Source organism: Panthera onca, chromosome F1 (assembly GCF_046562875.1).
Source record: "Panthera onca isolate mPanOnc1 chromosome F1, mPanOnc1 haplotype 2, whole genome shotgun sequence".
NCBI lineage: Eukaryota > Metazoa > Chordata > Mammalia > Carnivora > Felidae > Panthera > Panthera onca.
The window spans coordinates 16398697-16542875 of NC_138355.1; the positions used below are offsets into that span (position 1 = coordinate 16398697).

General features: G+C 40.8%; 4 protein-coding genes across 12 annotated transcripts in view; all 4 read left to right on the forward strand.

The window, feature by feature from the left end:
* Positions 1-5902, forward strand: part of LOC132686023 (flavin-containing monooxygenase 3) — a 24876-nt gene extending 18974 nt beyond the window's left edge. Inside the window, exons 7-9 of one of the 2 annotated variants that reach the window (XM_060643489.3) lie at positions 773-1128; positions 3587-3659; positions 4374-5901. In XM_060643489.3, coding sequence (XP_060499472.2) covers positions 773-1128; positions 3587-3659; positions 4374-4719 — 775 coding nt within the window. In that variant the 3' untranslated portion in view covers positions 4720-5901. Of the gene's footprint in view, positions 1-772; positions 1129-3586; positions 3660-4373 lie in introns of both variants that reach the window. The other variant, XM_081791862.1, reaches the window with a different exon arrangement.
* Positions 5903-38462: 32560 nt separating this feature from the next.
* Positions 38463-56809, forward strand: LOC132686025 (putative dimethylaniline monooxygenase [N-oxide-forming] 6). 2 transcript variants are annotated; one of them, XM_060643491.3, is made up of 9 exons: positions 38463-38584; positions 38904-39144; positions 44076-44264; positions 45630-45792; positions 46947-47089; positions 48986-49185; positions 51661-52016; positions 54029-54101; positions 55749-56808. In XM_060643491.3, the coding sequence occupies exons 2-9, from the start codon at positions 39013-39015 to the stop codon at positions 56089-56091; spliced, it is 1599 nt and encodes a 532-aa protein (XP_060499474.3). In that variant the 5' UTR covers positions 38463-38584; positions 38904-39012; the 3' UTR covers positions 56092-56808. The 2 variants fall into 2 exon arrangements, with proteins under 2 accessions (XP_060499474.3, XP_060499475.3); XM_060643492.3 differs by lacking the exons at positions 38463-38584; positions 38904-39144 and adding an exon at positions 43333-43437 and having other exon boundaries at positions 55749-56809.
* A 19260-nt stretch (positions 56810-76069) lies between these two features.
* Positions 76070-109535, forward strand: FMO2 (flavin containing dimethylaniline monoxygenase 2). Of its 4 annotated transcripts, none has more exons than XM_060643494.3 (9): positions 76070-76157; positions 76399-76647; positions 90613-90801; positions 93169-93331; positions 95594-95736; positions 96054-96259; positions 100223-100578; positions 103089-103161; positions 104176-109535. In XM_060643494.3, exons 2-9 carry the CDS (start codon positions 76516-76518, stop codon positions 104522-104524), a joined length of 1611 nt encoding a protein of 536 aa, XP_060499477.1. In that variant the 5' UTR covers positions 76070-76157; positions 76399-76515; the 3' UTR covers positions 104525-109535. The 4 variants fall into 4 exon arrangements, with proteins under 4 accessions (XP_060499477.1, XP_060499478.1, XP_060499476.1 ...); XM_060643495.3 differs by having other exon boundaries at positions 76510-76647; XM_060643493.3 differs by lacking the exon at positions 76070-76157 and having other exon boundaries at positions 76164-76647.
* Positions 109536-118530: 8995 nt separating this feature from the next.
* Positions 118531-143876, forward strand: FMO1 (flavin containing dimethylaniline monoxygenase 1). 4 transcript variants are annotated; one of them, XM_078441147.2, is made up of 8 exons: positions 118531-118691; positions 127459-127647; positions 130910-131072; positions 135722-135864; positions 138101-138300; positions 138937-139499; positions 140017-140089; positions 142591-143876. In XM_078441147.2, exons 1-8 carry the CDS (start codon positions 118560-118562, stop codon positions 142931-142933), a joined length of 1806 nt encoding a protein of 601 aa, XP_078297273.2. In that variant the 5' UTR covers positions 118531-118559; the 3' UTR covers positions 142934-143876. The 4 variants fall into 4 exon arrangements, with proteins under 4 accessions (XP_078297273.2, XP_078297274.2, XP_060499481.2 ...); XM_060643497.3 differs by having other exon boundaries at positions 118532-118691; positions 139144-139499; XM_078441148.2 differs by lacking the exon at positions 127459-127647.
* Positions 143877-144179: the final 303 nt, after the last annotated feature.

Below are 144179 nucleotides of genomic sequence, written 5' to 3' on the forward strand. Positions count from 1 at the left end.
TCCTGGGGCATGTCATTGTTCAGAGAGAGGTCAGGAAGAGGAGAGTTCAGTGGGAGACACTAATAAAGAATAGCAGGTGGATAGGAAGGGAATTGAGAGAGTGATGACCTGGAAGCAAAATGAAGGCAGTGTTTCAAGAAGGAGGAAACCATCAACTGCGTCCAACGCCGCTGATAAGTTGAGTAAGATGACAAGTGACAATGGATCATTGGATCTGGCAGTTTGAGGATCTTGGTGGCCTTGACAAGAGCAGGAGGCTCATACCTCACCCTCTATTAGAAACCCGGCTAGGATCTTTGTCTTATTTCCATCTTCCAATGACCCGAGGTGGGCATAACAGTTACTGCTGCTCCAGATGAGAAAGATGAAGCAAGATAAACTAAGAAACTTTCATTTGATCAAGGTTCACAGCTAATAAGAAGTGAAGAAAAAAATCCAAATACCCCCGGACTCTGATTTAGGATCTTTCCTGACAAAGCTTTCACAGGGGATAGGGCTCGGGTGATTAATTCTGAGATCTGGAGCTCTGTGGGAGAGAAAAGATCACAGGAAATAGAGAAAGGAGTGGCAAAAGGCAACTTTTCTTAATTCACAACATTGCCTTACTTCAGTTTCGTTCTTCAGTCATATTGGTGACACTCCATGGCACAAGAAAAAAAATCTTGGGTAGTTTTCTCCTTCCTTCTTAATTGATTATTAATTAATCATTGTGGACCAATAAAACGAAGAGGAAATATTACCGTTCTAGTGGCTGTCTCTATTTTCCATACAGAACCCTGAGGAAAGAACCTGTGTTTAACGATGAGCTCCCAGCCTGCATTCTGTGTGGCACAGTGTCCATTAAGCCTAATGTCAAAGAATTCACAGAGACTTCGGCCATTTTTGAGGATGGGACAGTGTTTGAAGCCATCGACTGTGTCATTTTTGCAACAGGCTATGGTTATGCCTACCCCTTCTTTGATGAGTCTATCATTAAGAGCAGAAACAATGAGATCACCTTGTTTAAAGACATTTTCCCTCCTTCACTGGAGAAGCCAACCCTGGGAATAATTGGTTTGGTCCAGTCCCTTGGGGCTGCCATTCCCACAGTTGACCTGCAAGCTCGCTGGGCAGTAAAAGTAGTAAAAGGTAAGTAGACAGTGGTGCCTAGGTGGCTCAATTGGTTGAGCATCCGATTCTTGATATCAGCTCAGGTCTCAGTCTCATGGTCGTGAGTTCAGCCCCCATGTCGGGCTCTGTTCTGACAGAAAGGAGCCTGCTTAGGATTCTCTCTCCCTCTCCCTCTGCCCCTACCTGGCTCATGCTCTCTCTCTCTGTCTCTGTCTCTCTCTCAAAAATAAATAAACTTTTTTTTTCTTTAAAAAAAAGGTAAGTAGACAAACAAGGTCATCAATGGGGAAGATGGATGCCAATAAAAATGCCTTTGAGTCTTTGTGAAAACAATCATCCTAATAACAAGGGGAAAATTCTAGGTCCCATCTGGTTTTGAATCTATAATTCTATATTTTTAGTATTGTATTTTATAGGCAATTAAAAAATATTAATTGGATTATCATATGCAATATTACAAGATATTATTCAGGGAGTATTTTGTGATTTATAACTCCTTAAAGTGGTTGACTTTCATTAAACTTAAGAACACCAGAGCTTTTGGTCTTAAATGCATGACAATTTTATAAAATTATGATTTCAAAACTCAATAGAATGACATTGCTTAAAAGGTTCATAAGAGATGTTTCCAAGCCAATATCCAGCCAGCTCCAATATTCACTCTCATGGAAGAAATTATGATTGCTGGAAAGGCAGTGTTTTTTTGTTCTTTTTCCCTGCTGTGTGTCCGATAAGAACAAGCAATGGATCATTAGAAGCAGAAAGTACTAGATGTAGTAGATGACCAGTCTCTAAGGTAGGGAAATACTGAGTTCCTGTATTAAAAAATAATAATAACAACAACAAACTTGATTGGGGTCAGGTATGGAAAGCAGTCAGCATCCTCCAGCAGAAGATACGAGGATCAGATTCCCACTAAGGTTTAAATGCAGTCGTGCGAAGATTCAAATCATAAAACCAAAAGTCCATGGTTAAAGAAATTGAATGTGCAAAGTTTGTTTGGTCCTAGAGGTATAAAACTTCTGGAAAGAGATTTTAGCAGGCTTACTTCCTTCGAAGCCCTATGTAAGGCTTCCAGTCCTACTTGACATGCTGGAATTTAAATGTTCTTTTATACAGGAGGTTGGAACCTTCCACTAGGTATACTGAGACACCTTTCATCCCCCAGGCTGTCATCCACACCATTGCAGTCATGCATATCAGTGATCTCTTTAAATCTCCTTCACTCTTTCATCCAAGGCAGAAATATGTTGCAGTGTGAATGTTGCACCAGTGAGGCAGCAGCCAGGAAGGTGATGACAAGAAATCCCACTAGGAATAAAGTAAGCTTAAGGTTCAAGGCTCAGGGAGACTGGCATTAGAGGGTAGGACACTTATTCTGTTAAGATAAGTTGTAATCTGGGCTCTGAAGAAAGGAGGCAATGATCCAAGGCAAACACTCAGCCTAAGGAGAAATGAATGATAAAGCAAATAATTCAATTTGGGGGAACCCAAGTACCAGGACAGAGGGGCCAGTTACAGGCAACCCAATGATAGTAGCTGGTGGGCTACTGAGCAGAAGCTCTTCCTTCTTGATCTTCCTTCTGCCCAAGGACAGAACAGGTTCCAAGTTTTGGAACAAGGCCATACCTAAAGAGGCTGTTCAAGTGACCCTATCTGTAAGGTTTGCAGGAACAGGAAGTTAGGCAATCATGGTATGTTTCTGAGCAATCAGATCTGGGCATTCTAGTCTTGTTCAAGGTGATCCCAAAATTACCAAAGAAACCACCCTAAATTTGAAGTATCTCTGGGCTCAAAAGAATGTTTTGGTATGGGTTTCAGAGAAGTGTGCTAACTATTCCAGAATGAGCCTGAAATCCTAGAGCAGTCCCAGCTCGGATCTGGTCTCTAGGGGCTTGCCCATGTTCTTGGTGACTTGTGCATAATCCATATCCTCCGTCTCACCTAGGAACTGTTGGCTCTTCAGAGAGAAACTTGGGGCTTGACTAAATTCTACATGTTATGTGTTGGAAATTCCTTTTTCTGACAAAGGAGGATAGTTTCCTATGAAGTTTTTTTTTCTTATATCTTAAAAAAGAGATGCCAATTTACCTTTGGCTATAAACTATTAGATAACATTCTTTAAAAAATACTGCTGAGAGACTAGAATATAATCCTTGAAACTGATTTTAAACATCTTCTAACTTGTTTAAACAGCAAAGATACAAAGATAAAATGCTATATGGCTCTTGGTTTTTAATTATGTGACATCTCAATTCTGAGAAGACTGGAAATGACTTGTGTATTTCTCTCAAAATGACTGCCTGTTGATTGGCTCAGGATTTTACTTTGCTAGACAATGACCCCCCCCCCCCAAAATGGAAATACTGATGTGATTCATAACCCATTATTAAGAAGAAAACGTTGCAGGCTGATCTTATGCCAGACTTATTTAACTATTTTCATATCTTTCCCTTTATCTTTTCTTTTGTTTTAGGAACTTGCACTTTGCCTTCTATAACAGACATGATGAATGATATTGATAAAAAAATGAGGGAAAGGCTCAAATGGTAAGAGCATCTATTGTAAAGAGGGTCTATGGTTTCCATAAAAAAAAAAAAAATGTGAATACTTGGAACTACTCTAGTCTTACATGGTCCAGGGTGAGGTCATTAGCACGACAGCTATGAGCTAAATTCATCCATTCCACAAGTATTTATGGAAGATTTCCTTTGCACTTGACATGGTACTCGGTCCTAATCCATCCCTCCATGGCTCCTGCAATATAGCACAGAACGAAGACCCAGAAAGGATTAGAAATCAGAGGAGTCTGGGAGTGCATGAATGTGGGCTCCTATTTTCCAGTCTATAAATCCTGTAAGATACAGAGGATGTCCTCCAAATGGATGGCTCTAATGAACCCGAGTCAGCAAATGAGAATAGTCAGGATAATTGAGCTCTAGTCCTATCTCTGTCACTAATTAGCTCAGTGGCCATGCGTGAACTTCATGAGTAAGAAACAATTTCCACTTATGAACGGGGATAAAAATGCCTTTCAGTTACTGTGCAGTCTTGGGAAATGTCCAGTTGAGGTCAGTATGCAAATCTCTTGGAAAGCTACCAAAGCACAGAATAAATGAGCAAGGTCCCCTTACCAACACAAGGGATTGACATTGATTCCCTCTGATAAAAAGCTGTGAGGCATTTTCCCCTGTTCTTGTTCCTGTGAGATGTCCTACATAGAGCTTCAGTATCCACAGTCCTGTTTCCTCTCCCACCTCTAGGTTTGGCACCAGCAACACCATGCAGACAGATTATATTAATTACATGGATGAGCTTGCCTCCTTCATTGGGGCAAAGCCCAACATCCCGTGGCTGTTTCTCACAGATCCCAAATTGGCTGTGGAGGTTTTCTTTGGCCCTTGCAGCCCATACCAGTTTAGGCTGGTGGGCCCAGGGAAGTGGCCAGGAGCCAGGAAGGCCATCCTGACCCAGTGGGACCGGACCCTGAAACCCATGAAGACGAGAGCGGTTGGAACTCCCCTGAAGCCTTGCTTGCTTTGCCGTTGGGTCAGGCTTCTTGCTCTTCCCATTCTGGTTGTTGCTATTTTCCTGGCTTGGATCCAATGATCATTCTCCCCAAGATGTTGAAAGTTACTGAGAATACCTGGGGCGGGGCGAGGGGGGGAGAACTTTTCTATTTAAAAATTAAGAATTTCACACCTCCTACTTCCCTATTCAGCAGGCATTAGTCAGTAAAGCATTACTATTTCTAGGCTTTTAAATAAGCCTCTTTAAGAATCATGCCATGACCTAAAGAGAGCATTAATCATTTCTTTTTAGGTTCCACTAACATTTCATAATCAGAACTGTGGTCTTCATCTCTAACCTCAATTGTCTCCTGAAACATTTTGACATAGTTCCTCTCCTCCTTTACACAAGGTTTAAAATACATACTTCAAATCTAAACAAAAAGCAAATTCAGCAGAGTAGTTGTAATATTCTCAGGCCACCTCTACAAACCATTTGCAGGAGGCTCAAGAAGGGAATTTGGCTATTAATTCTATTTTTGTGTTATGCCAGATCCTCTAGGCAATATGTCCTGTTCCTGGGCCTCCATAGCATGGAGACCTGGTTTATAATGAAAATTAACAAGAAGTAATTCATCATATTTATATTCTCAACAAGGACACAAACATAGCAGCAAAATAATACCAACAAGGAGTAGAACACCAAATATACCGTTAGCTGAATGAAAAGTCTTCAAATATTTAGCCAAAGTCATGACAAAAATTTAATACTGCCTTTATAACATGAGCTTCTGGAGTATCAGCATAAATCTAAAGTTTTGCTTTTTAGGGGCATCTGGGTGGCTTAGTTGGTTAAGCATATGACTTCAGCTCAGGTCATGATTTCATGGTTTGTGAGTTCGAGCCCTGCTTCAGGCTGTGTGCTGACAGCTGGGAGCCTGGAGCCTGCTTTGGATTCTGTGTCCCCCTCTCTCTCTGCCCCTCCCCCACTCATGCTTTTTCTCTCAAAAATAAATAACTAAATGTTAAAGTTTTATTTTTAAAAGTATTATTAGATTTCATAGTTAAAATTTTAATAGTTAAAAGTTTTAAGTTTGACATTATAGAGTAGATAAAATAATCTGGCAGTGTCATCAGTTACCAGAGGCCTCTATAGGTGGTTACACCACCTATTTCTTACTACATGTTCACTTCTGAGGCCAGTGGAATGGCAAGATAGTAGATATATGTTAGATAGATAGATGATAGATAGATAGATAGATAGATTATACATTATAGATTATAGATAGATTATAGATTATAGATTAGAGATAGATAATAGATGATTGATAGACAGATAGATAGATGATAGATAGATAGATAGATAGATAGATAGATAGATAGATAATAGATGATTGATAGACAGATGATAGATAGATAGATAGATAGATAGATAGATAGATAATAGATGATTGATAGATGATAGATAGATACATAGATGATAGACTGATGATAGATAGATAGATGATAAATAATAGACAGATAATTGATTAGGTAGATAGATAGATGATATATTGATGATAGATAGATAGGTGATAGATAATAGATGATTGATTAGATAGATTGATGATAGATAAGTAGATAGATAGGTGATAGATAATAGATGATTGATTAGATAGATAGATGATAGATAGATGACAGATTGATGATAGATAGATAAATACACAGCTAGATGACAGATAATAGATGATAGATACATAATAGATAATAGATTATAGATAGATGATAGATAATAGATTATAGCTAGAGATAGAGATGATAGAAATAGATAGAGATAGTTAGAGATAGAGATAGAGATAGAGATCTGTAAGAAAGGGGCAGGAGACCACATTTTTCTGTAATACTTTGTTCTTTTTATTTTTAATTCTCTTTATATGTTTATCTTTGGATCTAAGATTTATCATGGATGTACACAATTTTTTCACAGTATAATTTTACTTTTTTTGAATTCTACCATTTATTTTTTAATATGAAATTTATTGTCAAATTGGTTTCCATACAACACCCAGTGCTCATCCCAACAGGTGTCCTCCTCAATGCCCGTCACCCAACCACCCCCTCCCTTCCACCCCCATCAACCCTCAGTTTATTCTCAGTTTTTAAGAGTCTCTTATGGTTTGGCTCTCTCCCTAACTTTTTTTTTCTTCCCTTCCCCTATGGTCTTCTGTTAAGTTTCTCAGGATCCACATAAAAGTGAAAACATATGGTATCTGTCTTTCTCTGTATGACTTATTTCACTTAGCATAACACTCTCCAGTTCCATCCACATTGCTACAAAAGGCCATATTTCATTCTTTCTCATTGCCAAGTAGAAACTGATGAATGGATAAAGAAATTGTGGTTTATATACACAATGGAATACTACTTGGCAATGAGAAAGGAGGAACACAATTTTAAATATCTCCCTTTCCCTAATTGTTTAAGGTAGCAAAGTAACATTCTGCTGTTAAGGTCTTCTCACAAGATGTGGAATATTCTCAAATGTTCCCAAGTGAAACAGAACTTTTCTTAAAACCGTGTGGCCTCAATAGAATCAAATAACTAAAAATTAAATATAGCCCATGGAGGGTGGCTCAGTTGGTTAAGCATCTGACTTAGGCTCAGGTCATGAACTCCAGGTATGGTGAGCCTGAGCCCCACATCGGTCTGTCTGCTGTCAGCGCAGAGCTCGCTTCAGTCCTCTGTTTCCCTCCTCTGCCCCTGCTCCGCCTCTCACATGTTCTCTCAAAAATAAATAACCATTTTTAAAAAATTAAATATAGCCCATAGAATTTATGTTATTTGGTGTTATCAATGCTATTACATGAAATAAATTGAAGATAAAATTGATATAATCCAACTTCTGTTATTCTTCCTCATATGATTATTTAAATTTATGTAAACATCGGGGCACCTGGGTGGCTCAGTCAGTTAAGCGTCCAACTTTGGCTCAGGACAAGGTCTCAAGGACAAGGTTTGTGAGTTCGAGCCCCGCGTTGGGCTCTGTGCTGGCAGCTCAGAGCCTGGAGCCTGCTTTGGATTCTGTGTTTCCCTCTCTCTCTGTCCCTCCCCCACTCACAGTCTGTCCCTCTCTGTCTCTCAGAAATTAATAAACGTTAAAAAAAATTTTTTTTAATTTATGTAAATACCAAGGGCTCATAAAGAATACAATATTCTTCCTAAGCTAATGTAGCCAACATGTTCCCTAAATGATGCTATTAACGTCAATCGACTTCCGTACTAAATTGGACTATTGCCAATGTCTTACTTCTATACATAACAGTAAGGATCTTCAATCATTCATTTTTGCATGCTTTACTGACAAAATTAAATATATATTTATACCTCAACAGACATACAATCTGAACATATGGAGCCAAAAGATCTTTTACTCCCAGTTGTATCTCAAATTTCTTACCAGGACTTAAAAGTGCATAGTCAGATATTAAAAATACAACCAGGGGTGCATGGGTGGCTCAGTTGGTTAAGCATCTGACTTGATTTTGGCTCAGCTCATGATTTCTGGGTTCATGGGACTGAGCCCCACATCAGGCTCTGTGCTGGCAGCATGGAGCCTGCTTGGGATTCTCTCTCTCTCTCTCTCTCTCTCTCTCTCTCTCTCTGTCTCTCTCAAAAACAAATGCACTTAAAAAAATACAACCAGCTAAAAATTGTCTTTGTGCAGCTATGCTGCTCAGATCTGAAGCTAATCTGCATGATCACACCCAGTTTTCAGGATGGGAGGAAGGACTTTGAAGCGGACTTTTGGCTCTTCAGCCTTCTAGAGATTTCAAGCTTAACCAAATACCGAGGCCAAAGCCAAACTTCAGTGTATACATCTGCCAATCTTCTCCTCATTCCTCTGTTCCTTCCTTGCTCTTTCCTCTGTATCTTCCTCTTCTTTCTTGTTATTATTCTTACTTCTCTCTCCCTTTTTCTTTCTCTAACTTCTTTGTCTTCCTTTGTCCTCTTTGTTCTTTCTTTTGCCTTCTCCTCTAGCAGGAATGATCAGAGGTGGGAATATTCGCTTTGAAGGACTCTTGGATCTTCTGGGATGGTGTCCCAGATGCTACCCCAAGTGGTCTTTCAAAAAATGAGCATTAGGGGCACCTGGGTGGCTCAGTCGGTTAAGCATCCGACTTCGGCTCAGGTCACGATCTCACGGTCGGTGAGTTGGAGCCCCGCGTCGGGCCAGGGGCTGATGGCTCGGAGCCTGCTTCCGATTCTGTGTCTCCCTCTCTCTCTGCCCCTTCCCCATTCATGCTCTGTCTCTCTCTGTCTCAAAAATAAATAAACGTTAAAAAAAAAAATTAAAAAAAAAAAGTGAGCATATTCCCCCAGATGCAACTATCTAACCAAATTCAACATTACATGAGACCTAACCTCACCATTCATTCCAGTCACTGCTCAAATGCCAATCTGTATAAAAATACAATCCTTTGTCACTCTCTGCCTCCTGTCCTGTGTTTTTCCTTGTGGCATCTGACACAGTCGCTTTGTGTTTGTGAGTGGTCTGTCCCCTCACTAGAAGCCATCTCTGTGAGGGCAGAAACATTTTGTCCATGGCTGTTCCCCCAGTGCTTGGAACAGTATCTGGCACCTAGAAAGCAGCCAATAAATATTAGCTATTCTCTTTGAAAACAGGTGTTATTCAGTCTCAGTCAAAAGTTCCAGACACAAAGCATTTAAGGGTAAGGGGATAAGAAACTGTTTTGCTAGGGGTTGCTCCTTTAAAATGTTATTATTATTCAGGTACGGCAAAGCCAACAGATCAGGAGATGATGGGTTGTTAATACTCACAGATTCCAAGAACAGGAGGCATGCCACACTACATGAGTCTACACAGGAGTCACCGGGGTCAGACAGGAGGCAGAGGGAAGGGAAAACATGGGTAAAAGGCTTTATTGGGGTTTTTTTGTTTCCTTAGGTTTTTTTCAACAAACATAAGTATTATTATTTCTGTGAGTATTATTTTTTCTGTAAGAAGGAGCAGGGGAGGCAAGGTAAGCAGGTTTAGGACTGGCTGGTTTGAGTAATGTGAACAGACTCTAGGCTGTGGGGGATACCCCAGTTGTCTGGTACCTGGAGTGTGAGAGCCAGCAGAAGAAGGGTTGTGGGCATGGGCTCTGGATTGGTTGCTTTGCTTATGAAAGTCACACGCCCTGGGCCAGGTGAGATTTTGCTCTCTCTAAAGATTAGCTTGCCCTGGGAAAAGCAAGCTAGCCTGACACGTGTAGCTAGCAAGTCTCCAAGATTAAAAGCATCAGAGATGCTGAGCATCTCTGCTCAGAATGGGGAGCAACTGGATGGCTCAGTCGGTTAAGCATCCAACTTCACCTCAGGTCATGATCTCACAGTTCATGAGTTCGAGCCTCACGTCGGGCTCTCTGCTGTCAGCACAGAGACCACTTTGGATCCTCTGTCTCCCTCTCTCTCTCTCTGCCCCTACCCCGATTACACTCTCTCTCTCTCTCAAAAATAAGTAAACATTTTTTTTAAATACAAAATAAATAAATATTTTTTTAAAAATTTAAAAAGGGGCATCTGGGTGGCTCAGTTGGTTAAGCATCCAACTTCAGCTCAGGTCATGATCTCATGGCTTCTGAGTTCGAGCCCCATGTGGGGCTCTGTGCTGACAGCTCAGAGCCTGGAGTCTGCTTCAGGTTCTGTGTCTCCCTCTCTCTTGGCTCTCCCCTGCTTGTGCTGTCTCTCTTTCTCTCTCTCTCTCTCTCAAAAAGAAATAAACATTAAATTTTTTAATAAAAAATAAAAATGAAAAAAATACAGACTAAAAAGACATGATTAATACAATGGTCAAATCTGCCCTGGGTTGGAGCTGGAAGGGGGAGGCAAGAGTCAGACCTAGAGAAGGGAGACCTAGAGAAGGAAAGACCTGGAGGAGGGAGAACTAGAGAAGGGAGAGCTAGAGAAGGAAAGATCTAGAGAAGGGAGAGCTAGAGAAGGGGAGACCTAGAGAAGGGAGACCTAGAGAAGGAAAGACCTAGAGAAGGGAAGACCTAGAGAAGGGAGAACTAGAGAAGGAAGAACTAGAGAAGGAAAGACCTAGAGAAGGGAGAACTAGAGAAGGGAGACCTAAAGAAGGAAAGACCTAGAGAAGGGAGACCTAGAGAAGGGAAGACCTAGAGAAGGGGAGACCTAGAGAAGGGAGACCAGGAGAAGGGAGACCCAGAGAAGGAAAGACCTAGAGAAGGGAGACACAGAGAAGGAAGAACTAGAGAAGGAAAGACCTAGAGAAGGAAAGACCTAGAGAAGGGAGAACTAGAGAAGGAAGAACTAGAGAAGGAAAGACCTAGAGAAGGGAGAACTAGAGAAGGGAGACCTAAAGAAGGAAAGACCTAGAAAAGGGAGACCTAGACAAGGGAGAGCTAGAGAAGGGGAGACCTAGAGAAGGGAGACCAGGAGAAGGGAGACCCAGAGAAGGAAAGACCTAGAGAAGGGAGAACTAGAGAAGGGAGACCTAGAGAAGGAAAGACCTAGAGAAGGGAGAACTAGAGAAGGGAGACCCAGAGAAGGGAGACCTAGAGAAGGGGAGACCTAAAGAAGGGAGACCAGGAGAAAGGAGGCCCAGAGAAGGAAAGATCTAGAGAAAGAAAGACCTAGAGAAAGGAGACGTAGGGAAGGGAGACCTAGAGAAGGAAAGACCTAGAGAAGGGAGAACTAGAGAAGGGGAGACCTAAAGAAGGAAAGACCTAAAAAAGGGAGACCTAGAGAAGGGAAACCTAGCGAAGGGAGCGCTAGAGAAGGGGAGACCTAGAGAAGGGAGACCAGGAGAAAGGAGACCCAGAGAAAGAAAGATCTAGAGAAAGAAAGACCTAGAGAAGGGAGACCTAGGGAAGGGAGACCTAGAGAAGGAAAGCCCTAGAGAAGGGAGAACTAGAGAAGGAACACCTAAAGAAGGAAAGACCTAAAGAAGGGAGACCTAGAGAAGAGAGAGCTAGAGAAGGGGAGACCTAGAGAAGGGAGACCAAGAGAAGGGAGACCCAGAGAAGGAAAGACCTGGAGAAGGGAGACCTAGGAAAGGGAGACCTAGAGAAGGAAAGACCTAGAGAATGGAGAACTAGAGAAGGCAGACCTAAAGAAGGAAAGATGTAGAGAAGGGAGACCTAGAGAAGGGAGAGCTACAGAAGGGGAGCTAGACAAGGGAGACCAGGAAAAGGGAGACCCAGAGAAGGAAAGACCTAGAGAAGGGAGAACAAGAGAAGGGAGACCTAGAGAAGGGAGACCAGGAGAAGGGAGACACAGAGAAGGAAAGATCTAGAGAAAGAAAGACCTAGGGAAGGAAGACCCAGGGAAGGGAGACCTAGAGAAGGAAAGGATTCCTTTTAGCCAAATGACAGGGATTGAAGTGAAATGGCAGAGTCAGCTCCCTGGAGCCTAGGGTGGTGGCAAAGGCCATCAGAAGGCTGGAGCAGTTGACGACAAGAGTCTGGGAAACCCCTGATGTCTGTCTTAAAACTAGGAGATTTAGTAGAAATCCATCTGCTCTCAAGACAATTAGTTAAAAGGTAAACATCTAACACTGGCCTTTCACACATGGGTTATTTTGTTACTCCAAGTGAAAGGTCTTGCAAAACTATGTGTATTTAAGCATTTTTATCTATAAAATTAATTTTCATCTATTTGAATAAAATATATATACACAAAGTCCTTTCGTCAGGATATTTTCCCTGAGTGTTTTAATTCATTTCAATTAATTTTAATTCAATTTCAATTAATTTTGCCTATTCTATAGTGCTTTTTTTTATGTTTATTTATTTTTGAGATGGGGAAGGGCAGGTGAAGCAGGCTCCACCCTGTCAGCACAGAGCCCGATGTGGGGCTCGAACTCACTAACCACGAAATCACGACCTGAACTGAAGTTGGATGCTTAACTGACTGAAACACCCAGGTGACCCTATTCTGTAGGGCTTACTAACAAATTGGAAACATCTCAATCATCTATAATAAGGAATTAAGTGTCCTCTGTGTCCCCCATATCTCTGGGATACTGCATTCTGCCCTCCAAGTGACCACTTTATTACCATTGTTGCCTGCCGAGGCCAAAAAGAAGCCTCTGGTGGCCAAGGTTTGTACTTTAAAAAAACACAAAAGTAATTTTTTTCAAGTCATGTGTGCCACATACACTCAGGAAGCTCTTTGTGGGATAAACGCTTTCTTGTTTTCATGGAATTTATAGCTGGGAGGTGAGAACAGACATTGACAAGTTTATATTTACATTTACTCCTTTTCAGGAGGCTTACACTTTTGAGCAATAAACAGTTGTTATTTTTAGCTACTGTTTTATTTCTCTTCGAATAAATCTTCTGATTCTGCAGGCCTGTGAATTACTATGTGATAATCTAAAGATAGTCTTAATCAGATGTGACATTTTATTAAAATTTTTGAAAAGTCAGCTAGCTGCCATTCCTAGCAACAATGGCAGCAACAAGATTAACAATGTTTTGGTGCGCCTGGGTGGCTCAGTTGGTTAAGTGTCCGACTTCGGCTCACGGCATGATCTCGTGGTTCATGAGTTCGAGCTTCACGTCAGGCTCTGTGCTGACAGCTCAGAGCCTGGAGCCTGTTTCGGATTCTATATCTCCCTCTCTCTCTGCCCCTCCCTCATTCACACTGTGTCTCTCTCTTTCTCAAGAATAAATAAATGTTAATTTTTTTTAAATGACAATGTTTCATTAATAAATTCTCTTTTCCGGCCTCTTAGACCAGTTCCCCGAACATTCATTGGTAGCCTATTATGGCTGAGTCACCATGCTAGACATTAGGACAAAAAAGCAGAGTTAGGAATGGTCCCTGTTGGCTCAGTGGGTTGAGTGTCCCACTGTTGATTTTGGCTCAAGTCATGATCCCAGGATCGTGGGATTGAGCCCCACCTTGGGCTCCATGCTGAGCATGGAGCCTACTTGGGATTTTCTCTCTCTCTCTTTCCTTTTGTCTGTCTCCCCCACTCATGTGGTCTCTTTCTCTCTCTCTAATAAATAAAGTTCAATTAAAAAAAACAAAAACAAAAGAATGGTCCCTATCTTCAGTCAGTTACAGTCTGCAGTGTAACAGGGAACTGAAAAATATCTAACTTTGCTTTGAGTAAGCAATAACTTTTTCATAAAAATCCAGTCTCTGTACCCTCAATTACCCAAGATTTTTAGAAATTACTTGTACCTGTTACCATCTTCGATTTAATTAAAGTATTAAAGCTTAATTAATCCTCAGAATAATACCCTGACATGGGTCTTATCACCAGGCCCTCTCAGAGGTCATGAGAAGCTGGAGACTTTTTTTTCTACCAGAATATTTTTTTAATGAAGAAAGGTCAGAAAATTATAAAAATTACAATTTATTTTAAATATTTATGTAGGACAAAGTAAAACTTTGAAACAAAAAATATGATGCAATATTGCATTATATTGTATGTATATTTGCAAGATGACCTTTGGTTCTATTATGGTGAATCTGTGCCTGCACGTTTAATCTTGTCTGGAGAGGAGATCCAAAGTAGAAATGCGAGGCCCTTTAGGGAATACGAGTCTGGGCCAAGTGGCGTCTCTGCTCAAGATGTTAGAATCAGCACAATTCAATGCAATGCCCCATTTCAACAGCAAGAATCTTGCAAAAGGTTATCTTGCATGTATACAAAACAATAGAAAGTCCAACTCACTGACATTGATAAATAACTCTAGATCCATAAGTCCACCTCTTTGCATTGGTATCCAGAAGTGACTGGGAATAGATAGGAGACTCTCCCTTCCTTTTCTGAATCATTTATGAAACAACTTGTGAATTCACTAGGTTTATACCTACCACTGCCTAAATGGTATCTTTTCTTGGATGCGGATAGGCATCGAAACATAAAACCTATCTAGCCAAACTTCCCACCACCACGCACACACATGTGTACACAAACTTGTGTCTTCCTTAGCCTTATTCATTCTGGTAATGAGACCTCTAGATACACAGCTTCTCAAGCCCAAACCCCAGGCATACTCCTTCATTTCTTTCTTTGCCTCATGTATTAGTTTGCTAGCATGGCCATAACAAAATGCCACAGACTAAGTGACTTAAACAACAGAAATGTATTTTCCCACACTCCTGGAAGTTTCAGGTCCAATATCTAGGTATCAGCAGGGTTGTTTTCTTCTGAGACCTCTCTCTCCTTGGCTTGTGGATGATGACTTTTTCCGTCCTGTGTCTTCACGTGGTCCTTCCGCTGTGTGTGTTTGTATCCAGATTGCCTCTCCTTATAAGGACATCAGTCATATTGAATTAGGCCCACCCTAAGATGCCATTTTAAGTCAATCACTTCTTTACATACCCTATTTCCAAATACAGTCACATTCTGAATACTACAGGTTAGAGCATCAATACAGAAATTTGGGTGGGGGGAACACAGTTCATCCCATAACACCTCACCACCTTTCTCAAGCACAAATAGGATCTTGTCACCACCATGCTAAACCCTTACAATGGCTAACCATTGCAATTAGTATAAAATACAAAGTCCACCATGTCCTATAAGATCCCACATTACCTTCAACCCCATTGGATACCTTTCTCCTCCTTTTCCATATTCCCATGAGACTGGCCCTCTTTCACACTAAACTCACTCTTTATTGAGAGCAATTACATTCGTTCTCTCTCTCTCTCTCTGCTTGAAATGCTTTATCCCAAGATCTCTGCACAGCTAGCACTTTCTTATATGCAAATCTCAATTTACAGAGGACAACCCCAAAAATGAGACAAAGGAGATGCCTTCCTGGCCACCCAGTTTACATCAGCACAACCCTCTCTCAAATCATCCTATTTTTGTCCTTCATGGAACTTTTGTTTCTGAAGTCATCTTATTCATTTTTTTCACTTTTGTTATCTATCATCCCCTTTCTCACCCCTAACTGGGATATAAACATAAATATTGCCTATTTTATGCTTCACTATATCTTCAGTGATATATCCTCAATGTGCCTTGCCTAGTGGACACTTACTGAATATTTATTAAAGTAATCAACAAATCTGCATGTATACTGACATTTCATGTAAGCATACATTTAATATATGTTCTTAACTCATATTAACTTTTAAAAATTTATTTAGTATGTTCCTTTTAATGTCATTTTATTCAGTAAAATAAATAATATTGTTCATTACTTACTTACCTTCAAATTGTGAAATATTCATTATATAAAATGATACATCCATTGGAGTTTGGGTAAACAATATAAATTTACTTTTATTGCTCCTAAGTATTATGGTCGCCTTGTATCAAGACTAGTATCAAAACCAACCTATCATAACAACTTATGTCAATAATTAATATTAAATCAATAAATCTTATGTCTTTTGAAGCACCTTCTTCTAATATCCAATCTACTATTCTTTTTTGTTTGTTTATTTATTCTTGAGAGAAATAAAGCATGAGTCGGGGAGGGGGAGAAAGAGTAAGACAGAGAATGCCAAGCAGGCTTTGCACTCTCAGCACAGAGCCCAATGTGGGGTTCAAACCTATGAACTGTGAGATCATGACCTGAGCTGAAACCAAGTGTCGGGCATTTAACCAACTGAGCCATCCAGGTGCTCCCAATCTACTATTCTTGAAAAAAAGACTTAAAATATGCCAGGTGAAAGACCAGGTTAAAGTCAAATTTGCACTGTACTTAATACATTCACATTTATAAGAGTAATTGGGGGGGGGGGGTATCTGGGTTGCTCAGTTGGTTAAGTGTCTGACTCGATTTCAGCTCAGGTCATGATCTCACAGTTCATGAGTTTGAGCCCTGCATCAGGCTCTGTGCTGACAACATGGGGCCTGCTTGGGATTCTCTCTCATCCTCTCTCTCTGCCCCTACCCTACTCACTCTCTCTCTCAAAATAAATAATTAAAACTAAAACAAAATGTTTTAATAAATTAAAACTAATGGGAATACTTAAAAGACATAAGCAGTTATATTCTTGAAAACAATGCTTTTTGTTACAGTTATTCCAATCAAAGATATTACTCATTTTGAAATTTCAAAATCCTTGGGGATTAAAAGTCAACTAATGAAAAGAAACACATGCTACTAAGTCATGTGGCAAATTGACTTGCCGCATGAAGTCCAGAGGTACATGGTTAGCCTGCTTCACTATTATCACCATCTCTAGAAGATAACATGTTCTTGAAGGCCACACACTGCTCTCCAAGCACCTTCTTCTTGACCTTATCACCCTTTTGTCAAGAACAGCATATAGACTTCAAGCTGTATTACAAACTGTAATCATCAAGAGAGAAAGGTACTGGCACAAAAACAGACACTCAGATCAATGGAACAGAATAGAGAACCCAGAAATGGACCCACAAACGTATGACCAACTAATCTTGGACAAACCAGGAAAGAATATCCAATGAAATAAAGACAGTCTCTTCAGCAAGTGGTGCTGGGAAAACTGGACAGCGACATGCAGAAAAATGAACCTGGACCACTTTCTAACACCATACGCAAAAATAAACTCAAAATGAATGAAAGACCTAAATGTAAGACAGGAAGCCATCAAAATCCTTGAGGAGAAAGCAGGCAAAAACCTCTTTGATCTTGGCCGCGCAACTTCTTACTCAACGCATCTCTGGAGGCAAAGGAAACAAAAGCAAAAATGAACTATTTGGACCTCATCAAAATAAAAACTTTTGCACAGTGAAGGAAACAATCAGCAAAACTAAAGGCAATTGATGGAATGGAAGAAGATATTTGCAAATGATCAGATAAAGGGTTAGTATCAGATAAAGGGTTAGTATCTAAAATCTATAAAGAACTTATCAAACTCAACACTCAAGAAATAAATAATCCAGTGAAGAAATGGGCAAAAGACATGAATAAACACTTCCCCAAAGAAGACATCCGGATGGCCATCAGACACATGAAAAAATGCTCAACATTACTCATCATCAGGGAAATACAAATCAAAACCACAGAGGGGAGTCAAGATGGCAGAACAGCATGGAAGTTTTTTGTGTGTCTCACGTCCATGAAATATAGTCAGACCAACACAAAACCATCCTGCACACCTAGAAAACTGATTTGAATATTAACACAACAGTCTGCACAACCTGAACCACAGAACTCAGCAGATACACAGTGCAGAGAGGTGAGCTTGGGGAGAGAGAAGCCGTGAAGGGCAAGGAGCCACTGTTGTGGGCAAAGAGAACAGAGACTTGGGGGAGAATATGGGAAAAGCACCCCACCCCAAAAGCAGCTGGAGAGAAAGTGGAAAATTGGAAACAACCACAGGGACTAAACTAAAAAGGGAGAAAGAACAAAGGAGAGGGTTTAAATTCCATTAAGACTGTAAACAAGGAGAGTGCAGAGTCTGCAACTCTGCAGCTCGATACCTGGCAGTGCTCTGGTGGAAAGGGCAAATCCCCAGAAGAAGAGTGGGATCCGGGAGGCTCTTGGGCCACACAGGGAAAAGCGGTTGCACTCCTGGAAGGACATTTGCTAGACACTGTTGAGACCACCTGGTCCCAGCAGACCCTAGAGAACGGCCACATTCGCTGGTGCTGGAACAAGGTTGTTAAGGGTGAAGCCTGGTGCCAGATGTGCGTTGATTTTCCATAATCCCTGAAATGCTGCTGCTACACTATCTTGTGAACTTTTTCTGGGGTGGGCTGGCACTTGGCCACAGTCTCAGGGCACCGGCAGCAGCAGGATCCAGCAAGCATTCCTGGGTGCAGCGGGCATTTGGCCATTGCTCGGTGAGACCCTCCCACAGAGGGGCAGAACAGATCAAAGCCGCAGTCCTTCAGAAGTAAGGGGCCAGGGAAAACAGCCGCATCTGAGACAAAACTCAGGAGAGAAGTACTGCCTGGAGCTTGGTCAGGGATAGTGAAAAAGCAGGCAATGGACAAAAGCTGAAGACACAGGACGGTGCGCAATTGCTGATTGGGAAGAACAGAGTTCCGATACTAGAGACTGGGTAGCTGGGTGACGCCATTTTCACTGCTCCCATGCATGCGCACACCCACCTAAAAGTGCTACTAAAACCCATCCCAGTAGGCTAAGCAGTGCCATCTAGTGGAGAACAGAGCCATTACACTGAGCTCTGCCCAACTGGGCCAACCTCTCTCTTCAAGAACACAAGTCTCACCGCCTGGTTAGTTTATGGACTATAAAGCGCTTCATAGTCTGACTTCTAGGGGAAAATGAGGTAATTTCAGTCCTATTTCAATCTCTTGGCAGGTCCATCTATTCAATTTTCTTTCCTTTTTTCCCCTCTTTTTCACTTTTCTTTTTCTTGAATATGGAAAGGGAAAATATTCATTTTTATTTTCAATTTTTATGAAAATATTTTTCTTTAATGTTTTGAAATATATTTTTACTTTTGTGTAATTTTTTCAAATTCTATTTTACTTCCATCATATTATTTTAGTCTACTTCAGTGTATTCATTTTTTCAAACTTTCAAACGATTTCCTTTTTTTCTTTTTTCTTTTTCATTTCTTTTCTTTTTCTTGAATACAGAAAGAGAAAAACGTCATTTTTATTTTCAATTTCTATTAAAAGTATTTTTCTTTAATTTTTTTCTGCTATAGTCTTTATTTTTGTGTAATTTTTTTTAAATTCTATTTTACTCCCATCATTTCATTTTAGTCTACTTCAGCGTATTCATTTTCTCAAATTCTCAAATGATTTCCTTGCTGCCCCCTTTTTTTTCTCTAATCTATCAAACCACTTTCAACACCCAGACCAAAACACACCTAGGATCTAGCATCATTTATTCAATTTTGTGTGTGTGTGTGTTTAATTTTTAATTTTAATTTTTTAATTTTAATTTTTTTATTTTAATTTTTCTACCTCATTAAATCCTTTTCTCCCTTCAAAATGAGGAAATGAAGGAATTCATCCCAAAAGAAAGAGCCAGAAGAAATGAAAGCCAGGGACTTAAACAACACAGACACAAAGAAGATGTCTGAACCAGAATTTAGCATCACGATAGTAAGAATACTAGCTGGAGTCGAAAATAGATTAGAATCCCTTTCTTCAGAGAAAAAAGAAGTAAAAACTACTCAGAATGAAATAAAAAATGCTATAACTGACCTGCAATCACGGATGGATGCCACAGCGGCAAGGATGGATGAGGCACAACACAAAATCAGTGATATAAAGGACAAACTTACGGAGAATAATGAAGCAAAAAAAAAAAAAAAAAAAAAGAGGGAGATTAAGGCAAAAGAGCACGATTTAAGAATTAGAGAGAATTTAAGAATCAGTGACTCATTAAAAAGGAACAACATCAGAATCATAGGGGTCCCAGAAGAGAAAGAGAGAGAAATAGGGGTAGAAGGGTTATGTGAGCAAATATTAGCAGAAAACTTTCCTAACCTGGGGAAAGACACAGACATCAAAATCCAGGAAGTACAGAGGACCCCCATTAGATTCAACAAAAACCGACCATCAACAAGGCATACCATACTCAAATTCACAAAATACTCAGGCAAGGAGAGAATCATGAAAGCAGCAAGGGAAAAAAATCCTTAACCCACCAGGGAAGACAGATCAGGTTTGCAGCAGACCTATCCACAGAAACTTGGCAGGCCAGAAAGGAGTGGCAGGATATATTCAGTGTGCTGAATCAGAAAAATATGCAGCCAAGAATTCTTTATCCAGCAGGCTGTCATTCAAAATAGAAGGAGAGATAAAAAGTTTCCCAGACAAACAAAAATTAAAGGAGTTTGTGACCATTAAACCAGCCCTGCAAGAAATTTTAAGGGGGACTCTCTGAGGGGAGAAAAGAGGAAAAAATAAATACATACATACATACATAATACATACATACACACATACAAAAAGCAACAAAGATTAGAAAGGACCAGAGAACACCACCAGAAACTCCAACTCTACAAGGATCATAATGGCAATAAATTCATATCTTTCAGTGCTCACTCTAAACGTCAATGGACTCAATGCTTCAATAAAAAGACATAGGGTAACAGAATGGATAAGAAAACAAGATCCATCTATATGCTGTTTACAAGACACCCACTTTAGACTTAAAGACACCTTCAGATTGAAAATAAGGGGATGGAGAACCATCTATCATGCTAATGGTCAACAAAAGGAAGCCGGAGTAGCCATACTTATATCAGACAACCTAGACTTTAAAATAAAGACTATATCAAGAGATGAAGAAGATATCATAATCAAGGAGTCTATCCACCAAGAAGACCTAACAACTGTAAACATTTATGCGCCAAATGTGAGAGCACCCAAATATATAAATCAATTAATCACAAACATAGAGAAACTCATTGATAGCAATACCATAATAGTAGGAGACTTCAACACCCCACTCACAGCAATGGACAGATTATCTAATCAAAAAATCAACAAGGAAACAATGGCTTTGAATGACACACTGGACCAGATGGACTTAACAGATATATTCAGAACATTTCATCCTAAAGCAGCAGAATATACATTCTTCTCCAGTGCACATGGAACGTTCTCCAGAATAGACCATATACTGGGACACAAATCAGCCTTCAGCAAGTACAAAAAGATCGAGATCATACCATGCATATTTTCAGACCACAACGCTATGAAACTCACAAGCAACCACAAGAAAAAATTTGGAAAGGTAACAAATACTTGGAGACTAAGAACATGCTACTAAAGAATGAATGGGCTAACCAAGCAGTTAAAGAGGAAATTAAAAAGTATATGGAAACCAATGAAAATGATAACACCACAACCCAAAACCTCTGGGATGCAGCAAAGGAGTTCATAAGAGGAAAGTATATAACAATCCAGGCCTTCCTAAAGAAGGAAGAAAGATCTCAGATACACAACCTAACCTTACGCCTTAAGGAGCTAGAAAAACAACAGCAAATAAAACCCCAAACCAGCAGAAGACATGAAATAATAAAGATTAGAGCAGAAATTAATGCTATTGAAACCAAAAAAAAGTAGAACAGATCAATGAAACCAGAAGCTGGTTCTTTGAAAGGATTTACAAAATTGATAAACCACTACCCAGTTTGATCAAAAAGAAAAAGGAAAGGACCCAAATAAATAAAATCGAGAATGAAAGAGGAGAGATCACAACCAACACAGCAGAAATAAAAACAATAACAAGAGAATATTATGAGCAATTATATGACAATAAAATGGGCAATCTGGAAAAATGGAAAAATTCCTAGAAACATATACACTACCAAAACTGAAACGGGAAGAAATAGAAAATTTGAACAGACCCATAACCAGTAAGAAAATCAAATTAGTAATTAAAATCTCCCAAAAAACAAGAGTCCAGGACCAGATGGGTTTCCAGGGGAATTCTACCAAACACTTATGGAAGAGTTAACACCTATTTTCTTGAAGCTGTTCCAAAAAATAGAAATGGAAGGAAAACTTCCAAACTCTTTCCATGAAGCCAGCATTACCTTGATTCCAAAACCAGACAGAGACCACACTAAAAAGGAGAATTATAGACCAATTTCCCTGATGAACATGGATGCAAAAATCCTCGACAAAATATTAGCCAACCAGATCCAACAATACATTTAAAAAATTATTCACCACGACCAAGTGGGATTTATTCCTGGGATGCAGAGCTGGTTCAATATCTGCAAAACAATTAACGTGATTCATCACAACAATAAAAGAAAGGACAAGAACCATATGATCCTCTCAATAGACACAGAGAAAGCATTTGGCAAAATACAACATCCTTTCTTGATAAAAACCCTCCAGAAAGTAGGGATGGAAGGATCATACCTCGAGATCACAAAAGCCATATATGAATGGCCCAATGCTAATATCATCCTCAATGGGGAAAAATTGAGAGCTTTCCCCCTAAGGTCAGGAACAAGACAGGGATGTCCACCCTCACCACTGTTATTCAACGTAGTATTGGAACTCTTAGCCTCTGCAATCAGACAACACAAAGAAATAAAAGGCATCCAAATCAGCCAGGAGGAGATCAAACTTTCACTCTTTGCAGATGACATGACATTCTATATGGAAAACCCAAAAGATTCCACCAAAAAACTGCTAGAATTGATTCATGAATTCAGCAAAGTTGCAGGATATAAAATCAACCCACAGAAATGGGTTGCATTTCTATACACCAACAATGAAGTGACAAAAAGAGAAATCAAGGAATCGATCCCATTTACAGTTGCATCAAAAACCATAAAATACCTAGGAATAAATCTAACCAAAGAGGTCGAAAATCTATACACTGAAAATTATAGAAAGCTTATGAAAGACATTGAAGAAGACACCAAAAAATGGAAAAAGATTCTATGCTCCTGGATAGGAAGAATAAATATTGTTAAAATGTCAATACTACCCAAAGCCATCTACATATTCAATGCAATCCCTATCAAAATAGCACCAGCATTCTTCACAGCGCTAGAACAAATAATCTTAAAATTTTTAGGGAACCATAAAAGACCCCAAATAGCCAAAGCAATCTTGCAAAAGAAAACCAAAGCAGGAGGCATCACAATCCCGGACTTCAAGCTATACTACAAAGTTGTAATCATCAAGACAGTATGGTACTGGCACAAAAACACTCAGATCAATGGAACAGAATAGAGAACCCAGAAATGGACCCATAAACGTATGGCCAACTAATCTTGGACAAAGCAGAAAAGAATATCCAATGGAATAAAGACAGTCTCTTCAGCAAGTGGTGATGGGAAAACTGGACAGCAACATGCAGAAGAATGAAATTAGACCACTTTCTTACACCAGTCACAAAAATAAACTCAAAATGGATGAAAGATCTAAACCTAAGACAGGAAGCCATCAAAATCCTGGAGGAGAAAGCAGGCAAAAGTCTCTTTCACCTCAGCAGCAGCAACTTCTCACTCAACATGTCTCCAGAGGCAAGGGAAACAATAGCAAAAATGAACTACTGGGACCTCATCAAAATAAAAAGCTTTTGCACAGTGAAGGAAGCAATCAGCAAAACTAAAAGGCAACCGACAGAATGGGAGAAGATATTTGCAAATGACATATCAGATAAAGGATTAGTATCCAAAATCTATAAAGAACTTATCAAACTCAACACCCAAAAAACAAATAATCCAGTGAAGAAATGGGCAAAAGACATGAATAGACACTTCTCCAAAGAAGACATCCAGATGGCCAACCGACACATGAAAAAATGCTCCACATCGCTCAGCATCAGGGAAATAGAAATCAAAACCACAATGAGCTGCCACCTTACACCTGTCAGAATGGCTAACATTAACAACTCAGGCAACAACAGATGTTGGCGAGGCTGCAGAGAAAGAGGATCTCTTTTGCATTGCTGGCAGGAATGCAAACTGGTGCGGCCACTCTGGACAACAGTATGGAGGTTCCTCAAAAAACTAGAAATAGAACTACCCTATGACCCAGCAATTGCACTACTACGCATTTATCTAAGGGATACAGGTATGATGTTTCGAAGGGACACATGCACCCCCATGTTTATAGCAGCACTATCAACAATAGCCAAAGTATGGAAAGAGCCCAAATGTCCATCGATGGATGAATGGATGAAGAATATGCGGGGTGTGTGTGTGTGTAGTACACACACACACACACACACACACACACACACACACACAATGGAGTATTACTCGGCAATCAAAAAGAATGAAATCTTGCCATTTGCAACCACGTGGATGGAACTGGAGGGGATTATGCTAAGTGAAACTAGTCAGTCAGAGAAAGACAAAAATCATATGACTTCTCTCATATGAGGACTTGAAGAGACAAAACAGATGAACATAAGGGAAGGGAAACAAAAATAATATAAAAACAGGGAAGGGGACAAAACAAAAGAGACTCATAAATATGGAGGACAAACTGAGGGTTACTGGAGGGGTTGTAGGAGGGGGGATGGGCTAAATGGGTCAGGGACATTAAGGAATCTAGTCCTGAAATCATTGTTGCACTATATGCTAACTAATTTGGATGTAAATTAAAAAAAGAATATTTTGATACCATAATCTGATCACATTCCTCATTTTAAAAACTATATGAATGTTAATTAATCCGAATTGATATGAACGGATTAACAGCTTCCAACTGGAGATATTTCTGTGCTTTATACAACGTGATGAATTCATTCTAAGTTTTTAAAGTCAAAAGAAATAACTCATAGTGCAATTAATAAAATGTGTGTCCCTATCATTTCTTTTATAAGAGCCTTAACATCCCTAACTATGTCAGATTTTAAGACTGTAGTTTTTCCTGGGAACAGAGGAAACGGAATGAAGAAATTAATATTTATAGAATACCTATTGTGTATCAAACACTATGACGGGCACTTCCATTTTCTCATTGAATCTTCCTAATGACTCTCCAAGTCAGGTATTATTATCCCCACTTGAAAGATGGGAAAATTGCCGAAAAGAGATTAAGCAATTTTTCGAAGGTTTCATAGCGAGTAAGTGGGATCATGATGTAAACTCAGATCTGCAGTTTCCACTCAGCTCTAGCTCTCCACTGATGGCATGGCGACACTGATTTTGAGGCTTGCTTTGTAATTGCCCTTGTCAACAGAGATAATAAATCTTTGATCTTAAAAAAAAAAAAAAAAAAAGAACAGCATGTAAACCGGTCAGAACATTCTCCCCGCCCAGATTACAGACAAGGAAATATATACACAAAGAAGTAGCAGTATTTCCAGAGATCTTCCAATTTCCTGGCTAATTCTTATGGCAAAGCATAGAAGGGAAGCACGTATAATCTAGAAAAACATCTCTCTGTTGACAGTTCTCTCAGGTTAGGATAACACTATTTACCAAAGGAAATTCTGACTATGCTTTCTAATCCTTAGAGGGTACCTACACTGCTCCAACCTTTTCCTACCGTATTTCCTACTGTATTCACAACTGCTTCTCACAGACTTGGTTATCAGTTTAAGTATGACTGAGGCCCTGAAAATAGCTTGTTAAGTTGTAGACATAGATTGGTCGGGGTAATTGCCCACTTCTGATTACCAAAAGGATTAAGCTGTAATAATATAATGTTACCACATGGAAATATATAGCCTCCTGTGTGTTATGTAACTGGGTGGATGTCTGACAAATAGAGCTTTCAATTCTGTCTGTGTTGAGTTCATGACACAGGTATATAGAAAGCCCAAGGCACTCCCTGACACTGGAAAAAAAACTATGGCGGTAATGAGGTTTTACTTGGAAGTTCCTGGCTTTCCCTTTCTGCTTTTGTGCTCCTTAGAGTATTTTCCATGTCATATGAATATCCACTGCCTTCATATTTCTTCTGTTGTTCCATTAATCTCAATAAATGGATTGAGATTATAATTCACACTTAATAAGGATTACTGAAAACAGCTGAAAAGGTAACCTCTCCTAGGGGGATCATATTTCAATATCTCTTTGAAATTATTGGTACTCTAGCTTTTGATACGTGGGAAGCTAGGACATCGGCTACGGGCTGGTGTGAAGGGAACAAAGCCCCAAACCACACAGGCCACAGGCTTATGTAACCAATCTGTTCATTCCGGGACTAAGACCCCAGAAAGGGGGCCAGCAGTAAAAATTCCCGTGTCCAACTTAGACCAACTCATAGTTGATATCCAAGAGGAGTACAAGTTGAGTGTTTGGTTTTAGCAACAGTGATGACAAGGCAGTGAGTTTCTCATTGGTAGCGACAGTCACATTCTTTTTTTTTTTTCTTTTTTGAGAGTGAGAGATACAGATCATGAGAGGGGGAGGGGCAGAAACAGAGGAGGAGACACAGAATCTGAAGCAGGCTCCAGGCTCAAAGCTGTCAGCACAGAACCTGACACAGGACTTGAACCCACAAACCATGAAATCATGACCTGAGCCGAAGCCAGATGCTTAACCAATTGAGCCACCCAGGCACCCCTCAATAGTCACATTCTTGCAGATGGTTCTGGAAGAACATTGTGTTTCCAGATGGCCCACCATTTAAATAAGAATCCCACCAGAAGCAGATGGCATGTGGGAAAGGCTCAGCATCTAACTGAAAGAGAAGAGAATATTGCTAAGAACCAGACAATATCAGAGTCCCAATCAAGTGGCCTGGGGATCAGAATAAGAAGTTCAGTTCTGATTTAAAAGACAAAGAAGGTAAAAGACAAGTCATGCGGATGGGTGTGCGAGTCCATGGTTCTTCAAGAAGGTTATGCCAAGACCGGACTGAGCCAGGATTTTATTAGGAGAAAGCTGAGAGGGGTAACAGGGAGGGAGCAGGGAGACAGGAACAGCTGTCAGGGAGGCAGCTGAACAAAGCAAAGGAAAGAGGGGAGGAGGGCTGGGTTAAGAGTTCTACCTAGACTGCAGAGCTGTCTAAGAAAGGCGGCAAGGCCATGCTTTGGGAGAACTGCAGATCCAAAGTTGGGCATTAGAAGAGTCCTGTGTCCACAAGGAATAGACCTGCTTAATGTCCCTGTCGCACTCAGTCATCGGCTGAGCACAGTCTCAGTTGAAAGGCAGTGAGCAAGGAACAGCTTGGGGCTTCGGTCAGTTACGCTTCCTGTAGTTGGAAATCTGTGCATTCTTGTGTCTGCCAGAGGGGCCAGTGCACGAGGATTCACCAAAAGGCTTGGTGAGGAGTCAAATGAAGAGTTTCTATCCGATGGTAATATTACCGAAGCGAGACTCATAACCCGCAGCTGGCCAGCGTGCACTTTCCACCCTGGGCGTATTAGCTCAAAGACTGGCAGCAAATTTAACAGACTGAAAATTCTCTGTGTGGAGGTGAACAGGTGCCTCTGTGTGAGAGCATAACTGCTCATTATTAATCCTCCTTTCCCAAATGTATGTAAATTAAGGAGGGACTCTAAACTATCCATGTAAGACCCGGAGCTTTCAAATAAGAAAATTATAACTTCTTGAAAAGTTTCCAGCAAGATAGTGGCAAACCCCTATCTAAATGTCACTGCGTCCCTTGCCTGCTCTCAGATAACACTACTCCTGTCCAGTGTTTCACGCTATTCCCCCCACCTCTTCTCAGTCTTCTTCCTGCAGAACAATAAACAGATAATACTGGGGGCAACGTAATCGGCTTCTTTCCCAGACTGCTGCTGTGCTGCAAAAAGCATTTCAATGCCAATGCTTCCAGCTCCAAAATCGTGTTCTCCAGTCCAAAAGGTTCAGTAAAAATGATAATAGTTAAGAACAAATAGAATTCATACTTTCCATCAACAGTTATTCAATGTTTATCACATGCTAGAGTCTATCCCAGGCCCTGGGGGTCTAACAGTGAATTAAACAGACATTGTCCCTACTCTTAAAAAGTTACCTTCTACTGGGTGAAAACAATAAATAAATATGCATATTAATTTTTTAAATGTCGTAGCATAATAGAAAATAAAGAATATAACAAAGAGTTAAATATTTTATTATAGTTAATGTTACTATATGTACAATAGTTGTAATTATATATTATATTTAATGTTACTTTAAATATAAATATAGTGGGGTGCCTGGGTGGCTCAGTCGGTAGAGCCTGGGTGGCTCAGTGGGGTGCCTGGGGGGCTCATCCAACTCTTGATCTCAGGGTCGTGAGTTCAAGCCCCACACTGGGTGTGGAGCCTACTTAAAAAATAACAATAATTAATAAAGAATGAAAGGGGCACGTGAGCGGCTCAGTTGTTTGAGTGTCCGACTTCAGCTCAGGTCATGATCTCGCTGTTCACGAGTTCAAGCCCCACATCAGGCTCAGCCTGCTTCGGATCCTCTGTCCCCTTCTCTCTGCCCCTGCCTCACTTGCACACTCTCTCTCTCTCAAAAATAAACATTAAAAATTTTTTTAAAAGAATGAAAGGAAGACTGGAAATCAAGAATGAAGGGCCTAAAAAGTGATCTGGTCCAGTCCTCTAACTTTAGACCAAAGTGACTCAGGAAACATACAGTGTTGATAGTTACCAACCTTGACAACCTTGACAACACGCAGTGTTGATAGTTACCAACCTTGACAACCTGCTAGGGTGATGCCTGTACTCGTCTCAGTCTCTCCCTCCCCACTGTCATCCTCCTACACACACACACACACACACACACACACACACACACACACAGAGGGGAGAGGATCCATGAATGCTGGGGCAGTGCCTCATGTATCCATATCTCCTGTGATTTCTCAATAGAGAAATCATTGTCAAATTTATTCACTACTGGATCCCCAGTGCCTACCCCTGGACCTCGCACATAGTAGGCATATATATTTTTTAAGCTTATTTATTTAAAGAGACAGAGAAAGAGAGGGTCCCAAGCTGGCTCTGTGCTGACAGTGCAGAGCCCCATGCAAGGTTTGATCCCACGACCCTGGGATTGTGACCTGAGCCAAAATCAAGAGGCGGATGCTTAACCCACTGAGCCACACAGGCACCCTGGCACATATATTTTAATGAATGGCTGAGTTAATGAGTGAATTTAACTGAATTGAATAGCAGGCTGGGGAAACCAGGCTTGCCTGACACTGGGGGTTTCTGAATCTGGGAATGCCTTGGTTAAGCAGTAAGCCACCTTTGTGGAGTGACTCACCTAATCTCAAAACTCAGGAAACTTCTCAGCATCTAACTCACCACCTTCCCCACTGCTCCCCTGACCATGTTAGAAAGGAGACGTATGCCAAAATCTCACGGCTTTAACTGGATCCAAAACCCGAAGCTAGTTTCACATAACACAATGAATGTAGAGAATGTGTTTTGCAACCAATTCTAATGACCAAAAAACCAACTTATGTGGCACAGACTTGCTTCGAAAGATAAATATAGCATATTTTATTCAAACCAAAGGAAGAATGGCTCCAAGCATTCCTGTGGAAAGAGATGAAGTCTGTTCCAAATCCTGCGGTGCCAGATAATACCCCGGCAGATGAAGTTAATCACTGTTCTGTGTCACTAATAAGAAAACTTAGACCGGGGTCATCAGGTGAAATCAACATTTACTTATGGAGCTCCTACTGGATACCCAGCTCTCCGCTAGGTGTTGAGGAAGATAAAATTTTAAAGTATACATGACAGTCTCTGATAGGAAATATGAAATCTGTCTACAGAGGTAATTAACATTCATGAGACAATTAGCAAACAATCCGGGGAAGTCTGCGGTGAGAAGCAGCGTGGGACACAGTGATTGACCTCTGGAACTCAGCAGCAAAGTGTGCAGGTGCTAGGAAGCCTTCCTGGGGAGAGTGAAGTCGGTTCAGGGTCTTGGCCCCATCTATAGGATTTGTACAGACAAAATGAAAGTGGAAGAGCCCCCACTCCCAGTATCAGAGGCCTGTGGCAGGCAGAAAAAGGAGAAGGAATGTAGTGTGCCTGGTGGGCATTAGGGTGCCAGACAGGCTGACGGGCAGCGTATGTGCAGGGCAGTGATGACAGTGGTAAAAAGCAAGGCTGTGTGAATGCCAGCGGGGCACGACCGTCAACCCCTAAAGAGGGGCTTGACATCATGGTGGATTAGGAAGATCAAGTTCCTGACACCCTTTGAAGTCCTAGCTTTAGAAGGATCCCTAAGAAAGAGAAAGAGAAAGACACTTACTGCTACAAGCAAAAGATCGCCACAGCTAGAACGGGGTTGAGCTAAAGTTCATTTGACAGGGCAGGGTGGTGTCAGGAAGAGGAAGCAGTCACTGGAGAAAGGAAAGGGGAGCCTGCCCTTCTGGCCCTTTGGCCTTCCTCACGTGGCCCAGAGCATCCTCCTGGCCAACGTGAGAGGTCACCGCAAGGTGATGTGCTGTAATATCTTGTTATTGAAGGAGACTTCAGGAAAGGGAAGGCCAAATCTTTTCCCCCATCTCCCTCCTTCGATTCCTAGGATAAGACAGAACCAGCTAGGCCTGGGCCCAGACAAGGGTGCATAGGAGTATCTCTGTGGTAAGAACAGGCCTGCAGACGTGATCGGATAAAGCCAGGGATCTAGAAATTATAATAAATCAAGGCCTCCAGATACATTTGTAGATACCCCCAAACTCCCTTAAATCCAGCAAAATACGATAATGAGAATTACAGGTTGTAACGTGATCTAGAAAATCTCCCCAGGGGAACCTGGGTGGCTCAGCCAGTTCAGAGGCCGACTTCGGCTCAGGTCTCCATCTCACGGTTGGTGGGTTTGAGCCCCACATCCGCTCTATGCTGACAGCTTGGAGCCTGGAACCTGCTTTGAATTTTAGGTCTCCCTTTCCCTCTGCCCCTCCCCCACTCACGCTCTGTTTCTGTCTCTCTCAAAAATAAATAAGACATTAAAAAAATTTTTTTTTAATCTCCCCAACTCCTCTCACATTCTGCATCAATCAGCTTTTGCGACAAGCACCAGGCTTCCCACATTCTTCAAATTCTCTCGTCCCCTCCAAAATCCTAACCTGTTGCCCAGAGAAGCCAAATAACAGGCATACTGTGTAAACCGCTCCTGCCGGCTTGCTATTCAAACCATAAATCACTTACGGAATTTGAGAAATAGAGAACTGAAGTCAATACAAAATCCAAGAGCCTGACCAGGTAATTGTGCTGCCCCATCTTGTCATGATATAGTCACTGTGAAGCAAAGGACAGAATTTACAACCCTCTTAAATTCCTTCCAACCCCTATGAAGAGATAGGGGTTTACTTCCAAAGCACACTTTGTTAATTAGCCATTTGATAAAAACACACTTACTGAACCCCTACTATGTGCTTAGCAGTGCCCTAGGAAGAGCGATGAGAAGACGAGTCAGTCATGGTCTTTGAGATAAAAAAGCTCACCACCTAATGGTTGAAACAGTGCACAAAGAACGGAAAGAAAACTAACAGATGATCAACAGCTACTGAAAAGATGCTCCACGTCACCCACCATCAAGGAAACGCAAACCAAAACTACAGTAAGATATTACATCACACCTGTCAGAATGGTTTATCAAAAAGTATTGGCAAGACTGTAGAGAAAAGGGAGCCCCTGTGCACAGTTGGTGAGCATTTACATTTGTGGCCACTAGGGATAATGGTATGGAGGTTCCTCAAAAAATGAAAAATAGAACTACCATATGATCTAGCAATGCATTTCTGGGTATTTCCCCAAAGAAAATGAAAACAGTAATTCAAAAAGATACATGAACCCCCATGTTCGTTACAGCAGCATCTACAATAGCCAAGATATGGAAACAACCAAAAGTCCACTGACAAATGAATGGATAAATATATATATGGAGAGAGAGGGAGAGACATACACATACTGGCATATTACTCAGTTATGAAAAAGAATGAAATTTTGCCATTCGTGACGACATGGATTAAAACTGAGGGCATTATACTAAGTGACATAAGTCGGACAAAGAAAGACCAATACCATGATCTATCTCACTTATATGTGGAATCTTAAAATAAAAAAAAACAAAAAACAAAAAACTCACAGATACAGAGAATAGATTGGTGTTTGCCAGAAATAAGGAATCAGGAGCAGGGAAAATGAGTGAAGGGGTTAAAAGGTACAAATTTCCAGTTATAAAGTAAATAAGGTGGGGTGACTGGGTGGCTCAGTGGTTGGGTGTCTGATTGTTGATTTCATCTCAGGTCATGATACCAGGGTCATGGGATTGAACCTGTGTTGGGTTCTGCTCTGAGTGTGAAGCCTGCTTAAGATTCTCTCTCCCTCTGCCCCCTCCGTGCTCATGTTCTCTTTCTCTCTCTAAAATAAAAAAAATAATAATAAAAATAAAATAAAATAAGTAAGTTTTGAGTATGTAATATACAGCATGGTGACTTTGGTTAATAATACTGTATTGTATACATGAAAGTTGCTGAAAGAGTAAATCTTACACGTTCTCATTAAAAGAAAAAATTTTTGTAACTATATGTGGTGACAGATGTCAATCAGACTTATTGTGGTGATCATTTTGCAATATATAAAAAGATTAAATCACATCATACACCTGAAACCAATATAATGTTGTATTTCTTGTTTTTAATATGAAATTTATTGTCAAACTGGTTTCCATACAACACCCAGTGCTCATCCCAACGGGTGCCCTCCTCAATGCCCATCACCCACTCCCCTCCCTCCCACCCCCCATGAACCCTCAGTTTATTCTCAGTTTTTAAGAGTCCTATAATATTGTATTTCAATTATACCTCCATTTAAAAAAGGAATAAAGTATACTTCTTACAGTAAATGAAAAACAATAGTTCGGAATGCTGTGAAACAGACTAGAGAAGTATTAGGGTGTCAGAAAAGGGAAAGCCTGGTGGAAACTGGAGTTTTGGGGACAGCCACTCACAGTGCATCACCACCTAGATGAGTGGAAACCCTAAACGCACTGGGAAACAAGCCCATTTGGAAGCATTTGCTCTGAGTCAGAGCCTTGGGGAAACAATCAAGGGAAGATGTTTGCATTATTTAAGAAAAGGGTTCTCCTCGAGAGACTTGTCTTCTTATAAAGGAGAACAGCTCAATAAGTAAAAGTCTTACAGAAGACTATCTTTCATTTACATTAAGAGGGTTCCAGAAAATAGACTCACGCCACACATCTAATCCAAGACAGTAGCCACCAGAGAGAGAGAGAGTTTGTGGTGTTTGTAGAGGCTGCAATGCGCATCGCTTTCCAATCAAACTAGATCACTTTTGAGAGTGAGAGAGGGCTCTATTCATAAAGATGCCAGCACAACTGATGTTCTGAGACCGTGTGAAGTAAACCAGGATGCACGGCCACTTGCTTATGAAAAAAACCATCCTCTCTACCAACCTGACCTTTTTCTAGTGGTTGATCTTCCACCGTTAGAAATATATTTCCTTGGTTTAAGACATTGCTCTCTCTTAAAAGCCAAATTCCCCTTTCATGATTTGCCACGTGACTGTCAGATGCCTTGCAAAGTGTCAGATCCCTTGCAAAGAGGTGTGGCTACCTGGAGATATACCTCCCTGGGACACCAGGCTCACCCTCCCTGTGCAGTCTCCCAGGTGTGTGCCTTGATCTTGTGATCCCAGGGCTGGCAGGTGTTTCCCCTCTCTCTAACCACACTTTTTTTCCTCCCATTCTTCAAGACCTCACTCAAACATTGCTGCAACTGCAAATCTCTCTCTAGTCCCTTCCTGCAGGACAAACTCCTCGCTCTTCTGAGTTCGAATGACCCTTTTGTAAGCCTCTGGTATTGTGCTAATCATCATCAAAATTGTATCATCGTTGGCAACGTGTGTGGCTTCCTGCCATCTTCATGTTCCACCGCAGGGCCTGACACCTAATAAATACTCAGTGCACTTTCATTCCCTTCCCCCAACCTTTCTTCTGCCACGTGTTAGCTGCGTGACCTTGTGCAGCTTAACCCCTCTGAATCTCAGTTTTTCACCTGTAAAATGGAGATAGTAATACTTGACCCCCAAGGCCCTTACAAAAATCACTGAGATAATGTGCCTAAAATGCATGCCTGGTACACAGCGAGTGAGCAGTCGACCCAAACAACAGTCGTTATCATGAATGCTGTCCCCCAATGCCACCACGTCACTTCCGGAGTGCCAGGCGCAGTGTGAAGCATCCCACGTGCCGTATCCTGGAGTCCACACTAAACGCATTTCTAGGGGACAGTACTCTGCTGTTGTGGCATTCCAAGGTCTCAGACGATGCCTGGCACACTGTAAGCGCTCAATCAATATTTGTATTCTCATTACTCCCATTTTATGAGATATCGGAAAAAAGCATACACCATAAAGTCATAAATTTTTACTGGTTTCATTATTTTGAACAGCTCATTGTCTTTGTTAGTAAACTGAGAATCCTGATCCTAATTATCTTGCAAGGGAGTTAGGAGATAGTAAATGCAAAACATGTTCTAAATATTTGTTAGTGTTCAGGGTGCCTGGGTGGCTCAGTCGGTTAAGTGTCCGACTTCGGCTCAGGTCATGCTCTCGCAGTTTGCGACTGCAAGCCCATGGCGGGGTCTGTGCTGACAGGTCAGAGCCTGGAGCCTGTTTCAAATTCTGTGTCTCCCTCTCTCTATGCCCCTCCCCCACTCATATTTTCTCTCTCTCTCTCAAAAATAAATATTAAAAAAATTTTTTATAAATAAATAAATATTTGTTAGTATTCTAGAATGTTCCTTAATCTCAATCTGATCTTCATCTGGCTCTTGGAAAAGCCTAGTGTGAACCCTGGGGTGCTGCCAGCCCCTGTGGTTTGAGCTTGGAGAGCTCCGGGCTGCAAAAAAAATAGCATGGCACTTTGAGGACAGGGAGAGCTGGGACCAAGCAGGAGGTAGACTCCCAACTCATGGGGAGATGGAAGGAGCCTGGTAATGACCGCCCTTCTCCCTGGCCTTAACATGTCTCTGCCTCCTGGTCCTCCATCATGCCCAAGATCAAAGCTGAAGAGGCAGCTCCAGGGCATGGCGGAAAACATTCTCCCATTGCTTCTCCGTCTTGCCTTCTTTAATCTACCAACTAACTCCGGGGATGTTCTCGATCATCTGATTAAGTAGCTGGAGTACCTCCACTTATCTCTCTAAAGATACTGTCAAGCTGTGGGAACTTACAGGGAAAAGACCCACAAGCTCATGACTCTCCTGATCATTTTTGGGTAATAGACATTTCTGCAGTCTTGTTAAGTCACAACCACTGACTTAATTCAGAAAATGGAAGGTTCAGTCTCTCGTGTAATAATCAAAGCCTTGGACTTTATTTAAAGTTCTAATCTTCTCTCTAGTACTTCGCCCTGGGCCTGCCACCAGGAGAGACCTAAAGTTTTGGAAGTGGGGCATGAAACCTTTCTTCTGTATCACCTGTGCGTCCACTCTTCCTCCCCATGATGTCGACGGGGAGGTTTCTGATTCTTTCAGAAAGTCCAGGAAGGGATCAGAAGAAGAGAAGAGAAAGAGAGGTTAAAAAAAGGCGGAGGTGGGGGAGACATCTAATTTAATTGGTATTATCACATTCTGGCTTCCAGATCTCTGAGCCTGGTAGATGTTTAAAACTAGTTCTTACTTGTATGGATGTCTTGACACCCCAAACAATGGTGACCTCTCCCCAACAGTTCTCTTGACTCAGAAGAATGGACCCTATTCTGGCAGACACTTCCATAGCCCCAGTGGACAGGACCTAATATGACCCCATATTAGTTCTCTTTCGATGGCTCACATCCGTCCCTCAGGAAACCCTAACACATGCTTTGTCTCAATAAACTCGGGGAGTGCTGGCCAAACACAACATAAACACAACTCCCCTTCACAGCTAGCCAGCCCAAATCCCATCCTCTAGATTTTCCAGGAAAGGTCAGGTGGACAAAAATTCCACAAAGCACCCAACTGCTCCCCAGATGGTGGGATTGAGCCCCTCCCCTTATGCTTATCTCAAGAACCAGGTCTTTTGATTCCATTTCTTTGATGGGAAAATGGCACACGCAACACACCAACAGCTCTTTCCAAAGAGGTCTACCCCAAAGATTCTCTCTCATGCTCTATGTTCTTGACTCTCTTAGATTCTTAGTTCTATTAGCTGACACCTCCCATTGAACAAGTGGGTCTCAGCAACAAATTAAATCGACCTGTTGACAGTGGGATACATAGAACAAGAAAAATCCTCTTAAGTAATTTCCATGCATTTGTGTCATCGTTGGCTTACATTTTCTATTTCTGAAAAGGGTTACTGAGGCCTAGTCAGTAAATTAAGAGATTCATGGAATGTTGAAAGGACTTTAGCAATTATCTAGTTCAATTTGCTCATTGTACAGTGGAGAGATCTGAAGTCCTGTAAGAATTATCAGAAAATATATAACCAAAAGGGTAAAGCACTGAGTGTTTACTGTGTTAGTATCAGAGAAGAATAGGAGTATGTTTAGGTATCCTAAGAATGCAGGAGTGGCTTCCACTTAATACCAGGTAACCCATGGTGCTAGATGCTGCCTAGGGACTCTTGGCATACCATCCCTCCCCCTTGGACTCCCTCCTGCATCACAAGGACTGGAAGCCAAAAACTACATTTCTAAGACTTCCTTGTAGTTAGGGCTTGAAGGCAATTTAGGTTTTTCCAGTGATTTAGATATCTGGGCTTGGAAGACAAAGGGAGGCAGAGGCTGAATTTTGGCGACTACATTGATCCATAAACATGTTCCAACAGGTATGTTTACATCAGCCAAACTCCGCGTCCCACCCTCTGGAAGTGTCTGTGGCAACCGCAGCGGTTCCTGCCCATTGGATGGTAGCTCTAGTCGTGTGTTCTTACAAGGCCCTGATTTTGGCAGGGAGAACCCTGGATGTTGCTCCTCCAGTCCTTCCCTCTATTACATGCACCTAATTCCTGTACTAAGTCCCTTTCTTTGTGAAACAGGGTGGCCACTGCTTTCTATACTAAATCAAGAGTGATACAGGGGCGCCTGGGTGGCTCAGTTGGTTAAGCCTCCGACTTCAGCTCAGGTCATGATCCCATGGTTTACGAATTCGAGCCCCATGTCAGGCTCTGCGCTGACAGCTCAGAGCCTGGAGCCTGCTTCAGATTCTGTGTCTCACTCTTTCTCTGCCCCTCCCCTGCTCGCACTCTGTCTCTCTCTGTCAAAAATAAACATTAAAAAAATTTTTTAATAAAAAAAGTGATATGCATACAAATCACAATATAAAATCTCAAAGACCTTCTTTGAGTCTATAATCAGCCAACAAGTTCCTGAACATCTATGTCCTGTATATCTCTTATGTCTCTCTATTCTCCATTCCCCTGACACTTCTCTACTTTACTCCCTCAGCATCTCTGTTCTAGACTATTGAAATTACATCCTGGTATCCCTGATCCTAGCCACTGTCCATATGAATCCAGCTGTCTGGCTAGCTTCCATATGAATCTGATCTTTTCTTACCTTGTCACTTCCTCATTCAGAATTCTTGAATGGATAACCATAACCTAGAGGATGGTATCCAAACCCTTGAGTGTGGCATTTCAAAGTCCTTCATAATCAGGGCCCTGCACGTTGAGTCTACCCTCTGCTATCCCCATCACCTCTGCTCAGCAACACTGAACTAATTGTAACTTGATCACTCAAGGCCTCTTTTCTGTGCATTTGCCCATTTTTTCCTCCATGCCCATCATGTGTTCCTTGCTCATTGACTACCTGGCAGGCATCTATTCTTCCCTCAACACTCAGTTTTTGGCTCCCTTCCTCTTGAATCCTCTTTTACTCTTCTCTCAGACAGACTCAGATGTTCCCACCTGAGGGCCAGCACTCACCGAATCAAATTTCCACGGTGACATTGATGGATCATCTCTCTCTCCATTACTATACACTTCTGGATGGAAAGCACTGGATCTTTTCACCTTTGAATCCCCAAGACATAAGGTAGGCACTCAGACAAAAGGAAGGAAGGGTGGGAAGGAAGAAGGGGAAGAAGGAGGTGTATAGAAGCAGGAAAGGCGGGAGGAAGTGGGAAAGAGCCGGAGACAAGACTCAAGTGACTTCACAATTCTGTCCTTGAGTTCACTAGTTTTTACAAACCCATCATCTCCAAGGGTTAGCTCAGCTCCTCAAATCATACCCTCCTAAGTTTAAAAAAAAAAAATGAGGGTTTTTGTTTTCACCATTGGCATAACAAATAGTCCAGGTGCATAGTATTTGTTTATACATTCTGAAGTTCCAAAGCAAAAATAAATAAAAGAACCATTGTTCTGTTAATCTTCCAGAGGCTTCACTTTACAGCCTCCGTGACAGTATCAGTTACTATTTTATTTTTTGGAACCTGGGCCAGGGACCTCATTCTTGCCCTTCCGCAATCCCTTTCTTCCTCTACCCCCTCTCCCCCCTTCTGCTATCTCCACCACACTCAGTCCTCCTCTTTAGCAGGGTTCTACGTCATGAAAAATTAAAAAAAAAAAGGAATTTCTACTTTAAGACTAATAACTCCTCCCCCTTCCTCAATTTTTACATGAAAAGACAATGTTAAAAGCCATTTTTTTCTACATTTAAAACACTGCGGGCTCGCTGAGGAAAGGAAGGGAGTGCGTTAAGACTAAACCCCATAGAGCCAAGCATTCAAAGTGAGTAGGGGTGATTTGGAACAGTGGATTTCATGCAGAAGGCTTGAGTTCTGACTCCAACTCCTTTGCTTGTTAGCTGCAAGATGTCAAAGAAACAATTTCTAATCTTCTAGGAGTGACTATTGCTGCATTTGTACTTGAGAGCATTAGACTGATGAACTTTAAGGTCCTTCCTGCTCCAGCATTCCCTGATTCTGCTATTTGGGGCATCTCAAATAAGCTGGAGAAGAAACCAGATTTGGTATCATACAATAGCAAGAGTGGTAAAAAAATTAGTGAGTATAAATTGTTAATGTGCATTATGTCTTCTTGTCGTAAGGTGAGGATCCTGACCCATAAACCTTGGCTGGTTCTTCCTACCGAAAAATCCTAAGTATTCAGGGACACTCTTCTGAAGAAGCTATCTCCAGACCCTCCTCCTGGTGATCATGGGGAAGAGAGTGGCCATCGTCGGAGCTGGTGTCAGTGGCTTGGCCTCCATCCGGTGCTGCCTGGAAGAGGGGCTGGAACCCACCTGCTTTGAGAGGAGCAATGATATTGGAGGCCTGTGGAAATTCTTGGTGAGTGGGAAAGCACTGGAATATCAACAGAAGGGAGATGGGTGGTTCTGCAAACCAAATCTGATCAGTTCTATTCAGACTTGGGAGGAAGGTCACAAAAGCTCCAGATCTGGAAAGTAAAATCTTCTCTCTCCCATCATGCTAATGTCCAATCACTCAAAACTACTTCATACCAGCTCATAAAACAATGTTACCTGTGTAACAGAGTCCAGATCTCCAGGCTGTAAAGGGTGCTAATGTCGGTAATTTCTAACAAAAACAAAAACAAAAATGCACCACTGCCTCCCCCATGTAAATGAATGGAATCTATCCCTGTTCCCTATTGCTGAGAAATCCTAGGAACATAAAGGGGATTAAAAAAGAAAAGAAAAAGAAAAGGAGAAAGGTAGACCAAGATCAGAAGTTCTCAGTTAGTTTCAACTCTTAGGTTTTCCGGAAAGATTAATTTTCGGCAAGTCGCTTTTTTCTTTCTGGACCTCAAATGCTCATTTGTCAGATGTTGAGGCTGGAAATTAAGTTTCCTTTAAAATGCCTTCCAACTGCAATGGGATGTGATTCTATAATTACCTCATGTCTATCAGGAAGACACTGTAAGTTATGATAAACAATGACTGTGTGTGTTGTGTGTGTGGTTATTGAATACTCCAACCAACTCCAAAACCAAAGAAAAAACTGATTTGTCTTTGCCATACAGGCTCATGGTTGGACAAATGATATAATTAGTAAATATTCACTATACAAAACATGTTTAAATTTTGAAAATCACATTGGGGAAACTTCTATCCTTTCTGTCCTGAATGTCTCAGCCATTGTGATTGGATATAGACGCTATATATTTGGCATGAAGACGTTATATCCATACCATTCACCTTATAGCCAAATTCTGTCTTGGTCTCAGTGCTCGCCCAACCTACAACAACAGGTTGCTCTAGCAGAATACACCAGTGCTAACTTAGGACATCTTTGTATTCATCTCAAGAGTCTTTTTTTTTTTTTAATTTGTGAGGTCCTATAATCCTGAAAGTATTATATGAGATATAAGATCATCTCCATTAGGAAATGATCAAGAATTATTTTTTTAAAAAGATGCTTATTTATTTATTTTTGAGAGGGTGGGTGCAGAGAGAGAGGGGGACAGAGAATCCCAAGCAGCCTCCACACCATCAGGGCAGAGCCCATACAGGGCTCGATCACAAGAACTGTGAAATCACGACCTGAGCGAAAATCGAGTCAGGTGCTTAACAGACTGAGCCACCCAGGCACCCCAAAAGTTATTTTTTTAAGGATTCAATTATCTTTATTTACATTTGCTCAGGGAGATGTGACCAGCTTAGCCTAAATCATGAAATGGTTCTCCATGATCTCATTAGCAACAATTAAATGCTGCTTGAATATCTATTTTGGCAGAGTTTTGTGCTAGGTACTGGGATGACAAATGCATGACATAATTACTTTACATAAATGGTTTCCAATCCATTTGGTGAAACAAGCCATAACACAGGTCCACAATCCTTTGATAGAAAGATTGGCAAAAATTCATTTGATGGCAAAACCTTTCCTGAAGTCATAAGATCAGAAAACATGAGCTGAATTGACATTGGGCTAGTTATAATCTTTATTTGTCCCACTTTGTGTTTCACTGCAGAAATTTTCTTGTGTCTGATGATAGGGTGCTGTCCCACTTCTCACTAGAAGTGTTATGGAGAAAAATCCAAAAATCTACAGATTCCAAAATATATCTGGCCCTATGAATTTCAAATAAGAGATTATAATACTTTACAACAATGAGACAGCCCTTGGTGATGGTCAACTTAATGAACAAGTGCTTTGAGATTTAGGAGATGGGGTGGGGGGTGGCTACTGAAATGTTCTCAGGTCAAGGGACACTTCCTGCAGGGAGAGTACTTGGCTGAGACTTGAAGGGTGTTCTCAGACAAGGAACGTAGAGGACCACTATGTGACATAACTCCAGAGTGCCATTTCCACTGTAGTCTGTGAATGGCACCCCATGGACATGCGGTCACCAACAGTGTGCCAGTACCCGGTGGGAGAGGTTTCTCGGTAGAAGGGACCAGCGTGAAAGGCATGGGGAGGCAGTGAACATGGTATATCCGGGAATTTGTAAGTTAACCAGTGCAGCCAGATCACAACATTTATTTAAGGAAGCAATATATGACAGATGAGTAAAATGCAAAATCAGTCTCCAGGTTATCCACAAGATGGGTATCTTTCTTCCATAGGTCACTGGTTATAAGAATTATACTCAAAGACCCCATGGGGATGTAAATACATAAAAATACTCTAATTGTGGAAGACAGGTCGGGGAAACTTCTATCTTTCTGTCCTGAATTTCTCGGCCATTGTGATTGGATATAGATGATACATACTTGGCATGAAGACATTATATCTGCACCATTCGCCTTATAGCCAAAAGGTGAACCCTTCTCTTCTTTTCCAAGAAAACCTGCTGGGTTCGATGCATGTTTAGAAAGGGATTTTTGAAAAATGGGTTACATAAGCTTTTATCTTGCAAGTCCTGTTAGGCAGAAGGTATTTTGGAAGAAAGACACCTGATAATTCTGAACTTTTCACCACATGCTTTTTCTGCAAAACGGAAACCAAATGAGACTTAAACACTAGCAGGCTGAATGCGAGCATGTTTTAGTTTCATATCCCCCAATATTAAGGCCTTGTGTTCTCAAAAGATTAATTAACAAGTTGTTCAACAAGCCGTGTACAATAGGTGGGTATTATTTTGATTGCAAAAGGGGAAAACAATGGAACCAGAACTCCCTGGACTTTTGTTCCACTCATCCACTCATTTATTCAACAAATACATTCAGAGTACACTATGGATAGGGTACAATGTTAGGTACAGCTGCAGATAAGAGGTACAGCAGGCAGCCAGCTTTTTAAAATCAGAGAAAACAAGTCTCAGAATGACCGTAATATGTGCGAATATGCGATTAGGGCAGTAAAGTCAATCAGAGCTTGGTAGAGGTAAGGGATGACTTCAGGTTGGTGAGAGAGAGGCAAGGAAAGGCATGACGAAGGGGGCAACTTTGGAGCTGGACCTTGAGGGTATCTTTAGACAAGCAGAAGTGGGATTGACAGGCAGAGTCTGAAAGAAGATCAAGCCAGACTGCTTGACACGCGTGCACAACATTCTCGAGTTAGCCTCTGACCTCGCCCCCCTGTTGGTTATGTTCTAGCGGGAAAGACGAGACACAGATGCAGCTATAACCCAACACAGGCCGTGACAACGTGACCGCAGCTGCTTGGATCTCTGGGTCTAGGGCAAGCCCTCTCAGCCAGAGGCAGAGTCTGAGCTTAACTTGCTCACCAGCCACTTAAACTACGCCACAAGCAGAAACTGGAAATACTAGCTCTCTGGAGCAATTGTCTGTTGTTATATAACACAAGCGTTTTCCTTTGTTTGTAGAACAGCCTGTCAGGGGAAATTCCAAGGAGCTGTCGGGTACATACTCTTCACTCTGTTATGATCGGATAGGCTGGGGTCAGGAGGCGAAAGAGCAGAAATTCATTAATGATGGAAATAATCCAAGGTCTTATCCACTCTGTTTCCCAGAGCGGAGTCTTACATTTTTTTAACCAGACCCCTGCCTGAAGCCCGCCTTCCCTCCCCTCACTCCTTCTGCTCACTTCTCCTTCTCACAACAACCAACCAAAGGTCGGGCTGTGGGTGAACGGGAAAGACTCAAACCTGAAAATCCACCAGGCACAAGCTGTCACCCTTTTTCTGATCGTCTCAGAAATTTCAAAGTGAGGCTTAAGAACGTTAACATCTCTGAGCCTGGCTACTTATGAAAAACACAGCAACCGTGCATAGAGGAAGTTTTCATCCCAACCTAAAGCCAAACAGGGGCCTCAGGCAGCCCCGGTCCCCACCCCACCCCCACCCCAGCCCCAGACACAAGCCTCTCAACCATTCCAGCACTTTTGGTCTGTATCTTCCAGAGGTCAGTTTGGGGCTGGAGGATGATTGATGTCCTGATCCGGCAGGAACATGTCATTCCATCCCGTTCCCACATTTCATGAAGGTTCCTTTGGGTTTGGGGGAAGCGGAGGCTGCCAGCTTTTTAATGTATTTTCAAGGCAGCACATCGTGTGAATTTTTATCCTGCCCTTACAGCAGAGAGGAAATGTTTGTTTTCCATTTAGCCTTCAACTACTTCTCAAAAAGAAGCCAGTTTTCAATCACATAGCGGCTCCATAATGAAGTGGCAAGATGTGATACAAGTTCTGAGGCTCCTGGTTTCCTGCGTCTCTTCGGTGAGGAGCAAGTGCCACTAACTGGTGGTTAGGGAGGTCCGCCAGCACGGAGTTCATCCACAAGAGAGCAGCGGTTCTCAAAGTGCGGTTCCCGGACCAGCGGCATCAGCATCGCCTGCAACTATCGGAAATGCCGATTCTCAGGCTCCCCGCTAGACACACTGAATCAGAAATCCTGGGGGGCGGGGAGGAGGTGAACCAGGTGGCACGCAGGAATCTAAGGGGGCCTGATTATGCCAAATGAATAAACCCTCCACTTCAAGTGAAGTGTTCGAATCAAACAGCTGATCGAATAGACTAAAAACTGCACCCTCCTTTGGACCATTTAATTGTGTTCCTTTAACATGACCGTGAGATCAGAACCGGCGCTGTGACTGGAAAAAGGAAGAAAACACTACGGGACTACAGACACAGATGTAACGTGGGGGTAATTCGAGGAAGAGAACTAAGGTGTAGGGTCCCAGCTCTGCGCCAGGTGCTGTGCTAAAGGCTTTCTTTGCTGCATCTCACAGAGAAGTGTGAATTGTTTTCATGTCTTTTTTATACACATTAAAACGGTTTCAGTCACCAAAACTTGAATTTTCACTGAGGGAAACATCATCCTTGGCCTCCTTTTTAAGCTTTCTTCCTCTTCCTAGGACCATGCCGAAGAGGGCAGAGCCAGCATTTACCAGTCGGTATTCACCAACTCTTCCAAAGAGATGATGTGCTTTCCAGACTTCCCTTATCCTGATGATTACCCCAACTACATGCACCACAGCAAACTCCAGGAATACATAAAGACATTTGCTCAAAAGAAGAATCTTTTAAGATATATACAGTTTGAGGTAAGGGTCTTACGCCTTGTGCTGTTGATCCCAGTATGTCTATCGGTTGGAGGGGGGTGGGAAGCAAGGATACAGACTTCTGTTACAGAAATCAGAGTTCCATGTTTGGACAGCTCACCAATCAAATGTTGGTTCCGATTATAAAGTATTCGTGCATTGTGCTTTCTCACCCCTAAAAATGTCCTCCACTAGTGCCCGAGAACTTTTAGAATATCATCGCAAATACTGGAGAAGCCTATACTATCATAGCATATGTTCCACCCCATACACTGTCACGTGTTAGAAACAATCCCAGATCGGGGCGCCTGGGTGGCGCAGTCGGTTAAGCGTCCGACTTCAGCCAGGTCACGATCTCGCGGTCCGAGTTCGAGCCCCGCATCGGGCTATGGGCTGATGGCTCGGAGCCTGGAGCCTGTTTCCGATTCTGTGTCTCCTTCTCTCTCTGCCCCTCCCCCGTTCATGCTCTGTCTCTCTCTGTCCCAAAAATAAATAAAAAAAAAACGTTGAAAAAAAAATTAAAAAAAAAAAAAAGAAACAATCCCAGACTGTCTAGTCCATATTTAGATTTCTGTGGGTTCAAGGCCGATGAGTTGTGGTTCAAGAAAACATGCCATTCTTCAGAAGTTCTGCCATTATAAGGAGAGTAAAATATGAATGAATAATACAGCCATTGCCCTCATCCTTCACCCACTTAGTTTCTTAGATGAGGAGACACAGCAGTTAAGGCAGAGATGCGCTCTCTGCAAATAGCAATAATACTTCATATTTGCTCACAGGTCTTAACCTCGGTTCATGACTGTGAAATCCAAAGCACATATATGTAGTGAGAAAAATAATCAACCATATCATGAATTGTGATTACATTTAATATAATTTCACTTATCTATGATTATTTTATTTATTATATTTAATTTAATATGATTTCACACTTATTTACATAAATAGTCATACTATGGAAGTGGCTAATATTTCCAAGGGAGAGTGTATGTCACCACGGAGAAATAAGGATTGAACCCTGAGACATTCCCACATTTATGGAATTGATAGAAAATGAGGTCAGAGAGAAAGAGGCCATGAATTTCAGTAGAGGATGGCAGGAAGCAAATGACATGGCCTCTTTCACAAGATTCAGTGTAATTTACCCCAAATCTATTAACTAGATGTCACAAAAGTAAATAGGCCCCAGTGAGTGATTTTCCTTGGAAGATTTGAAGATTCACTGTGACTCCTTGTTTTAATGTCCTCCCTATATTTCTCAACAATCAGGCAAGCTCATAACAATTACTTCCTCTGCAGAAACACTGCAAGAAAATTAAAACCCACAGAATTGTAAATAGAAGGAATTTCTTTCTGGTTTTCTTTAAGACCCTGGTTTCTAGCATAAAGAAATGTCCCAGCTTCTTAGTCACTGGACAATGGGAAGTTGTTTCAGAAAAGGATGGGAAACAGGAATCTACTATTTTTGACGCTATAATGATTTGTTCGGGACATCACGTATACCCCAATCTACCAACTGATTCTTTTCCTGGTAAGTTTGGAAAACGTATAATAGTCTGGGGATTTATACACAAGCACCAAGGGTTGAGCTAGATCTTTCCATAGACTGTCCATAATGATTATTCTTAAGGTTCCAAAGATTTCAAAACCAAATTTTTAAGTCTGATGATAAATACAGAAATCCTTGTTCTCCTGAACCCTTACGCTAAAAGAATCAAGAAGCTGCAAGTCAGAGATCAGTTGACGATACAGGTCCTTATGGAGGAAGGGTTTTTAAATGTCATCTATATCCACACTTTGCAAATTCACTTTAGAAATTTCAGTGAGTATGTGTGTGTGTGCGTGTGTGTGTGTGTGTGTGTGTGCGTGCACGCGCGTGTGTGTGTGTGTGTAGTGGCACACTCCATTAGTATGCAAAAGCACCAAACATCAAATAAATATAATACACAGGTAACCTCACTCTCTCCTTCCTTCCTCCTCCATTACAATAGGAACACAGGTCTACTCTAAAATATTAGAGTTCTGATCTCAAGCCATGATGTTCACAGGCCGAGATAATTAAAAGAGGCACCCAGAGGCACCTGGCTGGCCCAGTCAGTGGAATGTGTGACTCTTGATCTCGGGGTTGTGGGTTCAAGCCCCACATTGGGTGTAGAGATTACTTTAAAATAAAATCTAGAAAATATTTATAAATAAATACATGAATAAGTAGAGATTCAGGGAGAATAGAAGATGGAAAGCATGAAGGTTAAGAGGCAGTATATTTAGGCTTAGAACACTTGGGCTCAACCTCTTATTCCACTAGTTCCTTAGCATATGATCTTGGACAAGTCACTTAACTTCTTTGTCTCGACTTCCTTATCTTTTAAAAGATAATGATATCTGCCATACAGAGATGTTATCAAGATTAAATGTTTGTTTAAGCATATAGATCCTAGCCCACAGTAAGCACTCAATAAATATTAGTTATTATTATCAAAATAGAAGTTCCCATATCATAGGTTTTTAAGGCACTGTAAGTACCTATTTGGGGGTTTAGTGTCAAAAAGGATAAATGTGTTTCAACTAGGAAACTGTTTTTCAAAATTAAGACTGATGACAGGAGTTAAAAAAAAAAATTGAAAAAGTGAGTCTTCACCATGTCTTCTGAAAATCAGCTCAAATCCCTCCTCATGTTCCACTTAGGCCTACACCAGTTTCAAGGCCACTATCTCCACAGCAGGGACTATAAAGACCCGGACGCCTTCACGGGGAAGAGGGTCCTTGTCATCGGCCTGGGGAACTCAGGATCTGACATTGCTGTTGAGCTCAGCCGTCTGGCTACACAGGTACACTTCGGGAAACAAACTTAGGGTACAGGTGTGCTATTGAATCAACAGCTTGGGCGCTGAGGCTCGTGCTCACACGTCATACTACAAGGGATCCACCTGTGGCATATGCCCATTGAATCAAGGAGGACTAGAGACATGGTCCCTGTGAAGCAAGGTAACGTGGCCCATGCTAGCAAGGAAGCGCGTTCTACCGGAACCAGAGGTAAGTGTACGTGTGTAGACATACATGAGTGCATTGTTTTGTTTTAATTTTATGTTCTGCTCACCTCCCAGCAAACTGGTTGCTAGTCAGGATCTGCCTTTATTTATTTAGCAGTAGTTCTTATCATAGTTCTTACCATGCAAAAGGTGTTTTGCTTATCATTCTGGAGGTCTGAGATATAGAAGATTTTGTTCCCACCGTCTTCTATCCGTTTAATAGCCAGTGCTCAACAAATACTGGGCACCTGTTATATGCCAGAACTATGTCAGACTAGCAATAAACACGGAAATAAGTCAGACTATTTCTGACTTCCAGGAGCTGTCAGTGGGTGGAGGTGGGAGGACAGGTACACAGACCTTCACGAACGGAGGTAATAAGCCTTCTGTGACATTAGGTGTGGCTGCACCATGAAAAGAGAACCTAACTTAGCCTGGATGAAGTCAAGGGAGGCTTCCCAGAGGACTCTATGCTGAATCATCCATGACCAACAGACCTTAAAGAGCTTAACCTATTTTTAAGGAAATAGGTCTTCAGTAAACAAATTCTTAAACGGAATAAAACCTAATGACATTTTTGGTGTCACACTCCCTCGGGTTATCACAAAAGTGGCATAAGAGACAAGTAGCTCTCAGGGCTGAGGCAGCTGCCATGGTCTGAGTGTCCAGACGAGGTCATGAGGTGGGCACAGAAGGACTGGAAGAGAAAACTTCAGACAAAGAACAGAATTAACTTCTTGACCTCTCCTCAGCCTGATTTCAGGTAGAGATTTAGCTATGTTTCTCCCACCCAACCCAGCAACTACCCTCAACCACCCACCCCCACTGAGGCCCTGGATTGGCTGGTCCCCACCAGGCCTACCATCATGTCTCTGAGTCTGTGAAGATTAAACCTGTCACAACTGAATACACAGCTCTCTTGTTCCCGGCTGTCAGGTTCTCATTATTTCAACAACTATGCACTCGCCCTCTTGGGTGGAGAGACAGAGTAGTTCCATCTCTACCTAGTCTCAGTCATAGGCGATTCATCCTGACCCAACTCTCTGAAATTGCTTCTTCCAGGGGTGGCTAGGAGTCTCGGTCGGTTAAGCAGCTGACTCTTGGTTTCAGCTCAGATCATGACCTCAAGGTTCATGGGGCTGGGCTCTGTGCTGACAGTGAGGAGACTGCTTGGGATTCTCCCTCCCTCTCTCTCTGTCCCTACCCTATGTGCCTTCTCTCTCTCTGTCTCTCTCTTTGTGTATGTGTATGTGTGTGAATATACGTATATCACACACACACACACACACACATATATATATACTTTAAAAATATTTCTTTTTTTAAATGTTTATTTATAAAAAAATAAATGTTTATTTATTTTTGAGAAAGAGAGAAAGCACAAGTGGGAGAGGGGCAGAGAGAGAGGGAGACACAAAATCCGAAGCAGGCTCCAGGCTCTGAGCTGTCAGCACAGAACCCAAGGCGGGGCTCGAACTCACGAACCGCGAGATCATGACCTGAACCAAAGTTGGACACTTGACCAATTGAGCCACCCAGGTGCCCCCAAAAATATTTAAAAAATAAATAAATAAAAATGCTTCCGCCTGGATACGGAGGGCAATGCACGGAGATGTCCATAAAACACGTCCATTGTGTCATATCTGCTTGTTTCCTACAGTGTGACACTGAAGTCTATGTTGCCTTCCCCACCAGGTCGTTATCAGTACCAGAAGTGGCTCCTGGGTCATGAGCCGGGTTTGGGACAATGGCTACCCTTGGGACATGGTGTATGTTACCCGCTTTGCATCCTTTCTCCGGAATGCCCTGCCTTCATTTGTCTCTGACTGGTTATACGTGAAGAAGATGAACACGTGGTTTAAGCATGAGAACTTCGGCCTGATGCCTTTAAATGGGTACTACAAGTAACACGTATTTTATCACTTAAAAAAGCGGGGCACTCGCTTCAGTTGAACTCTTTCTCTCTAGATCTTACTTTAGCTGTCTCACTGAGGTTGTTGAGATGAAACCGAGGACTGCATGAGTGGCACAGTATACCCAGAGAGCACGTATGGGTTGAAAATCGTATGGAAATGTCTCTGGTGGAGAAAGAAATATGGGAGAATACAAAAGGCCAAGGAGCGGGGCACTAGATCCCCCTGACATGACAGATTCATTTATGGTAGCTCCAAGCTAAAGCATAGAATTTTGAGGGCAGAACCGTCTCATGAATTGTTCTTTTGAGAAATACCTCATCCATGCTTGTAAGTGAATGGGGATCGCAATTTTAATACCTAGTCCTCAAGACTATTGTGGTATGCAGCAAGATAAAAACATATAAGGCATTTTGTAAACTATAAAGCTTTACAGATATTGGTTCTTACTAGTCTCGGATATTCTAATACGCTTGTAAGGAGCAATTAACCAAGTGGTATTAATCGACATGTCTCAGAAAGTAGAAAATCTCAGAATGAAAGTACACACCTCTTCCACCGTGGAAAGATTGGAATGTTAGCAGGACAGTCAGGAGGCATGGAACATGGAAAGCAGTGGAGATTCACAAAACTGATGTAGCCGGTAAAATTAACAAGCTTTGGTTTATTTATTTTTCTGTAGACACAGAGCCTGACACCTGCTAATTAGAAAGGCACTCTAAGTAGAAGAATCAGTACGTCCATAGAAAAATATTCGAGTGGCTAAGACAAGAAAGGACTCACTAAGAAATTTCATCTTGGCCCATGCTAGCAAAAATGTTTCATTGTAGGGGGGTGGGGGGGGCGCCTGGCTGGTGCAGTCAGCGAGCATGCTACTCTTGATCTCGGGGCTGTGAGTGGGAGCCCCGTGTTGGGTATAGAGATTACTTGAAAATAAAATCCTTAAAAACGTTTCAAAGAAAGGTTTCATTGTGTTAGAGAATCAGGTGAGGCAAGGTAAGAGGAAACCGTAAATTGAAATAGGAAATGCCAGGTTTAAGAGTCAGACCCTCACTCCACAGCATTTATCCTACTTAGTCTGGCAGACTACTATATCCTTAAAGATAAAACCAACCAACCAACCAACCAACCAACAAAAAACGTTGATTTCATGCATTTAAACTTATGTTTAATGTAATAGACACTCCAAAGCCTGAGCTGATGAAGACTTTTGGTCTTGTAAGACTAACTGCAAATCATAGTCTGACTCTGCCCTTTAGACAACGAAACATAGGTTTGGAAATCCATTCATTCTAAGAATGAAGCTCCCTCTCAGAAAGGGTTCCAAGTACCCTAAGGTTTTGATAACACCTTCTCACTCCTCCCTCGAGTGGGGGGAATAAAAACAGGTTTTACTGAGACCTACTTTTTGTCACCTGGTAAGGTAAGAGACAAAGTTCCAGAATGATAGAGGCAGAGAAAGATATGGAAGTATACAGGAACATTCTAAGATTTATAAACTTTCTGAGTCTTTGAGATACTTGGAGTACATTCCAAAACGCCCCAAAAGGAAAGGTGAGTCAAAATGAAGAACGTCGTCGCAAAGCACATCACTCCCAGAATTTTGGCAACCAAAGTGCAGTGTTAAAGTTGTTACACTTTCTTTTAGGACCACAGCTGTGGAAAGGAAGCCACACATGACAGTGTAACAGCTCGCCACAGCCAATTTGATTTGCTCAAATCAAAGACCTTACTTATAATAATGGTTCACGTATAATAATGACACTTGCATGAGGTAGAGGCACTGTTTTAAGTGCTTTATGGGTAATTGTTCGTTTAGTTCTAACCATATGAGGTAGATTCTATCGCTATCCCCATTTTACACATAAGGAAACAAATACAGAGTAGTCACTAGTGAGAGATGGAGATTGATTATAAACCTTTCTATTATTATTTTTTTATCTTTATTCATTTTTGAAAGAGAGAGAGAGTGCAAGCGGAGGAAGAACAAAGAGAGAGAGGGAGACACAGAATCCAAAGCAGGCTCCAGGCTCCAAGCAAGCTGTCAGCACGCAGCCCAACACAGGGCTCAAACTCATGAACCGTGAGATCATGACCTGAGCCGAAGTCAGACACTTAACTGACTGAGCCACCCAGGTGTCTCCCAGAGTCTGCATTCTTAACCACTGATTATGTCTAGGAATTAGTTTGATTGTCATCTATTTGGCCAATCTCCAAATAGTATAAGTACCCATAAGGCAATCTTCAAGTTTCAAAGGACCCAAAGAGGCAGCTCAGACAGAATTCTTAAGGATTGTTGCAGGCAATAGTAAAAAAAAAGTTGCCACAAGAGAAGAGTTCAGAGGTCCTCACGCTAATGTTTAGCTCTTCAAATCTGGTTCCAGTGCTATGGACTGTTGCAGATATTTCTTGGAATTGGTGCATTACAGCAAAAGTCTGTCTCTTGTTTCTGAACAGTTCCCTGCGAAAAGAGCCTGTGTTCAACGATGAGCTCCCATCCCGCATCCTGTGTGGCACCGTGTCCATCAAGCCCAATGTGAAGGAGTTCACAGAGACCTCGGCTGTGTTTGAGGATGGGACTGTGTTTGAGGCCATCGACTCCATCATCTTTGCAACAGGCTATGATTATGCCTACCCCTTCCTTGATGACTCCATCATCAAAAGCAGAAACAATGAGGTCACCTTGTTTAAAGGCATCTTCCCCCCACTAATGGAGAAGCCAACCTTGGCTGTGATTGGCCTTGTCCAGTCCCTTGGGGCTGCCATCCCCACAGCTGACCTCCAGGCTCGCTGGGCTGCTAAAGTGTTTGCAAGTAGGTCGACCATTCTGTCTTTTATCCATTTAGTCAGTGAACGTTTACTGAGCACCTTCTATATGCCACGTACTGTCCTAGGTGCTAAGGATCTAAAGGGAACAAGACACACTCCGTGACCTTAGATAGCCTAAAATAGAGCCAGGGGGATGCTAAAATAGGGGAAGTTTTAGGATGTTCTGTACAGGAATATAAATCAGAGGCAGGGAGTGGCAAGAAACAGAGAGATGGACTAGAACACGGACGGCCTTAAGAGCTGTGTTAAAGAGCTCATAGGGAGATTGGAGGGACTATTGGAGGGAGTTTGCAAGGCTTTAAGCAAGAGAAAGACAGCAGTGGATAACTGCAATGTCAAGATACATTGTGAAGGTCAGAAGGGCCCTGGTGGATGTTGCGGGCACCCGATTGGCATCAAACTGTGTCAGAATAACAATGGCAGGCCACTCCTACTCTATGCACCTACTTCTCCTCCCCCTCCAATCCAGACTCTAGGGTCTACAAGTATGCTTATGTAAGCAAATCAAGAACATGAGGATTACATGGAGAAAGGCAATGTGTCAAATATATAGATTTAATTTACTTCAGTCATATTGATCATTATTAAAGTGTCTTTTTATTCAAGGGTCCGAAAACCTTGGCCAACATAGGTATACCTTACCTAACATACTGTCCGTAAAAACTTAGGTAATAAATTTACAGGTAATGAAGAAAACGTTACAATCCTAGAATGGATGTTTTCTAAAAATGTTGTGGGTAAGTAAGCTTCTATTTCAAATGTACACAAAGGATCATTATTGAAATAATCCCTGTTATGAAATCCTTTACAAGGTTGTTCCTCTGTAAAATACTTCCATTGTGTTTTCCTCTTAAAGGAACAACAGTGCCAAGTACCTGGGGTTTTACAAAAAAAAAAAAAAAAAAAAAAAAAAAAAAAAAAATGGCTACAGTTCATAAGCCCAAGAAATGTATATGAAACAAAAGGTGGTATTTATTCATTCAGCAAATATTTATTGAGCAACTACTATGTGCCAGGCTCCATCTTGGCACTTGGGACACAACATCAAAGCAGACAAAAATTCTAGCAAACATCTGACCACAACCGTACCAGGAGAGGTAAGGTGCTAACAATGACTAGGAAGTATTCATGCACTGTGAATGTCATAATAGCTTTCTGCCATGGTGACAAAGGCAAAAGAGCTACAGTCAGCAATCAGATGACCCCTCCACTGATAACGTATTGCAAAGCTCTAAAATTTTCTGATGCTTCCTGGCCGCAGGCTAATGCTGGAAAACCCATGCGTCCTTCCACTGTTCCATGTTAATAGGCATGTACCTTAGAGTGAAGATTACTTCTGGAGAGAATTCTTAATAAGAGGATGCAAATAAGAAGTATGAAGAAGCTGTTATGATATTAATATACATAAAGTATATCTAAGGCATGTTGGGTATTGGGTCCTCCAGGATGTTACAGAAATATGAATTAGGTGATCTGAAGCTACAAACTTCTTTGTTGCCACTGTCTCACTGCAGACCAGCCCTGCTATTTATAGAGGGGGGTTCATTGAACTTCTCAAGTCTTTATTTCTATAAATTGTTATTCTACTAAAGATACCAAAGGCAGCTCCTCTTGATATAAAATCTTTTAGGGATACAGTTCATAAATACTACAAAAAAATCAGGGGTGCCTGGATGGCTCAGTCAGTTGGGTGTCTGACTTCAGCTCAGGTCATGATCTCACTGCTTGTGAGTTCGAGCCCCACATCGGGCTCTGTGCTGACAGTCAGAGACTGAAGCCTGCTTCGGATTCTCTCTGCTGGCCACCCCCACTCTCTCTCTGCTGGCCACCCCCACTCTCTCTCTCTCTCTCTCTCTCTCTCAAAAATAAATAAAAACATTAAAAAAATAAAATAAAGAAATTTTAAAAAACACTATGAAAAAATCATCATGTGTCATTATATATTTCTGATTTTTTTTAATCTTTTTTAATACTTCTTTCCCCATTTCTCTTCTAGACTCATGCACCTTGCCAACTACAAATGAAATGATGGATGACATTGATGAGAAAATGGGGAAAAAACTCAAGTGGTAAGAGATTGTGCTTGCTAATGAAACAAACCATAAGATTTTCCTTTATATGTAGGAAAATGTTGATATATTTTACAATATTTTCACTAGTCAAAATTCACATTTTTGGAACACTTGCTATGATCAAGCAGTATGAGATAGGAAAATAATAGTCATTACACGTCACCTGTAGGATAGTACAAACTACACTCTAGAGTAGTTTCTCCATGGGAGTGATTTTGATCCCCAGGGAACGTTTGGCAAAGTCCAGAGACATTTTTGGTTGTCACAAGTGGGGAGGGCATGCTATTGGCATCTAATGTGTAGAAACTAAGGATGCCGCAAAGCATCCCACAATGCAGAGGACAGGCCTCCTAAACAAAATGTTATCCAGCTCAAATGTCTCCAAGAAGTCCTTTCCCATCAGCCACATGTCTGCCAGCAAGTTAACTAGCTGGGAACTGAGCAGTGGCAGCACTGTAATCAGAAAACCAAATGAAGAACCAAACTGAGTTCACCTGCCCTAGTATTTTCTTCTAAAAAGATATTCATTTCAGGGCACCTGGGTGGTTCAGTCAGTTGGACGTCTGACTTTGGCTTAGGTCATGATCTCACAGTTCATGGGTTCGAGCCCCACATTGGGCTCTGCACTGACACGTCAGAGCCTGGATCCTGCTTTGAATTCTGTCTGTCTGTCTGTCTGTCTGTCTCTCTCTCTCTGTCCCTCCCCCATTTGTGCTCTCTCTCTCTCTCAAAAAATAAAAAGAAAATAAAAAATAAAAGAACATTCCTTTCTGATTCATCCAAACATGTGTTCTCAAGTACACCATAAAGGGGATTTGTAGAAAGTCATTCAAGTGGCTAGACATCATGTATTTAAATGTATTTTTTATGTTAGCTACTTCCATATAAATTAATTTTTTTCCAATTTTATATTAAAATCTGTTGGAAGAATAATTAGATAATGAATCCTATTCGGATGAAGAGGTGTCTGTGTAAGAAGATTCTTTCTTCTTTCAAGCTCTAACACATCATCCACTGAGTTCTGCCACACAGTTGCTGGCAAAGGACCTAGAGGAGAGTAGAGGTGGAAGCTTCAGACTCAACAAAATCTCTCCTGCATCTCATCCAGTTCACAGGGCGGCTCTGCGAAGTGGACACGCCTATTCACCATTCACGCAGCTCACTCTCCTTACCAGCCTTTATATTACAGGCCAATAGGAATAAGAAGCAGGGAAAGGAGAAGCCCCGAAGTCAACTGCATTTCTTAAATGGTAGCCTGCTCTTCAGGGTTCCTAAAAGTAAATGAGGCCCTGCCCCAAAAATCTAACACTGGGGCAGATCCCAAGCAAGGTCATGTAAAGAATAATCATGTGTTAAAGAATAAACTAAGTTGATCCGTCACCTTGGCATCCTGGGGTCCTTTCACTCCAGGCCACAGAAGACCAAATGACATCAAATTTAGATAGAGGTTAGGAAGGAGGGAAAAAAATGAATCAACACATTTATAGCCACAGAACAAATGATAAACTCATTGTTGTGGAAAAAGGGAGGAATGGGATAATCCTGGAGCTGCTGACTAAAATGCTATTTTCTGAGCTAGAAAATAAGAAATTCGTGCTTTATTTACTGTGCCCCTCATTCCCATATGTTCTTTTCTTTCCTCAGGTTTGGCCAGAGCCAGACTTTGCAGACAGATTACATCACGTACATGGACGAGCTGGGCTCCTTCATAGGAGCCAAGCCTAACATACCATGGCTCTTCCTGACTGACCCCCAGCTGGCCTTGGAGGTGTACTTTGGTCCCTGCAGCCCATACCAGTTTCGACTGATGGGACCAGGGAAGTGGGATGGAGCCAGAAATGCCATCCTGACCCAATGGGACAGGACAGTAAAGCCAACCAGGATGAGAGCTGTAGGGAAAGCTCAGAGACCCCAACACTTTTATAATTTGCTCAGAATTCTTTCATTCTCAGTGCTTTTGCTAGCCGTTTGGCTTACATTATATTAATGAGAAAGTCCTTTACATCTCAGAGTTTAGCCTAGAAGTTTAATTATTCAGATATGTATGTAGCTTAATTATAGGTATATACACATATGCATACATAAAATCTCAGAGCTGCTCTTTGCTTTCCTGCAGATGTAAAAATTAATTCTGGCCCATTTGACTCAAAGGCTAAAAAAAAAAATGGAAAATACTCGGGCTTTCCCTTTCTGATGAGAATCTATACTCTAAAAAGGCTTTTCACATGCTGAATGGGCAAATTTGGAGATGCTTGAAATGAGGAAGAAGGGGGATGAAGGAGAGTGAGCACAGGTTTGCAGGATGAACAAAGTTTAATACATTTCTTAAGGGTGTTTCATCATAGGCAGAGATGACATCACAACAATGTTGAATCTTTCAACCCATGACATGGTATATATTTCCATTTATTTAGACCTTTAATTGCACTCAGCAGTGTTTTGTAGTTTTTTGTGTATAGATCTTACCCATCTTAGGTCAGATTTATCCTAAGTATTCCATATTTTTGGATGTTATGATAAATGGTAGTTTAACATTTTTTAATTTCCTGTTGTTTATTGCTAACATATAGAAATGCGATCATTTGTTCTTTTGTTGAATCATCTGTAACTTTTTTGTAGATTCCATAATGCTTCCTACGTAAATAATCACGTTGTCTAAAAATAAAGATAGCTTTACTTCTCCAATTTCAACTTGGATGTCTTTTATCTTTTTCTTGACTTATTGCACTGAAACTCCAGTATAATATTGAATAGAAGTGGTGAGATGAGACATCCTTGCCTTGTTCCTGATCTTAGGAATAAAGCATTGAGTCTTTTACCACTAAGTATGATGTTAGCTATAGATATTTCATAAATACCCTTTATTAAGTTGAGAAAGCTTCCTTCTATTCCTAATTAGGATTTTTGCATGATGGATATTTATCTGTTTTTTTTTTTTTTTTTTTGTAATATTTTGTCTTGGTTTGTATCAATGTAATGACAGTCCCATAGAATGAATAGGAGAGTATTCTTCCTCTTAAATTTTCTGGAAGAGTTTGTCTATCATTTGCATTATTGCTTTCTTAAATATTTGGTAAAATTCACCAGCGAAGCCATCTTGACCAAAAGTTCTCTGTGTAAAAGTTTTTAAACTACAAATTCAAGTTCTTTAATAGATATAGGGCTACTCAGGTCATGTGTTTCTTCTTGAGAGAGCTTTGGTAGTATGTGTCTTCTAAGTAATTAGTTCATTTTATCTAAGGGAATTCAATAAAGATACAATGGTCTTTTCAACAGATGGTACTAGAACAATTGGATATATATATGAAAAAAATTCAATCAATACTTTGCATCCTATACAAAAATTAACTCAAAATAGATCCTAGAACTAAATGTAAAACCTAAAACTATTCGGTCACCTGAGTGGCTCAGTTGGTTAAGCATCTGACTCTTGATTTTGGCTCAGGTCATGATCTCACGGTTGTGAGATCGAACCCCATGTAGGGGTGTGGATGGAGCCTCCACACTCAGTGCAAAGCCTGGTTAAGACTCTCTTTCCCTCTCCCTCTGTCCCTCCCCGCCCCCAAAAGTAAAAATTAAAAATTAAATTAAATTTTAAAAACCTAAATCTTATGAAACTTCTGGAAGAAAACATAAGAGAAGATCTTTCAGTTAGGCAAAGAGGTCTTAGACAATATCAAATGCAAAATCCAAAAAAATGTATAAATTAGGCTTTATCAAAATTAAGAACTTCTATTCTTGAAAAGACAGCATTAAGAGAATGAAAAGACAAACTACGGGGTGAGTGGGTGGCTCAGTCTGTTAAGTGTCCAGGTCCTGATTTCAAGTCAGGTCATGATCTCACAGTTCCTGCCCTTGAGCCACACGTGGGGCTCTCTGCTGTCAACGTACAAGCTGCTTCAGATCCTCTGTCCCCTTCTCTCTCAGCCCCTCCCCCACTTGCATGCTCTCTCTCAAAAATAAATAAACATTAAAAAAATAAAATAAAATAAAATGGAGTCATGGAGGCTGGAACAGGGAGCTCTCACATCCTACCACTCATGGCAGCCCTTCACAGACCTAGTCCTTCACAGACCCAACAGGAAAAAGTTTACTTTGCAGGGTGCCTGGGTGGCTCAGTTGGTTAAGCGACCAACTTCCTTGGGCTCAGGTCATGATCTTACAATCCGTGAGTTCGAGCCCCGCGTCAGACCCTGTGCTGACAGCTCAGAGCCTGGAGCCTGCTTTGGGTTCTATGTCTCCCTCTCTCTCTGCTCCTCCCCCGCTCATGCTCTGTCTCTCTCTCTCTCCTTCAAAAAAATAAATAAAAACATTTAAAAAGAAAAAAAAAAAAAAAAAAAGAAAAAGTCTACTTTGCTACTAGGGGAGGAGGAAGAAACGTTTTCCTCCTCCCCCAGTAACAACCCAGCCAATGAGATACTCGCACAACTCAGCCAATGAAAAGCCACTACCCTTGGAACTCTCAGTTTGCTCCAATGGATTTCTTGTTTACAACAACTCCTCCCAACACCCCCCCCCCCCCCCCCGGCCCTCACTCTAAAAGAGAATGTTCTCCTGCTTCCTTCTGCAGACTTGCCTTATGGCTTTTGCCATACCTGGCATGTTCCAAACTGTAGATCCTCTGCTATCTCTGAATAAACCCATTCCTCTAGTAAACTGACTGTTTTACTTTTAAGGTCAACAGGGCCATAGATATGGATTACATCAGCTAGGAAGGAGATGTAGGAGAATGAAAAGAAAATAAGGAGAGAACCCCAGCCGGAAAAGTAAAAGGAGACCAAAAAAAGAAATAACTGGTAACCATGGAAGAGAAAACCGGGAGACAATAATATGCTGGAATACAGGAAAAGGAGTGTCAAGGAGTTAGCAAACCCAAAAATTGCTCATTAACAGGACAGTTTCAAAATCTATATGTAAGAATTCGTGAGAAAAAGGAGACTAGAAAATTTCGAGGAAGACAAAAGTAGGGGGAGAAATGCTTTGTCAGGTGTCTAAACATAGTATAAAGATACAATATTGTGAATGTGCTATGAGTATGAATGAACACACAGATCAATGGGTCAGAAGAAATGATCCAGGAAAACATACAGTCCTCAGAAGAAAATCAGTAAAGGAAGTGAACAAAAAAAGGGTCACAGGAGGGAATAAAGGGAATCATCCCTACTGAGAGAGCCCTGTCTGCAAAGTTCTGGAGCTATGAACAAGCAGGGCACATTTGAAGAAGCGGCAGAAATCCTTCATGACTTCAGGGGGAGTTGGAGGGGAAAGGCAAGGGAGAGTCTGGAGAAGAAAACAGGACCCTCTGGTGGAAGAGAGATTCTCCTTCTGAAGATCTAGCAAGTATCTAAGCTTTGAGTAGAAGATCTGGAACAAAGAGATCGAGTTACCAGCATGCTGCTATAGAGACCAAGAGCAGCCCTATGTACATGACATGCTGGGATGTGTCTACCAATTTCTTTAAAGAGATAAGACCACAACCTGGTAATATGATACCTTGCAAATCAACAAAGACGCAACTGAATGCAATGTCCTAATGTGGCTTTTAGTAAAAAGAAAATAGTTGATGGCACAATAAATACTAAGGGGAGCGTTTTTTAAAGCCACAAGTTAGTGATAACTGAAATCCTTGTGCAATTTAAAGTTTACCTCTTACATTGAACTACAGTGGTCCAAACTCATTCAACTGTCTTCTGCTTAGACTGACTACCCTTCCTTACCTTGTATAAAAAGAAGCATAACCAGATCCTTAATGTCTATGTTTGTGAATCACTCCATAGCAACTACCTTTGCACATTTCCACACGTCTCATAACTGTGTCCTGTCTGGGGAAATCAAAGGCAGTCTCAAAAGGTGAAAAGAGCCCCCAAAGAAGCATTTTTCAACTAAGAGAAATGGCACAACAAAGAGGAAAATTGTAGTCGCTTTTCCTTCTTTCTAAAGCTTACTGCCAAGAAGACCATGGTTAAGCTTGGATTTTGTTCTAAAATTTAGGGGTTTTCTCCACATTTCTTTTCTGGATATAATTCTGGGTCTCTGTTTATCTTACAGCTCATAACTTACGGAGGTGTTTGCATTCCTTTTAAATATCTGGTTGTGACAGGGGGTGCCTGGGTGGCTCAGGCAGTTAAGCATCTGACTTTTGATTTCAGCTCAGGTTAATGATCTCATGGTTCCTGAGTTTGAGCTCCCCACCCCCACGCCTACTCCTGGTATTGGGCTCTGTGCTGACAGTGTGGAGCCTGCTTGGGATTCTCTCCCTCTCCTTCTGCCCCTCTCCTGCTCTCTCTCTCTCAAAATAAATATATAAACATTAAAAAAATAAATATCTGGTTGTGACAGGGCTTATTGTTGGTCAGATTCACTGTTTCATTTACATGTATATAATATTCCTTTGTTCTATAAATATGTTACACTTGACAAAATGCAATGGATCTAAAATATTTTTTTTAAGACAGAGTGCATGCAAGTGGGAGAAAGGGACAGAGGGAGAGACAGACAGACAGACAGAATCTCAAGCAGGCTCTGTGCTCAGCACAGAGCCCAATGCGGGGCTCAATCCCACAACCCTGAGATCATGACCTGAGCCAAAATCAAGAGTCGAATGCTCAACTGACTAAGCCACCCACGTGACCCGGTGACCCAGATCTAAAATATTTTTAACAAATATTAGAAGACTCAAAAAATTTAATGCCAGACCAGTGGGGGCTTTTAACCAGGGAAGTGGTATAAATTAAATTAATAATATGAGAAAATAATCTGGCATCAGGGTGGAGAATTTATTCTAAGTGGGCAAGAGTAGAAATACAAAGATGAGTTAAAAAGCATTGTGAAAATCTAGGCCTTATTTTCAACAGTTCTGAAGTTGTGATAATTCCAAAAAAGTTATGGCTGAGGTGTCCCTTTATTTTATCTATAAAAGCGGAGTTTCATGAATTTTAATACTATCAACAAAATTATAACAGACAGCTTTAACTATTATAAAGTACAAAATGCTTTAATATTTGGAAGCAATCACATTCCCATGACAATGTGCTATTATAAACAATTTCTTGTTTGTTTAAGTACATTCTTGAAAGACTTTGTGCAACAATTTGTCCAATGGTACAAGTATGTGCAATACATGGTCCACACTCTCTACTCAATAAATATTTACTAAGTAAATAGACATATCATTTTTTTTAAATCATTTTTTTAAAAATAGCTCCTCATTCAGATGTTATACCAGTGGACCAGCTTTATGCCCCACCTTAATTTCTACCCATGAAATATTCTTAAGTATTCTACCCATGAAATATTCTCATAGAATAAAGTACAAGCTATAATCCCAGCTATAATCTCAGAATATTTAAGAACAGGCCAAAAATTATCTTTGACTTTTAAAGTTAAACTATATAACTTTAAATGACACAAATATAGTAGGATTAAGAGTTATGGATGAGTCTGCAGAAAAGATAACCAGCAAAAATTCAAGTATGTTTGTTTTCTTATTGGAGGTATTGTTAACGTGAAGGATTCAGTTCAACATACTAAAGAACTTCCTGATAGTGAGGACAGCTAAAAGAATGAGCACCAAAAAGAAATTCAGCACCTGCTTTTCTGAGAGGTTTTATAAAGATAATAGTTCTCTATAAATCTCACTCAATCTCCATGTAGAATGCACAATGTCACAGAGTGTGAGCTAACATTGATTTGTGCCAATGATGACTTTCGTTTTTAAGTTTGAAAAGCAAATGAATAAAGTGAACACTCTTTCAGTGAGGAACACTTACCCTAATTAAGAAAACAGACTAATCATGTACTATTGCAACACAAAATCCTCAAAAATAAGAATTATGGCAATTATAAATAATGATCTCTGCAAAGAAGTATCCCTGCTCCAAGGTTCTTGCCACCTATGGAAGTAATCATACTGCATTTATTTGAAAATTAATCATTATTCTAACTTTTCATTAGTTTTCACTAACACTAATGAAAGGCAACTACTAGTCAGCCTCTTTGCCTTAAATTCAAAACTAGTAGGAATATATCAACAACCCTTAAGGCATCCTAGTAGTTAAGAGACCATTTCATTGACTTTGAATAAGAGAACCATTTAGCAACTAGTATATTGTGCTAGGAAGGAAAAAAATAACTAGATCCTGTCTCCCAAGAATTTATTATCTAAATGCATACATATACACAAGTACATATATCAGCAAAAACTCTAGACTACTTGAGGACAGTGATGGCTGTACAGTGACCCATCCTGCTGGATCTCCTCATCAAATGATTTGAAACATGCTCCTCAGTATAACTTGAAGACAGAGTGCCAAAGCTGCAAAATAACTGGAATTAAAGAGAAAACTCACCAAATTACAGTGTATCGTCTCTCACTTGACCACCCACCTCATTCTATTGCAAGATCGGGTAGAGGTTGGCCAAGAAAAGCCTCATGGAAGAAAAGAAAGGGAAGCTAGCGAAAGGGGCTACATACACTAGAAAATACTTAAAAAAAAAAAAAGGCATCAAGGCAGGTCAGAGCACAGACTACTGTGAAGGAATTTCAAATCTAGGAGTTTGAAGAACCAGACACCATTTAAAAGGATTGGCACAATATGAAGGGGGGGGGGTGCGTGGCATAAACATACTGACTGCAGTCAATGAGACAGTCCTTGAAATGCATAGCTCTAGGGGAGAAAAGAAAAGAAGATAGGCACTTTGGAAAGTCCGTTGTAAAATAAAAAGAAGAAAAAAAGAAAAGGTAAAATGGAGAGTCCTGTAAGACAGAAAAGAACCACAGAATTTGGAGGACTCCTAACCCCTCTACCATAATTAAACAAACAAGCAAACTGTTAAATACCTGAACTTTTCTATTCCTTCAGAAGAGGACACCATTAAATGAGGAATCTAATAAGACATCTCAATATCATAAAAATAAAGAAGATGAAGGTTATGCTATGTCTAGATAGATGGATAGATAGGTAGATAGCTAGATAGGTGTGAGGGAGGGATTGAGGGAGGGAGGGAGGGAAGGAAGGGAAAAAGGAAGGAAGGGAGGAAGGAAGGAAGGAACAGAGAGGAAGGAGGGAAGGAGAGGAAAAAGGAAGGAAGGAAGGAAGGAAGGAAGGAAGGAAGGAAGGACAACAAAATCCTTTCCCAGAGATCCACTGGAAAAGTTCTATTTATGTCTCCTTGGCCAGAATTGAAAATGCATGGTGACTCCTAAGTGCAAGGGCATCTCAAATAATCATCTTTCCCAGCCAAGGCAGAATGGGAAAAATGAACTTGGAAGCTCTTGGATAGCCATTAAACAGTGTATTTCATATCTCTCATGTGTCATCCTCACACTTGATTAGTAAGTAGTTCAGCTAGATATAAAATCACAAGACTAAAATCAAATTATCTTAGACTTTTGAAGTCATTGCCTCATTGCCTTCTACTATTGTATTATAAAAGCCCATTGTCATTTTCCATTCTTTGTCCTTTAAACGTGACTTGTATTTCTTTTTCTAGAAGGTGATGGGGCTTTCTTTTTAATCCCTGCAGTTTTGAAATTTCATGGTGCAATGCCTGGTTTGGGGTCTTTTCAAATTTCCAGGTCTGGAACTTCATCAATTCAATTTCTACAAAGATCAAACCTCCAGTTATCCATCCAAGATGAAGGAAGGTCAGTCTGGTGTTTGTGCAACATGGAAGTAAGAAATATCTGTTCCATAAACAAACTTTCAGCCACTCATGTTGTGTCTTTTTACTGATACCTTTGCAGTTCCTGATGTCTCCAGTCCCTAAACCACCACCCCCTGACTTCATCTGGTGTAAATTCACCTTTACATGTTAGCATCCCCCTTGCAAGCTCAGTGTTAACTCTCTTTTCTGATGACTCATCAGCTCACTTCCTGTCTTCAGAAAATGTGCTGATATTTCTTCTCTAATCTCCTCTCGGATTTTCTATATCCTTTAAGTTTATGACTTTTTAATTTTTTATTCTCATTTGTGTGAGGTTTCAAAAGGTAGCAGAGAGAAAAAAATATATGTTTCAATCCACCATATTTAGCCTGGAGTTTTCTCAAGTACACCTGTAGTGTGAAGAATGAATCTGTAGGGGTGGGAGGTGGCTAAGGTGGTTGGTGGGATGGGCTAAGACGGAGAGTAGGGAGACAATCGAGACTTTCAGTTTGAAGTGATGACAATCCAACTTATGATAGTAGCAGGAATAACGGAGATAAGAGGACAACCTTGAGACAAACTAAATTGATAGAAACAGCTGGGGTTGGTGATTAGTTGTAAAGGAGCAGCGTAACAGGTACTGTATATCAGGTTGTGCAGGTTACACTTCAACGGTAGCAACAGTAAGTTCCAGCCTCTGGCTGGGATGATCAGCGAAGACCCCAAAGACGGGTAGGAGTTTGATAGATGGAAATGGAGGCTGGGCATTCCAAACGAGGTGATCAATCATTACTTATTTGTAACAAGTGTTCTGCCAAGACTACAACTCGGACTATTTTGAAACTGAAAAAACTATCTATTTTGATAGATACAATCATCTTCTGTCTTCCTGAATGGGGACTATCATTTGCCTTTTGAGGCAAACACTCCCTCTCTGTTCCCTTTGGCTTTTACTTCATCACCCTATTGTTTCAGCAATGCCCTGCAAGACAAGTGTTCACACCTTACTAAGGCAAGCCTGGAGGAAGTCACCCAAATGAAGATGTTGTCTTGATCATGGACTAATAACAAGTGTTGTGCTTGTGTGTGCTTATTTTGTTATAATAATTATATATTTTCATGGTTCAAAAACTTTAAAATAAAAAGTGAAAAATCTTATTTTCACCCATGACTTCTATTTGCCCAGGTCCCGGTTCCCTTCTTTTTAGTTCCCACCCTCTCCCTGGTCCCCTCAGGTAGTCACTTTTATTAATGTCCTGAATAATTTTGCATAGTTTATTTATGAGAGTATGGGAAAATTAAAATGTACTTTCTTATTTGCCCTTGTTTTAGACAAAGTACAGCAAAATATATACACTGTTCTATACCTTGTTTTTGTACTTAATAATATACCTTGGCACTATGTATACAGAGAACCTTTTAAAAACTGCATACTATTCAATGTGATTTCTTGAATCAGTCTCCTATGGGCATTTTGATTGTTTTCAATGTTCTTCTGTGCTTCTTCAATGAATAATTTTGTACACAAATCATTTCACCTACTATTCAACTGTATTTGTAGGATTAAATGTTTTGTTTAGAAATAAAAATTGGGTGTTTTAGCAAAGCTATGACCCTTTGGAACTAGTGAAATGTTTGGCAATGGGGTTTGCTTTGCTTTGTTTTGATTTTTTCATAAATCTGGAGCTAGACCAACCTAGGCTTACAACCAGTTGTTGGGCGATTATGTGACCTTCTGTTTATTTATGATTCGGTTTCCAGCATACAAATGTAGAAATGAGAATACAGCAAAAAGGAACATTCAGGCAGTCCTTCCCTTGGAGGAAAGAGTAAAATAGCAAGATACTGGTCTCAGTGGCACAATATGCCCCAACTGTCAGGGTTGCCCACATGGTGTTGAACTCCATAACTCCAGCTTTGGGATAGCTCTACCGCCATTCTAACAGTCTACTGTTATTTACTATATGGTCCTTCTAGGATTATGGTTTGTTCAAATCATGAAGATAGAAGATACCCTTCTTTATGGGCATGAATTTTTCAAGAATAGTATTAAGTTCTTATTGTCAGTTGTACTGAGAAAGGGATAATTCTCAGGAAGCAAATGAGTTGGGCAGTGGTGATTTTCTCTCCGGGTTTTGGAGGTGGCCAGTTCTGGACTCTGAGATTAGCCTCTGGTAGAAGCTAAGCAAAGAGTCAGTGTGGTGAGGGGCTCCGAGATTGTTTGTCATAGAAAAAAAATTGAAAAAAATATAAATATTCATCAGTGGAGAAGAATTAAATGAATTGCAATATATTTATATCAAGGAATTAAATAAAGGTTTTTAGATTTAGAAAACATAGATCTCACAAAGATAGTGTTGAGCAGAAACACAAGTTGCTCAAGCATTTACATGGCATGATACATTTTTCTGATAGTATAATGTTTGAGTTATGCATCTATAGCAAAAGTATAAAGAAATACACAAAAAAAGATAATAAATTCAAGAGCCTGGGTACCTTTGACAGGCATGGAAAGGGATAAAATCAAGCAGGGCACAAAGAAGGCTTCAACTGGGAGGTAAGTACACGAGTGTACTCATATTATACTTTTTATATGTCTTAAATATTTTGTAATGTATTTATCAGCATTAAAAAATTACATCTCCATCTTTGCAGTACAATTTAGGATTTAGGGCAAAGTGGTCTCAGAGTGAGGGCACATACAAAGTTGGGCAAAGAGGAAGAGCTATGCCAAGAAGGCATTCTCTCACAAGGCCTTCAGCAATAGAATGTTGGCAAGATGTACAGAGCAGAAGAAACTAAATGATTTTTTTTTCTGGACCTATATGAAATCTAGGAAACTATCAGAAATAGCTGAAATTCACTGAAGTCTTCCAGCTATGACTGATTAGCTTATTCTAGGCCAGTCTTCCCACTAACAACTAGAAATACAGTATAAAACTTTTTTTTAAATATTTGTTTAAAAAGTATGAGGGAGCTACCAAGACAGCAAAAACCAAGACCTGGAAAAAAGGAGAGCTCACTGAGGGTGAGCCAGACAGTCAGCTTCACTGTGTGTTTGAGGCATGTACCATTTAGAAAGTAGAAACCAAGATGCTGGGGGCACCCGGGTGGCTCAGTAGGTTGAGCGTCCAACTCTGGGTTTTGACTCAGGTGATGATCTCATGGTTCACGAGTTCAAACTCCATATCAGTCTCCACAATGACAGTGCAGAGCCTGCTTAGGATTCTCTCTCCCTCTCTATGCCCCTCCCCCACTTTCTCTCTCTCTCAAAATAAATACACAAATAAACTTTAAAAAAATAAAAAGAAATGAGAGGCTGGATTTTTGAAAACCCCAAGGAGCTAAGGAGGTAAAAATTAAAGTTCCAAGAGGAAGGGAGACTGAAAATATCCAGTCTTTGAGACTAATCAAAAGATTTTAGTGAGCCAAACCCAGCCTAACTGCCTTCCAGAGCACCCAGAGAGATAATCTATGGACATGGAAATAAAACTGATGAAAACCAAATACAAATAGAATATTTTAAGATCATCAACAGGCGAATCAAAAGGAGACTTCCCAATCAAAATGATGGAATTCAGAAAGCAATAAAAGAATTTTTTCTAAGTGCTGGGAGGATGCTGATACTGCCAATCCAGAATTCTATACCTTATGAAAATGTCCTTCAAAAACGAAAGTAAAATATGGGAATGCAAGCTGGTGCAGCCACTCTGAAAAACAGTACAGAGGTTCCTCAAAAAACTAAAAATAGAACTACCCGATGACCCAGAAATTGCACTGTTAGGTATTTATCCATGGAATACAGGTGTGCTGTTTTGAAGGGACACATGCACCCCCATGTTTATAGCAGCACTATCAACAATAGCCAAAGTATGGAAAGAGCCCAAATGTCCATCGATGGATGAATGGATAAAGAAGATGTGGTATGTATATGCAATGGAGTATTACTCTGCAATCAAAAAGAATGAAATCTTGCCATTTGCAACTACGTGGATGGAACTGGAGGGTATAATGCTAAGTGAAATTAGTCAGTCAGAGAAAGACAAAAATCATATGACTTCACTCATATGAGGACTTTAAGAGACAAAACAGATGAACATAAGGGAAGGGAAACAAAAATACATAAACATATATTGCATATTACATTCCAAATTACAAAAATATAAAAGCATATAAATATAAAAACAGGGAGGGGGACAAAATGTAAGAAACTCTTAAATATGGAGAACAAACAGAGGGTTACTGGAGGGGTTGTGGGAGGGGGGATGGGCTAAATGGGTGAGGGGCACTAAGGAATCTACTCCTAAAATCACTGTTGCACTATATGCTAATTTGGATATAAATTTAAAAAAAATTTAAATAAAATTTTAAAAAAATGAAAGTAAAATAATTCATTAACAAATAGAGAAAGAATCTGAGATAGTTACCAGCAGACCCACACTAACGGAAAATCAAAGTTCTTTGGGCAAATAAAAATGATCCCATATTGAAGCATGGAAATACTAAGGAATGAATAGGTAAATATGTGTGTAAGCTTAAATGAATATTGATGGCAGGAAGCCACAATCAAAATGTCTAATGAGGTATTACATATATGAAGAATTAAATATATATGGCAATAGTACTACAAAAGGTATGAGGGTAGTGAATAAATTTAAGTATTATGTAGACCTTTCATTGTCTCGGGTGTGGTAAGAATTCAAATATATTTTGAACTTTATGAAGCCCAGGATGTATACTGTGATCCCTAAGAAACTCCTAACAGAATAGCAAAAGACAACTCAACAAATGAGTTAATGGGGGAAGAAGGATAAATACATTTCATTAATTGGAGAGTAAGCACAAGAGGACAAAAAGAAAAACAGAATAGGTGAGGCAAATAGAATACAAATGGCAAAATGGAAGACTTATAGATCAAATGAAATAGAGCATTCCAATTAAAATGTCAGAGTATGTTTTTCAGAAGAAATACCTGTGGGACTCTGCAAAAGGCTGTTTGAGGAAATGGCAAAAAGTTATGTGGGAATGAAGTCTAGGAAGAGTGCTGGGATACAATGGACTGTGAGAATAAACAGGCTTTTGATTTTTGCTTCATCAATTAGAATTAACCCTGAAGCAAATACCGCTGGTCCCAGGCTCAATGCTGGAAGGTGATTGGTAGAAACATGAAGAAGAACCAGCTCAGCTGTTACATAGGCTTTCATTGAATTAATTTCCTTGATCAATGTCCCACAATCTACTCCACTCCCCACACTGACCACAGCAGAGTTTAGGGCTTGTAGTTTGGTTCAGTGATCGAACGAGGACTTAGATGGCCTGGATTCAAAGGCCTCCTTGTTGCATGATTTCCAGCATTTTAGTTAATTCTGTGTATCTGCTTTCTCTCTCATAAAATGCAGGTAACAGGATTTATTCACTCATAAGATTGTTGTAACAATGAAGCATTGCTTAACAAGGCTTGGTTATTAATAAATAATAGGTAGGAGAGTGGTTTCATAGCCTTCATTGTTAAGGATACCTCCCAACCCTGCTCCATCCTTTTCCTGTGTGTTCTAGGCCATGGCTTCTACTCTGGCTTATCAAGATGATCCCATCCTAATTCCACCTTCCAGAAACTTCATCAAAATCTGGCCCAGAGATAAGCAAAGTCTTGCACATGAATGCATATAGCAGCAATATTCATGATAGCTAAAAAGTAAGAGCAACCTAAATGTCCATCAACAGATGAATGGATAAATAATCTGTGGTAACTATACAATGAAATATTATTCATCAATAAAAAGAAGTACTGATACATGCTAAAAATGGATGAACCTTGAAAATGTTATGCTAAAGTGAAAGAAGCCAGTCACACACACACACACACACACACACACACATACACACAAAACATACATAATTCCATTTTTATGGAATGTTCAGAGTTAGAAAATCTATAGCAAGAGAAAGTAAAAACAAATTAGTGGTTGCCTGTGACCAAGGGTGTTTGTTTGAGTGATTGCTAATGGGTACAGTTCTTTGGGGACTGATAAAAATGTTCTAAATTTGCTCGAGGTAATGGTTACACAACTCTGTGAATATACTAAAAACTATTAATATGCATATTTTAAATGGCTAAATTATATATCATATGAAACTATTTTTAAAAAATCTGATCCCAGGAGCGCCTGAGTAGCTCAGTCAGTTGAGCATCTGACTTTGGCCCAGGTCGTGATCTCACAGTTCGTGAGTTCGAGTCCCATGTCGGGCTCTGTGCTGACAGCTCGGAGCCTGGAACCTGCTTCGGAATCTGTGTCTCCCTCTCTCTCTGCCCCTTCCCCATTATGCGTATACACTATCACTTTCTCTCTCTCAAAAATAAATAAACTTAAAAACAACAACAACAACAACAAAAATCTGATCCATGGAACATTTCCTTATTGGACCTGCCTCAGAAAATACAGAACACACAGAAGTGATGGGACTATATACATCACACAGGAGACACAGATGTGTTCACTCAGACAGAAAAAACTGAGTCATAGTCAAGGGACAATAAAACTAGTTTTGCTTGTCATTTGCCTAAGTCTGGAGTCACTTAATGAGAGAACTTGTCCTCCTGGCTCAGTAATTGCTGTCCTCAAGGAGTGAGACATGGTTTAGCTTTTGTCTTTGTTTTTGCTTCATGAGTTAAAATAAACATAACATAAAATTTACCATCTTAGCTATTTTTAAGCATACAGTTCAGTGCTATCAAGTACATTCACATCGTGTGGCCATCACCACCATCCACAGCACTTTTCACTTTGTAAATCTGAAATTCTGTAACTCTTCATTCTCTCTCCCCTCCAGCCCCCAGCAACCCCCACTTATCTTCTGTCTTGATGATTTGACTGCTCTAAATACTTCATATAGGTGGACTCATATATGTCTTTTTGTGACTGGTTTATTTCACCTAGCATAATGTCCTCAAGGTTCTTTCATATTGTAGCATATTGCAGAATTTCCTTCCTATTAAGACTAGATAATATTCCATTATATATATATTATATTCCATTTTAATATTCCATTATATATATTACATATATTATATTCCAGTTTAATATAATATAATATATATTCCATTTTATATATGCATTATATATATACCTCATATCACTATATATATACACACTTTATATCCATATATATGTATATACATATATATATACACACATATATATATCACATTTTGCTTATCCATTCATCATCCAATGGACACATGAGTTGCTTCCATGTTTTAGCTATTGTAAACAATGCTGCTGTGAACATGGGTGAACAAATATCTCTTCGAGATCCTACTTTCAAATCTTTGGGTTATATACCTAGAAGTAGAGTTACTAGGTTGTATGGTAATTCTATTTTAAATTTTTTGAGGAGGCTCCATACTGTTTTCCACAATGACTACACCATTTTACATTTCCACCAACAGTTCACAAGAGTTCCAATTTCTCCACATCCTCACCAACACTGGCTGTTTTCTGGGGTTTTTTGATAGTAGCCATCCTACTGGTTGTGAGAGGGTATCTCATCATAGTTTTGACTTGCATTTCCCTAATAATTACTGATGATGGGCTTTTTTTTTTTATGTGCTTATCGGCCATCCATAGATTTTCTTTGGGGGAGTGTCTGGTGAAGTCCTTCCCATTTTTTAATTAGGTTTTGTGTGTTTTGTTGTTGAGTTTTAGGAGTCTCTATATATTCTGGATATTAATCCTTTACCAGATACAAGATTCGCAAATATTTTCTCTCATTCTGTGGGTTGCCTTTTTACTCTGTAGACAGTATCTCCTGATATGCAAAAATTTTTAATTTTTATGAAGTCCAATTTGTCTATGTTTTCTTTCATTGCCTGTGCCTTTGGTGTCATATCCAAGAAATCATTGCCAACACCAATGTTGTGAAGGTTTTGTCCTATGTTTTCATCTAAGAGTTTCATTGTTTTAGATCTTATGTATAATTCCTTGATCCATTTTGAGTTAATTTTTATATATGGTGTTAGATAAGGATCTAACTTGATTCTTTTGCATATGGATATCCAGTTTTCCCAACACCATTTGTTGAAAAGACTTTCCTTTCCCCCATTGAATGGACTTCACATCCTTGTCAAAATTCATGTGATCATATATTCAACGGTTTATTTCTGGACTCTCTCTTCTATTCCATTGGTCTGTATGTCTGTCTTTATGCCAATACCATGCTGCTTTGATTATTGTGGACTTGTAGTAGTTTTTAAATCAGGACATGTAAGTCCTCCAGTTTTGTTCTTTTTCAAGATTGTTTCGGCTATTCAGGATCCCTTGAGATTCCATATAAATTTTAGGATGAATTTTTCTATTTCTGAAAAAAACACATTATTGGAATTTTTATAGTAATTGAAGTGAATCTTCAGATTGTTTGGGATAATATTGGAATTTACCAATATAAATCTTCCCAATCCATGAACATTGGATGTGTTTCCACTTATTTGTGTCTTCTTTAATTTCTTTCAACAATGTGTTATAGTTTTCATTGTACAAGTTTTTCATCTCCTTGGTTAATTCATTATTTTATTCTTTTTGATGCTATTATAAAGTAAATTATTTTTGTAATTTCCTTTTCAGATGGCTCACTGTATATAGAAATACAATCTATTCTTGTGTGTTGACTTTGTATCCTGCTACTTGCTGAATTCATTTATTAGTTCTAACAGCTTCTCTATGGAGTCTTTAGGATTTTTTATATGTAAGATCATATCATTTGCAAAGAGAAATAACTTTACTTTTTTCCTATCAGATGCCTTTTATTTCCTTTTCTTGACTAATTGCCCTCACTAGGACTTCCAGTACTAGATTAAATAGTAGTGGTGAAAACAGGCATCCTTTCCTTGTTCCTGATCTTAGAGGAAAAGCTTTCAGTCTTTCACAGTTGAGTATTATGTTTGTTGTAGGTTTTTCATATATGGCTTTTCTTATGTGGGGGTAGTTTCCATTTTATTCCTATCTCATTGAGTGTTTTTATCATAAAACAGTGTTGAATTTTGTCAAATAATCTTTCTGCATCAACTGAAATGATCATGTGAGGTTTTTTCCTTCACTTTTTTTGATGTGGTTTATTACACTGATCAATTTTCATATGTTGAACCATCCCTGCATTTCAGGAATAAATCCCACTTAATCATGTAGTATAATCCTTTTAATATGCTGCTAAATTCTGTTTGCTAATATTTTATTGAGGATCTTTGCATCAACGTTCATAAAGGATATTTATCTATAGTTTCCTCTTTTTTGTAGTGTCTTTGACTTTGGTATCAGGGTAATTCTGGCCTCATAGAATGAATTATGAAGTGCTCCCTCCTCTTCAATTTCTTGGGAAAGTTTGAGAAGGATTGGATTAGTTCTTTAAGTGTTTGGTAGAATTCACCAATGAAGCCATCAAGTTCCAGGCTTCTCTTTGTTGAGACATTTTCAGTTTTTTATTTAATCTCCTTGAATTAGATTTGGATTGTCTATTCTTTGTGATATAGTCTTGGTAGCTTTTTTGTTTCTAGGAATGTGTCCATTTCATCTAGGTTACCTCATTTTTTTGCATACAATTGTTCATAGTAGTACCTTACAATTTTCTGTTTCTGTGGAATAGATAGTAATGTCCCCAGTTTCATTTTTGATTTTAGTAATTTGAGTTTTCTCTCTGTGTCTTTTTCTTTATGAGTCTATCTAGCTGTTAATTTTGTTGATCTTTTCAAAGAACCAAATTTTGTGTTCATTGGTTTTTCTCGGTTGTTTTACATTCTCATTTTTCATTTATAGTTCATTTATCTCTGCTTAATCTTTATTATTTCCTTCCTTCCACCAACTTTGGGTTTAGTTCTTTTTTCTACTTCCTTAATTTGTAAAGTTAGCTTATTGATTCGAAATCTTTCTTGTTTGGTAACGTTAGTATCTATAGCTATAAATCTCCCCTTAGCACTACTTCTGCTCTGTCCCCGAAGTTTTGTTACATTGTGTTTTTATTTTCATTTGTCTGTAAGTATATTCAGTTTCCCTTGCTATTTCTTCTTTGAGCCATTGTTTAAACTGTGTTGATTTCAACAATTTTGTGAGTTTTCCACTTTTGTTTGTTATTGATTTCTAAATTCATTCTGTTGTGGTTAGAGAAGATACTTTGTATCGTATCCACCTTCTTAAATATATTGAGACTTAATGGGTGCCCAACACATACTCTGTTCTGGAAAATGCCCCATGTGCACTTGTAAAGAATACATATGCTGTTTTTGTTGGGTAGAGTGTTCCGTATATGTCTGTTAGGTCCAGGTGGCTTATTGTGTTGCCTAAGAAGCATGGTTTTAAGAAGAAATTTTCAGTTGAAACATAAAACACAAAGTTAAAATTGAAGGAGGAAGAGATACCACAGATGATATACACCTTGTTTTCATGGGAGTGACCATAATGAAGGGAGCTTGAACTCTTCTAGCAATGTCCGAGGGGAGTGACTGCAAGGCCCAAACCATGTGGATGGGTGATATAGTGCCAACAGCCTCAGTCATACTTGCAAATCCAATCTAAAGTCTTCTCAGGGCACCTGGGTGGTTTAGCCGGTTAGGCCTCCAACTTCAGCTCAGGTCACGATCTCACGGTTTGTGAGTCCGAGCCCTGCATCAGGCTGTTTGCTCTCAGCACACAGTCCGCTTTGGATCCTCTGTCCCCCTCTCTGCCCCTCTTCTGCTAGCATTCTCTCTCTCTCTCTCTCTCTCTCTCTCTCTCTCTCAAAAATAAATAAAACATTTTTTGAATTAAAAAAAAAATAAAGTCTTCTCAACAACTTTGTACCTATAATAAAATTCTAATTGATAAAGATAAAATCTCAGATCTCAGACCCGCGAATATTACAGTTAGTGACAACCTTACTTCACTCTAATGCCCTGCCTTCATGAATCCTCCTATTGTCTTCTAACAAGCGGCTACCTAACTTCTGTTTGAATACTTGCCATGATAGGGAATTCGCTATTTTACAAAACAGTTTGGTCCATATTTATACACCATTGTTAGCCAGAAGGTCTTCCTTATTCTGGGGCAAATTCACCTTTTCTGTAACATTCACATACTTGGTCCTAGATAGACTTTTATGTCCATCCAAAATAGACTTATATAAACATTTCCATATAACAGCCTTTTGCAGTCGATTATCATGTACATATACCCTCTAGGTTAAATATCAAAAGTTTCTTCAGTGGCTCTGTATGTGACAAGGTTTTATGCTCATTATCATCCTGGTTATTCTTAAACTTCCCAGTAGCCAAGCTAAGCCTGTTCCCATGTCCATAAAACAAGGATGGATGCTAACGCCTATGGTTCTAAACTAATCAAAATGAATTAATCTGTGTGAAAGTTGTTTACACATTAAAACATTTTATAAAGGTGAAATACTATTCAAGTGTATCTGCTTCTTGAAAGGCAACTTGGCAAAACATAGTAGATACTTGCAACTCAAATGTAATCCAAGGACTTGCAACACTGGCCTTACCTGGAAGCTTGTTAAAAATAATTTCAGGCCTATCCCATAGCTATTAAATCCATATCTTCACTTTTAAGAAGATCTCTAAGGGAAGGGAAGCAAAAATAATATAAAATCAGGGAGGGGGACAAAACATAAGAGACTCGTAAATATAGAGAATAAACAGAAGGTTGCTGGAGGGGTTGTGGGAGGGGGGAAGGGCTAAATGGGTAAGGGGCATTAAGGAAGACACTTGCTGGGATGAGCACTGGGTGTTATACATAAGGGATGAATCACTAGAATCTACTCCTGAAATCAATGTTGCACTATTTGCTAACTACCTTGAATGTAAATAAATAAATAAATAAATAAATAAATAAATAAATAAATATTTTTAAAATGCTGCTATACGTATAAAGGTATTGCCATACTGAAAAGTGAAAAATCAAATTGGAAATTATACTTAGAGTGCCATTCCACTTTTGTGGAATGTGCATCTATGTGTATACATACAAATATCTGGAAAGATACAGCAAAATGTCCACGTTGGTTATAATTATCTCTATACAGAGGGCTTAGGGATGATTTTAACTGCTTTCAATTTATCCAGGTTTGCTACTTTGCTAATGACCATTGGTCACATCCATTCTAAAAAGGAATTTTATACTATGTGTAGGATATGTGTAAGTATATAATGGTGTTACGGTGAAGATCATTACCCTGGACCTCGAAATATAAGCCTCTTGCTTAATTTCAGAACTCCTAACAAAGTCCTGAGAGTTTCAGGTTGCAAAATGCTGAAGGAGTGAGAAGCTCCTCCCACTCTCCAACTAGAACACTTCTGACTGCTTCCCAGCCCACAACCAACATAAAAAAAACCATTGTGTCAAGGAGACAGCACCAAAAGGCAAAACGAAGGTAAGGGTAATCACAGCTGGGGATAGTAGCTGAAAAGGAAAAGTTCAGCACGCTAAATTATGTCATGAAACTTGGCTCCTATACCTAATGCTATATTATTAAATTGTTTGGCATTGTTAAATGGGTTGCTTTTAAATACTAGACAAACTCTGTAGCCAAGTCTGGGAAAACAACTTGGTTTCTCACCAGGAAGGGGACGAGGAGTCTGGGATTTGACTAATGAGGAATTTTATTCAATTAGTGCTGCTTAGTATATTGCCAGTGCTACCGCGTTATTGAAAGCTGATTACTGACCACACTGCAAGGACTCTCTTACCAGTGAAGCAGCATTGATTGATCAATTCCTCGACAGGAGACCATGGCAAAGAAGGTGGCAGTGATTGGAGCTGGAGTCAGCGGCCTGGTCTCACTGAAGTGCTGTGTGGATGAGGGACTGGAACCCACTTGCTTTGAGCGGACTGAAGATATTGGAGGGCTGTGGAGGTTCAAAGTAAGTGACATCTTTTTTTTTTTCTCTTGAGCAGACTCTACTGCTTTCGCAGAGTAACTCACAGCTGCAGAGGGGCCTTGTTGAGGGATCTCCTAAGCGACTTTGATCAGACTTATTTCATGCAGCTACACAGGAGCTATAGAAATAGGCTGTCATCTCTCCCAGGTCATGACTCTCCTAACCCAGATGGCCAACCCAGGCACATAAAGGACCTTTTCTTATGGATCCTGCAACTGTCTCGCAGCCCACGTTCTAGTGATTCTCAAAGCAACATACTAATGTTGGAGGACATTTTACAAAATAGAAGTGACAGGAATTCTTTTCAAGAGGCCACGTCTATTCCAAACACTGAGCAAGTGCTTTTTCAGAGTGTGCTGACTTTCCTTTTCTCTGACAAATCATGTCTGTTTGCTTAGCATTACTGATGACACTCTAGGGTAACTTCTGGGAAACGCTTTAAAGGTATTATTAAACACATTCATTGAGTTCATTCTATTAGCCAAACCTAAATATTGATAATGCTCTCCACTCATCAGAATTTATATAAAATTTAAACAGATACATAGATAGACAACTGCAGAGATTCATAATTATCCCTTCCCACAGTGTTTTGATTTTAAATACTAGCTTGCCACCTCCTCAGTGTGAGATCTTGAGCAAGCTCTTGGCATCCCTGTGTCTTAGCCTTCTCAGCTGTATAATGGGGATAATAATCTAAAAGTGTAATCGCTCCACAGTGCTGTTTTGAAGATTAAGGGAGATAATTTATGTAAAGAAATTAGAGCACAATAAATGTCAGCTCCAATAGCTACATATTTTACAGACAATCAAACAGAAACTGAGGGAGATTAAGTAACTTGGTCGTGGTCACATAGCTGGAATTGGCATTCCAACCCAGGTCTCTATGACTTCTAAACAGGCTAGCCCCCTACTTATAACCATGCCCTAACTTGCATTTTTTTCTCAGAAAGTTTAAACAGAAGTGCTAGCTCAGAACTCCTGAGCAACAACTTTAGGACTGTGTATCAGGTGCATCTAAGTGAGGGAGTGAACAGTTGCGAACACTCTAAACAGAAGCAAAAGGCTTGAATACACTCAAAGCAGACTCCAAGGTGCAGTTGGGTGGCTCAGTCAGTTGAGCGACCAACTCTTGATTTTGGCTCAGGTCATGATCCCAGGGTCATGGGATCAAGCCCCACATGTGGCTCCATGCTGAGCATGGAGCCTGCTTAAAATTCTCCCTCTCTCTCTCTCTCTCTCTCTCTGCCCCTCTTTCTGGCTTGATCTCTCTCTCTCTCTCAAATAAAAATAGGGGCACCTGGGTGTCTCAGCCGGTTTAGCGTCCGACTTCAGCTCAGGTCATGATCTCACGGTTTGTGAGTTCGAGCCCCACGTTGGGCTCTGTGCTGACAGCTCAGAGCCTGGATCCTGCTTCCGATTCTGTGTCTCCTCCTCTATCTGCCCCCTCCCATGCTCATGCTCCATCTCTCCCTGTCTCTCAATAATAAATAAATGTTAAAACATTTTTTAAAAAATAAAAGCAGACTCTGATATTAGCAGAGACCATCAAAAGGGCTCTGCCTACAAGCTGACCAATTAGGGGGAAGGCACAGACATCTAGCTCATGTGCTTTGCGAGTTCGAACTGAATTTTATGCCAAAGTGGATTTTTTAACCTGGGGCTTCTCAAATGTGTATGACTATAAGACATACCTAGAGGGTTTTTTAAAGATACTTAACACCAACCCAGACTTATTAAACCAAAATCTTCTGAGGAGGGGAATCTGTTTTTAACAGGAGTCTCCAATGAATCTTACGATGAGACAAATTTAGCAAGAAAATTGCACAAATACCAAATAAAAATCTATTCATTCAACTATGCAAACATAATCAGAGCTAATGATGGAGATATTGATCCTTATATAGGACAGGTAACTTGCAGAGAGGAAACTGGAAAAACAGTTTGAATCACATTCATTTCTTACTAACAACTGGTCATTAGAAACAGCTTTTCCTGGGGCACCCAGCTGGCTCAGTTGGTTGAGTGCCGGACTCTTGATTTTGCTCAGGTCATGATCCCAGGGTCATGATCCAGGGTAATGGGATCGAGCCCCGTGTTGAGGCCCGTGTTGAGATCCATGCTGAACGTGGAGCCTGCTTAATATTCTGTCTCTCCATCCTTCTGCTGCTTTCCCCCCCCCAACTCTAAAATGATTAAAGAAAAAAAAAAAAGAAACATTATAGCTTTTCCTGAGAGGGTGATATAATAAGGTGGTCATTCCTGTCTTAACCAAAGATATATTATTTTTGTTCACTCTAGGTTCACTCTAGGTTCCATTTGGGTGCCCCCCCCCCCCCCGCCACCCGGGAGATTTTTAATCTAAAGAATAAATGTGAAGTTATAACAAATTTATTATTAAATATAAATTTGTCAGTGTCTTATTACCTGATCTGGGACTTAATATCTAAAAGCCAAATGTCCAGGGGTGCCTGGGCAGCTCAGTCGGTTAAGTGATCGACTCCTGACTTTGGCTCAGGTCATGATCTCATGGGTTCGTGAGTTCAAGCCCTGCATCTTGTTCTGTGTCGATGGTGCAGAGCCTGCTTTGGATTCTGTCTCCCACTCTTTCTGCCCTTCCCCTGCTTGCGCTCTCTCTCTCTCTCTCTCTCAAAATAAACAAAAAATAAACGTTAAAAAAAATAAAAAAGCCAATGTCCCTTATTTGATTATCATCAATTTGGTGATAGAAGCCGTAAGAGTTATTTTTACGTGGTCTGTCAAAAATATGACTTGATGAATTCCAAGAAGGTTTCTTCCTGCCCCCAAATACTTTTCCTGCTGTCCTAATCCCAGTTGCCAGTGTTTAGCATTTCAGAATTAGAGATACCTTCCTATGGGTTAGAAAAGAAAAATTAGATTAAAATTTGAATTAATTAAACCTCATTAGATATAAAATGGTGAAGTATATAATTTCCTGAAACCTTTAACAACATCACATTTCAAACCTCTCAAAACTATGTCCAATAGAGAAACAAACAATTTTCTCAACCCAAAGAAGACAAGTAATCTCCCTGCAGTGTTAAATATACAGTATGCAAAATATCCCAAGTGGCCAGTGAGGCCACGTGAGGGTCTTGATTACCAACAGACTGATTGCCAAAGGGAGGAGGCACCGAAAAGGATGCTGGGAGCTACCACACCCACTCCGGAGGAAGCTTCACCTCTTCGCTACTCTACCATCAAGAATCAATTTTGAAAATAGTTTATTCATTAATTTCTATATTTACACATAGTCCTTCTAAGATCGCTTAACATATTTAGTGCTGACAAGTTAAAACAAAATTTAAGAATCATTGCCCCATGCCCTGCTCGGAAGGTGCTGGATTTTTCCAGAAGGTTCTCCAGCACCCCTTAGTGGCAGCTTTGCAACATGGGCGGGGTGCATCATGAACCTATTTTTAGCACTTTTCCAGCAATGGAAAAGTACTTTCCATGCATCATCTTATTTTTTTTCTTCATAATACTCCTAAAAAGCAGTGTCAGGGAGCAAGAATTCCTGCCCCCTCAAAAGTCCTTCTAACTGGACTAAGCATCAAATTGACATAAGACAGACTAACAGGAGAAAATCAAAGTTAATAGATGTTCCTGAGGAATCCACATAGACATAGAAATTCCAAAGACAGGGAAAATGAGGTATGTACGTCATTCTAAAATAAGGAGAAGCGGGTAGGTTCTGGGACTTTAAAGGAAAGGAATGTCCTTCACACGGCAATAAGAATGGATGCTTTCTCTGTCATTCAGATGGGTCACTCACATAAAATTTATCTCTGTTAATAACCCTTATTCTGGGAAAGACCCTCAGTTTAGATTCTTGTGTACAGTAAAGGGAGGACAAAAGTTTCTCTTGAGCCCATAAGGTCTCAAGTGCCTTCAGTTCAAAATAATCCACATGCCCAAGTGGCACGTTTTGGGGGGAAGAGGGTCTGTCCTGAGATCCTTCAGTAGGTATTATGATTATCCTCATGGACATATCAAGAAGAAGCTGAGTTTTGGAATGAACAATTTCTCCAGGGGAACATAGGTAGTGGGAAAGGCACAAAAATGAAGGTCTATAAGATTTCTGAGCCTGCACACTTAATAATCTTACTGAGGTGTCAAGAGAGGAAAGCATGATCTGCCTTTAGCCACTAACCTTCTCCACCTCCTTCATTGTTCCTAATACCAGTGTTCACAGGAAAGTTACCAACATATATCACATTTTTGTTTGTTTGTTTGTTTTACATTTGGTTATAAATAGATCTTTTCCCAGCTACAAATACTCAATTGTTTTAATCTTCATATAATACTCTCTAAATGTCTCTCCATCCTTCCTCTAGATTCAATCTGAAATACCAGTTTCCCTCTTAAAATGTGACTCACACAAGATCCAATATTCTAAACCAAGTTGTTTTTCCAACATATATATTTTTTCAGAACCAAAGAGGTGCTTGGCACTGCTTTAGACAATGGGGATAAATCCCCTTGAAGAATTTATAATCAATTGGTCTAACAATTGCCCAGCATGACTTATGTTTCAGTAGGCCTGGACAGACGGTCTACCTTTGCTAAAACAATTTAATGCTGCATTAGCTTTTTCTGCATTTGCAAAATTAAAGCTATCATTCATATAATTATTTTGATAGGGATTATCTCATTTTATATTCACAATACTCTCCTACATTATTTGTTATTAATTTCAACTTAAATGTAAGAAAACCAAGGGTAAGTGGCTTTCTCATAGTGACTAAATAAATAGTAGGTGTTAGATCTTAGAACTAGCCACAATATTGAGATTAAATACATATAGGCTCTCCATCATGCTTTGTCTCACATAACTCCAATCATTTATACTGAGCTTAGGATCAATCAAAGTTCTGGATCTTTTCTATTTGAAGCACTGATGATCCAGGTCACTATTATTCTACCCTTATGAAACTGAATTGTCTTTTTTTTTTACGTTTACTTATTTTTGAGAGAGAGACAGAGAAAGAGCATGAGTGGAAAGGGGCAGAGAGAGAAGAAGTCACAGAATCCAAAGCAGACTCCAGGCTCTGAGCCGTCAGCACAGAGCCCGACGTGGGGCTTGAACTCACGAACCGCGAGGTCATGACCTAAGCCTAAGTCAGACACACAACCAACTGAGCCACCCAGGTGCCCCTGAAACTGAATTGTTAATTCTACTTATAGGAGTTCACATTTGGGCATGTCCAACTGCATTTAGTTGGTTTTATCTTTGGTCAAGAAATATTCACTTGAAATTTCAATTCTGTCTATTCTTACTCAGCTCTTTCGGTTCTCTACTTGGGGTATACTCAAATTTGATCACCTGTATTTGTCTCCGTCAATGTTTTTGACTTAAATGTTAAAACTAGGAAGATAAAAGTATGAAACAGACACTTGGGACATCACCAAATGGAACTTCCCAGATGGCACCATCTATCTCTATACTGCACTCCTATCTTTCCTGTGCACCACAAACTCTCTTTTGTGTCGATTGGCTTATTCTTTTTAACAGCACATTCTGTGCACTTGAAGTTTAACATTATACAAGACTAATGTAGGGGCAGAAAAGTTTTCCCTTCTTCCCTTCTAGGTTCTTTGGCTGGTCTAATAATTTAATTGATCTATGACAGGGTAACGGGTCTAATAATTTAATTGCTATATGACAGAGTAACGGGGGGAAAAGAAACAAATATTTAATAACATGTATATATCTTGTATACCTGGGAGAGACTCAGGAAAACTGAGTAACTCCCCGAAATGGCCATCACCTTAAAGACCACCTTTAGTTAAAGACATGAGAAGATGTTGAGGGTAGGGAGTCAGTTCCAAGAGGTAACCCAGGAAAAGCAGTCAGAGGGAGGTTGTTGTGTAGATTTAAGCCATTGCCTTCTTCTTTGATAAGAGTTTCTAGAGACTGACTCATCCCCTTCATCTTGGTACAGCGAGAGAGACACCCTTATGCAAGCAAGAGATTTCCCTTATGCAAGTAAATATCTCTCACAGAAAGGTAACTTCTACTCAGTTTTCAAAGCCTCACCTATGTCTGCTGTTTCTTAAAAAATAACCAGTTTAAAATAATCCCCATGCCAAACAGACATAGTCGAGGGTGGCAAATTCTGCTCCTCTTTGCTGGTTTAGAACGAACAGCCATTTCCTCTCCAGAAGAGATAACCGCCTTCCCTTTGTTTTACTTCCAGGCGTTCTCTTAGGTAAGCTTATCCCAAGAATCTATCGCAGCGTAATTCAATATAACTTAGGTTTTTGTACCTTGCTGCCCAATTAATGCAAATTTATTAATAACCAAATTTAACATGTTAGATATTTGTAACTCTCCAGGCAGTGAAATATAAAATACTATGGATGGGTCTCAATTAAGTCTGTTCACCAGTAGTTCAAGATATATATTGGTTAACTTGCCACAGTATTTTTAAAGTAATGTTTACGTGTGAAGAAAGGAAAAAAGTTTACAGCGTACGACTAGCAAAACCAAGTACTCATTCCCACTATACCACTGACTGTCCATTTTACTATCATTAAGCCCTATTTGCAGTGATGGTAAAATGCTTCTAGTTAACATTACATATTCTTTCATTCTTTCATTCTTTCACCAAACATATTAGCTCATCTTGCACCATGCATGTCCCCAGCATATACTAGGTACCGTTAACCTTAAAAACGGACAGTCATTTTACCAGCGAAAGACAGATTTATTGAGGAATAGAAGAGAATCTCAGTCTGGGACAAACAAGCTGTGGCAAAACTGTGCGCAATCCAGGGAACAAAGTCAAGGAATGCTTTTTAAAGGAGAAAACGGTAAGTTGGGAAGGCTGTTATAAACTAAAAGCCCATTAGAATAAACTTGGGGTTTGAGGTATGGTGGCTTCTCATTGGCTGAGCTGTTGTGGGGGCGGGGGGAGGGGAGGAAAGTGTCTCTTCCTCCAAATGGAAGAATAAAGTAGTGTCCATGTGCAAGGTCAAATCCATCTCTTCCTGTTGGGTCTGCAATTGACTATGAGTGATAGGGCCAAAACTTCCCAACTCCATTTTAGTGACGTTTACTGTTACTAATTTTCACAGTACTCAACAGGCACAAATGCACAGTCCCTGCAGGCTAAGGGCTCATAGTTCAGAAGAGGAAATACTAAAGCAAATCCATATCAGAGTGCAATTTTATAAGGGCCGTTACTCTAAGTGTTATGGAAAGCACAGAACCTCATGCGGTAGAGAATAGGGCAAGCTTCCTACACGACGAGATGCTTTCATTTGTCTTGACAATAAGCAGAGATCAGGCCTGTGTTCTAGGCAGTGCTCTAGGCAGAGTAAATGGCATGTGCAAAGGAGCTTGAGAAACCTGACACACTTAGAGAAGATAAAGTCACGTGATGCAGCTAGAACAAAGGAGGCAGGTGGGTGAATAGAAATTGATGAAGCCGGAGAGAATAGTCAGGGTCTCATCATGAAGAACGTGTGTCCCATTCCAACAAGTATACTTTTTACCGTGAAGGCAGTAAAGAAAGTAGGCAATATTGGAGTCAGGGAGTTTAAATGGGGGTCACTATCAGTGAGCAAAGCCTCTAGGGAGGTACCAACCTACTAGACGGATAGCAGAATGCAGTAACGGTCTAATAAAGACGGTGGCTCCCAACATTCATGTGCATAAGAATCAGCTGGGGAGCACTTTTTTTATATAAGTGTATTTATTTTGAGACAGAGGGAGAGAGAGAGCATGAGCAGGGGAGAAGAGAGAGGGGGAGAGAATCCCAAGCAGGCTCCTTGCTGTCAGCACAGAGCCCGATTTGGGGCTCCAACTCACAAACCATGAGGTCATGACCCTAGCAGAAACCAAGAGTCCAACACTTAAGGGACTGAGCCACCCAGGCACCCCAGCTGGAGAAGCATGTCTTAAATACACATGAATGGACCCAAACCAGACCTGCTCAAAGTTTATGTTTTTCAAAGCTCTCCTGAAATCTTATCATGCAATAATCCATGAATGGCATTTGGGAACCACAATTTTTCCCCTAACTGTAGGACAAGAACGTAAAAATAGTTTCAGTTGTACTTATTTCAAGCAATGGAACAGAGAGCTATAAGTTCCATCGGAAAGAGTGAAAATTTGGAGAGTGGTAGAAATTTTTTAAGAAATACAATTTTATTATTTCCAACTGCTTAGAGCAACTAGCCAAGAGAACAAATATTTACTGGTCGAGGTCAATATGCTAATGTATCACAATGAAAATGACTAATTTATAAGTGTTTGTAACTCACATTTATAATAAGTTGAATCTATTTTCACTGTATAAGTTTGCTCCCTTTAGTAGGTTAAATATTACCATTATAATCTTCCTTAAACTTAGTTTTTGCAACCTTTTTATTCTTACACAGTGGAAGATAAACTTCAGTCTAATCTATGATCAAAAGATCATAAATTCTAAATCAGGGCTCTCTGAACTAATTTTATTTTGCTATATAGTCTTCTGACATTCAGAAAATTCTACATTAGGAAAATACTTTATCATATGACCATTTCTCTTAAACAGGCAAATCGTAGCAAATTCTATCTGCTAGGAAATTCAGACTATCAGTATTTGTGCTTAAATATCATTTTTAGGTACTATTTCTATTTTAAATAAATAAGAGTTACATTTATATGTTTTGAAAGCTGTGTCTCCCTGTCTTTGTCTTGGCTGAGAGGAAAGCTTCTCATCTTATTCTGTCTCCATTCTTCCATCCTCAGAGCCCAAATGCCTATATATATATATATATATATATATATATATATATATATATATGCATATGTATATATATATGTATGTATATATATGCATGTATATATATGTATATATATACATGTATATATATGTATGTATATATATGCATGTATATATATGTATATATATACATGTATATATATGTATGTATATATATGCATGTACATATATGTATGTGTGTATATATATATATATATATATAATTTTTTTTAATTTATGTCCAAGTTAGTTGGCATATAGTACAACAATGATTTGAGGAGTAGATTTCTTAATGTCCCTACCCATTTAGCCCATCGTCCCCTCACAACCTATCCAGCAACCTTCTGCTCCCTATATTTAAGAGTCTCTCATGTTTTGTCCCCCTCCCTGTTTTTGTATTATTTTTGCTTCCCTTCCCCTATGTGCCTCTGTTTTGTATATATTAAAGTCTTCATATGAGTGAAGTCATATGATATTTGTCTTTCTCTAATTCAATTAGCATAATACCCTCTAGTTCCATCCATGTAGTTGCAAATGGCAAGATTTCATTCTTTTTGATTGCCGACTACTACTCCATTGTATATATATGCCACATCTTCTTTATCCATTCATCTGTTGATGGACACTTGGGCTCTTGCCATACTTTGGCTATTGTCAATAGCACTGCTATAAACATTGTGGTGCATGTGCCCCTTCGAAACAGCACACCTGTGTCCTTTGGATAAATACCTAATAGTTCAATTGCTGGGTCATAGGGTAATTCTATTTTTAATTTTTTGAGGAACCTCCATACTGTTTTCCATAGTGGCTGTACCAGTTTGCATTCCCACCAGCAGTGCCAAAGAGATCCTCTTTCTCTGCATCCTCGCCAACATCTGTTATTGCCTGAGTTGTTAATGTTACCCACTCTGACAGGTGTGAGGTGGTATCTCATTGTGGTTTTAATTTCTATTTCCCTGATGATGAGTGAAGTTGAGCATCTTTTCATGTGTCAGTTGGCCATCTGGATGTCTTCTTTGGAGAAGTGTCTATTCATGTCTTTGCCCATTTCTTCACTGGATTATTTGTTTTTTGGGTGTTGAGTTTCATAAGTTCTTTATTGATTTTGAATACTAACCCTTTATCTGATATGTCGTTTGCAAATATCTTCTCCCATTCCGTCAGTTGCCTTTTAGTTTTGCTGATTGTTTCCTTCACTGTGCAGAAGCTTTTTATTTTGATGAGGTCCCCGTAGTTCATTTTTGCTTTTGTTTCCCTTGCCTCTGGAGATGTGTTGAGTAAGAAGTTGCTGCGGCAGAGGTCAAAGAGGTTTTTGCCACTTTCTCCTCCAGGATTTTGATGGCTTCCTGTCTTATGTTTAGGTCTTTCATCCATTTTGAGTTTATTTTTGTGTATGGTTTAAGAAAGTGGTCCAGGTTCATTTTTCTGCATGTTGCTGTCCAGTTTTCCCAGCACCACTTGCTGAAGAGACTGTCTTTATTCCACTGGATATTCTTTCCTGCTTTGTCCAAGATTATTAGTTGGCCATACGTTTGTGGGTCCATTTCTGGGTTCTCTATTCTGTTCCATTGATCTGATTGTCTGTTTTTGTGCCACCAAATGCCTTTTTATTCAATGTAATAACAAGCTCCCTGGAGACAGAAACTCTGTGTCCTGTTTGCATTTAGTCCCTAACTCAAAGCTCAGGGCCTGTGGACAGGAGACATACTTGATATGTTATTTGTTTATTAATAAGAATCATTCTCCCTTCTCAACCATCAGCAAAGGGTTTTACCCAGATTAGTCTAAACACATAGACATCTGCCTCAGCCAACACAGAAGGAAGCCAACATAGAAACAAAGCTTTTTTTTAACAGCTGTATACCAATCAACCATAATAAAGATTATTACTTGATCTTCAGGGAAAAACTTGTGATGTCATCATCGATTGCTGACAATTGCTGACACCAGTAGAACTCCCAGAGGAGAGTCTTGCCCTGGCTCTGAAACTTCTGTAGGGGTTCAGACATCACAAGCAGTCCTTCTCATGACTCCAGAGCCCCTTAAAATTGACCTGACGGAGGAGCCAACCACATTTGAAAGCCACTGTATTGGCACGTGAAAAAACCAGCATGTTGGCTACACTATAACAATCTTAGTTTAGCTTTTTCAAGAGTCAAACTAGTCAAACTATGACTAGTTTAGTAAGATTAATCCTCGTGACCTATAATAGTAACAATCGAGGCAGACATGTGTTGGGCACTTAGTTAGAGACAGGCATTGTGCTAAGCACTTTACCTAATCTCAGCCTGATAACAATTGATCGGTGTTGGAATTATTAATGAACCCCATTTTACAGGAGAAAGTGAGGAAACTGACTTACGTAACTTGCCCATGGCTAAAAAGCCATTAAAGGTGGTAGAATCAGGCCATCGATCCAGTTTGACTTCAGAGCTCTCACATTTCCTCTGTGCCACTTATAAAATTATCTGATCTTGAGGAAAAAATAATTGGTATCTCTTTGCTTCACGAAACACAGTTGACCCTTGAACATCATGGGGGTTGGGGCACTGGCTCCCACACAGTCAAAAATCGGTGTATAAATTTTGGCTCCTCCTTTGAGGCACCTAGGTGGCTCAGTCAGTTAAGCATCCCACTCTTGACTTTGGCTCAGCTTATGATCTCACGGGTTCCTGAGTTCAAGCCCCACATCAGGCTCCTTGCACTGACAGTGCAGAGCCTACTTGGGATTCTCCTTCTCTCCTCTCTCTGCCCCTCCAGTATACACAGTCTCCCTTAAAATAAATAAATAAACTTTAAAACAAATTTTTTGGCTGCCCTAGAACATAACTACTAATAGCCTACTATTGACCAGAAGCCTTACTGATAACATAAATCGATTAACACATATCTTGTATGTTGTATGTATTATATACTATATCCTTACACTAAAGCAAGCTAAAGAAGAGAAAATATTATTAAGAAAATCATAAGTACTGTACTATAAAATACCTATGTATAAATGGAGCCATGCAGTTCAAACCTATGTTGTTCAAGGGTCAACTACATTTCCAAGTTTGAGAATTTGGCCGGATAAGAAAGTCAGACATTTAGTCTTACCAAGGACATTGTACTTGACCACGCTGAAACATCCAGAAATATCAGTTTGACCCTAGTCATATACAATTTGAAGCTAGTGTTTGAAAATTAAAATGATTTATTGATCCAGAGTTCAGGGTCGTTGTATCCTTGTGTATGAGGCAGAAACCACTTCATATTCTAACGCAAACTCCCTTGACATTCAAGCACTTACATTCAGTGAACATCACACCAAGCTGTAATCACCTAGAAAGCTGGCTGACCCTAAACTGACTAGCTTTTATCAAGCCATTTGAAACTGAAATAACGGTACAATCTGAGCCTTGATTCCAGACTAGGAAAGGTAAACACATTGTTCACATTCAAAAAGGCATTTGGCTCCTGACCTATAGTAGGCATGAATTGTGGATGGATGGATGGATGGATGGATGGATGGATGGATGGATGGATGAGGAGAGATAGAAGGAATGCATGAGGGAGATGGACCCTCAAAACGTAGACTTAGTTAGCAAGCATTCTACATACCACTCCTAAATGACATGATCTGAGCACAAACATTGTTTTAGCTTTGGTAACTCATATTCGTACTGATAATCCTGAAATTAGGACACAGTGAGGCCCAATGCATATAAAGAGCTTTGCTGATAAAAGAGGAAAGGTCCCACAGTTTCTTCTTCTTTAAGTCTTTGAAATCAAATCCAACCTCTTGTGCAGAAAACTCAGGTGTGATGGTGAGTGTGCCTGTGTCGGTTATCTTGCTGCTAGAAAAGCTACCCTCAGTGCCTTTCATGTACTGCGGTGAATGGGGAGTTTTAACCAACAGCTTTGCTGAAGCTCGTAGCTTCCTTAATAACACAGACAATAACAACACTGTTGAGCATCCAGTAGCTGCCCATTTTATAGATGAGAAGACTGAACCTCACTGCACTGACTGGTCCGGGCCACACAGTCTAAAGAGAGACGGATTCAAAGCCGTGTCTAACTCCAACAACCAGATTCCTTCAGCTAGTCCAGGCTGCCTCTTTCAGTGCTGCCAAAGATTTAAGGAGGCTGGATCTAAAGGTTTGGCAGGAAAGTAACAATTCTTCATGAATAATGATGAGAGAGAAACATGCACAACTGAGTTATTATGGTGGCAGGATTAGAGTTCAATATTTACTTTCCTTTATTTACTATTCTGTGGAAACGACAGAGTGCTGTTTCTGTATCACTGAGTAACCTATTCCAATTAATTCACGAGTTCCTGCAACTTTTCCATTTCATTACGTTGCATCATAATAACAACCACTGTTTGCCTGAATCATGCCTTAGTCTGCAGAAGCATTAACTGAGGAGTTCCTGGGTGGCACCTTTTAAATTTTCTTGAGCAAGCCTCTTTGATAACATGCCGATTTCAGGGACACTTCGCTCTTACATAATTTAACATAAAGAACATTATCAGTATGCACAGCGCTTAGAGGAAACTATAAACTCAACCATAGCATGTGCTGTCTGCGGTTTTACCAAAGTATAGTGGCTAAGATTTAGATTCAAGCCGAAGATGTGATGGATGCTAATGCTGTTCACTTTTAGCACTTGAGGAAGGTTGGCTTCCATAAAGCGTAAAATGAAGGTGGGGCATTCAAACTAAGATGTGAAAACTACCTGCTCCCAGAAGTATTCATTTTAGTTACAATTCTCCAGAATACTTCCTCACCAGTATCCCAGAGTTTGTTGGGTCCTAAAGAGGTGGAAGGTGGAGATAGGCTCTCCAGAGGGAGTTCCGGAATGGGGCTAATTGTCACAATGGCTGGCATTAAGCAGGTAGAGAGGTGCCCCATATCCTGCAATGTGCCAAAACGAGGGTTGTCCCCACTTCCTATCCACCAGTGGCAATAGCCCCTCCAGTGAACAACACTGGAGGGCCCCAACGAGGCCCTCTCACACGGGATGATGGAACATGTAAGCTGCACCTCAGCACCCAGTAACTGTAGTCCCTCTACAGCAGTGAAAGACGATCACATAACCCAAGGGTTAGACTCGGAAAAAGAGTAAAACACCAAGAGACCGTTTTAAACGCAACATGATTATCACTTTTTTTTATTTGCTTCTTTAGGAGAATGTTGAAGATGGCCGAGCGAGTATCTATCAATCTGTCATCAGCAACACCAGCAAAGAAACGTCCTGTTTCAGTGACTTTCCGATGCCTGAAGACTTTCCAAACTTCCTGCACAATTCTAAGCTCCTGGAATATTTCAGGATTTTTGCCAGAGAGTTTGATCTTCTAAAATATATTCAGTTCCAGGTATTGTATTTTGGGGGGAATGGTTTTCTCCACATGGGTTGAGCTCACATTTAAATAGAGAAGTTACTCTGGTAATTAAGAAAAAGTGAAGAAAACAAAACATTTCAATCCAATTCTTTGCTGAAAGATAAGAGCAAGATAGAAAGCCCAAAAGGTAGTGTCACTAACCCCGATATTATAGATTACATGCACATTAGCAGAAGAGGAAAATCACCTGTTAAAACTAAGGATTTGAATAATGATGATATTGACCATGAAACTGCACTTAAGCTAATATCTATAACCCCTGCAGACTCTTAGCCTCATTTCCCTTGAAAGAATAGAAGAAGAAAATCAAACTGCTATTTCATTTTTGGATCTTCTCTGTAGAAATGGAATTGCTGAGAAATACATAAGAAATAAACTCACAGCTCTCCATTTCATAAGCCTGTAGAAACTATTTTTGGTCTTTTTTTTTGGTGGGGGGGAGGCATGGCACATTCTCTGGCAACATAAGGCTTGTTGGATCATTTTTAGATACAATTAGAACCACCTTTCCTGTGCTCCCTCAAAAACAAATAATCAACAAGAACAATATTCTCACTATACATGCTGGATTTTTATCAATAACCTACACTCTGAAAACTAGTAACTGTGCTTAGGAAATAAAATTAAATTATACCTCTGGATAAATAACTGTGAGTGAGCTTATTTTCTTGTAACACAAGAAAAAAAATCTCATTTTCTCAGTAACTTCATTTTTGTTCCAGGTTTGCATTCTATTAATTTATAGTAGCTGATTGTGGTGGAAATCTATATTTGTAACTACCATGAAAATGTATCTGATGTAGTTTTCCCCAATGCCTGGTAGAACCATCCTATGAATAACAGATTTTTTTGTACCAGAAGCTTTAATAGGTCTTTGCCCATTTGACTATCAATTTATTTAACAGATATATTGTCCTCTTATGATATCGTTTGTGTTATGTGTTCTTTGAAAGGTCACGTTAAAGTTGCAAGGGAGCTGTTTCTTTTGTTTATTGCGTTACTGCTGTTGGATTCCTGGAGATTAGAGAGGGGTTAGGAACACTCATTTCCATTATTAGTCTCTTGGTACAAGTCATAAGATATTAGGGCTCCACTCAATCTATAAAAGCTCTGTTGCATTTCTAATAGCCTCCTGAGTTGCACTGAAGGTGTTAGTTCCCAAAGCACATTTTTAGTAGCAATAACCCACAGTGCTTTAGCTAATATACTACCCTAAACTGCAAATCTGAAATCTTTTCTCATAGCCAACAATGCCCAGACATTTTATAATACGTTCGCAAACTTTATACTAATAGTCTATATATTTTCCTAATTGGCACAGCTTCAAAAATTGCCAACCCAGCATTTTTTTAAATATCTGAAAATTTGAAAAGCAGGTGTATGGGACTCAAATACTTGTAAGCAAGAGAAGCATGCCAGGACTCTAGAAGTAAGAAAAACTTTGTTTCCACTTGACATTGTTTCTTAAACACCAAAGATGTATAACCTTTATGTGCATTTACAAATTCATAGACCTCCAGTGAGCTACATTAAAAAAAAAAAAAAAATTAATGGGGGTGACTGAGTGGCTCAGTCGGGTTAAGCATCTGACTCTTGATTTTATAATACGAGTCAGCTCAGGTCATGATCTCATGGCCTGTAAGTTCAAGCCCCACATCAGGCTCTGTGCCGACAGTGCAGAACCTGCTAGGGATTCTCTCTCTCTCTGAAATATAGTTCATGATCTCATTTGGATGAAATAATTTTTGCGAGATAATAAATCTTATCAAAAATAAACTTAAAAAAAGGATTTCCTATTAAAAAATTAATGAACATAAATTATTTCATTCAAATGAGATCATGAACTATATTGCTAACATGATGTACTCTGTTTTAAAAATAATTAATATGAACAGCTACCATTCATGGGATGCTGACAATGTGCCAGGCACCATGCAAAGTGCTTCACACGAGATGTCTTCTCTAGCACAGATTCTGCACAGAGGTGGACACATAAAAGTTTCTTAATCAATACTGACTGTGCGATCACTTGAATAATAAACATGTGTTTTGTATCTTGCCCAGAACTTGTCTGTCTCTCTCAAGTCCTTATTCAGTCCTTAACAGACAGGTTCTCACTGCTGAGTCAGGCCTCTTGCACAAAGTACCATATCCTTGGTAGCTCCCTGCCAAATAAGAATGAGAAGGGGACGCTTCGCCGTCTCTGTCTTCAGTGAGTTGAAATGGATTCGAATGGAACCGAGATGGAGTCTACCCATCCCCACTCCCAGGGTACTACTGAATGAAGCCCCTGTTATGCCAGAGGAACGCTCAATGATGCCTTCTCTGTGTTCGTTCAAGACAACCGTCCTCAGTGTGAGAAAACACCCAGATTTCTCATCCTCTGGCCAATGGGAGGTTGTTACTGAGAGCAACGGCAAGAAGCAAAGCGCTGTCTTTGACGCGGTTATGGTTTGCAGTGGCCATCACATCCTCCCTCACATCCCACTGGACTCCTTTCCAGGTGAGGCCTGCGGGGATTCCCAGCTTTTTGGAGTAGGTCTTGCTGGGGAGGAAACATTTTCCTCGACCCTTCCACATTCTTTTGGCTAGTCTCCGAGTTAAATTGACAAGACAGACTAAGAGGAAAAAGTTTAATTTAATTATGCATATAGAGACTCCGTAAGAATATGAGGCCCACAGGCAGGCAGTCAGGCAATTGAGGCTTGTGTGCCATTCTGAGCTAAAGAGAAGGGGGCACGGATTAAGGACTTCAAAGGGAAGGAAGTCAGTTCACAGGAAGGTGAAAAAGCCTTCTGTTTGATGGCCCATCCAGAAACAATGGGACACAGAGAGGAAGTTTAACAAACAGACTTTGCTAAGTTCCTCCCTGTCTACCTCCCCTAGTTCATATTATACTGTAGTTATCGACAGTGACAGCTCCCTCCCAGGAGCAGGTCCTCTGTCTAAATTCTTTTAGGCAGTTGGGGGAAGTCAAAGGTTTTTCTGTTTTAAGGAGCCTTCTGTGCCTTAAAAATTACTAGCTTAAAATAATTCACATGCCAAGGAGGCTCATTTCGAGGTGACGAATTTGGCTGCCCTACAGCGTCCAGGTATTTTATACGCAGATTGGATTGACAGGCAAAACTAGCTACTGCAACGGGACATAATATTAAGATCTGGATAGAGCCAGAAAGATGAAAAGCTCCACACGCCATCTTTGTTCCCATTGACCTCTTTGGGTCTTCATGACACAGGGACTTCGGCCAACTTCCTCCAAAGTCACTAAATCTTCCCTGGGATTTCAGAGAACTTTCACCCAAATTGGTTCTCCATTGGCAAGGCCCTTATATCCATGTGCCTACCTTGGCCTTTATCTAGCCTACCAAGCCCTGTGACTCTGTTATATCCTTGGAGACTTTTCCTCAGAGCCATGCCTACAGACAGGGACATTGAGGAGATGTCCTGGCAATAAGTGCTCCTACAGGACACTGATGGACACAGAGAGAGTGAAGGAGAGGGATGTAGCCAATGGAACCCCACATCCATCTCTCCTGGTACCTCACAGGCCCTTCTCTCAGAGAGCATACTTCCTTCTCAAGGCCCTCAGGGGAATGTCTAATACAGTGGTTCACAGTCCAGACCTCACACTCAAACCACCTGTGGAGTTTCTAACATCCTAATGACCCCCAAAAGTTCAAATGATATAAGGTAGGCCTAGATCAATTAAGGGTTGCTCAAGTGATTTTAATATACAGCCAAGCCAAGCATAAGATCTTCTACCCCAAAGCAAACAGAATCACCTGGTGGGCTTTTAAAACCACAACTTGCTAGGCTCTACCTCTGGTATTTCCAACTCAGTAGATAAGGTGTCATGAGGCTGAGAATTTGCATTTCCAACAAGTTTCCAGGTTCCAGCTAATGACGCTGGCCAAAGGACCACACTTTGAAAACTAATGATCTAAAGGTTCTTTCAAGCAACCCATGATCAAAGACAGATACTTTAATAAAGTCATATTTTCCTGGGAAAGACAGAGAGAGGCTTGTCTTCAAAAAGGTTTGTCCAGTGAGCTACTGACTTACCGCAATGTAGGAAGCATCCTTCAATTTCTAGGTGCCTGTTTTTAGTTTATTTTCGTTTTTGTTTGCTTTTGCAAAATAAGAATGATAAATATTATTCTAATTATTACACAACTACAATAATAGCACTTCATAATATGTCAAATAACATTTAAAAGAATACATGTGTTAAGTGGTATTAAAGTATCACTATACAATCCAAAATAGGATAGGGATGGCTCAGTCGATTGAGCGTCTGACTCTGACTCAGGTCATGATCTCACTGTTCATGGATTTGAGCCCTGCATCAGACTGCACTGACAGTGCGAAGCCTGCTTGGGATTCTCTGTCACCCTCTCTCTGCCCCTACCCTGCTCTCTCTTTCTCTCTCTCTCCCTCTCAAAAATAAAAAAATAAACTTAAAAAAAATAGGATAATGGGTAGTGAGAAGACAGCATCTGACTCTGCTGTATTCATTGAAGCCATTTGTTTATTCTCTAATAAATATATAAGCCGCAGCCTCTGAAATCAGCTCTTTTGGTCCTGTGCCATATGCTAGCATTTCTTCTATACTTAATTCTTTGAGTCTGCCAATCGGTCTTGCCATTGCAACCCCCCTAAGAGGGGAAGAGGTAAAATAAATAACTGACCCCAGAAAAGAAAAGCTGAAAATGCACTTTTACTGAAATGTACGTGGTTCATGGATTTCTCTCTTCTTCCCCTGAAGGTATTGAGAAGTTCAAAGGCCAGTATTTCCATAGCCGCCAGTACAAGCACCCAGAGGGATTTGAGGGGAAACACATCCTGGTGATCGGACTAGGAAACTCGGCCTCAGATATTGCCGTTGAGCTGAGTAAGAAGGCTGCTCAGGTGGGATGCTCTCTGCTTATCTTGTACCATGGAGGAAGGGAGGAGGGACATATTGGAAAACCCCAGCCACATAACCAAAAAGCTCCATTACTCACTGATTAGTTGGTTAGTTGGTTCCTACAGTGCGGTATCATAAAAAAAAAAAACCTGGTAGTCAGGAAGCCAAGGTTTACCTCCCAGCCCTGCCATTAATCAGCCATGTAACCCAGAGTAAGTCTTCTTCTCTGAGCCATATATGTGATATATCACCTACACAGTAGATTCCTCCCACAAGGGACAATGCCCTGATTTCAACAGCATTCCGTTTTGCTTACCAGGTTTTTATCAGCACCAGACACGGTTCCTGGGTCATGAGCCGTATCTCCGAAGATGGCTATCCCTGGGACATGGTGTTGCACACCCGGTTTATTTCCATGTTCCGAAATGTCCTGTCACGATTCAAAATAATTCGAAAATGGATGATGGAACAGCAGATGAATCGGTGGTTCGACCATGCAAATTATGGCCTTCAGCCTCAAAACAAGTAAAGGCATTTTGCTTTTTCATGTTATACTCATTGATAAAGCAAGGGTGTTAGAGGTGCCTCTTGGTAAAGAGCCAAATTGCTAACACGGCATTTCAAACTACAACCTAACAGTATGGGTATTATAGACATGCCAGGATTTGAATTCCAAATTTGTGCTGCATACCTTTTAAAAAGTAAATACTTAAAGAGATGAAATAGAAAATATTATGAACTTTTTTATGGTTGAGTAATATTCCGTTGCGTACGTACACCACATCTTTTGTATCCATTCATCTGTCAATGGACAATTAGGTTGCTTCCATATTTTGGCTATTGTGAATAATACTGCAATGAACATTGGGTCCATATATTTTTTTTCAAATTAGTGTTTTCATTTTCTTTGGGTAAATACCCAGTAGTGGAATTACTGGATCACATGGTAATTTTATTTTTAATTTTTTGAGGAAATTCCATACTGTTTTCCACCATGGCTGCACCAATTTGCATTCCCACCAACACTGTACTAGGGTTCCTTTTTCTCCACATTCTCGCCAACACTTAGTATTTCTTGTGTTTTTTATTTTAGTCATTCTGACAGGTATAAAATGATACCTCACTGAGGTTCTAATTTGTCTTATGATTAGTGATGTTGAGCATCTTTTCATGCAGCTGTTGGCCATCTATGTCTTTTTTTGGAAAAACATCTTTTCGGGTCTTCTGCCAATTTTTAATTGGATTACTCGGCCATAAAAAAGAATGAAATCTGGGCATTTGCAACAGCATGGATGGACCTAGAGACTATAATGCTAAATGAAATAAGTTAGTCAGAGAAAGAAAAATACCATACGATTTCACCCAGGTGTGGAATTTAAGAAATAAAAACAAAACAAAAAAAAAAAATAGACTCTTGAATACAGAGAACAACTGGTGGTTGCCAGAGGGGAGGTGAGTGGTGGGATGGATGTAATAGACCAAAGAGATTAAGAGTACACTTATCTTGATGAGCACTGAGAAATGTGTACAATTGTTGAATCGCTATATTACACATCTGAAACTAATATAACACTGTATGTTAATTATACTTGGATAATAAATTAAAAAAAGAAAAGGAAATATTAAGAGCTGCTTCAGAAAGCAGAACTAGGATCATGGGAAGAACTTCCTAATACCCAGAGCTGTCCAACATTGGAAAAGGCTGCTTTTGTTGTTGTTGTTGTTGTTTGTTGGCTTTTGTTTGATTGGTTGGTTTGGTCTGAACCACAGACATTTATTTCTCATAGTACTGGAGGCTGGGAAGTCTAAGATCAAGGTGCCAGCAGATTCGGTTTCTGGTGAGAGCATTCTTCCTGTCTGGCAGACAGCTGCCTCCTCACTGTGTGCTCAAGTGAGGGGGAGAGAAAGAGAGCTGGTTCTTTAATGCCTCTTCTTATGAGGTCTCTAATCCTATTGGATCAGGGCCCCACCCTTATGATCTCATTTTACCTTAATTACCTTTTTTTTTTCTTTTTTTGTTTTCAGGAGTAAACTTTAGTGATTCACCTCTTACATGTAACACCCAGTGCTCATCCCAACAAGTGCCCTCCTTAATGCCCATCTCCCATTGAGCCCATCCTCCCACCCACCCACCGTTCCTACAGCAATCCTCCCTTTGGTCTCTGTATCTAAGAGTCTCTCATGGTTTGCCTCCCTCTCTGTTTTTATCTTTTCTTTCCCTTCCCCTATGTTCATCTATTTTCTTTCTTAAATTCCGCATATAAGTAAAATCATATGATATTTTTCCTTCTCTGGCTGACTTATTTCACTTAGCATAATACATTCTAGTTCCATCCACATTGTTGCAAATGGCAAGATTTCATTCTTTCTGATTGTTGAGTAATATTCCATTCTGTATATATACCACATCTTCCTTATCCATTCATAAGTCAATGGACATTTGGGCTCCTTCCATAATTTGGCTATTGTTGATAGCACTGCTATAAACATTGTGGTGCATGTGCCCCTTTGAATCAATGTTTTTGTATCCTTTGGATAAATACCTAGCAGTTCAATTGTTGGATCATAGGGTAGTTCTATTTTTAATCTTTTGAGGAACCTCCAAACTGTTTTCCAGAGTGGCTGCACCAGTTTGCATTCCCACCAGCAGTGCAAAAGGGTTCCTCTTTCTCCACATCCTTGGCAACATCTGTCATTTCCTGAGTTGTTAATTTTAGCCATTCTGACAGGTGTGAGGTGGTATCTCATCATGGTTTTGATTTGTATTTCTCTGATGATGAGTGATGTTGAACATCTTCTCATGTGTTTGTTAGCCATTTGGATGTCTTCTTTGGAAAAGTATCTGTGCCTTCTGCCCATTTCTTCACTGGATTATTTGGTTTTTTGGCTGTTAAGTTTGATAAGTTCTTTGTAGATTTTGGATACTAACACTTTATCTGATATGTCATTTGCAAATATCTTCTCCCATCCCATCAGTTGCCTTGGAAAAGGCTTCTCTAAGAGATTGTGACCTTCCTTTCAGAAGGGTGTAGTGGGACATGTGTCCCAAATTCTCCATGTGAACTAATGCTTTGCTAACTCTGTACACCATAAGGGTTCTTCCTATGAGTGGCTTTTGAGAACATATTCACTATCTCTTTGCCAAAAAATAAATCTCTATTGAGCTCGAAGTTATGTATCGCTGATCTTATAAACACAAGCAAACATTATGAATGTTTGTTTTTCTTTAGTGATAGCGGGCTCCTTCCCTTTAAAAAAAATACAAAAACAGAGGGTGCCTGGGTGGCTCTGTTGGTTAAGCATCCAATTCTTTTTTTTTTTTTTAAGTTTATTTATTTGAGAGAGACAGAGAGAGAGTATAAGAAGGGGAGGGGCAAATAGGGAGGGGGACAGAGGATATGAAGCAGGTTCTGTGCTAACAGCAGAGAGCCTGCCATGGGGCTCGAACTCACAACCGACTGAGTCACCCAGGTGCCCCACATCCAGCTCTTGATCTCAGCTCTGATTTTAATCTCAGGGTTGTGAGTTCGAGCCCTGCATTAGGCTCCATGCTGGGTGTGAAGCTTACGTAAAAATATATACATATACACAAAACACAAGAGCTTCGGAATCTTTTAACAAACACCATATGACTGCTCAGCTCTGATATCTAATACATGTAGCATGTATTTTCTTATATTAAAAAAATGTTTCTCAAATCTACAAAAAGGAATTCCGGAAATACAACCAGACTTTATCACCCATGCTATCACATACAGAGACTCTGTGGATATTTGGGATGAACAAATATTCCCAAACTTCAGTTTATACATTAATTGCAATACTAATCCCTTAATAAAGTTTCAAAACGAATGGGGATTTAACTAAATTCTCCTTTCTTACTTTATGATCAGATAGAGATTAAATGGAGCAGCATGATAATTAAAGGCAGATAACATAAAACAATAGTGAAAATATCAATGGGATAATCATGACTGGAATATTCAGGGACTGACCCTGGTATTTTGGTTAAGTCCTTGGGAATGCCTCCTCTTTTGAAATGCCTTTTACCCACATCACTTACATGCCTTCCCTTCTTTGTTGAGGGAGAGATTTGTGATATAAGAATAAAGTCATCAAGATAGTAAGGTCCGGGGTAGACCAACTAGTTAAGTTAGAAAGATTTATGGATAGGGGCACCTGGGTGGCCCAGTCAGTTGAGCGTCTCACTCTTGATTTTGGCTCATATGGTGATCTCACAGTTGTGAGATCCAAACCCACATAGGGTTCTGTGCTGGGTGTGGCGCCTGCTTCAGATTCTTTCACTTCCTCTCCCTCTGCCCCTCCCCCTCCTCTCTCTCTCTCTTTAAAAAAAAAAAGAAAGAAAGAAAGAAAGTTTTGTGGATATCTGAGAAACCTCATTCAAAGAGCCCAACCCCATAAAATATCAAGAGTTCCAGGACTCCTTATTAAATGTTCCTTCTAAGTATTTTCTTCTGGGTGTTTCAGACATCTCATGAAAGAACCTGTAGTAAATGATGATCTTCCAAGTCGTATACTCTATGGAGCCATCAAGGTGAAATCAAGAGTGATAGAGCTCACAGAAACTTCCGCCATCTTTGAAGATGGAACAGTGGAGGAGGATATTGATGTCATTGTCTTTGCAACGGGATATACTTTCTCTTTTCCCTTCCTGGAAGAGTCGGTTGTTAAAGTAAAGGATAATACGGTCTCACTGTATAAGTACATGTTCCCTCCTCACCTGGAGAAGTCAACTCTGGCATGCATTGGTTTCATCCAGCCCCTAGGCTCCATTTTCCCAACTGTTGAACTTCAAGCTCGTTGGGCAACCAGAGTTTTCAAAGGTACGTGAGGGGCCAAATGAGGGGCTAAGGGTTTTACACCTGATGGAGCTTGCTCAATAGTAAGTTTAGACACAGAGGTTGCCAGTAAGAATGTGGCCAAACTTGGGCTGCTCTCGTGAGATTAACATCCTAAAAAGTTAGTGGAGAATTTTCAAAGTAGCAAATACAGAGATAAAATAATACTAAATATCTGCAATCATCCTTTTAAAATATTAGAAAGTTCATAGAATTTCAATTGTCATAAAGCTAAGTACATACTATCCTTTCCTGGAATCATGAGAGAATAGTTGAGAAAAAAAAAGATCTATGACTCCCAGTTTTACCTAGATGATGTTTATAAATTCCTCTGAATACATGCAAATCCAGAGACCCAGGGCCTTTCTGCATTAACTCCAAATTAACCCTTAGTATGTTTTTTTTAATTTTTTTAATGTTTATTTATTTTTGAGAGAGAGACTGAGACAGAGTGTGAGCAGGGGAGGGGCAGAGAGAGAGGGAGACACAGAATCTAAAGCAGGCTCCAGGCTCTGAGCTGTCAGCACAGAGCCTGACGTGGGGCTCGAACCACAAACCGTGAGATCATGACCTGAACCGAAGTCAGAAGCTCAACCAACTGAGCCACCCAGGTGCCCCAGCCCTTAATATGTTAAGAAACTCAACCTCATAGGTCCTTACAAAGTCATACAGCTATTGAAAGTTTTCTAAGTATCTGTACAGCCTTTTGCATTCCTCCCTGACCCCAGGGTTCAAATTCAGCTCAACCAAAACTCATTGAATACCTAGCCTTGTGCTGGAACCTGGTGGAATAGAGAGAATTTTTTTCTTTTTATTTGAGAGAGAGAGAGCACACACAAGTGGGGGAGAGGGGCAGTGGGAGAGAGAATCTTAAGCAGGCTCAGTGCTCGGCATGAAGCCCATTGATCCCATGATCCTGGGATCATGACTGAGCCGAAATCAAGAGTCAGATGCTCAATTGACCCACCCAGGCAACACTAGAGAGAAATTTAAACAGATCATTTCCACATACTAAGAAAAATGCTTTGGTAGAAGAATGCATGGAGGGTATAGGAAGAAGAGAAAGGATGCTTAGCAGCAGCAGAGTGGGGTAAAGGAGGGCATGTGGTCAAGGAAAACTTCCTAGATGACCAGGTTTCTCAGGTGCAGAAAAGGGAATCACTTGAGCCAAAGCACAGAGGCATGATGGATGTGGAGAATTACAAGCTGTCTGTTGTTCCCAGAACCTGACCCATGAGGCAGAGAGGGGTGAGAGATTATTCTTTCTGGAGAAGGGGCCAGGACACAGGAGCCTTTGTAAGGCATGCTAAGAAGGTTACAATACAAAACTTAGGTCAGCGCTTTCCAAATCTGGCTACACATAAAAATCATCTGGTGGACCCTTAGGGACCCTGATTAAGTCTGGCTTGAGGACCTAGGATCTCCATTTTAGAAAGCTTTGCAGCCAGAGGACCCAATGAGAGGTTATGAGCAAAGAAGAGACATTATCAGATTTACATTTTCAATAGATTAGTTCAGCATTAGTGTGGAACATAGATTTGAAAGGAGAAAAGAATGAGGTCTTGGAGACCAGTGAGAAGGCTGGTCTGCAAGTCTCTACTGAAACACGATGCAGCTGAGCCAGGCAGAGAGAAAGTAGTGAAGGTGATAGAAATGTGGGAAATAATTAGGGATAAAATCCGCAGGACATAATGATCAGCTGAATGTAGAAAATCAGAGAGAGATACAGGAATCACAGATGACTTTCAGATCTCCAGTATGGGAACTGGGGGGACAGCAGGGCTATGAATAGAGAGGACAGAAGAAGAAGAAGGGAAGAGAGAGGACGTGTGGAAGAAGACGTAAGTCTGACCAGGAGGGCTTTAATGACGCGCTTGGTTATGGACTCGTTGACTCTGGTATGTCTGATGACCAGCCATATCCGGGGGAGACTGAGCATTTCAACATGCCCGAGAACACCCGTGGACAGAGATGTAATCACAAACACGTAGTGATGACTCCTACATCAATCTACTTTCTCTGTCCCCACTGCTCGACCTTACCTCCACCAGGCTTACTTCAACAGCCTCTTAACTGGTCTCGCTGCCACTAAACTCACTTCCCTGGAGCCCATTTTCCAAAATTCGGCAGCTAGAAGGATCTTTCCAAAAGGCAAATCTGATCTTGTCGCCACCTGCAGAAAATCCTCCCATGGCTTCCTATCACCTTCAGGATACAGCTCAAGCCACCTGGTGTGGCTTCCAGCTCTTCAGGCTCACCTTCCTTCTCCAGCCACTTCTCTTACTCCCTCCACCTCAGAGTTCACACAGTAGCCCATGCTCCCCTTATGGGCAACATCACCTAGAACCCAAGAAGAGCAGCACACCCCAAAGTTCAACAACACAGCAGCCCTGACTGGCGTCACAGGGGCCAGAGTTTAATGGTGGGAATCAAGTACTAGATAAAGCAAGGATACTGAACCAAATCCACTACTCAAACCAGCCTTTTATTTCTAGGCTTGTGTACCTTGCCCTCAGAGAAGACTATGATGGCGGACACTATCAAGAGGAATGAAAAAAGAATAGATCTGTAAGAATTTTTTTTCTAATTCTTTACACAGGGCAGTGTTTCTCAAAGTATAGTGATCTGACTACCCACAAGAACCACCTAGCTGTTTCTTAAACATTTCCTGGGTCACAACCCAGACCAACTGAATCAGAACCTCCAGATGAGACTGGAAACCTGTATTTTTATGTTCTCCCTGGGTGATTCTTATACATATTAGTTTAAGAACCAACTACGTAAAGCTACAAGTGTTACCAAATCAGGACATTTTTCCTGGACTTAATTTTATCCGGCTTTGTGTGATGCCTGTGTTCAATTCCATATCTTCTCAGGCTGCCCACTCTCTGTGGTTAGAGAGGAAATTGGATGGGGCAGTGATGGTGACAATGGCCTGAGTGTCTCTGGAAGGATAGCTGGGGGATGTCCTATCAAACTAAATTATAAAAGGAGTTGATGTGAAGCGAAAGTTCAAAGAAGCATACTTTGTGATACAGTAGAATGGGGTTCAGTAGTGATCAAGTACCCTTGGACAGTTGACTTGGGGGTCTCATATATAGGGGTTTTCTCATGGTTAAATTCTAATTAATCTAACATTTACTAAGCATCTATTACGTTCCAGCCACAGTGCCAAGTACTTTCATAATTTAGCAGGCAAATATTAAGTATCTTTTCTGTGCAAGACACTGAGCTCGGCTTTCATCTGCATTCGCTCATGAACCTTTGCAGCAATCTTGATTAATTTGCACTTGCCTGGAGAATTGAAGCTACTCACTAAATACCAAGTAATAATCCTGGTTTTAAACCTTGTCACATTCCCAGAACTGCCATGAATTCATGACTATTTCTTTCACGGCCTCCTCTCAATCTGAGATCTGGGCCTTCTAATGAGATAAGCTCACACCTTCCACTGGCGATTTATTCAAAACTCATTTATTCATTCACTCAGCCCTTCTTTCTTTCAACAGCCCTCGAACACCTACTGTTCTTATGTGACTTATAACATTTTGTGAATCTGCCCTCTCTACGTTCTTCATTAAGGTTTGGAAAGAGTCAGAGTCAGACACTGCAGACCGATTACATCGACTACTTGGACGAGCTCGCTTCAGAGATAGGTGCGAAGCCAGACCTCCTGTCTCTCCTGCTAAAAGATCCCAAACTGGCCGTGAAGCTCTATTTCGGACCCTGCAACTCCTACCAGTACCGGCTCACTGGGCCTGGGCAGTGGAAGGGAGCCAGAAGTGCCATTGTCACTCAGAAAAAGAGGATACTGAAGCCTTTGAAGACACGGGCACTAACAACCTCATCTACTCTCCTAGTTTCCTTCCTGTTGAAAATCCTGGGGCTTCTTGCTATTTCTGTGGCCTTTTTTTTCCAGCTTCAGTTCTAATCTGTCAGAGTAAGGCTTTTGACTTTAGTGTCAGTCAACTCCTCTTTAAAAACAAAAAAGGCTAAAAGAAAAAAATATTAAATCTAGATTCTATGTTTCAGAGCTGATAGGAACAGAGAGGTGGTTGTAGAGAATTAGCAGAATTAGGTCCGTGTAAAACACCAAAATGGCGTCATGAAATTTCTCGGCCATTCCAACCTTTCCTCAAGTTCGCCAGATTCTCCAAAGGGACAAATAACATGGCCATGTACATAGTGCTGCCAGCCCTTACATAACAGAGTTGTGTGGAAATAAATAGAAATGCACAGAATGAAAAGCAGGCCCCATGGCTTAAAACATTGGAAAATTTCAACAGTGAGTAAATATCTAATCCCCTGCGTGATGCTCTTAATGGTCCCCTTACCCAGACTGTATTTGGTAACAAAGTCCTTGGGTGTTACGTCATGCTCCATTTGCTTAGTGGGGCATTGCTCAAAAATCCTGGAGATAACAATGAGAGGATAGACTCAAAAAACGATGGCAATGATGTGACAGACTTCTAGCACCTCATGTTGAAAGCTGAGCCAATAGCCACATTTCTGATACTTTGACATAAAACCACTGTAAAAATAAAAATAAACATGCCATAATAGCTATATACATATTTAGTACTTACCGTTGACCAGACATTGTGCTAAGTGCACAGTATAGTATTGACTTCATTTAATTCTTGTGATAATTTTGTTAGATGGGTGTGGCTATCATACCCACTTGTCAGATGATGGAACTGAGACTCAGAGCATTTGGGTAACATGCCCAAGACCATACAGCTGGTCTTGTCGTGGAGCTGGGATTTGAACCCAGTTTTGCTTGACTCTAGAACTGCAGATCATAACCTTTCTGCAGAATCTACTTATTGACAAAAGCCCTTATTATTGATCAAGTACTTATTAACAGTTTATTTTCTTTATAATCATATATATGTTGCTTTGGGAGGAACTTAACACAGATAATAGCACTCTTCTTGCAAATATGATCAATTAATTTTTTTTTTGAGTGAGAGAGAGAGAGTACATGAGTGGGGAAGAGGAGTAGAGGAACAAGGGGAGAGAGAATCCTAAGCAAGCTCCACACTTGGCGTGGAGTCCAATGTGGGGCTTGATCGCACGACTGTGAGATCACGACCTGAGCTGAAATCAAGAGTCAGATATTCAACCAACCAAACTATCCAGGCACCCCCAATTAATTGATTCATAATATTTGGTTTATAGTCCAGCTAGATCTAAAAAGCATTTGAAGGGATTAACAGTGTGAGACACCTATACAAGAACATTTCAAATAGCCACTGACATTTTGAAAAAATAAGCACCAAGGAAGAAGTATATGTTCCAAGTAGATGAAAAGCATTATAATGATTGAGCCTTGTATATAGCTCTAACTTTATAATCAAGGCAAAGGCAAAACAATATGTAATCTCCGTCATCTGATGAAAGGAAGCATACCAGTTTTTTAGGAGACACATTTTCTTGGAACTGAAATCTAAAAAAAGACACAAGAATTCAATGTCAGTAAGCTTTGAGCAACATAATAAACATCCAATTTATCTGTCCACTACAGCCATTCTTTCCATGAAGTGTGCTTTGGGAGATAAACTATGCCCTAAACCCAGACCAAGGCCTTCTGAAGAGGGAAAAGGTCAGAGATTAGAGATTTAGACAAATGTCTCCTCTTACTTTTCCAAAGCCTTCGTGGACACTGTTCTTTACTTGGGCCTGGATTTGTTTCTGAAGTGCCTAGAGCAATGTAATGACAATCGCTATCAGTGGAAACTTTATTTCTTTAGAGTCCATTGAAATAACACCACCATTTAAATGCAACATTTGTTTTCATTGCTCCTATAAGCAGTTTCCTTTGAAAAAATTGCAGATGGTATGTATACTTCTTGATTAAAAACTGATTATTTTGCTAATTATTAAAGATTATTTGCAAGCCTTTACATCGTTAATAATAATAATAGAATTTATCAATCTTGTATAGCAAGAGAAGGTGAACTACTTCCTGTAGGTTAAATCCAGTGTACTACCTATTTCTATAAATAAAGTTTTATTGGAACACAGTCACAACATACATTGACGGTCTGTGGCCGCTTGCAAGCTACAATGGCAGAGTTGAGCAGCTGTGATAGAAACAGTAGGACTCACAAAGCCTAAAATTTTTTGACTATCTGGCCCTTTAGGGAGAAAGTTTGCCAATTTCTTTGTCGTCCCAATTATTTTTCATAACTTGCTTCATTCATCATTACCACTACCAGGGAAGTAACTATGGTTATTATCCTACTTTTACAGTGGAACAAATTGAGAAACAAGTGTCAGGTTGATACTGAATCAGTGGGGAAAATAGCTCCATTAGGACAAAATTATTATTAAATGTATAACCTTGAAAGTTTTAGAAAGAGGATGATCTCTTGAAATCTTTCCAAATATTCTGAAATCTTTTTAAAAACATAAATAGTTCATTTCCAGAGTCTGAGATTCACTAAGGAAGACTCATCCAAGTTTATTCTTCTGCCTCTATATACCCTGAAACAGGAAACTATCCCAGACAAACCACCTAGGATAGTTTGTTCCAAACTACAACCCACAGACTATCTCAGGGATCTTCTAGAAGTGCAGATTCCTGGAGGAGGAATTCAGAGGCAGAGAAATAGAGGGACCCTAAGCTTGGTTCATCCCTCTAACATAGCTAGATAGTTATCAAAGCATGCTGAACACCCAAGAAATCAATCAGACGTCTGAGAGAACAAAAACTGAGAGTCTACAAGTAGAAAAGCCACCACCTTTCAGAAGGCAGGAAGTGCTGAGCGTTGACTCAGGGGAGATACAACTGTGGGTACACCAGTGGGGAGGGAGCCCTGCTCATGGAGACTACCACAAAGTATTATAAGCAGCAGGGCACAAAATCTGAGTCTTTAGAAGTCCGCTACCATGGGACGTGCCTGACTTAAAGGTACTCAGGTGGCAAAGCAAGGCAGAGTCCCAGGAGTGACAGTATGGACTGAGGATCCCCTGGGTCGCAAGAAGAATGGGTGGCTCCAACATGCTGCACTGTTCCCAGGCACAAGAGCAGGGTCTCTGGCTGAGGGCAGTGAGCCAGGGTGCCAGCTTTCTGCTCTACTTCGCTATAAACTCTGAACCACTGCATGATCATGTGATCACTCTCCTAGCACGGGCTGGCAAACACTTGTGCTGTTGCACAAGTATGGCAAGACCCTCCCGCAGAGGAACAGCACCGGTCCAGGCTGCAAAAGTTTCTAAAATTTGGAGTTTTGAAACTCAGTCACACGCCTGCGATTAAAGAAGCTCGGACACAGGCAGGGTGAACGCAGGGTCCTGACAGAAACCAGGGACACAAGAGGGGTGACTGATTGCTCTTCTGTGAGGGTTACCCCAAAGAGTGGGGGGCACGAACTTTCAGCTCCAGAGCTAAAGAATGTGGCACCACCATATTCATCCCACCCATCAGCGCTGAAAGTCTTCAAGGAGCAAATCAGCACCACCTAGTGGAGGCCTAAGCTACCTACACCAAGCCTCACCCACCGTGTGCCCTGGAGGTGAATTTCCACTGAACAAGACAGCAGGAGAATGAGCCCAGCGTTCCCCTCCCCCAGAAGACCAACACAAACAACTCACTCACACCAAGTCTACTGATCATAGAGTGCTGCAAGCTTCAGCTCTAGGGGAAATAGGATCTCACTTCCTTTTTACTTACATTCTTTATTTTATTTTTTTCACTTATTTTCTTATTCTTTTCTATTCCTTATTTATTATTATTTTAATTTTTATTTATATATATATTTTTAAATTTTTTGTTTGTTTTCATTTCATTTCATTTTATTTATCTATAATAAACAGTGCAGCATTTTGGAGCCACCCATTCTTCTTGTGACCCAGGGGATCCTCAGTCCATACTGTCACTCCTGGGACTCCGCCTTGCTTTTGGGTGGTTGGGGGGGCAATATAGATTGTTTTAAAAAGCAGACCCAAAACACAGCCAGGATCTAGTTTTGGGGTTTTTTTAATTTTTTTTCCTTGTTTTTTTCTTTGGTTTTTTTTGTTTGTTTTGTTTTGTTTTTGTTTTCTTCCCTTATTTTTTTCCTAGACAAAATGATGAGATGGAAAATTCACCCCAAAAGAAAGAACAGGAAATAGATCTCATGTCCAGAGATTTAACCTATACAGATATAAGATGTCTGAACTATAATTTAAAATAATGATTATAAGGATTCACTGGGCTTGAGAAAAGCATAGAAGACACTAGAGAATCCCTCTCTTCAGAGATAAAAGAACTAAAATCTAGTCAGGCTGAAATTAAAAATGCTATAACTGAAAATGCAAACCCATAAGGAGGCCATAAAAATGACGAGGGATAAAACAGAGGAGTGAATCAGTGACATAGAAGATAAAATTATGGAAAATACTGAAGCTGAAAAGAAGAAGAAAATAAAGGTAATGGACCATGAATGCAGACTTAGGGAACTCGGCAACTTGTTAAATGGAATAACATTTGTATCATAGGAGTCCCAGAAGATGAAGAGAGAGAAAAGGGGGCAGAAGGTTTATTCAAACAAATTATCACTACAACTTTCCTAATCTGGGAAAGGACACAGACATCAAAATCCAAGAAGCAGAGAGAACTCCCATGAAAGTCAACAAAACCTAACCATCACCAAGGCATATCCTAATCACATTCACGAAATACACAGACAAGGAAAGAATCCTGAAAGCAGCAAGGGAAAATAGTCCTTAACCTACAAGGGAAGACAGATCAGGTTCACTGCAGATCTGTCCACAGAAACTTGGCAGGCAAGAAAGGAATGGCAGGAATATTCAATGTGGTGAATGGGAAAAATGTGCAGCCAGTAATTCTTTATCCAGAAAAGCTGTCATTCAGAATAGAGAGAGAAAGAGTTTCCCAGACCAAAAAAAAAAAAAAAAAGAAAAGAAAAGAAAAGAAAGAAAAAGAAAAAACTAAAGGAGTTTGTGACCACTAAACCAGTCACAAATTTTAAGGGGGACTCTGAGTAGAGGAAAAAAAAACAAACCCAAAAGCAACAAGACTAGTCACTGATTCACCACTGTTGGCAGACCCATTCCAAGTAAAATATTTGACCTTCAGTAGGCACGGTACCCTCTCCACCTGCCCTTTCAGTACTACTAGTCTGTGTTCTCACAAAAAGAAAAAGAACAACCTCAATGTGAAAGGGACTTAGGGAGTTACCCACTCTTAGGAATATCAATCAACCAATCAATCAATCACCATCAAGAAAGGCACCTGTGGATCCTCTTGATGCTTTCTTCTGGGGGAGTGGGAGAGCTGAGGGGTAGGGACTTGTGGCTGTCTTTAATTTTTAGAGGGAAAAAGAAAAAAATTGCACTGGGTGGGTCTAATTTACTAAAGCTAAGTAAATTCTACACTCTCTTTCAACTCCGCTCTGCATCAGAGCAGGGTGGGGGAGGGAGGGTGGGGAGACTTCAGAAGATAATTTACAAATACAGTGAAGGAGCCAGAAACATCATTCTAGTGCATCCATCAATAGAAGCCAGGTATGGTGCACTAACAACCAATCCCCAAAGCTCAAAACCTTGAAATAAGACAAAGATCCTTCCTCTTTCACGTTATGTATCCACTGGAGGCTAGGCTCTGCTCATCAGAGTCACTCAGGCATCCAGGCTAATGGAACAGCCTGGTTGAAAGTCTGAAAGTAGCTATAGCCACCGCGAAGAAAAAGAAAGTGCTCTCTGGTCTTACGCTGGCAATTAACAGCTCTGAGCCCAGAAAGGACATATGTTACTTTGGCCCACATTTCACCAACCAGAACTAGTGACATGTTCCCAGCCAAGAGACCAAGAGACCAAGAAGTTCTATCCTACCATGCACCCAGAAGGCAGAAAGTCCAAAATATTTCCTAAAAAGCATGATTGTCTACCAATCTGGCTTCCTAGGGCTCAAAAAGGGCCTGGATAGCTTTCTCCATTCCATGGCCTCAAGCACAGCTAATTTACAATAAGCCCTAAAAATAGCAGAAAGTAAAGGTGTCACTGAAAGCCACTCTTCTCATTTTTAATTACTACAAGTCTCTTGCTAATTAAGAAAAATGAGATGATCTGATCAATGATCATGTTTAGGCTCAAGCAACGTTTTAAGTTCTTTGTTTCTACTTACGTCAGCAGCATGCCTGGTAAGGCCTAGTGACCTACTAGGCGTGTGCCAAAGATGCATGAACATAATCAAGGTAAGTGCCTACGCCAAGTGTCCATCAACTGATGAGCGGATAAAGAAGATGTGGTATATATATCCAATGAAATATTACTCAGCCATTAAACAGAGTGAAATCTTCGGGCATCTGGATGGCTCAGTTGGTGAAGCATCTGACTTCAACTCAGGTCATGATCTCACAGTTCATGAGTTCAAGCCCTGCCTTGCTCTTTCTGCTGTCGGCACAGAGCTTGCTTTGGATCCTCTGTCCCCCTCTATCTGCCCCTTCTCCCCCTCCTCCCTCAAAAGTGAATAAACATTTTTTTTTAAAAAAAGAATGAAATCTTGCCATTGTGAATGATGCGGATGGAGCTAGACAAATATGATTTCACTCAAATGTGAAATTTGGGAAACAAAACAGACGAACATATGAGAAGGGGCAGGGAGAGAGGGAAGCAAACCATAAGAGACTCTTAAAAATAGAGAACAAACCGAGGATTGATGGAGAGAGGTGGGAGGGGGATGGGCTAAATGGGTGATGGGTATTAAGGAGGGCACTTGTTATGATGGGTGTTACATATGAGTGATGAATCACTAAATTCTACTCCTGAAACCAACATTACACTATATGTTAGTTAACTCGAATTTAACTAAACTTTGCGGGGGGGGCGGGAGGTAAATGCCTAAGTACTGGGGTTTGGGACACTAATTGTGGCCCTAGTTCTCAAGGTGTCCCTAACTTGACATCAAAGATACTCTGGTTTTTAAAAACATGCTTGAACTAATACTACTTTTGAGGGCTCCCTTTCTGGGTAAAAACTAAGCTTTGAAGTGATTCAAATATTGTCCTCATAGCTGCAGGAAGGCAGCTGAACTCCACACAGCTAACAGTGCTGTCTCCGTGCCAAGTCTTTCGCCAGAAGCAAGGTAAAGGGTAAGCCTAATGAGCCAGCAACAGACTGGGTGATACACAAGGCCGTCTAGACACAGAGCTGAAGGGTGTGGTTATACCATAATGAAAATCAAGAAGATTTATTCTTCCAGAACCTTCCCCCTGCTTCAATCTTACCGATCTGTCCTGACATTTACTCTCTGTGCCTGTGGGAGTCATTTCAATACCACAAGTCAATAACCAAGACACCTTATCTGTCCTGCCAATGACATCGTTATCACCTTCATTGCAGCCACTCAGTGTTTACTATGTAAAAAAATCTCTGCGTGGATTATCCCATCTAATCCCCACCACAACCATCTGAGCTAGGTATTATTATGTTTATTTTAATTGAATAAGCTGAAGCTTTAAAAAGTTATATAATTTTCCCAAGATTATTCTGGTAATAACTGGTAAAGAGAGTACTCAAACCCAGGACTTGTGACTCCAAAAGTCATGATCTACCCAGATGTTTATTACATTTCCCAAATGTCTGGGCAATCATCTGTACTTAAAAAGTCTTTTAAAAATGAATTTAACAATGTGGGTGATGTATGGTTTAAAAATAATAATGTGAAGGGCACCCAAGTGGCTGTCAGCTAAGCGTCTGACTCTTGGTTTCGGCTCAGGTCATGATCTCATGGTTTGTGGGTTCAACATTCCCTCATTGGGCTCTGTGCTGACAGCACAGAGGCTGCTTGGGGTTCTCTCTCTCTCTCTCTGCCCCTCTCCTACTTGCTCCCTCTCTCTCGAAAATAAATAAGCATTAAAAAAAACAAATAAATAAAAACAATGTTAAATGGATCAAAACCTTTGGTATAGCAGCTATTGACATGATTGTCTTATTTTCTCCCTTTGAAGAGCAAAGTTGATGAACAGTTAAGATGCCACTGTGACTCACTAAGTTAATTTCTATTCTGCAGGGTCAAGTGTGAGTCTAAAGGGCATATCACCCACCAGGCAATGTTTTTCTCTTAGCATGATTGTACCATTAATCAAGTTAAAATGTAAGCAAAGACTAACCTTAGGTCCCAAATTCTGCATAACATCCCTTATCTCTTAGACCCAGTTCATCCGGAGCCAGGGCCTGCTAGGACAACATTGGCTTGTGCTCATCCATTTCAATTCCTACTGGCTCCAGAGTCCAAACTATGGTGGGGACCGTGGGAATTCCAGGTACATTAAAGTAACTACATATACATATACATATACATAAAGCAGGTACATTAAAGTAACTACATATACATATACATATACATAAAGTAACCAGATATAATCTCTGATTTCTTTGAATTAGGGAGGTGGGACCCAGATTTTTTCTGTTTTGTTATTGTGCTTCAGGACAGAATTACCTCCCATTTGGCACAAGTTGGGAAAGATAAGTAACCCCCCTTTGGCATCTGAGTTGTCCTTTTCCCGTTGTTAAAAGTGCTCCATTCTATGCATTGTGACAGTTTCTTGAGTTTCTATGGTCAGATACCTCTTGTAAACCCCACTCCCAGATGAATTCACTATAACTCTCAAAGGTTTTGGAAATCTTTCATAGATACCCAGTTTAATGTCTTCTGATTTACAGACGGTGAAACTGAGTCTCAGTCCTTCATTACTTCTTCATTTCTCCTCCAGCCTAGGGAAACTCTGTGGCCTTGTAACTGACAAGATAAATTTAAATCCTAGCAGAATTTTTCTTATGTGGTTAGGAATGGGCTGGAGCAGGCGAGGAACAGCTGCCAGAAGACACGAATCACAAAGCACGGCCCTGCTCTGACCTCAGTTTCTTACCAGCTTGTGCTCATTTGTTCCCAGGGGCCAAGTAGGCACCTTCACCCCTCCCCCAACTGCCATCCATCCAGCTAAATCTACTGTCTCTTCTTAGTCTTGAAATGCATAGCCCACTTAAGGACATTATATCATGGGGCACCTGGGTGGCTCAGTCGGTTAAGGGTTGGACTTCAGCTTACGTCATGATCTCATGCTTCGTGAGTTTGAGCCCCACATCGGGCTGTTTGAGCCCTACATGGGGCTGTCTGCTGTCAGCACAGAGCCAGCTTCGGATCCTCTGTCCCCGGCTCTTTCTGCCCCTCCCCCGCTCATGCGCACGTGCACACGCACTTGCACGCGCGTTCTCTCTCTCTCTCTCTCAAAAATAAACATTAAGAAAAGGATATTGTATCATTGTGCACTCAGTGCTGGTATCCAAGCACTTTCTGTGTAGTACTTGCTTTTTTAACATTGCAACTGCCGAAAACCCAGCTTTGCAAAAATATGACATCATCTAACATAACACAGCTCTAACTGATATTAAAACTATCAACTACCCATCAGCTTTGCTCAGAATTCAACATACATGTGTTTTCCTGGATATTTTAAAATCATTCACAGCACCTCTGCACACCATTTGGGGAATAGCAGGTCCAGCCTCCTGTTCTGATATTAGCTCCCAGTAAATATTCGCTCAGTTAATTTTTTTTTTTTAAAAAGGATATACTGTGGTGAATTCATTCATTTTACCCACCAGGAAGTCAACTCATTGCCAAGTGTTTATGCAACTACTAGCACAGACCAAGTGTGCCACTCACTATAGAAAATAAGACAAAGGGGGGCGCCTGGGTGGCTCAGTCGGTTAAGCGTCCGACTTCAGCTCAGGTCATGATCTCAGGGTTTGTGAGTTCAAGCCCCATGTCACGTTCTGTACTGATGGTGTGGAGCCTGCTTGGGATTCTCTCTCTCCCTCTCTCTCTCTCTCTCTGCCCCTCCCACACTCATTCTCTCTCTCTCAAAATAAATAAATAAACCTTTAAAAGAGAGAGAGAGAGAAAGGGAAAATAAGAAACGAGTCAAAGGAAATGCCCCCACTTTAGGCAAACATATAACCTTGAGCAGAGAGAAGGTTAACAGACCTGATCCAGTGAATCAACACTGTGATAGTCTCCTCTTGTGGGGAACATGCTATTTCCTGTAAGTTTCAAGCTCACTGGGGAGCTGGGCAGTCGTAGAGGCGTCCATCGACCGTCTCTGGCGGCTACTTTTGCTGCTCCCTGTCTCTAGAGCTCATTTCCTTCCCTCTTCTGCCCACTGGCGTTCTTTTCAAACTTCAAAACCTGAAGCAACTAGTATTCCTCAGTATTGCTTTCCTATCACCCCAAAGTCACAGTATGAGCCTCTTCCTTCATGCTCTTATTGCAAGGTGTACATAAGACACGACTCTGTCTTAGCGTGTGACACAGAATACTGCAATGATCTATTTATCATCCTGACTTCCCCGCCAGAGGGATAGCTACTCTAAAGAAGGCATCACACCTTATTCATCTTTCGTACTCCCAATACCTCGCCCAGGGCTTTGGATCAGAGAAGCCCCTCATTGAGTGTTTGACAGCTAGACTAATCCATGAATGAATCATGGAATCTGAGTTAACAGAATCCTAAAGGGCATTTGATTCCACCCTCTACATTACCTACTGCTCTCCTACTTACAATATTTCCAAAAAATAATCTTACAGACCCTGCACAAATATCAGAGCCTGAAATGCTGTAAAGTGCTTATATGGAACTAAAATTTGCCTTCATGTAACGTCTTCAGTTCCACCATTTCCCATAAATCTAATCCTTCTGTTTGCAACGATCCTTCAAATGCTTAGGGGCAAATGTTTACAGTACTGGGTCAGGCCCTTGGAGTAAGAGTTGATACGGTTATCCTTTTTTGCAAAGTGAGCCCAAGGCGGTTGATTTCCTTGCCCAAGGTCTCCACAGTTACCTCACAGGGAGCCAGGTCCCTGGCTGGCCCTCCCTCTGACCAGGCTAACAGCTGGAGTGGATGCATTTCTCCTCCTTCTCCTTCTTTCCCCTCCTCCTTCTCCTCTTTCTTCTCCTTCCAAAATTTATTATTGAAATATAATTGACATACAACGTGACGGGTGCCTTTTCTTCTTATAGAACCAGTTTGGTGCTTTCATTCAGCAACATGTACCTGAAGCTACAACATCCTAGTCAAGGAAACATACACACTGGTTCTTGCCATACCAGAAGCCCATTTTTCCTCCATGGGACACCACCCTGGAAACATGGCAGAATATACACTGACTAGCCTCTCTCCGGAGAAGTTCGATCTCCACCTGCTGACCTCTAGTCTCAGTGGAGCCATGCTAGGGAAATTTCCCCCACCTTCCTTCTCAATCCAGCTACTGCAAATGGCTCTGCCCTCTCCCCTTCCAAAAGGAAACTGCTTTGTTTCCTGGTCCCCTGCTGAGGGCATGAGTATCCCGTTATAATCAGACCTGCTGTCTTTACAGAGCCAGCATGCTTCTGCACACAGCTGCAGATATCATAGTGATACATGCAATTCCTCTCTTCATTCCGAGAGTCATTTTTCCCATAATACTCTTGGGGCTCCCTGAGTGGCTCAGTTGGTTGAGCATCCGACTCTTGATTTTGGCTCAGGTCATGATCTCACATTTCATGGGATCAAGTCCCCCATATTAGGCTCCATGCCAAGCATGGAGCCTGCCTCAGATTCTCTCTCTCTCCCTCTGCCCCATCCACCCCCCACCCTGCTTGTGTGCACATGCACTCTCTCTCTCTCAAATAAAAAAATAAAATCTGGTGGGTGGGGGATGGGTTTAATCAGAGAGGAGGTTGGTGCGGGACGGGTTAAATAGGTGATCAGGATTAAGGAGGGCACTTGTGATGAGCACTGGGTGTTTAAGTGATGGATCACTAAATTCACCTCCTGAAACTAATAATACACTGTATGTTAACTAATGAATTTAAATAAAAACTTGAAAAAGAAAAAATAAAATAAAATCTTTTTTAAAAAAGTGGATATTCTTCATTGAATGTCTACTATGTCCCACAAAAATGAAGAGCACGATGTCCCATTTTACAAATGAGCAAAGTGAGGCCCAGAGGGGATATTTTCCTATGCGCCAAGCTGATAGAGCAGGGATTTGAAATAGATGTGTCTGGTCCCAACACCCATATTCATTTCATTACATCAGCTGTCTCTCTAAATGTAGGGTCATTTTATTTCTCTAGGACGCAAGGCAGGGAAAATTGTATGAGGTTGTGTTTCTATGGTATCCATTAGAATCTAGAGCGTGACTTCCCCTAAAGGGGACCTACCAGCTCTCTCCCAGTAAATCAGAGCTAGTAGCTTCGGGGAAGAAACTTTTACATAACACCTGAAAATAAATGGGCCTTTCCATTTCATTCTAGAACTATTTATTGAGCACCCGTTGTATTCTGTTCCAAGGACTTCCCTGGCCACAGAGACCCCAGCAGAGAGCAAAGCAGATGAAGTCTCTATAGTTGAGCTATTTCTCTCAAAAACGAAAGATGTATATCCAGTTTTGTGGAAAAAGCTCATCTGTGCAACGAGAAAATAGCAAATGTTCAGGAAAACAATGCCTTCGGGGGCACTTCTTACATTGACTCTGGGACCCATGCGCTTTCAAAACTCACTAACGTGAGGAGATACAATTGTCACAAAAATGTATTAGGGAACAACTCTAAATCACATGATTCACTGTTAAATGTGGATGAACTGGCCAAAACGTATAGGAATTAAAAGAGCAGAAACTTACTAATGGGAAAGGCAGAGGAGGACACCAATTTTGGGAAATGGTTTTATAGTTATAATAGCTTATATTTATTAAGCATTTGTTACATGCCAGGAACAGTTCTAAATCATCTGACGTGTTGACTCCCTTGATTCTCACCAAACACTACAAGGGAACTACCACTATTTCCTCAATTTTTATGATGCACAGAGGGGTTAAATAACTTGCCCAAGATCACACGGCAGTGACTGGCAGAACTGAGCTTTAACCCAGGCAATCTGCTCTAGAGCCTGGTTGCTTAACCAATACACTATATCGCCTCTCAGCATTCTTGCATGGCCTGGGGACAGATGACCCTCTGCTTGTGCCAGTGGGGACAGGGCCATGTTCCCTGAGCTGCATCAGTATCTGAAGGGGAGAGGAGGGATGAATGTCCACACAAAGCCTCGCACCCTCACCCTTCCACTGGCAGCCATCCACTGGCCGCAGATAGGAGAAGGATGGGCAACCGAGCTGGGACCTTGCAGTATGCCAGGGGCTGGGACTCTCCCAGGGCTGCCGTGGCACCTGCAGTGGCCACAGGTCTTGGCTTCCAGCCCCAACTCCGCTCCACCACTGCCATGTGGCCTTGTCTCATGCCACCACGCTAATCTGACCTCCAGTTTCATGTTTATTTAAAAAATATGTTAGGGGCACCTGGGTGGCCAGTCAGTTAAGCTTCCAACTATCGATTTCAGCTCAGGTCATGATCTCACGACTTGTGAGATCGAGCCCCACATCGGGCTCTGCACTGACACTTGGGATTCTCTCTCTCTCTCCCTTCCCTGCTTGTGTGCTCATGCTTGCATGCTCTCTCTCTCTCTCTCTCTCTCTCTCTCTCTCAAAATAAATACATAAACTTAAAAAACAAAACGTTTGACCAGGTGATTCTTTCTGGTCTACTACTCTATGCCATTCTGGGACCCATGAAGGGAGGCCGGAGGCAGCAGCCCCATCCTGAATGCAAAACTCTCCACGAGAGGGTCTAATTTCAGCCACTCTGCCAGAAGCCACAGTCTTGGCAACAAATGTGCTAACATCAGGCACGAGCTCCGAGTGTAGGCGCAGGGACTTACGAGCACAGGGTTAAACCAGGGACCTGAACATTTCTCTTTTTGCACTCACAACACCAGAGGCCAGCCACAGAGGGATCAAATGGAGCAAATTTCTTAACCTCTCCGGTTCTTTTTCCTGGTTGGCTAGAGCAGCCAAGCTGGGGTGGGGCTTTCACTTGTGAATAAAAGGCTCAGTTTTGCTTTCCCCTGCACCAGGGAACATGGCCAAGCGAGTTGCGATTGTGGGAGCCGGGGTCAGTGGCCTGGCCTCCATCAAGTGCTGCCTGGAGGAAGGCCTGGAGCCCACATGCTTTGAGAGGAGTGACGACCTCGGGGGGCTGTGGAGGTTCACCGTAAGTAGGGGTCTCAGCAGCTGTGCGATGTGTCTAATGGATAAGGCTCGAGGGTGTGAAAGCATTTCTCCCAAGGCTGCTCTGGGGCGGGGGGATGAGTTAGAAGCATCTGCTGAACAGGGGCCAGGAGGGTTAATGAAATTGTTAAAAGAAAGAAGCAGGACACAGCCTGAGCTTGGGTGGGGAGTGTGGAAGCAACCCTACAAACTTTATCTAAAGCCAAGAGGAAGGAAGATGCCCACAAAGGGTGGGAGAGAATGCAGTGGCTGGGACAGCCAGGAAAGCCCGGAACAAGGGGAGCAGGAGCCGGGGGGGGGGGGGGGGGGGGGGTGTGAAGTGAGGCCAGAGGCTGTAGTGTTTGGGGCAAGCATATGAACCGAGCAGCACAGGGATGCTGGCCTCCACCTGCTGGGCAGAACTGCTCACCTTCTTTTTTCCCCAGTCCTGCTGCCCCTGATGTGAAACAGCACAGGGCTCGCTGGATGATGAGTTCTACACGCAAGGTGCTGCTGTCCAAGCAATGCCAATCTATGCCAAGAACAACCAAAAGTAAAGAATGTGAGTTAGGAGACTTTTTTCCCTGAGGCAAAGAAAGTAATATCCTCAAGTCTCAGCAGGGCTACCGTCCAGACTGGAGAGGAGAACGGGGTGAGGAAGGAGAAGAGGGGACTCTACAGCCCACCCTTGACTGGCCTGGGCCAAAGGGGATCGCAGGGGCACTGCTGGGGCCACTGAAACCCTTTGAGTCCTGTGGCTGGGCAGGGAAGCATTTGCATTACAGTTCCCAAGCCTCCTCCTGGCCCTCCTTCTCTAGAGCTTTAAACATGCTGATGAGAAAGCTGTCGGGAATAGTGAAAAGGAGCAAGGTGTCAGACGTCCGGGCCTCAGAGCCCATAAGGGGCTAAGAGAAAGATGTGGCACTCCTCTACCCTAGAAGAATGGAATTTGGAACTGGAATAAAGGATTTCCTAACTCTGTGAGCAAAGCTCCCCAGAGGCCAAGGCTGCTGGTTAGTTGCAGTTCTCCTAGCATAGGTCCGCTTGGCCCACATAAAGAACTGCAGGTGTTGAAATGTGACCGTCGATACATAGAAACCTCCTCCGAAGGCGCTAAGTGAAAGAGCACATCTGTTCCCATGTTTCAAAGTGCACACTTTCCATTAGGACAGCAGAAACCTAACACCCCTGCTGTACCTCTCCCCTCCTGTGCCCACTGAAGACCTTGCTAGTCAAGCATGATACACTTCCCCTGATAAGCCTCAGAATCCTTCTTAACACATACTCCAGATAAAGAGGATTAATCTATCACAGCTGGGAGTTGGCTTGCAAGATGAAAGTTCCCAGTTAAAAGGATAAATGGCAGAATTTCAGTCAAAGCAAAGGTGAGTCCAGAAAGAAAAAAAAAAAAAAGCCCAGAGACCTGAGGATGCTGGACAAAAAAAAAAAAAAAAAAAAAAAAAAAAAAAAAATGCACTTTATATAGGTCACAGACACTTAATTATTCACATGTAAAAATCACTGATCTAAGAATCAAGAGAAATGAGTTCCAGATCCAGCTGTGCCCAACTGGTCGTGTGACTTGGGCAGGTCAAACACCTATGCATGAGCACCGTGGAGGACACAGAAATGAGAATAATACATCAAACCCCCAGGCTGCTGCCGGGGTAATGAGAAGAGAGTAGGATCCTACAAATTAGACACAGTGCTGTGGGTATTTAAATGAGGTCAGGATTGTATCCACTGGAGGAAAGTCAGGGAAGGCTTCATGGGGGAGACGGTGTGCGATGGAAAGATTTCAACAGGCAGACGAGACTGAGTGGGAGATTACAGGGAGGAAACCAGTAAAGAAAAGGTACTGAGCAGGCTTGGAAAATAAAAATAGCTCATTGGTGTACGTGGCATGCGTAAGAAATAATGGGAGGGGATGAGGGTGGCTGAATTTTCTGGCAAGGTATTATTTAGAAAGCAATCGATAATGAGGAACGCAATAAAGGAGGTACTTTTTATTAGTGTATCGATTTGCTTATGTTGGCATGATGGGAAGACCCAGACATGTTTACAGGCAAAGAGAAGCTACCTGGACAGGGGAGGTAGGGGGGTGGGGGGGACTATTGATTACTTGAGCCCAAACTAGAACAAGATCCTACAGACAAGGGAAGGAGTGTCATTGTAGGTCCAGCAGAAGGGTTTGCCTCGGAAAGGTGGAGAGGCCTCGATTCCATCAGGAAAATACGGCCTCTGTGGAGGATAAAGGAGAGGGAGTGGGGAAGGGAGGAGGGAAGTAAGAAAAATAGAGAAGGTCAGGGAAATCTATCTCGAAGCACATGATAGGGCACCGAAAGGATGGCAAAGAGGATAATACAGCAGAAGTAGCCCAAGTAACAAGTCCTTCCAGCCCCACTGCTTTCTGTCTTCAATGAGAACACAGAACCAATTTGAAATATAGATAAAAGCTCGGGGACTGGGAGCCAGGAAAACCACCCCACCTTCATTCAGCAGCCCTCTTTTGACACAGTGGCCTCTTGAGATAACTGTACCACCTTGAGATTTCTCGAAAGCCTGAGAGAAAATCCCTAAACTAAGGTGCCCTTAAAGGGACCTTTCAGCTCCAACATGCTACGAGCCTTCTGAGTCTTTCTAGAGGCATCCCACTCTCCTCCTACCTCAGCGCACGTGCACATCCGCACACAGGCTTGGTTACAGGGTGTCTCTGTCTCTGCACTCAAAGCAAGTGGCCAACTCAAAACTTGCAGATTAAAGTGTCTGCTCCAGGGTGCTGGACTCTTGATTTCCGCTCAGGTCAGGATCCCAGGGTCGTGGGACTGAGCCCCATGTCAGGCTCCACGCTTAGCATGGAGCCTGCTTGGGATTCTTTGTCTCTCTTCCTCTGGCCCCTCTCCCCTGCTCTGTCTCTCTAAAATATAAATAAATAAATAAATAAATAAATAAATAAATAAATAAATAATAAAATTTTAAAATGAAAAAAATAAAGTGCTCGACCAAGGGCTGTGCTTACCAGAAAGCCCATAGGGGATCCTTAGTACCCCTTCTGGGCATCGGGGATCACCGGGCAAAAATGGACAAGCCATCTGCAGAAACCCAAGAAAACACATATGGAGACTGCCTCCATTTCCAAATAGGGAGACACCCCCAAAGATTATAGAGATTAGAAACCACTGTGCTTAATTTGACACTCAGACACCCATGACTCTGACCTCTTCCAGCTACCATAGCCTCAAGCAAAGAGGAAACAAAGGTCGCAATGGAAAAGAAATGGCATCATTCCTTGGGGTGGGAGAGAGGTGGTGATCTTTAATGAGAAATAAATTGGTAATAATTGGGATACGTTGGTAAAGAGCCCACTTCTGTCCACTAACTCAAGTGGGGGCAAGCGAGATTTATGGAAAGTCTATCTTACAACCAATTCTCTTAGGCTCCTAAGAGGGAAGGGAGGCTTAGGGCAGTAACACCATAGGTTGATTACTTCAATTATAAAGTAACATTGAAATAAAATGTGAGGAATTGTCCCATCACTCAAAATGAATTTTACTCAGAGAATTTTAGTATAGGAAGGGATCTTAAGGGATAGCCTTCCTATAGAACCACACTGACATTATCTAGAGGAAATTATACTATACTGGTAGAAACACATTCGGCTTCATCCTTCACATCCCTGAAACATATTCCAGGGCCTACTAACCCTCCCAGAATGATGTTCTGGCCTCCAGTGAGACTCCAACTCTCGCTAGGGAAAGGAGGAGACAAAGAAAAACGGATTCTGGCTGCTCAAAGGAGAGGAAAAGAAGGCAGTAATTGTTCTTGGAGAGCAAGAGGTATGAATGTCCTGTACAGAGAGGATGTCTCTATTTGGGAGTGACTTTTATTATCATTTTACATTTATTTTTAATATGAGACAGGAGAGACATCTGAACTGTCAAAGCTTTCTTCCCATCACCTATTATCCTCTCTGAAGGACACAAAGCTTCAGAAAGTAAATCTCCATAATAATCATGGAGGAATAATATGAGTAACAGTTAACATTTATTGAGAGCTTAGCAGACACTATCCTAAACACATTACAGCTATCGTTTCAGTTTATCCTAGGGGATGTACACTATTATTATAATACCTATTTATAGCTGAGGAAACTGACTCGATTTCAGCATAGGTCATGATCTCAAGGTTTGGGAGTTTCAGTTTGAGCCCCGCCCCGCCCCCCCCCCCCCCCCCACTCCTCCCGGTTCTGCACTGACAGTGGGGAGCCTGCTTAGGATTCTCTTTCTCCATCTCTCTCTGCCCCTCCCCTGCTTCTGTGCGTGCTTTCTCTCTCTTTCTGTCTTTCTCTCTCTCTTTCTCAAAAATAAATAAACTTTAAAAAAGAAAATTCCCAAGATTACCCAGATAAAACTGTAGAGCTTGAAGATGAACCTAGGCAGTCTGGGTCTGGGTCTGTGCTGTCGAGAACTGTACTTCATGCATTTCCAGAGTCTGGCTCAAGAATGAGAGCATGTAAATTCTGGACGGTTCAGGGAGTCCCACCCAAGTGTCTTAGCAGATGACTGTGACCTTTCCAGTCATTACATTGCAGGACCAAAGTAGACCGGGAAGCCAGAACCGCTCAGTGCATGCTCTTAGCCTTTGCTCTCTGTCCCCGTCCATCCCTCCTCCCCTCCCACTTTTCCCTTCAAAACAAAAATCTTTCCCCTACATGGCCCCACCAATTCGTGAGGCACGTGACTTGGAGCACCAGGGCAATTGGCAGACCCACACAGGGACAATGCCAAGAGTGTCTACAGCTGGAGGTCCCAACAGGACCTGGGAATCACTGGGGCAAACACAGGACGGCAGGTGGCAGGAGCCGCATACAGAAGTACTCTCTGTCTGTTTCTAGGAGGAACAATCAGTGGGAAGAAAGAAAAGAGCAAAGAGTTGGTCTTGGATTCCGCCCTAAGGGCTAAGTTTCCCTCTAAACTATAGCGCCTCCTTGGCTAACATCTGTGATACATTGTTTCAAGATAGGCCTCAGGTTTTCCGGGAAGACTCTCTTCTCCCTGCCTTTACAATTATCTCCCAGAGTTTTACAAGACAGCATTTTTTTCTATTTATATTTCTTTGTTCATCTGTTCGAAGGTCCCCTTAATACATGGTTCCTGGCTTATGCGACTCCACTGAGCCCCATTACTCTCTGCTGTTTAAATGTGCCATTCCAACATACGGAAAAAATTTTTGAGCCATTTTTATGGAAATCTTTACAACATGTATTATGCACATCTCTTCCCCTATTAAAACAGTATATATTCCTAATTTACCCTTTTATTATTGTTAACTAGAAATTGCCAGTATTAACCAAGTATGATTCACTATGTGATGTTTTCAGATGCTAGAGAAAAGTGAGGGAGCTTTGGCCTAATTGACCCCAAAACATTCATAACTGATGTTTCTCTTATTGTAGTATAGCTTCTTCCCCGGCTGTTTGCTCTCACTGCTCCACATTACATCTCTTTATAGCTGTTCCTATTCTCTTTTTTTCCTGTAACCCAGAGGAAGCATCACTTTTAATTAAATAAAACCAACACTAAATTTTGTTCTAATAGCTGGCTTCAACTTTAAAGCTCTGCTATTCAATAAAGTAGCCACTGTCTGCATGTAACTATGGAATTGGTTCATATTGGAATTGGTTCACTAAAAACTTGAATTTTTTATTTCACTTAATTGTAATTAATTTTAATTTTAAAACCAATACTCAGTTCAGTTACTGGAGTGTTTTTAAGCATATTTGCTAACAGTTTGGGTATGTGAATCCCCTTTTTCCAATAAAAATTTGGCATTTGAATTGAGAAGTATAAAATATACACTAAGGGGCACCTGGGCGGCTCAGGTGAGTTGAGTATCTGACTCTTGATTTTAGCTCAGGTCATGATCCCAGGGTTGTGGAATGAGTCCTGCATAGAGAGCTCCACACTGAGCTTGGAGCCTGCTTGTGGTTCTCTCACTCTCTCTCTCTCTCTCTCTCTCTCTCTCTCTCTGTCTCTCTCTCTCTCTCCCTCTCCCTCCCATGGCCTCTCTCCCCTGCTCATGCTCTCTCTCTCTCTCTCTAAAAATAACAAATCTTTTAAATGAATTCTTTAAAAAGAGAAAAATAAATTTTTAAACAAATAAATAAAATATACACTGATATTTGAAAGACTTGCTATGAGTAAAAGAATGTAATCTACTTCATTAGTAATATTTATAGTGATTACGTGTTGAAAGTATAAAATTTGACATATGTTGAGTTAAATAAAATATACTGTTAAAATTAATTTCACCTGGCTCTTTCTACCTTTTTAAATATGACTGCCAGAAAATTTTAAAGAGCATAAGTGGCCTCCACCAAATTCCACTTTGGTAGGACTGCTCCAAAGTGTTGTTACTCAAAGTATGGTCTGTGCCCAACAGCATCTGCAGGGGAATTTGTTAGAAATACAGAATCTCAAGTTCACCCAGACCTACTGAATCAGCATCTACATACGAGTAAGATTCCCCAGGTGATTCTTTTTTTTTTTTTTTTCTTTAATGTTTATTTATTTATTTTGAGAGAGAAAGAGAGAGGGGGAGAAGAGGAAGAGACAGAGAATCCCAAGCAGGCTCTCACAAGCCATGAGATCATGACCTGAGCCAAAATCAAGAGTCGGGCACTTAACCAACTGAGCCACCCAGGTACCCCCAGTTATCTTTCAATGAAAGAAAATCATGACAAATTTTATGCACTTCTGGCTAACAGTTTTCAAACTAACCTTAAAACATCAGTGATCCATGACTCGCACACAGTTCGAACCCCAGGCCACTCATCACACGAGTTAAGGCAACACTGAGACTGATCTAAGTCCCATTCAACACATAGAAGTCCACGTGCTTGGATATTGAGCAATGGTGAAGTATTGCTAGTAAAGTTTCCAGATGCTTACTCTCAATTCCTGTACTTGTCATAGAGGATTAACAAAGAATCCAGTTCCATATTGCTCGCCGAGCAATACGTCTTTGAGCAACAGTGCTTTAGATCTGCCTGCAGAATAAAAGATCAGGATTTAAATAGTCATCTTTCTCAGAAGTCTTTAGATTCCAGGTTTCTAGATTTATGCTGTATAAATGAGACTGGCAGAGCTGAGGCCCCAGACAAACAAGATACAGCTTGCTCCTTAGTTGATGAGATCAGTAACATTAATTCAAACCACAAAGACATGTTTATAAGTTTATTCTCTGTGCTCACTATACCTTTCCCTTTGAGGGAACGAAGTGAGCCCTTCTCCATAGGGGAGGCTTACATTCGTCTTTCCACTTGTTCACACAAACAAAATAATTTTTGCTTCACAGAGAACAAAAAAAAAAAAAAAAAAAAAAACTGTAGATATCCAAAATGGTAAATAATATTAAAATACTAAGGACCACATTCCCATTAAAATCAGAACAATCCTCCATAATACATTCAAAACACAGAGGCAATGTATATTAAAGACTGAATATACCAAAAGTGCTTATTACTCAACCTGGTTGTAGTTGTCTGAGACACTGACATGTGCTAGTTATTCATGTCAAAACTAGGAGTGGGAAATTAGCGTTTCACTAAGTGCACAGTTGTCCATTCTGAAAACCTTTGACGTGCTTCTTCTCCCAAGTCCTAAATCCAAACAAATTCCCTATGCTGCGCATTCTGACTTACTGCTACCTCACAAATCTCGCCTCTCTGTGGCAACCGCCATTGCCTCTGCTCGGGCTGCCATTAGCAATCAAGTGGATTTGTGTTTTAGGCTCTTCACTGGCCTCCTTCCTTCTTTTCCAGACTTCCTATTTCTTTTGTAGAACTGGAATTATCTTTCCAAAATTTAATATGAATCACTTCCACATAAAAACTCAGAAGACTGCCATAACCTTCCTATAAAATGCAAATTCCTTAACTTTAGATGCAGAGTCCTTCAATAATCTGAACCCTCTTCTCCGTGATTCTTTCAACAATACCCTGGGAAACCAAACTACCTAGCGATTGTCCATCATCCAGATAGTACTTCTGGCTCTGGTCTATTTCCATATTTTCCTACATTTTGAAGTGATGCCATATCAATCTGGACAAGGGAGTTCATCCTGGGTTTATTTGTTAACATGTAGTGAATGAAATAGTAATTCTGATCATAAAATTAAGTATTCAGTGTTCACCCTATCTCAAGTGCAGGGTAACAAATCCCATTAGGAAGGGTTACCTTGGGGGACTCCTGGGAGGGCTCAGTCGGTTAAGCGACCGACCCTCAATTTTGGCTCAGGTCCTGATCTCATGGTTCATGAGTTCCAGCCCCACCTCAGGCTCTGTGCTGACAGCACAGAACCTGCTTGAGATTCTGTCTCTCCCTCTCTCCTCTCTCTGCCCCTCTTCCCATCTCAAAATAAATAAATAAACTTAAAAACAAACAAAAAAAGAAATGTCAATCTTGGAGTGCCTGGGTGGCTCAGTTGGTTAAGCATCCTACTCTTGATCTCAGCTCAGGTCCTGATCTCAGGGTCATGAGTTCAAGCTCCATGCTTTAAATTAAAGAAAAAAGAAGAAAAAGAAAGAAAGAAAGAAAGAAAGAAAGAAAGAAAGAAAGAAAGAAAGAAAGAAAGAAAAGGAAATAAAAAGATAAAGGGTAACCTTAATCTTTGTCAATATTTGAAATGTCTAAAAATCAATATCCATTTCATGCGTGTGCACACACATGCACAAATGCAAACACACTCATGTGCGTGTACCGTTTGTACAGGAACATGTTGAAGAAGGAAGAGCCAGCCTCTACAGGTCTGTGGTTTCCAACAGCTGCAAGGAGATGTCTTGTTACTCAGACTTTCCTTTCCCAGAAGATTATCCAAACTATGTGCCAAATTCTCAATTCCTGGAATATCTCAAAATGTATGCAAACCGGTTCAACCTTCTGAAACACATTCAGTTCAAGGTAAGACACAAAACATGAGTTAGTAGTCAGGAAGTATTTCCTACCAATTTCCTATTTCTCTCCATAGACTAGCCCTTGGTTCTGCAGATGAGATCATGAACTGGCGAGATTGTTGACAGCTGGCTGGATTCCTTTTCCCCTTGTACTCATACCCACCCACCCCCGCTGCCTTAAGTAAATCTGGAGGTGGAAATGGATACTTTCAGTAAGGATTCACATGAATAAATTTTTAGTTTGCAATAATTTCACCCAAGTACCCAAAGGGACCTAAAAATATCAGGCCACATTCTCAGCTCGGAACAAATGCACATAGTGACACTGATGACTTCTACCCATACCTAGGCACTCTCCTCTGGGCTATCCCTCTATAGGAATAAGCATGTGCAGGGGCCCACACATAAGAGAACCCCACGATCTGAAGGAAATCTTTTCTAGATATCCTTGGGAATAGAAAGATCTTTGAATATTGTTCTTTATAGAGGCCTTACCACCTCCCTTCCCATTTCCAAGAACAGAGACAGGAAGAAGGTAGAAGGATGGGGACAAATAGATCTTCTTTTTTTCCCCTCTCCAAGAAACATGAAAAATCCACATGTTTTCTTTCTCCTCTCTTCCCCTCTCCCTACTACAGATGGGGATAGTAAGGAATTCCTAGGGAATTGAAAACAACATGAATGACCAACACTAGTAGCAAATAAGATTCATATTCACAACCTTAAAAGCACTGATAAAAATGAAACCACTATCTTGAAGAGATATCTACACCACCATGTTCACTGCAGCATTATTTTCAATAGTCAAGACATGGTAACAACCTAAGTGTCCATCGATGGGCACATGCATAAAGAACGCATAAGGGAAATGTGGCACACACATACACACATACTGGAATGTTATTCAGCCACAAAAAAAGAAGGAAATCCTGCCACTTGCAACAACATGGGTGGACCTATAGGGTATTATACTAAGTGAAATAAGTCAGACAAAGACACAGACTGTAGGATCTCACTTGTATGTGAAATCTAAAAAAAAAAAAAAAAAAAAAAAAATCAACTCATATAAACAGAACAGATTGGTGGTTACCAGAGGTGAAGAGTAGGGACTGGGGAAATGGGTTAAGGTTCTCTAAAGGTACAGACTTCCAGTTGTAAGGTAAATCCGTTCCAGGAATATAATGCACAGCATGCTGAATATAGTTAACTCTATTGTGTTGTATATTTGTAAGTTGCTAAGAGAGTAGATCTTACGAGTTGTCATCACAAGACAAAAAATTATAACTATGTGAGGTGATGGATGTGAGCTAAACTTATTGTTTATTATAATTATTTTGCAGTATATACATATATCAGATCATTATGTCGTATACCTTAAACTTATACAATGTTATATGCCAATTATATCTCAAATAAACTGGATAAAAATTTTTAAAAAAACTTCTAAAGAGTATTTTACCCCACTCCCATATCTTTCAAGGGACACAGTAAAATTGAAACAGTACCATAGTGAATGGGCATAACCCACAGAAGTAGTTTTAATGCATCAGAGCTCCTGAATCTGAAGCATTTTCTTTACTAGGTGCTGCTCCCAGCCTGCTTTAAAATAATTGAAAAAAAAATTTTAATGTTTTATTATTTATTTTTAAGAGAGAGAGAGAGTACAAGAAGAGGAGGGGCAGAGAGACAGGGAGACACAGAATCCAAAGCACGCTCCAGGCTCTGAGCTGTCAGCCCAGAGCCTGACGCAGGGTTCGAACTCACGAACTGCGAGATCATGACCTGAGCCGAAGTTGGATGCTGACTTGACTGGGTGAGCCACCCAGGCCCACCTTGAAAAACTTTAAAGCTAGATGTTCACCAAAGTTTTAAGAGAGTACACACAAGCAGCTATTTATAAGAGATTTCTTTCCTCTCTGTGCATTCCAAGTTTTTAATTAGAAACATTTCTTATTTTTAAGTTGAAAGTAAATTCTACTTTGAAATTAATTTTTAATTAACTGAAAATTTATATTTAAAAAAAGGAAGAGTTACTAATACAAATGTTGAAATCCAATAAGCACTTCAAATATTATAAACCAAATTGTGAACCCATGAGGTAAGACTTGAGACACCTGTCTTCTCTGAAAACTTAAAAGGAAAGAAAAGCAGCAAAGTCTCTTGGCCAGTGGAGCATTTATGCTTTTAAACTTGACTTGGGGGGCCGCTGGGTGGCTAAGGTGGTTAAGCATCTGACTCTTGATTTCGGCTCAGATCATGACCTTATGGTTTGTGAAATCAAGCCCCACATCGGGCTCTGCACAGACAGCGCGGAGCTTGCTTGGGATTCTCTCTCCCTCTCTTTCTGCCCCTCCCCTGTGCACACTGTCTCTCTCTGAGTCTCTCAAAATAAATAAACTATAAATAAATAAGTAAATTAATAAATTTGTCTTGTAAATTTATTTTATATATTTTCTGAATCAGAACCTAGCATGCATAAACATATACATACTCTGTTGAAACAAAAAATAGACTGACATGTGGACCACTCCCAGAACATTCAGGCCATCAAGTTAGTACTTATCAATAGCTATCAAGATCTGGGAAAACGTCAACAACATATTCTACAGGACCTTTCATAAGGTAAGATACTTGGGACCAAATTCATATTTCCAATTTATATCATCCATGTTTTTATTAAAGCACAGCTTTATGAGAGATAGACGTAACAGAAAAAAAAAAAAAAATGAAAAAGACTTCAGAAGACCGCGATGCTTGGTTCTATCACTTACTATGAGAATTTGAACAAATCACTCAAAATTTTTGGATCACATCACTTCTCTTAAGTAACCCTGTACAACTCTTAGAATACATCCATCCAGGGGTGCCTGAGTGGCTCAGTCAGTTGAGCATCCAACTTCAGCTCAGGCGGTGATCTCACGGTTGGTGAATTCAAGCCCCACATCCAGCTCTCTGCTGTCAGGGTGGAGCCCGCTTTGGGTCCTCTGTGCCCCTTTCTCTCTGCCCCTCCCCCACTCATATTCTCTCCCTCTCTCTCTCTCCCTCTCTCAATCTCTCTCTCTCTCAAAAATAAATATTTTTTAAAAAGAATACATCCATCCAGAAAATTATGGTTAATCTGATAACTTGATTCTATTTCTAAGTTTATGCTTATTGATTATGTTTAGCCTATGCTCTAGAACATTTGAAATGTCAACTGGTATGTCGGCCAGCAAGCCCTTACTAGCAGCTTGACAACAATTAATTGTGACTATGACTCTTTTTTTCAGACTAAAGTCTGCAGTGTAACAAAATGCCCAGATTTTACTGTCACTGGCCAATGGGAGGTGGTCACTCAGCATGAAGGAAAGCAAGGGTCTGACATCTTTGATGCTGTCATGGTCTGCACTGGTTTTCTTACTGACCCATATTTGCCACTGGACTCTTTCCCAGGTATGGTTTTCTGAACCTGACCTTAATTCGTCTCGTGGGAGCCATCCCAATACTGGCTTGGTCCGGGAATGAATTTCTATGGTTCTTCCATTAAAGAGTTAAAGTTGTAAGGTAACGGGGATCTTTTCTAACCAGCATTTCTGGCCAGTTTTTGACTTTCATTTGTTCCAAACAATTTATAAGTGCCAAGGAGGGGAACAAATTACTTGCAAGCAGTTTTATGCTTCACTGGGGTTCAATGTCCCTCCTTAAGCGATGGGCAACACTCAGAAAGTCTTCTAAGACACTGGATGCTTACAAAGTTGTTAGCCTCAGCAGTAGCACGCAACCAAAGCTGAGTTCAGAGGCCACAAAGGTCGATCAGTGAATAAATTTTTAAAAAAAGTAGTGCGATTTTTGTTCGTTTGTTCCATAGAGGTTTAGCTAGATCAGATGTTTATTTTTTTTATTTATTTATTTTATTTATTTATTTATTTTTTTAATATATGAAATTTACTGTCAAATTGGTTTCCATACAACACCCAGTGCTCATCCCAAAAGGTGCCCTCCTCAATACCCATCACCCACCCTACCCTCCCTCCCACCCCCCTAGATCAGACGTTTATAGCACTGGGTCAGTAGTCAACAGAGAAAAGAATCTTAGAAGGCAAGTTAAGTCATCTTTGAGTCCCAGTTTCCTTATCTGGTTTTTGCAAATATGATTCATGTTAATCTATGTCAAATTTCCATTGGAGTACAATGCAGAGGGAATAAAAAACACAATGATTTGGTTTATTTTATCCACAGTAAGTTTTCAAGAAGTTAAAACTTTAGGAAATTTTTCTCTTCATCATCTAAATATGACTTGGAGTGATCTCAAGTCTCGTCTTACGATAAACTCACACACCTCCCATGCCCCAAGAGCTTATGCAAGTCCGGCCAAGTTAGGACGAAGCACATCCTGAAAACTGCCGTGGAATTGAATCTTGAATCAAAAAGCCCCAAGTCCACGATATAAGGAACTATTCCCCAACATCCCTGAGAGAGGATCAATAGCCACCCCACAAGACAACCCAATCCTTTCTCGGCTCTTGTCCACGGAGAAAATCCCTAAGTAGGCAAGCCCCTCCAAACTCCTAGGAGGGAGTGCCTGGTACTAGATCACCCTAAGAATCCAGAAAGTTCCGTGACAAAGAGAATACGCTGAATTTATTTGGCACCAATAGCGCCAAATTACACAAAGTGCTAAAAATACAGGGGTGGATATGACAACATGTAGCCTGTCTGGAAGGAATGAAAAGAGTTTTATAGGAGTCCAGCAGAGGAATCACAGTCTACACATGACCTGCAAATGATACAAATGCTTATTTTACAACAACTCACGTACATCCATTGGTGCTGGGTCTGCCCTCCAGACGTCATTCAAGTCAGGTCAGATTAGGATAAGGTGTACCCAGAAAGCAGCTGAACCAGTGTCCTCAATTTGAATAGGATGGCTTGAGACCCAGGAGGTACAGATTCTAGGCTACACAGCTAACAAGCTATACAACCTTGGGCCTTCCGGTTAACCTTTCTAAGCCTCTGGGGTTTTGCCCATAAATTGACCACCTTATCCAACAGCATACACCACAAATCAAGCAAACAGAGCTCTATGGGACTTGCAGACCTTTTCAATATCTCACCGGCTACTACCAATTGGCCATTTGAAATCCCTGGGTAGGTAACCATTAAGGAGCTTTTGAGTTCCAAGGTTTTGTGACATTAGACTTGAAAAAGAGTCCTCGAAATCTCACAAACTCTCTCTCTGCCTCACAACAGACTTACTTAGTCTGTACATAATTCCTGGGGTCATCATTAACTATTAGAAAAATTCAGATTTACTGAAGACATTTGAAAAGATGTGTCTGGAGGTACATTGTTCTTGTTTGTTTGTTTGTTTGTTTGTTTTGAGAGAGAGCGAGAGCACAAGCAGGGAAGGGGCAGCAAGAGACAGAGAATCCCAAGCAGGCTCCACGCCATCAGCGCAGAACCTGACGTGGGACTTGATCCCACAAACCATGAGATCATGACCTGAGCCAAAATCAAGAGTCAGACGCTCAACAGACTGAGTCACTGAGGCACCCCTGGAGGCACATTGTCTGGAGTCAATTCCAAAGATGTTCCAAAAAGTCTTAGTAAAAATAATAGGTATCACAGAATAAATGTACAACCTCCCAAAATAACTACTTGTAATCAATCATTCAGATATATACACTCTGGTGTGTTTACTAACACAACCACATTCACCTAAAAAAAGTGCCTGCTCTATCCTCCTGTGATAAAAGGGGGGAAAATATTAGTGTGATAGGTGACTCAGACACAGTCTCATTTTTGTTCATTTCTGATCCAAAAGACCCTGATCTGGAGAAAAATCTAAGGTAATTTAGCATCCAGGGATAATAATTCTATGATTCTCCTTAAACTTGCCTAGCTCTTCCTTTTCAACCATTCTCTGATCTGTGATGAGTCCTGTCTGAATTAATATTTGAACTTGGCTGCACAATTATTAAATTCTAAGTGCTCGGGATTGTGGTGGGTTTTAACTGAGATTCATGTCAGATTTCTAATGTTTCAAGGTGAACTAAGGGTGAACCAAACCTTGATGAGGCTATTTGCCATAAGCATCGATATTTATCCCCTGAGAATCTAGGTGTCTTATCACTTTTCCTGGGAAAAAAAAAAAAGGTTCTTTGTACAGCACCTCTTAACTTTTGTGTTATGCAACCCTGAGAGTATTTTCCAAAACTCTCCATTCACATTTAATGTTTCAGTGAGACATTTGGCATCAACCGCCTGAGATATCCTTTCTGGTTAGAACAGTAGAGCTAAACCCAGCGTGGCGAACATGATCCCTTTTTCTCAGAGCCAACTCTTGCTGCCTCAGCAAACTCAGTCTGCGTTATAGTCGGTCACCAAGGTGAGCTATCGGTGAACTTCCCCAGCCAACATGGATCTTTTCGAATAGGAACCACATTTTGTTTATCTTATTTCTCTTATCAACTCAGCCCAGGTCCAAGCACATAAATGCCAAAAACAGTTTGCTGAAAAGAGTGGAGGCGCTGACTCATAGTTCCCTTTAACTTCTCTGCTCTTGCTCCTTGCTTGGGAGAAGCTCTAGATAGTCAAATATTAGTAAATGGAACAAACTAATTCTATCGCTGATTTCCATCAACTTTAAAATTGGTAATGATGGCTTGGGAATGCAAGCTGGTGCAGCCACTCTGGAAAACAGTATGGAGGTTCCTCAAAAAACTAAAAATAGAACTACCCTACGACCCAGCAATGGCACTACTAGGCATTTATCCACGGGATACAGGTGTGCTGTTTCGAAGGGACACATGCACCCCCATGTTTATAGCAGCACTATCAACAATACCCAAAGTATGGAAAGAGCCCAAATGTCCATCAATGGGTGAATGGATAAAGAGGATGTGGTGTATACACACACACACACACACACACACACACACACACACACACACACACACAATGGAGGATTCCTCGGCAATCAAAAAGAATGAAATCTTGCCATTTGCAACTACGTGGATGGAACTGGAGGGGATTATGCTAACTGAAATTAGTCAGTCAGAGAAAGACAAAAGTCATATGACTTCACTCATATGAGGACTTTCAGAGACAAAACAGATGAACATAAGGGAAGGGAAACAAAAATAATACAAAAACAGGGAGGGGGACAAGACAGAAGAGACTCATAAATATGGAGAACAAACAGAGGGTTACTGGAGGGGTTGTGGGAGGGGGGATGGGCTAAATGGGTCAGGGGCACTAAGGAATGTACTCCTGAAATCACTGTTGCACTATATGCTAACTAATTTGGATGTAAATTTAAAAAAATTAAAAATTAAATTAAAAAAATAAATAGGGGCGCCTGGGTGGCTCAGTTGGTTAAGCCTCTGACTTCAGCTCAGGTCATGATCTCACAATTCAGGAGTTCAAGCCCCGTGTCAGGCTCTGTGCTGATGGCTTAGAGCCTGGAGCCTGCTTTGGATTCTGTGTCTCCTCTCTCTGCCCCTCCCCTGCTCATGCTCTGTCTCTCTCTGTCTTAAAAATAAATTTAAAAAAAAAATTAAATAAATAAATAAATAAAATTGGTAATAATGGCTTAATTAATCTTTATGCCATGATATTTCAACTTAGTAGCAAATAAACCCAGAGGCCTATCTAGTGAGATGGAATAAGTACCTCCATTAAATAAATAATCACTCATTTCTGTGTCTTACAAAGTCATGTATTCACATTTTGGATTTTCTTAAAATTGAGCATGCTATTAAAAACAACCAAAATAATCCATCAAAAGGATATTATTTTTTTTAATTTTTTACGGTTATTTATTTTTGAGAGAAAGACAGAGACAGAGCACGAGTAGGGGAGGGGCAGAAAGAGAGGGAGACACAGAATCTGAAGGAGGCTCCAGGCTCTGAGCGGTCAGCACAGAGCCTAACATGGGGCTCGAACCCACGAACAGTGAGATCGTGACCTGAGCCAAAGTCAAATGCTCAACCGACTGAGCCACCCAGGCGCCCCAATCAAAGGGATATTATTAATGGAGCAATACATGTTTCGTTTACTGATCCTATAAAATTCTTCATTTGACTTTCTTTTTTCTATAGGTATAAATACCTTTAAAGGCCAGTACTTTCATAGCCGACAGTATAAATACCCAAATATATTTAAGGACAAGAGAGTCCTTGTGGTTGGAATGGGGAATTCGGGCACAGACATTGCTGTGGAGGCCAGCCACCTGGCAGAAAAGGTACCCTGATGTTACCTAATGAAAAACTGTAGCTTAAGATGCATGCCTCAGCCAAACAGTGACAAAAGATGAAAGTAATAAAAATGCCTAAAATACACACACATACAAAAAAAACAGATTTTTTAATTTTATTTTTTTAATGTTTGTTTGTTTATTTATTTATTTGAGAGAGAGAGCGAGCAGGGGAGGGGCAGAGAGAGAGGGAGAGAGAGTCTCTGTGCTGTTAGCAGAGGAGGCAGATCTGAGAAAGCACAGGCCATGCTTAATCACTTTGTGAAACAACAGAAGCTAGAAAAGCTATTCTGGCTCCTCAATCCTGCCAAAATGTACGGGGAAACTCTTTTCACGAAAATAATAAAGTAAAATAAAATAAAAGCAACAAAAGCGAAAATAATGATAATAATAAATTGCAGATGGATTAGCCCTGCTTTATAGAGTTCTCCTTAATCTGGTTCAAATGTGCCATTTCAACTTTATCTCCCACTACTCTGAGCCTTTTCCAATTCCTGTGTTTTTCCCCTTTGCTCATACCACACCCCTCCCTTCAGTGCTCTTTTCCCCTTTATTACAATCCACTTGTACCTCCCCAGCTATGTTGCCCCAACACAGTGATCTCTCCCTAGTAAAGTTTATGTAATAATTGTAATTAACGTTCCTCAGCTGGCACTTGTTAAAAACAAATACATATTAGTTGTTTGTTTCTGATGTGCCAAACGTTGTGCCAGGCACAGCGGGAATCACGGAAAAATACAATAAAAACAAGATTTCTGGGCACCTGGGCGGCTCAGTCAATTAAACATCTGACTTTGGCTCAGGTCATGATCTCAAGGTTCCTGAGTTTGAGTCCCGCATTGGGTGAGTGTGAGTCCCACTTCTCTCTCTCTCTCTCTCTCTCTCTCTCTCTCTCTCTCTCCCCCTCTCTCTTTTCCTCTCTCTCTGCCCCTCACTCACTTGAGCCCTCTCTCTCAAAAAAAAAAAAAAAAAAAAGCAAGATTCTGCCATAATGGAGCATAGAGTTGAGGCGGACACAGATGCCAACTAAATAAGTATAAATAATTAGGTCATGGATACCTGGATGGCTCAATCGGTTAAGTGTCCAACTCTTGATTTCAACTCAGGTCACGATCTCATGGTTTGTGAGTTCAAGCCCCATGTCGGGCTTAACACTGACAGTGCAGACCCTGCTTAGGATTCTCTCTCTTTCCCTCCCTCTTTCTCTGCTCCTCTACCGCTTGTGCTCACACTTGGGTTGTGCACTCTCTCTCTCTTGTTCTTGCTCTATAAATAAATAAATGAATGAATGAATGCAAGAGTGAGGAGTGCCTGGCCGGCTCAATCAGTAGAGCATGCAACTCTTGATCTTGGGGTTGTATGCTCAAGATGCATGTTGGATACAGAGATTACTTAAAAATAAAACCTTTAAAAATAATAATGCAAGAGCAAAAATAGCTATGAAGGAAAAGGATTGGGAATGTGATTTTGATATTCCCTTCGGGAGCTTTCAAAAAACGGATTGATTGGTTGATTGATTTGGAGAGACTTCGCAGTTTGGTGGAGACATCCTGAGAGAAGAGAAAGGAGGTCCTGAAATAAAAATTAACACAGTCCCATCCACTCCGACCCCCACAGGAGACATGTGGGTAGCATATTCTATTTCCATTCATATTATTTCTATCTCTCTTATCATGTGGAAATTTCCAACTCAGTCAGCTGGTGAACTCAAACAGCTAACCTGTTAAAAAAAAAAAAAAGTGTTTTTTAAGGAATTCACCAAAACCAACTGTGTTACTGAAACGTATTGTCAGTTCCAACAGTGGTTTCTATTGAAACTCTTTATAGACAAGATTCACCTGCTGCCACACCTTGTTCTTATGACCTACAATTACCAGCATGCAAAACTGTACCCACCCGCTCGCTGCTTTTTCACGCGAGACTTTGAGCTCGCCCTGGGTTGCCACAGTAGCTCACTCACTGAGGTGTCTGGCACTGTGTCTCGCAGATAATAAGTGCTCAGTTATATGTTCGAAGGCACTTTAATACTCTAAGTGCCCAAACCGTTATCTCAAATGAATAACTTTACCACGGGAGCCGGAGGAGCCAAAACCATCTTGTGGAGGATGTATTTCGAGGGAGGGAGACTTTCGGGCGCTATTCCAATGATGAGACCTCTTGACTCTCTGGCGAAGCCAGCCGGGCTCACTGTGTCAAACTGAGTGGCTTCTTTGACTGCTTCCAGGTGTTCCTCAGCACCACCGGCGGGGCGTGGGTGATCAGTCGAGTCTTCGACTCAGGGTACCCGTGGGACATGGTGTTCACGACTCGGTTTCAGAACATGTTCAGAAATTCTCTCCCAACTCCGATTGTGAACTGGCTGCTGGCGAGAAAGATGAACAGCTGGTTCCATCATGCAAATTACGGCTTGGTACCGGAAGACAGGTAAACGGCGGGTATCTGCTGAGGGCTGTGAGGAAGGAGGAGGCTCTGTGCCTCCACTGGCACAGCCAAACCAGGCAGCAGCACATCATATCGACCGAACGTGAAGGAAAACTTCATCCCAGTGTATTTCCTAATAGCTAGCTATTTTGAGTTCTTGGTAAGTGAAACTAGGTATTGCATCTTGTCAACAACCCTTTTTTAAAGTCTTACTTAATCTTCTTTTTACTGTGGGCGAACCGAGGCTTGGCAAAGTTCAGCCACTTGCCCAAGCTCATGTAGTGATAAGTGAGCTCGATGACCTAGGCAGGTTACGTGGCCCTCAGCTGCAGCGCTCGAAAGACAATGACTTGTCTACGACTCTTTTGGTAGAAGCAACACGCTTGGCTTGTTTCCCCGTGTGGGAAGAATCAAATGTTGTAGTGGCCCCTGCCCATCTCTCCAGCAGCAGTGCCTTCTTGCCCTTGTCAAGACGACCTTGACCTCAGTCTGTACTTAACTCAGTCTGTGTCTGAGTTACAGCCTACAATTTATCCCATTAAGAACAGATGGTTTTACTTTCTCATTGAGTCGGTACAAGGATACTCCATTCCCGGGGTTGGCATCGTAGCCCAGAGATCTCGTCTGATCTTCCTCCAGGTTCCACTCTGGACCAACGTGGATCAGGTGTACCCAAGCCACCACTGAGGGCACACAGCTCCCTACCGAGTGCCACTTCTCCCAAGACTGGCACCTCCTGCCTGGCCAAGGGGAGAGTCCCAGAATGAGGAAGGGAAGGGAAGGAGGTGGAAGGGCCAGCCACACTGGTCACCGGCACATCTCTTCCCTGCCCATGTTTCTCTTTAGGACACAGCTGAGAGAGCCTGTGCTAAATGATGAACTCCCAGGCCGTATCATCACTGGGAAAGTGCTCATCAAGCCAAGCATAAAAGAGGTGAAGGAAAACTCTGTCGTATTTAACAACACCCCAAAGGAAGAGCCCATTGATATCATTGTCTTTGCCACTGGATACACCTTTGCTTTCCCCTTCCTTGATGAGTCCGTAGTGAAAGTCGAAAATGGCCAGGCATCACTGTACAAGTACATCTTCCCTGCACATCTGCCAAAGCCAACCCTGGCTGTTATTGGCCTCATCAAACCCTTGGGCTCCATCATACCCACTGGAGAGACCCAAGCACGATGGGTTGTTCGAGTCCTAAAAGGTACGTGCATGAGAAATTTCAGGGCATATGTTTTCTGTTTACTATGTTATTTTGGATACCAGAAATTTTGAGAGCGTCCCCAGCTCCTATCTCAAACAACAGAATCTTTAAAAGCAGGATTCATTCCATTCTTCATGGAATTACACTCAGAATGAATTTGAGCCATTACCAGCACAAAAGATAAATCGGGGGTCAAAAAAATACAAGTTGTGTCTGTCTGTTGTTTTCACTGAATTAACCGGTTCAATTAAAGTATAAAACTTCAGTCAAGTGACAGAATTCAGTTCTGAGGTTATGTTGTATCAGATAACTAGTGAGATGACCAGATGCTTGTAACTTTTCAGCTGGTAGCATTATTACCAAAAACTTACCATCAACCCTGTAGGCAGCTAATATTTTTGGGAGGAGAACAGATGAGTCGCTGGGTACCAGGAATAAAGATAAGCAGTAATAAAACATCTTCACCCACTAAGCAAGCAGGCCTGAAGTTAAACTGCCTTTTTTGTTTGTTTCACAGGTATAAATAAGTTACCACCGCAAAGTGTCATGATTGAGGAAGTCAATGCAAGAAAAGAAAACAAACCCAGTGGGTGAGTTAACTTAGTTAACTCCTTATGCATCCTTTTGAATCATGACTCAAATTGGTAAAACAATAGCAGAGAGACATGAGGCAGCGCCTGAGATTTAGAGGGGGGGGAAGAACTAGCATAGCCTGTTAAGGAGAGTGGGGAGAAGGGGAACTGAAAAGTTTAAAGGTTCCAAAATCGTCACTTCAGACCATAATTATCTAGCGCCACATGGAGTCTGGATTCTAAACCAAATACAATTAACTCCCATCTACCAGATACATTATTCCACGCCTTTTTCATAATCAGCAGGCAAAGAGTTGTGTTTATCCCCTCTGATGCTAGAAGGGTCTGTTTATTCATTCATTCAACCAATCTGTATTCAACTCTATTGTTTTATTTAGATTCTACTCTAGTCAGGATTCTGCAAACTATGTCCTGCAGGTCAAATCTGCCGACCACTTGAACTTTTATGTTTTTTAAGAGTTGGAATAAAAGAATATTTTGTGATATGTGAAAATTATGAAATTTATTGTTTTAAAATTTTTTTGTTTACTTCTTTTTTGAGAGAGAGTGAGCATGAGCAGGGGAGGGGCAGAGAGAGAGGGAGACACAGAATCCAAAGCAGGCTCCAGGCTCTAAACCACCAGCACAATGCCCCACATGGGGCTTGAACTCACGAACCATGAGATCATGACCCGAGCCGAAGTCAGACGCTTAACCAACTGAGCCACCTAGGTGCCTCATATGAAATTTAAATCACAGTAGCCATACATAAAATTTCATGAGAACCTAACCACACTCATTCATGTACATATTTACATGTAGCTGCTTTTGAGTTGTTGAGATAGAGACCATAACATGGCCCTCAAAGCCTAAAGTACTTACCATCTGACCTTTTGCCAGAATAAGTTTGTTGACCCTGTTCCCTAGAGAAGTTTCCACTTGTTCTCTGCTCTCTGGCTCACACTCAAGGACCAGGGATTACAGAAGGGAAGCAGCAGAAAATAAAGGAGTGTTGGCCTCCCCCCCCCACCCCACCGACTCTCATCCTCACTCCTAACCCAACTAAAACATCTCTGGTTTTGTTTACTGTTAGTCTGTTTTGGGCTTTAATATAAATTATCACTTGAAAAATGCTTTCTGATACCAAAAGAAAGTTTTTAAATCACTGCATTTAGGGGCGCCTGGGTGGCTCAGTCGGTTAAGCGTCCGACTTCAGCTCGGGTCATGATCTCGCGATTCATGAATTCAAGCCCCGCGTCAGGCTTTGTGCTGATGGCTCAGAGCCTGGAGCCTGTTTCAGATTCTGTGTCTCCCTCTCTCTCTGACCCTCCCCCGTTCATGCTCTGTCTCTCTCTGTCTCAAAAATAAATAAACATTAAACAATTTTTAAAAAATAATAATAAATAAATCACTGCATTTAAACATTTTTATCACTGGGGCACATGGGTGGCTCAGTCGGTTGAGTGTCCAACTTCAACTCATGGTCTATGGGTTTGAGCCCTGCTTTAGGCTCTGTGCTGATGGCTCAGAGCCTAGAACCTGCTTTGGAATCTGTGTCTTCCTCTCTTTCTGCTCCTCCCCCAGTCATGGTCTGCCTCTGTCTCTCTCAAAAATAAACAAACATTAAAAAATAATTTTTATTTTTTTATTATTTTTATCTCTTCTCTAATTTAAATATATTTCCAAACTTCATGTTGAGCTATCCTTGTCAAAGTGCTAAATCCCAAAATAACAAAAAACATTTTAGATGCCTCTTTTTCACCCTCAACCTGGAATGTGATTTGATCTCCATTATGGAATTGTGCTATAACATAGATAATTAATTAGAGCTGCACAGTGGAAAAGCTTCTTGTCACATAGGTCAGCTGGTGATTTTAGGACCAACACCAGCATTACAGGAAATTCCACCTTATTGATTCTTGTGGACTTTACATTATATAAATCTAGCAATAACTGAGTTTTAGAAAAATTTAGGAATAGTGAAATTATGTAAATAAATTTTTTTCTAGAAATTCCTAAATATTTGACAAAAGAAGCAGAAAAATACTAGATGCATTTTAAGCATTTGGAGCACCATATGCATAGAGTATCTTGTCAAGGAGCTCATCTTGTATTAAAAAAAAAAAATGCAATGAAACCATTAGACAGCTATGGGCTTGAAGAGAATAATACAAAAACCATTTCAGGGGTGCCTAGTGGCTCAATCAGTCGAGATCTGACTCGTGATTTCGGCTCAGGTCATGATCCCAGGTTCATAGCATCGAGCCCCACATCGGGCTCTGTGCTGAGCATGGAGCCTGCTTGGGATTCTCTCTCTCTCCCCCCCTCTGCCCCTCTCCCCGGCTCCTCTCTCTCTCTGTCTCTGTCTCTGTCTCTCTCTCAAATAAAAAAGAAAAGCAAAAGAGAACATTTCAAATTTTCTAGCATCATTGTTTACTTTTGGCACGTTGACTTGCTCTGGGTTATCATTATTTTATCTTTGTGTCTTTCTCTTTATCCCCCATTTTCCTTTTATAAAGGTTTGGCTTGTGTTACTGCAAAGCTTTACAAGCAGATTATATCACATACATAGATGAACTCCTGACCTACATCAATGCAAAACCCAACCTATTCTCTATGCTCCTGACGGACCCACGCCTGGGCTTGACCATCTTCTTCGGCCCATCCACACCATACCAGTTCCGCTTGACCGGCCCGGGGAAATGGGAAGGAGCCAGAAATGCCATCTTGACCCAGTGGGATCGAACATTCAAAGTCACCAAAACTCGAAGTGTACAAGAATCCCCATCTCCCTTTGCAAGCTTACTTAAACTCTTAAGCCTTCTGGCTTTGCTTATGGCCATTTTCCTAATTTTCCTATAAATAAAAGATTACCCAAATGGCTCGTCAGATGCACACTGTAGATTTACAGTGCTCTGTTCTGCCATTGACACAACATTGCATTCACAGTCATAAGCCATGTGCAAGTGGTGAAAACCACTTCCTGTCCCCTCCTGCCGGTCTTCCTGGGCCTCTCGCGGTTCCACCTACTTCCAGTGCTAGAGGCAGATAACCAAGATTTCTGTGCCTTTGAAGGCTGCTGGAAGGTTCCAGGTTCATTTTACAAGAGAGAGCTATTAAAGACAGCCCTCTGAGCCTTCCTATATCTTTCTCATATAAACTATTTTCACGGGCCTCAACTAAAACTCCCTACTTCATAAAAGATTTGGTTGTACTAAAATAATCCTCTTGTGATATCAGATGATTAAAAATAAAAAGAAAGGAAAAAAAACAACAAAACTGATTGTTTCAAGTGGTCTTTTAACCTCTTTTTTACAAGTTGGGGTAAAGGTAGGGGGAAAGAGATAAGGGGATGAGGTGTCTATTCATAAAGACCATAAAAGAATTGGGGGTTCAGTAAACTCACTGGAATGTTTCTAAAAGAATGTAAAGAAGGTAGAGAAAAACAAATACCATACGATTTCACTTATATATAGAATCTAAAAAACAAAATAAAGAACAAACAAAACAGCAACAAAATCCAGAAACAGACTCACTCATAAATACAGGTGGTTGCCACAGGGACACGGGGTTGGAGGAAGGGACAAAATAGGAGAAGGGGATTAAGAGGCACAAACCTCCAGTTATAAAATAAGTAGGTCATGAGGGTAAAAAGTACAGGATGGGGACTGTAGTCAGTAATATTATAACAACTTTGTATGCTGACAGACATAACTGTAACTACGTTTATGGTGAGCATTTTGCAACGTATGTAATCATCGAATCACTATGTTGAAAGATAATTTCTTAATAAAAGTAAAGGGATGTTCCTGCTTGTAAGTGCTTATTCCCCTAAAATGCCCTATACAACAAAATGGGGTGCTCCAGCTGGCACAGTGACCATACAGATCAGATCTACCCCACAGAAAAATACCCCCTCCACCAGTGCAAGGAGCCAGCCTCCATGAAATGAAATTTCCATAAAACACCAAAACCATGGGGTTCAGAGAGCTTCCAGATTGGTGAACACAGAGAAGTTGGGGGGAAGTGATGTCCTCAGAGAATACGTGAAGCTCTACACCCCTTCCCAATGTCTTTATTTATCTATTGTGAAAGAGAGAGAGAGAGA

What these genes read in the sequence shown, in the direction of transcription:
- LOC132686025 (XM_060643491.3), top strand. Translation starts at nt 39,013, where the DNA reads ATGGGGAAGAGAGTGGCCATCGTCGGAGCTGGTGTCAGTGGCTTGGCC. An exon ending in TAAGATATATACAGTTTGAG is followed by an intron (nt 44,265 to 45,629) that starts GTAAGGGTCTTA and finishes GTTTTCTTTAAG; the next exon opens with ACCCTGGTTTCTAGCATAAA. An exon ending in ATGGGGAAAAAACTCAAGTG is followed by an intron (nt 54,102 to 55,748) that starts GTAAGAGATTGT and finishes TTCTTTCCTCAG; the next exon opens with GTTTGGCCAGAGCCAGACTT.
- FMO1 (XM_078441147.2), top strand. Translation starts at nt 118,560, where the DNA reads ATGGCCAAGCGAGTTGCGATTGTGGGAGCCGGGGTCAGTGGCCTGGCC. An exon ending in TGAAACACATTCAGTTCAAG is followed by an intron (nt 127,648 to 130,909) that starts GTAAGACACAAA and finishes TCTTTTTTTCAG; the next exon opens with ACTAAAGTCTGCAGTGTAAC. An exon ending in AAAGAAAACAAACCCAGTGG is followed by an intron (nt 140,090 to 142,590) that starts GTGAGTTAACTT and finishes CCTTTTATAAAG; the next exon opens with GTTTGGCTTGTGTTACTGCA.
- FMO2 (XM_060643494.3), top strand. Translation starts at nt 76,516, where the DNA reads ATGGCAAAGAAGGTGGCAGTGATTGGAGCTGGAGTCAGCGGCCTGGTC. An exon ending in TGAGTAAGAAGGCTGCTCAG is followed by an intron (nt 95,737 to 96,053) that starts GTGGGATGCTCT and finishes TTTGCTTACCAG; the next exon opens with GTTTTTATCAGCACCAGACA. An exon ending in GGCCTTCAGCCTCAAAACAA is followed by an intron (nt 96,260 to 100,222) that starts GTAAAGGCATTT and finishes TGGGTGTTTCAG; the next exon opens with ACATCTCATGAAAGAACCTG.